Consider the following 106,195-nt stretch of genomic DNA (forward strand, 5'->3'; position numbering starts at 1 on the left):
ATTCAGAGAGTATTTTCACACTCCTCTCACAGGCAAAAGGGATTGGAGGGAGGCAGCAGGGTGGGGGGGGGTCAGAGGCAGGGAGGGGGCGCACTGGCAAAAGCTGCAACAGCAAAATGCCTGCCGCTCAGGAGCCAGGCGGCCTCGGCAGGGCTGCTAAGCAGACCATAGCTGGCACTTGAGGGAAAATGAGGAACTCAGTGAGAGGGGAAGGGACAGGGGGATGGTGGCAACCTCACTTTTTGGCCCCCAAACCACAGGCTTTCCTCTCCCTGGTCATCCAGCCCATTCTTTCTTGCCCATCACACACACTTAAAGCACCCCTGCTAGCACTTTGTATAATCCAGTCAATGGGGGCACATGGAGAGCCACTGGGGAATGACTAGGTAAACACAGGGTTCACACTTAACAGAGGTTTTTCATAATAAAGTGGTGTTTGAAGCTCTCAGCAGCAGCAAATCAAAAGGTACCGGTAGTTAGGAGCTGGGGACGCTTGATGAAGTGGGGGCGAGGGAGCAGGGCTCTCTGCCACATCACCAAGGTCCTGTCTGACAACCTCCTTGCAGAGCTTTCACCAAGCAAAGATGTGCTTACTATGTCAAATTTTTGATGCTGCCTTCACATTAAGGCCCAGTCCAGCCCCTCCCTTACACGCATAATTAGGCAGAAAGAGCCCTACATGCATAGGGCAGCTGGGGTTCAGCAAAAGGGGAAATTGTAGAGGGGAAATAGATCTTCCTCTTTCTATTCAAGCTGCTGTTTCTACTGGGAGGCAGTAGGCTTCCTTAATAAGTTTTATACATTTAAAAATCTATTTCTGAGCACTGATCTGAGCTCTAGAAAAGCAATGCTACAGACATCTCCCTCCTTACAAAGGGCTTACGTTCCCGGGTACCGCTCCTATACATGATATCATGCATAGTGGGGGGGGGGGGGCACCATCTAAAACGCCTGTAAACATCCTCTAAGCCACACACTGCTTCTTGGGTTTCTCAGCACCAGAGGAAGATGACGATGCCATGCATTTAGGCGCCATCTCAAAAAAAAACCACCTCCAAAGATTCATGGGATTGCCGTTGCAAAGGCTCCTAGGATAGCTAGCTGTATTCCCTCTCTTTTCGGGCCATTTTTGTCCTTCTTATGTCTTTTTGCAGATCAAATCTGTTTATTTATTTATTTATTTCCTAATGCTGCACATATATGTGGTCACACGCAAGTGGAGAGATGTATGATCAATTAGTATCAATCACAGCTACTAAGCGGTTGCAGCTTTTGGGTGCTTCTGAAAGGGAGTGCCATCATCAGACAGCAACTGTACTTAACTGGTTTGGTTGCAGTGCACCTGGAAAAGTGTGATAGGGAGTCATGAGTCACCAGGCACACTGAAACATGTGCTGGTGAGCCACAGCCAGGGCTGGCCCACCCATGAGGCAAGGTGAGGCAACTGCCTCAGATGGCAGGATCCACAGGGGCTGCAGATCCTGTGGTAGATCTTTATTCCTCTCTTGTTCCTGATGTAGATCTTCACTTCTCCGCTTCCCTGGTGGGAGGGGGACACCATTTCATGGTTCGCGTCAAGGGCCAAAATGTTTTGGACCAGCCATGGCCAGAGCCACCATTGGCAGCATGCCCACTGCATGTCTGGGGACACAGCAAACACCAGTGTGACATGCGTGCAGCCAGGTGAAACATTATTGTCACGTCAAGTGGCTGATTAGGCAGACCCTTTCAACAGTATTTGCCCTTAAAGGTGCTTAGTGACCCAACCTGCACGCAGTCAATAATTTGCTACAAAGATTCTGGGTTGCTAATTGAAAACAAGCAGACACACATGATGTGGTCAGAACCTCCTATCTACTTAAGGCCCATTATAGTCCTGACTCCCGACTAACGGCGATTTCAGTGGAGAACAGATTGAAATGAGATGCTAATTTAGAATTTGGGTTAGGGTACAATTGCACAACTCTTTTCGAGCTCTCAAAACTGCAGAGAAGTTGACAATGAGACAGAGTTTACAGAAAATCCTAAGAGATGCTGTGCCATTTTTTAAAAATGACCCTATACCAATACAATTCTGCACAATTTAATTTAGAGAGGTCTCACCATTTATGCAATTTTAAGATTGTGTTTAACTTATTCATGGGAAAAGGCCAAGCAATCTGACCACCAGGAATTCTTCTTCCCTCTTCACCTGCCTCTTCACCTGTTTAGTCCTTTATGAATTGTGAGAGTTCATCAAAAACTACTCAGAAAACTTTCAAACCTACTAGAATGTGATCTAAACCTCCCTTTAAATCCATCTCAGCCAAAAGATGGGAACTCACTCAAACTCACCAACAGATGGTACCTAACACCAAGGAAACTGGCACTGATACGCCCAGGAACCTCACCAAAATGTTGGAGAGGCTGCACTTCCACAGGCACATGCCTCCACATGTGGTGGGAATGCCCCAAAATCCAACCCTTCTGGACATCAGTCCTACAAGAGATATGGAAAATAACTAAACAGGTATTTGAACCAACCCTACATCTTCCAAGATAATAATGTCCACTCACATTATACAGAGCTTATAACCCACTTACTCTCAGCAGCCTGAAGCCTCATAGCCAGACACTGGAGAGACCATTCAGGAGTAAACATGGACCACTGGTACCAAATGGGAAACAGCCTTACGAGAAAAGCTAACCAACAGACAAACTGACATGGGGACAAATAGAAGAGGACTCTCTCACCCCAATATGGCTTCCCTTTATCTCATACACAGCCCAACAAGACGACAAGAAGAATACCACCAACAGCATACAACTCAATCTGGCTTACTTGACCCAACAAGCCCCCCCCCCCCCCCACTTCACAAATGCAAACAAACCTCACTGCAGACAATCATAGACAAGCATCCACACCCTGGACCCCCCCCCCAATCCCTCTCACTACCAAGGAAATGTAATAAGCATATAGAAGGAGAACCTACCCAGTTGATGCTGACACAAAACCCCACATGTACACTGTAAAAAAATAAAAATTTCACCGCCACCCCTCCTTCCCCCCCATCTTCTTCCTGGCCTTATACTGTACTCAACACTAATGTCTCATAACAAATGTAGCTGATCTGTAGAAAAGACTGTACAGCCTGAAAAAAGAGACAAGGCACTTTTGTAAACCAAGAAAATCTTTAATAAAAAATATTTTTTTAAAAAAAGAAAACTTGTAAGCCCCTTCTCATCAGTACAAGATTTACAAACTTGTTTCTAAAAACAAGTGATAGCAGAGACCTTCCAGAGGCTGAGTTCTGTCCCACTGCCATATGGATGCATGGATATTATTATGGGATACATACAGCACTTATCTCTATGTGCTCTTCCATTCCTTTTCCACTCCACTCCCAGTCCTCAACAAGGTATTCTGAATTCTGTAACCAGAGATTTAACAAAAAGTAAATCACACTGGTGCCATGAAGTGTGCATAATTTGTTCCAAGCAGAGAAGTTTGTGTTTCCAAGGCCCATATACAGCAAAACCAATTATGCAACTATTTATTTGCTGATGAACTGAATGATGACAGCTTCCTAGTCTTTAATTGACAATTCTTACACCCATGTCAGCACATCATCAAAATTGGAAAAAGAGAAACCAGTGGGAGGGAGACACATAATGACTGTCTCTAGTGGCCATTTACCACTTCCATATGAGCTAATAAAAAATATTATAGGAGTCAAGAGCCACAAAATGTCTTAAGCCATTCTTCAAGCACTAGTAAAAGATCAGAAAGGCAGACTCCAGCTGTGAAATGATAAAGTAATAATACACCAATAGGGGTGTGCAATGGGCTTTTGTGGGGAGGGAAACCCCGACTTCCATGATATACAAATACTGGAACTCAGAGACAGAAGGTTTGAAATTACAGATGGAAAAATAGAAACCACAGATGAGTCAGTGTGTTATTTGTAGTGCCATTCTCCAAGTGCAAGAAACCATGTGTGTGTGTGTGTGTGTGTGTGTGTGTGTGTGTGTCTTATATATCTACACACATAGAAGATCAGGTGGTTCACTCTCTTAACCCTTGCCTACCATCTTCAATATTTTAAACAGGCATCTGGATGCTTAAATCCTTTTCAGGGCTAGATTCACCAGAACTGAGCCATTCACCTTGGGTAGGGAAAGGTCCTTTGCCACTCTCTTCCCACATTCTTGGATTTCTCTGCTACATCCGCTCCATTCAAGAGTCCAAAGTTCATGGGGGAATTCAGTTACAGAACCGTCAGAGGCTGGAACGTGGCAGCCACAACCAATGACACTCAAGGTCTCTTCTGAGTCATGGCAACTGCCTTCTGAAGTTGCTCTCTTGGCACAAGCTGAAGAGTATCCAGGGCGTGAATCAGCTGCTCCCGGGAATTGCCAATGAAAGTGTTGCTAAGGAAAGCTGGGAGCCCCCCAACGCCATCGCGCAGGGTATAAAGGGGGACACGGATGAGCCCCATCACCTGAAGCCACAGAGGAAGGAAATCAGGTCAAAAATGCCCTTCTGAACCCTTCCCTCCCCCCCCCCCCCATGAAGCAACCAGGAGTATGTGAGTTCAGTAAGAGGACAGAATATCATATTTGGGCACACAATTTAGCTCCCTGAAGATTTCAACTTCCCTGCAAAGCTCTTTCTTCCACTCCATGACTATTAAGGCCAGAATAAATTATGCAAAACTGGGGGAAATAGATGAGAAAATTGTTCAAATTAAGAAAATCTGCATAATTCTTCTTAATTCACGTAATTTAGGCAAGCTGCAGAATTCAGCTGATTCTGGGGGGAAACTGGCATTATCTTGGCCCAGAAGTTCATAATACGTAATGCAGGATACATACACCAGCCCAGTGTGTGGCAGACCCCAAACGAGACAAGACCAGCCGCACCCTACCCTGTATTTCCCACACCTCTAAGCCGTGTTCTTTGGCCTGCGTGGCCCCATCTTCTAGGGTCCGGAGCTCCTCCAGGCTAAGCTGCTTGGCGTAGAAGTGCGTCACCACTCGCCGTGGCCCCTCGGACACATGGGAGCTCAAGTAGTGGTCCTCAGCCACGTGCAGGGAGGCAGCGCCAGGGCCCAACTCTTCATGCAGCTCCCTATTCAGACCCTCCTCCAGAGACACATCCTGCGGGTCCACAAATCCACCGGGAAACCCCAGGCGCCCATCGAACCGCATCTGCATCTGCAAAGGGAACAGACAAAGCAGGGCTTTGGGACTCTTAAAGCAGCAACACTGGAAATGACTTTGGATTTATGAAATGGTGGGTTGGATTTGGGATCCTGCCCTTATTATTTAATTACTGCATTTATAGCTCATCTTTCCTCCAAGGAGCTCAAGTTTGCATACATCATCCTCCACACCCTCATTTTATCCTTACAACAACCCTGTGAGGTAGGTTGTCTGGAACTGCCCTAAGATAGCTCTAAAACATACCCAGTTTCATCTGCCATTCAGTAACACTTAACCTTCACTTTTTTCAATTTCTGGGTCTCCTGTTCATCATCACCTGCAAATTTCTCCAGTACAGTTTCGCCTTTTGCAGAAGGCTTTCAACATCCCTGCTCACCGAAATTGTTGGAACTGGTCTTCTTCTGCCCTCTTATTTGCTGGTGTGCTCCAGCGAAGGCCATTTGTTACAAAGGTGAATCAACTAACTCCACACTCTTTGCCTTTCTCCTCCATTCCCAGTACATGGGACAGGTGCCTATTCCTGCATTGCAGGGGGTTGGACTAGATGATCCTCAGGGTCCCTATGATTCTATGTCTTGCCCCCCTATTGGCAAGGTTGCTTGCCCTTCCCTTTGACACAGAAGTGCTCTCGAGGGGCTGCTTTATGTCCTTCTTAGAAAAGGCTGAGAAAGGAAATTATTGGCAACTGTTAGTTTTTCCTGCTGATCTCACTTGGATCCCTAATGCAGCCCACAGGTTTACAGAGTTCAAGCACAACCTGGTTTCTTGTCACCAGACAATAACCATCGTTTTGTTGATGGCTCATCTGTCTTAAGATAACAGCCCACCTCCCCACCCACTTCAAACTCATCAAAATCAATCCCAGTGTTTATACCAGGAGTTCTGAGACAGCAGTGTTTAATTTCTAAAATACATGCCTCAAAATCACACCTTCTGGCACATAACTTTTGCCCCCTAAAGCTTACAGGTAATTATCACTAAGTTGCTAAACTTGGGGGGGGGGGGGAGCTATCAAAAAGGCGGCTAGGCTAGGCTAGTCATTTCCCCTGCCAGGTCACTATTCTTAGTGGTGTGGTTTTTGTAACAGATGAGCATTCAGTCCTGTGGGACCATCAGGCCTGGAAGCAAAGGTCCAGCTCAGCTCAAGAAGCAAGCGGGCCCTCAAAAGCAACACGACTGGCCTACCACAGGTTTAAGTTAAGTAATACACGCTGCCTTCTAAGAAGCAGGGACGGAAGACCGTTAAGTCCGGAATCTAAAATTATCTAAGTGCAGCAGTGATTCAATCACACCTGCCTCAAACTGCAGCCTCAAGAAATATTGCTTGCAGCCATAAGCCATTGTAAACCAGAACTATGGACACGCTAAAGTCTAACAAATCTGTCGTGGCACAATAAATGCGTTAGTCTTCAAGCCTCTTCGTCGCTTCCTGCTGCAACAGATTTACAACGCTGTTCCTCTGAAAAATAGGCCTGTCACCGGCAGGAAGCATTCACGATTTAATTTCTATCCCGCCCTCCCTTCCAAAGCAGCCCGTGAACGAAAGGCAACATCCAGGAAGACTTGGGTTTCCGTTCAAGGCAAGCAGCCCTGACATTAAAAACGGGTCGCGGGACTGCGGAGCTTTGAGCAAGCCAAGCGTGGTCTGCAAACGCCCCTTTTTTTTAATTCGCCGGGGGGGGAGGCTAACTCTTCCTGCTAACCGGCAGATCTCCACCTGTCCGTCCCCCCCCCCCCCGCTCATTTCTCACCAGCGCCGCGAAGCGCAGCGGGAACTTCCCGAAGAGGCGTCCGGGGCAAGGCGCGTACAGGAGGGCATGGCAAGCGTGCTGCCAGTCGGGCGGCGCCAGCTGCAGCGCTTCGGCCCTGCTCAGAGCCCGCGACTCGCCCATCGCCCGAACTTGGAGCCCCGATTCCCACCAGCTGCGCCGCCGCCACTGCCGCCCCCGCGCCGGAGAGGAAACAGAAGACTACAGAGCAGAGGCACCGCGCCTCCAATCAGCGCGCACCGAACTTCCCTTGCGGCCAATCAGAGGCTCCGGAGGAGGAAACCGTGGAGGCGCGCGGGGTCTCCCATTCATGCAGTTGGGCGGCGCCTGCTGGCCGCGCTCCTGCGAAACCTGGCGAGGCGACGCAGGAGCCCGTCGCCTTTCCTCTCCTCCTTAGGACGAGCCCCTCTGGTCTGCGCCCCGCCCCGTTGCTTTAAATGCGCAAAGCAAAAGTGCACGCTCAGGATCGCTGAAGGGTCGAGGCCCAACTCACGCCAAGAAGCACTTTGTTGCGGCAGACCGAGGCCTGCGCCCTCCAAGCTCCCCTAGGAAGCCCAGCAGTGTGGCTGGCAGACTGCGAGGTGACCCGCCAGAAAGCGGCCCGGGTGGCCTACTTAAAGGGAACCAGCCCTCTGCCTGGAGAAGTCCTCTGTTTGAAGGGTTATCCAGTCCCAAGCCTGAGGCGAGGGGGGTTAGTGGCTTGTTTTCGTTGTGTTTTTAGTTTTTTAATCTTGCGTTTTTATGTTGTGCACCACCTTTAGATATACGCATGAAGGGTGGTATACAAATTTAATAAATAATAATATTGATGGAAATCAGTGAAAGACACATTGAGCAGGTGCGCAGGGCAGTCTCTCCCCCCACATTGCAACATCTTGTATTTCTATTTAAATTATAGCACTGCTTTTTAAAAATTTGCATCTATATAGTAGCTGGTACAGATTTTATGTAAATCTGTTTTGTGCCCCTTTATTTGGTGCATGGGACGCGGGTGGCACTGTGGGTAAAAGCCTCAGCGCCTAGGACTTGCCGATCGAAAGGTTGGCGGTTCGAATCCCCGCGGCGGGGTGCGCTCTCGTTGCTCGGTCCCAGCGCCTGCCAACCTAGCAGTTCAAAAGCACCTCAGGGTGCAAGTAGATAAATAGGGACCGCTTACTGGCGGGAAGGTAAACGGCGTTTCCGTGTGCTGTGCTGGCTCGCCAGATGTGGCTTTGTCACGCTGGCCATGTGACCCGGAAGTGTCTCCGGACAGCGCTGGCCCCCGGCCTCTTAAGTGAGATGGGCGCACAACCCTAGAGTCTGGCAAGACTGGCCCGTACGGGCAGGGGTACCTTAAACAAAAAATTTGGTGATGTGCCAATAGCAGCTGTATCTGGACTGCTGCCTGCCCTCCAGGCCACCCTGGAGTTAAGAGTGGCTGGGGAAACCCAGCCAGATGGGCAGGATATACAGTGGTACCTCGGGTTACATACGCTTCAGGTTACAGACGCCGCTAACCCAGAAATAGTACCTTGGGTTAAGAACTTTACCTCAGGATGAGTACAGAAATTGTGTGGCGGCGGCGCAGCGGCAGGCCCCACTAGCTAAAATGGTGCTTCAGGTTAAGAACAGTTTCATGTTAAGAACGGACCTCCGGAACGAATTAAGTTCTTAACCCAAGGTACCACTGTAAATAATAAATTATTTTATTATTATTAAGGCTGCCATTTTCTAACTTGAGCTCGTTGGCCTCTTATAAGGGGGTTCTCAATGAGATCAGAAGTGATGGATGAGCTTCCCTGGAGGACTGCTTGCCTAACCCTACATTCTTCAGGGATTTAAGGTACTGGCTGTGACCCGTTCTCCAGGACCCATTCTCCATTCACACAGAGCAATGGCATGGTCCAGTGGTCCTGGGCAGGATCCCGCATGGATTGAGCATGTGCCTAGAGCATCTCCCAGGATCCTCTGCAACATACAGAGGTTGCTGAGCAGTGGACAAGTCCACATGGAGAGGGGCTCCCTGAAGCTGCTGTTTGGAAACCACAGCTTCAAAATCAGAACAGTTGCACATTCTGCAGAATTAAATGGCAGTTAGCCTACAGTCAAACCACTACAGATTGTAAATGAGGGTCATACTTTCAAGTACTTTCCTCCATAATTCCCTGTGTACTGTGCAAAAACTTAGCACATTAGAAAAAGATTGCCTCTCCATGATGGCTACAAGGTTTGGTTGGCTAATGGAGGAACCAAGACTGTTGGCCTATACAGAAGTCCTCCCAATTAGTTTAGGTGGATTTGGGGAGGGGGTGTCCTCTCCCTCTAATATGAGGCTGTACCTGGATTCAAACTCCAGATACAAGGAAAGTCTTCCCTTGAAGCCCCTATGCTCCGAGCATCTTTGAATGGGCTTTCAAGTTGGGGGCAGCTACAAATGTCCTATGATACATGTCACTGCTCACTGGAAGCCCTCCCTCCCCCAGCATGCAAAAGGTAAATTGATAACTTTTGCCTTCCTTCCCCCTGCTTGCCAATCTTGTTCCTTTTAGCCACTAGAGGTTCATGTTACTAGTAGATACCTCTCACTCGCTCTGCTGCATGTTCTGGCCAGTTGGGGTGCTTTGTCCAGTCTTTTCCTCTATGGGTCCTTGAACCCAGAAGGGCACTGTGTGCACTTTCTGCAGGCCTTCTGCCAAAGGGGCTGTGTGGGGTTGGTGTTGCATCGTGTACCACGAAGTGTACCCGAAGTGTACCACGACTGCACCACGCCAAATGAGGGAAGATGTCAGACGCTGACATTGCTAACTCAGAAGTGGCATAGCAATAACCAACAGATAAAAAGTGTTACCCTAAAATGTGATTCACCACCTTTCTCCCACTTCCACTGGAAATGGAAAGGTTGGTGTCTCTCAGAAAAGAGGGGGCAACCCTAGACTAAGTTGTGCAGAACCACGTAAGTAACTGAAATACAGAGGAAAGGAGATGGGCTGAATATCTAGGCTAAACGCAGAGGAGCTGTGGGCCTCCTCCATGCTCCCTCTCTATGCAAGTTTCACTGAAAGGACACACAAGCCATACCAGCACACGCACCCCTCTGGTTCCATAAACTTTTATTTCCAAATCCCCTGTAGGGACCTTACACCTGCAAGCAAAGACACAGATCCTTCAAAGGCTGGACAGTGAGTGCCCTTGCGAAAGCCCTTGCTAGGAGGCCGAGTCAGAGGCCTCTGAGCTGTCCTTGACATCTGTGCTCTCTGTGGCCTCGCTGACCTCGCTGACATCTTTGCTGTCGCCGCTGTCTTCAGCCCCAGGCCCGCTGCCCACCACGGCCCCAGGGCATTTCTCATCCCGGCAGCATTCGCCAACGTGGTTGACCTTGTGGTCCCCACTCTTGTTCTCAATGGAGCCCAGGACAGAGTGCTTGCTCTTCTCTTTCAGGTCCACCTGCCTCCGCAGCTGTGAGGGAACAGGGGTTTGTTTTAGCTGGAATGTGTGCGTGTTGGGAAGATAAGCAGTTTTCATCCACAAAACCCTTGGCTGAATTACAAAGGTCTTGCGCATTCTTTCCAGGAGACAGCCCAGTCATGTCAGACACCGCCCCACCTTCCAAAAAAAGGAGCCTCAAAATCTGCAAAGCAGCTATGGGAGGAAATGTTTTCGATGTTGCTTGCCGCTGTTCACATTTCTAACATCCTGCCAAGCACATCCAGAAAACTACTGTGAGACCCTCGTCAACCGTAGTAGCATGAAACCCCATCAGCTCAACATGCGAGTATGTATGTATACGGTTATTGATACTGACCTCCTCCACCCTTTCCGCCTGGCTACATGAGCACCCCAGCCCAGGGGAGAGGGAGACACACAGCCTCCAAAGAACTTGAAAGATACAAACAACAACCTGGCAAAATGGAGGGGAACTGCAAGGAGAGGTTAGCTTTGCTGCAGTTTTCCACTTGTCTGTCTCAGTATATCTGGTTGAGAACTCTTGCGTAGGTGTACATCAGCAGAGGAGGAACACACAGCGTCCCAAAATAGGTGTGGGCACACTTACTTTTCTTTTAAGGAATTAAACAAGTGCGTGGGACCAAGAGCTGTGTTGCTCATCACAAAAATATACAAGCATCATCTTCCCACACAATAACAACTGACAGCAGGCCCCTCAGCAATGGAATATGCCAACAGATTCAAAGCAAATGCTCCATTTTTCTAGATGCTAAATATGGTGATCAGTCTAAAAAACCACATCTGTGCAACAGAAATGAAAAAGGAAGACCAGTGAAATTAATTAGTAAAAGATGTGCACGAAAATGGCCTCAATGGAGGAAGGGGAAAGACATGCCAGGTACGTCCCTTCATCCAAATGTCAAAATATGAGCATCTTGGATCAGCCAAACACAGCTGATTCACAGGATACCTGCATTCAAACCCGTCTGATGTTATCATGTTGTATGTGTATTGGGTGATTTCCCCTCACTCCCTGCCCATCTTAAAAATAAAGAGCAGGGGGAAATTAAAGTCTAGAGAGAAGTGCTTGATAACATTAAGGGGCCGATAGGCAAAACAAAGTTACAGGGCATCAGATGGGGGGGAGGAGCCTTGCCACCCTATTCCCTATTCTCCCTCTTCTTAACAGCCGAGGTTTTGCTTTACTCGCCATCTCCCTCAGCTTTACAGGTTGAGAAGGTATGAAGAAAGGCTGCCGGAGGTTCCAACTCCCTCTTGTAGGCTGCCTTGTCTGTCTCCGGGTAGTTTGGAATTCAGCCATCAAGCACCTTGCTTACGTGGGTCACTTTTGATGCAATGGGTGTACAGCTAGGAGACAGGCTGGGTCCCAACGTCCACACCAGTGGAAGAATCTGAACTGCCTTTTAAGGGCAGTTAGTGGAGCAGCAGCCTCAGAGATGGAGTATCAAAGACTCACACACTCCAGCACTGAGGGCACCAGCAGGGTCGTGCTCACCTCCTCCGCCATCTGTGTCAAGTCGCGCTTCATGGCGTACGCATCTTCCCCATCGGCGTAGTATTTGGGCTCCACTTCACTGATCCTAGTGGGAAGAGCAAGCATGCTGGCCTCACTGGAAAATCCACCACAGTCAAGTCCCAGAAGCCTGCCCCAAGCACGCTCACAGCTGGTCTTAATGCAGAAGAGGCAGGTGTGCAAGCTGGGAAGTCCCAGTTTAAATCTCCTCAGCCATGAATTCACTAGGCAGCTGGAGGCAGGGCACTATTCTCTCAGCCTCAGACCTCCGACCTGTAATATAAGGATAACAATACTGGCCTACCTCACAGGGCTGTTGTAAATATTATCAAGAGAGTGCACATGAAGTGCTTTGAACACTTAAAAAAATAAAAAGCGCGATATAGATTGGGCTCCCACCATCCCACGGCTGGGCACTGGCTGGAGATGAATGGCAGATGAATCTAAGAATGCATCTCCTGTCCTCAGAATAAATGCTTATAAGACTTTGAGAAGATTTGCAGGTGAGAATGGGGATGAAAAACCTTCATGGGATCATAAAAACACGCCCACCAGCCTTCAAAGATCCATGTATTTTCTAACCTGCTTTTCATATCTAGCACTGGGATTTCCCCGGTGCCTTAGAAATTTGTTCAATTTTCCTAAAGGAGATTCAACTATTTTAATCAGATGTGTTTTTAAACATCGTTCAACCCCATTTCCAGCAACCGAAGCTGTGCATTCAGGTTTACACGGAGGAGGAGTTGCATCTCGGAGGCAGAGCACATGTTGCATATAACTTGCATCTCCAGGAAGGGCTGGGAAGCCTCCTGGCTGGAACCCTGGGAAGCCACAGCCACACGGCGGAAACCAAGCAGGTGTAACTTAGGGCTAAGTGCCAAATGCACCCAAAAGGCCCTTCTCTACCTGGGGTCTCTCTCCAGGCTATACCTCTTCCCGAGTCACACCCACTGTCCCTCTCCGGCTCTGCTTCACACTTGCCGTGAGCATTTTGGCCTGGCTGGGGTGCGTCCTTGAACTCTGACAACACCCCTCGGTTGCCTGCTGGAGCAGGAGGGACATGAATGTGTGCAGAAACTAGCCTATCGTGCAAAGGTAACGTTTACATTTGTTGCTCCACCCACTTTGCCTCCGGCCCCTCTTATCATAGGCATGTGGCCCTTGGATGGATGTCCAGAAGAAAATGCAGGCTATTGGCTGAAAAAGGTTGATGTGGACAGTCCTGAGATAGCTGAACTATGGTCTGACTCTGCATGGCTTTCCTTTGCTCCTTCCACAAACACAGCTGAAGCTGAGAGGAGCAAACCTTGCGTTTCCCTCCTCTAGTTAAGCAAGCTGAACCTTTGGGGAACACAAGTCATCTCTGGTTGTCACTGGAGCCTTCAGGTTACTTGCTGGGTCCAACATTCACACACCTGCCAGCGGAAGAGCTTCACAGAGCTCAGAAGAGAGCCTTGGCCACACCAGTCGGTGAGGCAAGCTCAAAGCTGCCCAGTGACCTCTGCCAACCACACAGGGGTCCAAACCGCCTTCTCACTCTGACCAAACATCCACTATGACCACTTGCCCGCTTGGTACTCACTGGAAATTGAGAGTGTTGGAGTAGAGGTGCAGCGCTGCTCGGTTACTGCAAAGCAAGAGGAGAAAAGTAGTTTTGGTAAACCAAGACAGCAGAGAACATGGGGCTAGACCTGGGACTGCAAGAAGGTCAATGAACCCTGCATGTCCCTCCCTCCCTCACCCTCAAGCAGGACAGCGTAACTGCGATCTGCATCTACCTCTGGGGTAGAGCTTGGGAAGGGATTCTGCGGAGAGTGATTTCACTTGGGCTCAAGAGAAGGCAGGAGTGGGGGCTTGGCAGGAAGCCAGTGCTTCCTCTCTAGGAATAAGGAATCCAAGGCAAGGAAGACCAAAACCACTGGGTGCTGCTTCTGACACGGGCGGCAAGAGGAAGCAGCACTGGCTTGACAACCACACATCTGTTCCACAGGAGGACAGGTGCTTCCTCTGCGCATAACCATGAAGTGTTTGGAACAGTGGTGGTGGTAGGCATGTGGCAACCCTGCCCTTAGCCTCACGCCCACAGTAACCATTGCGTAACAAGAAGAGCACATTATTTGGAAGCCGACGTAAGTGGAGATGAACAGGGAGCAGGAGAGAGACTCACCTCTTGCGTACGTGCAGGGAGACATACTTGGCGTTGAAGTTCTCAATCATGGCCCGTGAAGCCTGGTCCATCAGCTTCTGGGCCAGGCCAAGGCGTCGGTGGGAACGCTTGACCGCCTAGGGAAGGACAAAAAGCCATCAGAAGGAAGAGGCATTCCATAAACCTTTCTACCTTAAGACACTCCTTCTCTCTCACACACAAAGCCACTTTCTGAACTTACAAGTTCTGGGGTGCCCCACACTAATGTTATGGCAAAAATCTGTTTGGCACAGTGGTACAAATTCCAGTGATGGACACAAGTGTCACATGGCCACTATTTTGTCTGGCAAGGGGGGCACAACTGGCTCTTCTGGGCATTGCCCTGAACGGAAGGAACCAAATAATTCTGTCCTCCAACTTCTGCTTCCAGAATTACTGCTCAGGCTCTCACAAAATGATCCCCAGGCACTCAGCAGTTCTCACAACCTTCCTGCCCCTTGTATTTCATCATCCGTACAGCTTGAGTGCCTGGGGGGGGGGGGGTCCCTAACAAAAGGCTGAGTCCTGCTGAGAGGAGACACAGGCAGCCTTCCAAGACACTGATCTCTACTTGTTACACCTCAATTGTCAAACATGCCCAGGGGCTGTAACAATAGAAACTGAAAGTATTACCAAAGATGTGATATGACCATGGGGAACATCATCAGGGTCTTCTTCCCTGGAGAAAAAAGAAACTGAGTGTGTCAGTTCAGCTCCAATCTTGCACACCCCACAAATGTAACGAGCTAAGCATCAAGACCAACACTATTTTCTCCACAATGCTAGTCTCTTTATCACACAAACCTGTAATATAGTACCCTTCCTTCCTTCCTTCCTTCCTTCCCTTTTCAATTTTTACTAAAACAATAACAACGCACACCTGAGAATACAGGAAAAGAACCTGGCAGAAATATGCAGAACTCCTGCTCTCTTAGAAAATAAATGGCAGAAGCAGAAATATAGGTAAAGTGGAACGCAGAACCTCAAGCTGGAGCTTTTGTTTTTCCCAGATTTCTTGCCAGAGTTTTCACAAGAGCACTTCCACCATTTCAGCCATTTCCTCAGCAAATCAACTGTGTGTCATCTTCGACTACCAATACAGCTAAAAGCAGCTTCCTTTGGTCTACTTACTGCACAAAGAATATAGTTTTGTGTCCTGCTATCAGGCAATTAAGTGTTTTCTTGCAGCTTCTTCCAGGCCTGATACCAAACATTTTTTAGGGTGGTGGCACTGTAAGTCAACGTACAAGTATTTCCATAATATTTATGGCTATTTGACAAATTTGAAAATTAAGAATGCCAAGCCTTCACCAGTCAGCCTAGCTCAGACTGCCTTATTACAGTGGCCCAGCTTGGTTGGGCATCTACCAAGGCCCACAAGCCACCACTGATGACTGGTGTCCAGGCAGCCCCCACCAGACTGCCCCCTCGGTGGAGCCATGCACACATGCTCCAAAGGTGCACATGGCTACAGGAAGCTTGGAATAAGGGAGGCAGAGGACATTAGCAAAGCCTGAAGTCACTGCCATGGCCATGCTGTCTCATCCCTGTACACCAACTAGTTAGCCAAGGGAGGCACGAGGTTGCAGTGCGAACATGAGAAGCCACTTGGCCTGCTTGCAGCTCACCAAACCAGTTGTTCCAGGCAGGCACCAGACAGAAGAAGCTCTGCAGCAGCTACCTGGCAGTGCCAAGACCAGCCATCTTGCCCAGAGCTGGGAGGGAGCCGGGAGCCTGGACCAGCCTGCCTTCCCCCGGCACACTCAGAAGCCCACTGGGAAGGAAGGAAGGAAGGAAGGAGCCAGCTGAATGGAATTAGGGAGCATGAGGGGGTTTCCCTTGGGATGCCCACCCCACCACCTCTGCCCCGTGCGAGTTAAAGGTTCTTCCCCAAGAGTCACCACAGTCACGGAGCCACACCAGAAAACTTAAGAAGCTTAAGAAAACTTATTTCTTATTGAGCAATTGCAAAGGGTACTTTTCTAGCTAAGTACTTGACTCATCATAATATTCACTCCAAGCAGGCTTGCTTTGCAGAAATAATAGTTGATAATATCAATCTGCACAATATGTATCTGCATAAGTTCAAAGTAACTGAGCCAGTTATTAAATCATTTAAACTTAATGTCTGAATCAGAACTAAACAGGATGAGAGAGAAGAAATACTACTAAAAGTTGAGGTTTAGGTCAGCATTAGGTTTAGGTCTCAGCTATACCAGTTTCAAAATAAAATTATACCACACTTCAGGGAAACTTTAGCAAAAGTAGCTACTCCTGTCCAAACATCAAGAGCAGAAATATGCAAAAAGCTGAGCTACCTGCTTGCTGCTCCTATAAAATATCCTACATCAGTCTTAAATTTAAAAAGATACTGTAAAATCCATTTAAATCTGTTTTAGTTAACATGATATTTTACAATGCTGTGTAGCTGGACACTATTTCCTAAGATAAACTTAAAATAACTTTTATGGTTCCCTAGTAGCTGCAATACGTCCAATGCCTGCATGCATTTATGCATTCATTCATTCATTCATTGTGTTGATGTCTATCCAATCTGACCTCAGCGCAGCTGCTTGCCACAGGACCCCAGTCAGAGAGACAAAAGATGTACAGTGGTATATAACACTCTACAAAAGATGCTGAGTCTTCTGCTGCTGTGCTACTGCACAAGTCATCTGGCTCATGGCAGCAGAAGACTCTGTTCTTTTGCTGAAGAGCTACAATGCAAGCCAGGTGACTCGCACCACAATGTGGCAGCAACAAAAAAATGCTGCTGTGCACCAGCCAGCCAGATGGTGGAGAGGCATCTTCACCTGGGGGATCTTCAAGGTACCCACAAGAGTGGAATTTAGAGTGCTTCACTGCCCACCCTTATGCCACGGAATTCCTCTTCCCCTAACTGCTGGGACTAGTCAGCAAAGGGGAAGAAGTGAGAGTCTGCACCAACAGCATTCAGGCATAGACCCCTTAAAATATGTGTCTTGCTAGCATATGCTGGAGCCTCCTGTGAAGCTGCAGTGCAAGAGATACAGTGCAAGATATACAGACAAAGGCATACCAAAGCCGTGCAAATAAATGATTCTACTCACATTTTAGCCAGCACGTAGCCCACAATCTTACCGTTCTCATCCTCAGCAATGTAGGAGAGCTGGGGGAGAGCAAGGAGGCAGTTAGAGTGACATAGTGGGCTCTCTTGGAGAAGAAGCAGCACAGCCACCCTCAGGCATGGCAGAAGGCAGCAGTGCCCTGAGAGAAAACGTGGCTCTTGTCCAAGCAGGATCAAAGAGCAGCCTGTTACACAGGCAAAGCCAAAGGAAAGACAGATTATCCCATCCCTCCAGCCACCACAAAGCTTGAGCCCATCCCTAAATACTACTTAGCATTTATAGATCAGTGTTTTGGGTAATCAAAGCACTTCAAATATATTATTTAGTTGGTTGGGGAGGGCATAGAATTTTATCTTATTCTTTACAACAACTCTGTCAGACAAGTCAGCATTTTTATAATTCCCATATGGGAGCGAGTGTGGATGTTGAGACAGAAAGTTGCCGCTTTATCAGGCTGAAATGTTGAGAATATGTATGTCAGTCCCCAAAGCGGCAGGCACTGGGCTTAGTCATTTCATCCCTACCTCCATGTTGTCGTCCTCCTTGCCACCTGTAACAGGCATAGGAAGGAAAGTGGCAGGTGGCAGGATGGAAATACAGCTGCCTCGCAATTTATGCACGTTTAATTTGCATGAATTCAGCTAAAAAAAATTTAAAGGGAGTGGGTGTTGAATGTTGACAATCCCACCAACTATTGCACTCACCTTGGGATAGTGTGCGGAGGTGGAGGGAGTGTGTGTTTGGTCTATGCACAATTTCATCTTTACGTGCTGCTATCCCCAGGAAGTAACCGCCACCTAAGCTAAGAGTTGATTCTATGTGGGAAGAGAACAGCCAAGAACAACCACTGCAGCCCCAGGAACACCGTCTGGGGAGCAACCTGGGCAGGCCACCCAGTGTGTTTATGGCGGGCTTGAAGTACAGACCTCCCTACCTACCTGCAATGCCATGCCAGAGTAACAAGTGTTGATTAGCTCACTCAGCCACAGGCCCAGGTCCATTACAAAACCACCAAGGGCAACCAAAAGATCCTGAGGAGTCAACAAAATCTCAAGTGTTGCTAATTAAAGCTGGGAGAGGCTAGTAAGACTTGCCCTGTCACTTATGAGGCACCATGGCCGTCTCCCAGAAGCTAGAGGCCTAGCTCCCAGACAAAGGCTGTGGGAGGGCAGCAGGAGACCCAGGAGATCTTGGGTCAGAAGGAGTTTTTCAGAGGGGTCACCTTAGCACCACAGCTGCCAATACAAAGGGGCGGGAGAGAGAGGGGTGGTGGTAAAGGGAGTAGTAGATTTGCAGTCAAGGTCTCTTTGAAGGATTGCGGTTGCCCATTATTCTCCACAATTTTCAAGTCACTAGTATGTAGACAGAGTTACCTGGGGCCAGGAGAGTCCATGATAGAAGTAATATTTCATTTGATAGTTCTCTGGCAAGCAAAGGAGGTTGCAGTGTTGCATGTTCATCAGGTCCTCGGGCTGGTGGAGAAAAAAGGAAGAAAAACTAAAACAGAGCAGAGAGAGATGCACCCACTTCACAGCTACTCTCCTCCTCAGTAGGACTGACGTTTGCTGTGTGTAACAGCAAAATAGAACCTCCTTATTCAGAGGCACTTTATCTTGAAATAAGAGATGCGAATCTGGAAAACTAACAAAGTAGGACATGACAGCTATTCTCTCCAGTACCTCAGGCTCAGCAGCACCTACTGGAAACAAGTCTCCCTGATTTAATAAGGGTTGTCTTGCCGAATCAATCTGACCCGCAAACCTGACTACCAGTAGCCATTTCAGCAGCAGTCTAACAGAGCAGTCTGGTGCAGTCTCTGCTTCCCAATGCCAAAGGCCGGGCTAAGCTGATCTCATCTTGTTTCCAGCAGCAACCACCTGGGGGTGGCGGCTGCCCCATCTCGGCCCCCAGGTGCCCAGCAGGGCGCTGCTCCTCGCGGCAAGGGCGGTTTTGCCTGGAAAAAGCAGTTCACGCAAATCCCGGTGCTGGCGAGGGACCCTCCCCGGGGATCCTTGAGCGGTCATTCCTGCGTGGAAAGGGGCTGGATGACCTCGGGGGATCCCTTCCCACTCATTCTAGGAAAGGCCTTGAGCCTCAGCGCCGCGCCGTCCCCCCCCCCCCGCCCCGCCGGGCGACCCCGGGGCTCGAACCCTCGCATTCCGGATGTTCATGGCGGCGGCGACGCTCTTCCCTCAGCCCCGACGCGGCAGGAGCCCCCGATCCCTCTAGAGCCGGAGCGCAGGCGGGTCCCCGAGCGGCGCCGGAAAGCACGCGTCCATCTCCGCCCCAGCCAATGCCTGGGAAGAGAGGCGGGGGAGCCGCTTAGCCAATCGCCGCGCACAGCTTTGCACCGCGGTCCCGCCCAAGCCCTCCGCGGCGCCCAATCAGACTGCGCCTAGAAAGTAGTCACGCCGACCAATTACGACGCCGCTTCCTCCATCTTGCTTTGCTCATGCGCGGAATCCTGCTTGTTTCGGTTCTTAAGGGGGACGCGACGCGAATCCCCGCCCCGCGAGGGCGCACAATCTGGCGGGGCTCCCAAAAGGCGACATGGCACGAAATCAGGAAGATCCCCGGAATAACCCCCCTCCCACGCATGACTGGGCTCTGGGAAAGTTGTGCCATGTCCATCCCTCCATTCCTGGCCTCTGGACGGCTGTGGGTGGTCTCTGTAGGTCTTGCTAATTCAAGTGGCACAAGCAGATGGACAAATTCAGGAAGAAAGGAACATTTACTGTATAGATATTGTGGTTGACACTCAGACTTGAACATTCACCAGTAAATTTTCTTAAAATCTTAGTTGTGTCCCTGCCAGCCCTGCCCTTGTCATAAGCTGCATAATGGTACCTCGGGTTACAGACGCTTCAGGTTACAGACTCTGCTAACCCAGAAATAGTACCTCGGGTTAAGAACTTTGCTTCAGGATGGGAACAGAAATCGTGCTCTGGCGGCACAGCGGCAGCAGGAGAGCAATACAATGGAGCTGCATTTGGAATAAACATACATTTAAAATACTGTTAGCAGCAGGTCTAGGGGGAAAATGGGACAAGGAGGGCTATTACTATTGTTGTTATTACTTGCCCTTCATCCCAGAGCAGGTTTCAGCAATTAAACACAAGATTAAAAACATTTTAAACAACTTACAAACAGAGAAATAAGGCTGGACTTAAAAATATGCATCTCAAGTGTCAAAAGCCAGGTATTGTTATAATAATAATAAGTTATAATTCTTAAGTGTATAGGTTATGGATCCTATCCAAATGCTGTGGAATTTTGTTCTTTGGGCAGCTGGGAGAAGTAACTGAAAAAGCTTTATTTAGGATGTGATTTGCACCAAAATCTCTGTCAATATAGGAAGGGATATGATGAAATCAGGTTTTACAGAGCAAGCTGTGTGGAGGATGCATATCTGGATTCAGCGGCGGAGCTAGCCGCTCGGGCACCCAGAGTGGCGCACATGCCAGGCACCGGGGGGGGGGGCAATTGGCGCCCATTGGGGGCAATTGGTGTGGCAATCAGTGCCCGGGGGAAGGTTGGTGCGGTGATCGACGCCAAGGGGGGGTGATTGGCGCAGAGATTGCCGTCAAGCGGGGATTTTGTCACACACACCCTCAGGGATGACACCCGGGGCGGCCTGCCCCCTACACCCCTGTCTGGATTGCTCTGGGCCCAGGTTAAAATGCTGGTTTTAGCCCTTGAAGCCTGAGATGGACTGCTTTCCTGAGAGGATCCTCTATATCAAAGTACCAAGTTCAAAGCAGGTGCTTCAGCCAGCAAAACAACCTTAAGTGCCACCAGAAAGTATGTGAGAATGGCTTTGCAAGAAAGGTGCCAGGTGACGCCACCCAAGGAGAGAGGTCCAGAGGTTCTCTGAGGATGATTTTGGAGGGGATGAAGTCCTTGTCCAGGGCAGCAGATGGCAGCCTTAGAGCTTAGGCTCTTCTAGGCTATGCAGAAGTACAGGCACATACTGTTTTGTACCATGAACTGAGCTCAGTGAGATTGTGCGGTGACTGTAGATGAGGTTTGCCTTTGTCATGATGGGACTACCTGAATTTACCCATTATTTGCTGGATAGCAAATGGTTGTTTATCTGGGAATCAAAGTGGATGGTCTCCATCGGGGATCATTGCAGTGCTCATCTGACCTGCTCTGCATGCACGGAAAACATCTGCAAACTGTCATTCCTCCAAAATCCAAGCACAGCTGAAGCCAATTTCCTCTTCAGTGCAGTTCAAGAGGTATGTGTACAGAAATCTTGCAAAACAGTTCATCTCTTAGATGTCCCTGTCCTTATTTTTTCAGGAGGGGGTGGTTGGACCGTGTGGCTTCATTTCATTGCTTGTGCAATAATGTTGTTTGGGGAATCAGCCAGTGGATGGTAGAACAACAATTGTGAATTTGCTTTTTGAAAAATTGATTTTTATTAGAGAGAGTGGTCATATAGCATAGTGGCCAAGAGTTTCTAAGCTGAGTTAGGGCTCCCCTTTCAGATATTGCTCCTTCCATGTGCTTACTGCATGTCCTTAAGAAATCAATTCTCTCCCCGCATCAGCAATACCAGAATAATAACACAGGTCTATGTATTATAATTTATGAAAATTACAAGAAAATGCATGTGGCATACCTGGGAAACACTCTTGACATACAGTTGTACCTCCGCTTATGTATCCCTCCTGTTATGTAAACTTTGGAATACGTAAGCGGCAAACCTGGAAGTATATTTCCAGGTTTGTGCCGCATGCGCAGTAGCAGTAGACCACTCCTGTGCATGCGCAGAAGCTCTCTACCGCCGCACAGTGGCGTAGCGTGGGTTGTCAGCACCCGGGGCAAGGCAAGTGAGAGAGAGTGAGTGAGCCAGGTAGGGGCAGAGAGCTGCACACCAAGACTTTCTTCCAAAGAAACATGCATGGGACTTGGCTGGAACTGGCCTGAGTACAGTGCAGTCTGGCACCCATAACCAGGGGTTTTTTTTCTAAAGAAATTTTTTAGGGGTACTGTCATTTTCCTACTCAAATTGAAATACTGCCCCTCAATAAGGCCAAACTTAGATTCACAAATTGTTTAGGGGTATGCGCATCCCTGTTTCCCCCCAGAAAAAAGCACTGCCCATAACAAAACTTGGCATATTGACCATCACATTTCTCTTAATTCTGACAGTGGCTTTTAGACTCATACAGTAAATGAGATAATATACAATATAGATTTAGACACAATAACTTTAAAAATGTACACACAGTCAAATTGATCATGGTGGAGTGAACAACTACTTTAAAAAAATGTGTCATCTGCAGATTTCTTCTTTGCAAAAAAAGAGGAAGTGGGCTGGAAGACTCAAGCTGGGCCAGGATGATAAATCTGCATGTCATACTCCTGCGACTAAGATCGGAAGTGGCTCAATAGGGCTGCTGACTGCATCACATGCTGCAGGCCCCAATGAGCCTTGTCAATTCCCAAAGTGGTGCAAACAAGCTTCACTTTGCTTTTAAGCTTCAGCCCTCTGATCCGAGATGGGCTACAGTCTAGCTCCTCAAAGCACAAGATTACAGCAAGCCTTGCAGGATCACAGCCTAGATGTATGGAGCAGAACAAACTCACTACAGGGAAAGCCTCAGTCACTGCAGACTGTCCCTCACCATCATGCCAGGGTGGGCTGGGAAGAAAAGTGGCAGCTGAGGGGAATTTACTGGCAGAGCAGCCACGTGGTTCCACTCTCCCTTCTTTCCAGGCATCCATTGTGCAACCAGGTCCAGAAGACGTACCTGCCAGTTGCCGCCCACTGAATGTTTCTCTCTCTCTCCGCCTCCCCGTTTGCTCCCCACCTGACACCCAGCCCTACACAGGCCACCAGGAAGGTCACCATTGTGTGTCTGCCAGCGATGCTCCCTGCTCCCTTGGGGAGTTGCCAACCTACTTGTTCAAGAAAGGGTCCTTAACCCTCTGCAAGCTTTGGGACAAGGAGTTATGCAACCGGCAATGGCCTCCCTAGTGTGGGGATGAAGCTACAAAGGGACAGGACAACAGGGACTAGCCACATGAGCCTCACTGGGCTGAGCAGGGGCCACCTCATGAACACCATCTTTTACTCTCAAAACTCACTCCATTCTGAATGCTCTTTGAGAAGAGAGACATGTATAACTGTGGCTCATGTTTCCAGGGTTGGGTAGGAGTCTTTCTCCACATCCTGTGCTCCACCCTGTTTCCAGCTGGCCTCAGCATGAGACTCTACAGTGGTGGGCAAGGATCTAGCTCAGGCCAGTCTTACTTTTCATACCAAATGGCCCACAACAGTACTTTTGACACAGAACCTGTGGGCTGCGCACCAACCTGTCACGTGGGGGGAAGCGAGGCCAAAACTTGACACCCCGCCCAGCCTCCCCAAAGCTGGCTAAGTGAGGAGCTGGGCTTTGGGGAGGAGTTGCAAGCCTCTGGCGGTGCCCTAGAGCCCTCCCAGCTCCTTCCTAAAGCTGGCAAGGTGCTAACTAGGCTTTGGGAAGGACGCAGGAGGACTCAAGGACCCTGTCAAAGCTCTCACACCTCCTTCCCAAAGCCCAGCACCTTGCTTACCCGGCTTTGGGAAGGCAGCACGAGGGCTGAGAGAGGTGTCAAATGTTGTGGAGGGCTGCCAAAAGTCCTCAACAGCCACATGCAGTCCTTGGGCCATGCTTTGGACTTCCCTGATCGAGCTGCTCCTAGGACTCCAGGATAGTCACTCTCTGCCCAGTAAGGTACTTAGGCCTACCAGGGATCACTGCTGCTGCTGCTGTGTTAGCAGGGTGGAGAATGGGCCACCTTCGCTGGGTTGGTCTATCAGGCAAAGTAGTAAGGGGGTGCCGTTGCATCATGGCCCCAAAGGGATGGTTGGTACACACCAGAGCCTATTGGCTACTGCTGCTGCTGCACTCCTCAGCGACACTCTCACAGGTGGACCTGCGGGCCCTCCCAGACATAAAGGTAAAGGACCCCTGGACAGTTAAGTCCAACCAAAGGCGACTATGGGGTGTGGCACTCATCTTGCTTTAGGCCAAGGGAACCGGCGCTTGTTCACAGATACCTTGTGTGTCACGTGACCAGCACACAGAAACACAGTTTACCTTCCCACCGCAGCAGTACCTATTCATCTACTTGCACTGGTATGCTTTCGAACTGCCAGGTTGGCAAAAGCTGGGACAGAAGCTGGGAGGACATGATGCTTTCGAACTGCCAGATTGGCAGAAGCTGGGACAGAAGCTGGGAGGACATGAATTTAAACCTGGGAGGCTCCTGCATTTGAAACCTGAGCTCTTCCACCTGGCCAAGGCCCCTTCTGCACTGGGAGAATATAGAATGTGGCATGCTCCCCCGCCACTGCACCCATCCAAGTAGCCCCTGCTCTCTCTGTCTCTTTAGAACTTCTTCTGAGTCTAGGCTGTAGGTTGGGCTTCACATGACAGAATACCCCATTAAAAACAAATAAATCACTTCACACAGAAAACAGGCATGTCAGGGAGAAGGCTAGGCTAGAACCTGTCACTCCAACATGCTTAGGTTATATGTTGAGAGGCAATTTTTGTGAGCCCCCCCCCCCAGTCAGATATGTTATATAGCCCAGTCACTTCAGTGAAACTAGGCCTCTGGCAGACCCTCAAGCTCCATCCCCCAGTAGTGTCTCTCCCCATGAATAGGAAAAAAGCACAACAGGGTAGACCCAACACATTCCCGTTTTCCATTCAGTGTGTATCTTTTTTATTGTTTCTCAATTGCACAGATTCATTTGGACCCTCAAAGAAGAAAAGGCAAGTGGTGAACATCAGGCAAGGAAATGGCAAAGGCTTCCTAACCAGGGAGAGAATGAAAGCATTAAAAAAAAAAAAAACCAACCCCAAAGTTCTCCCACCATGAAAACAGTTAAGAGCCAAAATATTGCTCACATTCACAGTATACATTTAAAGCACTCTTATACTACTTTAACAGTCATGGAGAATCCTGGGAACTATGGTTTGTCAACAGTGCTAGGAATTGTAGGTTTGTTGGGTCGTCACACAGAAACTTTTGGGGAAACCTGACTGTTAAAGTGGTATAAGAGTGCTTAATAATGTTTTAAAGGTATGGTCTGGAGGTGACCAGTGGTTAACAACCTATCTCCTCCTGTAAGAGAGCACAGCCTGGGACCCGTAGCAGGTTTGTTTTCACGATGGAGGGAGTTCTGCAAAATCAAGGTTGGCCAGGAGTGTAAAACAGCCACTGGAACTGGGAGTGAGAAGTGGCTGAAAAGGGGTTATTTAGTTTCTACTGTGGTTGAAGAAGAATGTGGCTGGAATTAAGATTTATCCCAGGCAGAAAGTAGAGAACACCCATCCCTTCACTTAATACAAGAGTTAGTGGAGTGTTTCATCCCTGGCTGGTCAACTGAGTTTCCTTTATGAGTGATTCCAGAATTTCTTCACAGATACAGAGCGCACGGGGGACATGGAAACAGCCTGCAAAGACAGACATGGGGAGGAATGAAAGGGGGCAGGATAAAAATGCTTTAAATAAATGAAACAAGACAGGGATCCTGTCTCCCAAACACCCTCTTTCACTGCATTTCCCTAACCACAGCTTGGTTTGGGGACATTAAAGTATTGCAAGTCATGTGTCTTAAACAAATGAGCTAGCAAGGTTTAATGGCAGGAAGTAGATTTGGAACCATCAGGGGCAGCTCTTGGCTCATTTGAACAGCTGTGGAGAAACTTCATAAAAATGAGGGAAATGGTAAAAAGAAGGTTGAAAAGGAAGTCAAGCAGTCATTTGTCTAATCCAGGCTTCCTCAACCTTGGCCCTTCAGATGTTTTGAGACTACAATTCCCAGCATCCCTGACCACTGGTCCTGCTAGCTAGGGATCGTGGGAGTTGTAGGCCAAAAACACCTGGAGGGCCAAGGCTGAGGAAGCCTGGTCTCCTTTCTCCAGAATGCCTGCAGGTTACTAACAAATCACAACAATGGAAGTTTAGCTAGCAGAATGCATATTACAGATCAGAAAAAATACTACCAAGGCTAAGAGGATTCCAGTGTGGCAAATCTTAAGATGCAAGCCTAACCCTATTGACCTGGGAGTAAGCATCACTGAACTCAATATAAGCTATTTCTGCGTTGACATGGTTAGGATTGCATAACTTGTGTATGAACAACACAAATAGTTTTTTGGGGGAAGCATACTTGCTTTGCTTCAAGAGGCTCCCCCATCTCATTGAGGTGTTTCTATTATTTTGTGGTATGTTATCCATTTCCCTTTGCCTGTCATCTCTTTTCTGTGAAAAACTTCTTGTGGTGAAATCCATACAGGTGTCTTTTGGTGCAACCTAGTTTTGCATTTATTCCAAATTCTTAATATGGCACTTCGAATACAGTGATTTTTAAAATCTACATTAACTTTAACTTTAACAGATATCCATGCCATCCAAACCTTAGGTCATGTCCTATTTCTAAAGTCCTCTCCCTTCTCCATGTCAACCACTCCTTCATCCACATTAGACAACAGGCTGCAAAATACATTTCTCTGACTCCTGCCTTGTCTGGGGGGGAGCATTCTAATCTGCCATAAGGCACCAGTTTTCATATGCATAATCCCTCCGTCTATCCATGAATCCTTTATAAAAAGCTGATTTGTTATCATTTGGAGCATATATACCTAGATCCAAAATCATTTTTCCACAAATGTTAATTTCCACCCCAATAAATCTACCTTGTTCATCCAAAAGAATCAATTTTGGACAAAATTGGGAATGTATATACACAATATAACTCCATTTCTTTTCTTTGTTCCTGCAGAAATACATTCTTCCCCTAATTTTTTTTGAATCAAATATTTTGTGTCCTTTTTCCTAATAAGTGTTTCTTGTGAACATCTTAAATCTAATTTCACTATATTCAAGTGATAAAATACCTTTTTCCTCTTTTGTGAAGCATTTGCCCCATTTATATTCCATGTTAAAATTTTGTAATCCATAGTCAGTCAAGTTAATTTGTCACCTCTATACTTGATGCTCCCATTGCTGCATCTTAAGTCTCCTCCATTTGCATATCTTTAATATCAGATTTAAATCTCTCCACAAATTCTCTTGCTCTCTGTACTGTATTAAGTCAGAATCCTTCTGCTGCATCCTATCTAAATCGGATTCTTTTCTGTTTAAGTTTATCTGTTAAGCTGTATTCTTTTCTTTTATGTAGTATCTTAGATGGAATTTCTTTCAGCACAGTCAAATCTGTATCGTCTCTAGGTGTTTTTTATCCTAACAAATTGGACCAAGACATCTCTTGGAAGTTTATTTTTTCGTAGCGTGTTGATTCTATAAATTTTATCCAATTCTGCTTCCATATTTCTAGCCTCCTTTTCCAGAAATTCCATCAGTAGTTCCTTAACTTTATTCCTGATTACTCCAATATATGACTACAGCAACAAGACTGCTCTATGCACAAAGATGAAAAGATAGTCCTACCCACTATAGAAGAATGGCTGATGAAATTATTGGATCTGGCTGAGATGGCAAAATAAACATGTTTTAATTAGAGAAAAATCATTACATTTGTTAAGGATTGGAAATTTCTTAAGGACTTTTTGCATGAAAGAGAAAATTAACTTGTCAGAATCTGAAGACTGAAAAAATACTGGTATATAGAAGATAGGATGGTTGGATTTTAAGGAATAAATATTATATTCCTATATGTAGCTGCAGGACAAAGAGACAGAAGTCCTCTTACTCTTTTCTGTAGTTCTGTAGTTTTTCCTTTCTTCCCCTTTTCTCTCCCTTTTTCGTTTTTCAGATCTCTCCTTTCTGACTTTGTTCTCTTTTAGACTAGGTAGCTGTCTTAGTATATTATAAAAAGTACTTTGTATGTATTTTTGTAGTATCTATGAATAAATGTCAATAAATAAGTTAATTAAAAAAGAGGCATTCCTTCCTTCCTGTGTGAGGGGTTGAGCCATGGGGCCTGCTATCTTCAGCTTTCATAAATAATCTAGATGTGTTATAAACAAATAGCACTTAAATCAAGAGCACGTTGGTTGCCCATGAAAACAGAGTAATAGTTGTAAAACCTGAAAAAGTTGCAGTCCCAATGGGGATATTGCAATTCTCCCTCAATGTCCTTGACAGGTTTTGCATGTTGATAGTGCTATAGAAGCATCAACACTTCAAACAGGGCAGTAGTAGTTTCCCCCTCAAAGCCCTATGGATGGTATAAGGGAGACTGGTCATAGGGGAAGCATGTCATTTTACTCCAAAAGCAGCAGGTGATCCCAAGAGAGCATTTACTTGAGGCAGGTATATGCTGCTGTCTCTTTCTGCCCGCACTGCTAATTCTAGGCAGCTGTGAGTGGGTGCTGGTTATCAGTAGCAGAGTGAACACACATTCTAGAGCCACTCTTCTTACACTGCGCTCTGCATTCTACCACTGAACTTCAGTACTGGGGAAAGGCCTTGCAGGTGTGCCTTGCTGGCATTCTTGCTCAGATTAAATCTTATTACTGCCCCCCCTCCCCAACCATCACAATTAAGCCACCACACAGCCTCTTTACCTTTGAATGGCCCTCCTTTGATTGTGAGAGCCACCGTGCCCTCCTGGCTCAGATAGCCAAACCATTCACCTGCCTGTGGGTCACTGAACTAAGAGAAGAACAAGCAAAGATGGTGAAACAATATGCGTATCAGATTATAAGATGATCTACAGTGTGAGGTGTGAGCTATGGAGGGGTTTTAGGTTCCTGGTGCTACTCCCATAGGTTAGGAAGCTGACGGTCACTATATTGACCTTATGCTGCATCCAAGCAGCACACAGCTCTGCAAGGTCTCGGGCATCGCTTCTTTCCCAGCCCCCAGAGCCTTTGACCAGGAAATGCACTTTCTTCAAACCTCATCTCACCACCTCTGTTCTAACTTAATGGCACCCCCTGCCCTCCATGGCCAGGCTTCAAGCTTACCTTGGCAAAGGCATATTTAGCCACTTGGACAAAGCGTCCCAGGAGCTCTTGGTCTCGAGTCTCAGCAAAGCCCATCAGAAATGCAATCATGGCTTCTGTGTGTGGCCACCAAAGCTTCATTTTCCACTCTAACTGCAGAAGAGAGAGGGGCAAGTTGGGGGGTGGGAGGAAACAGCCCAAGAGATCCCAGGAGGAGGGCAGTTGTCAAATACATGGTGAGTGTCGGCTTTAGGGTCCAAGCTTCTGTACCTGCGTTGGGCAGAGGCCATCCACATCCTGGAAGGCAAAGAGTCCACCATGTTCAGGGTCCCAGCCCAGACGGAATGGCTCCTTCATGAACTTCTCCACAGCCTGGGCCACGAGGTCTGAGTCCTGCTGGCGCTGCGCGTAGCGGAGCAGGAACCAGCCTGCTTCAATCGCATGGCCTTAGAAACAAAAAATGGAGAAGAAACACCCCAGTGCTGGCTCGGAGTTCTGGGGCAGGCAACCCACTGCCCTCAGCCTAATTCCATGCAGGGGGCGGAGGGAGGGAAGGAGGGAGGGAGGGAGGGAGGGAGGGAGGGAGGGAGGGAGGGAGGGAGGGTGATCCATCCACTCAGCACTGGCACGCAGCTCCTGGCAGAGAATGCTGAGGAAATGCAGCCCTTGGCAGGAAAAAATGGCTCCCACCCCATCCCAAGGCAGATTGGTTATTTTATTTCTATATCACTTAATATATAAAAAATATCTCTAATAAGTATACAGAAATTTGACATAACAACAGGCAACATACACAAAATATTACAAAAACACACATACAGAAATGTTACAGTAATACAAAGTTACGAATATATAAAAATCAGTATCAATTCATTTTCCTTTTGATACACCCTTCCTCTCCGTCTCCAGTAGGCCTGGGTGATGTACCAGTTCATCGCCCAGGACTGGTATGAGGGGCAGACAGCAATGGCAGCTTCACTCAGTGGTATATTACAGGTGAAACAGCCTCCTCCTCAGTTCCTTAGCCACCAGTGCCCAGCGCGCCAAGGGAGAAACAAGCTGCAGCCGGGCACTGGAGGCAGAGGGACTCAGGGGCAGCGGGAGTTTCACCAGCGATATCGTGCTGAGTGAAGCTGCCATCCCACTTTGCCCCCTTTGCAGAGGGAGAAACATGCTGCATCGGAGAGGGGCCAATACAGCTTGTTCCTCCCTTCACTTCTTTAAACTGCTTGGTTGAGAAGCATACATCTGCCATTGCTCAGCCAGGCCGTTCTATGGAGCCCCCTACACGCCACTGGCTTGCACCAGCTGGTGGCAGGGTGGGGACTCTGTGAAACTGTTTCCCAGCTGAGCAGCCTCTCTCTCTCTTGCATAAATTGGGGATGGGAGAAAGAAAACTGTCACAAGGGGCAAGGGGGCTGTGGAGGCAGGGATGCTAGTAAGGAGCTGTGCCAAGGTCTAGGCGCCAGTCTTTGCAGTATGAGAGGGTAGCTATCTGGGCTGCACCACTTCAGACTGCAGAGGACAGTGCGGTACTTTTGAAGGCTCCACATAAAGACTCCCTGCACGTAGCAATTGAGCACGGCTAACAGTAGCCCTGACGTGCCAACCCCCACCAACCTGGCAACCTCCAAATACTTTGGAATATCCAACAGCCCCCAGCCCCAGCCAGCACAAGCATACTGGTTGGGGCTGATGGAAATTGTAGTCCAAAACATTCTGGTGCAGAGGCGCCGGCTTCTCCAGAGGATTGAGGGGACCTGATGCAACTTTGTGCAACATTGCAAGAAACCAGGGGGCAGAGCCAAACATCCTCTGAAAATTGAGGGGGCTGACATTGGGAAGATGTCAAAATTGCCTCGGCCCCTAGGAGTCACCACCTACCTTAAGGTGGGGGCAGGACATACCAGGCTGGCAAAATCTGAACTAGTTGGGCGTAGCCAGGATTTTTGTTAGCAAGGGCAGAACCTCAGTTAGCTGTGCATTTTTATTGATTTTTATTGATTTTGGGGGCAGCTGCCCTTCCCTGTCCCCTCTTGGCTAAGCCCATGACTAGTTACATTAAAAATATGGCCCCTGCAATCTACAGTGGTGCGGTGCAGAGTTCCACCACCTGATCCTCTGCAATCCAGGGCTGGAGAATGTGTGGACCTTGAGGTGTTGCTGGGAGTACAGTTCCCATCGTTCCTGACTGGGGCCCTGCTGGCAGGGGCTGATGGGAGTTGACATCCAACATCTAGAGAGCTACAAATCTCCCAGCAATGGAGTGCAAGGCATACACCAGCCCAACTCTTCATTCAGGACCCTAACCTGTGGGTCTGACAGAGATATTTTCAAACTTTGCACTACTGCTAAACAGGCTAGAAATTTGTTTGCTAAAAATCTAGATTCCTGGTGTTCTGGCTAACATGAAATTCCTCAGCAAAATATACGCTGCTGCACTTGACTCCCAAAGCATCCTGGCTCTTGGTCTCTTCTTACCAGGATTCTGTTGCCTTCCCAAACACCCTGGCAACTCCTCGCCCTCTTCAGAAACGTTCTCCAACACAGCAGCACCATCCCTCTGTAGCGAAATAAGAATTCTATTCTAAAACGTATCAAACGTAGATAAAAGCAAGACTACAGGGCGGGGGGGCGACCATTCCCACCCCTTTACCTGCACGTGCATGAGGATTCGCTGAGCAGACCAGCCTCCCAGCTCACTGAACCGGCTTGCAGCCTCGGCATCTCCTTCTGACAGCTGGTCCACCAGGTTGAGGAGCATCATGGGAACAGCCATGGAGTCATGTGGGCTTGCCCCCGCCAGCAGTGGGCGTCCCAGCTCAGAGGGATCCTCCCTCACCCAGTGCACAATGGCCTCCATCATTGCTAGGGCTTCCCTCTGCCAACAGGAACATCGTTACAACCTACGAAAATACCCATTAGCCAAGTGGAAAGCTCAGGTTAGGGCTGGTCCCATTCCCACAACATCCATGCCTGGAGTCACGTGTCCCACTTCTCCAAGGGACTCAGCAGGCCTTGGCCAAACTCATTGGCTCACTGCTCAGGCTTCATCAGGGCTGAGCGGCAGGGAGGGTGAGAGAGAGCAAGTGAAGAAGCCAGACAGCTGCCCAACAACCAGCCACTCGGCACTCCTCCAACCAACAGAGATATGCGTTATAGTAGAGTTCCCAAGAGAAAAGGGTGAGAAAGAGCTGTCGCTCTCATGTGTTGCTTGAAGGCATCTGGTTGGCTAGTGTGGGAAAGAGGATATGGACGAAGTAGGCCTTTGGTCTGATCCAGAAGGGCTCCTCTTCCGTACTTGAGCACTCTTTTGCCACCCATAATAGGATTCTGCAGTCTACTGGCCAATAACAGGTCAGGCCAATGGCCCATCTGGTCCAGCATCCTGTTCTCCCAGTGGCCAACCTGAGGCCTCTGGGAAACCCTCCAGCACGACCCGAGTGCCAGAGTGCTCTCCCTTCCTGTGGTTTCCAGCAACTGGTATTCAGAAGCATCACAGCCTCCAACTATGGAGGCAGAGCAGAGCCATCATGGTTAGTGGGCATTGATAGCCCTCGCCTCATCCACCAATTTGTCTAATCCTCTTATAAAGCCATCTAAGTTGGTGGCCATCACTGCCTCCTGGGGGAGCAGAGGTTCACAGCAGGCCCCACAGCACCTCCCATGGACCAGGACTTTGGACAAGGGTCAACCCTACACAAGAGCAGACTCAACCTGCTGACCAGCCTCTTCCCCTATGTAGATGATGGCTATTCTTCTTCTAGTTCTATCAACGGAACTCCAGTATCCATAGAGACAGGAAGGCGTCCCTCAACCGCAGCACCATGAGGTAAAATGAGCTTGTCTCTCCACTCTGGGCCCAACCCTACAGCTGCGGTTTTATCAGCCATGTGCTAGGAGCTGTACCATAGCTTTGGGGAAAGGGTATTTTTGCTGAGGTAATAATCAGAGGGAGAAGAGAGGGAGGATAAGCAGGTTTAGATGCTCACTGTTCATATAAGGAGGCAGGCAGGCAATCAGGACATCTGTATCCAGCTCTCCTGACCTCACCTGGTAACGAGGTTCCCCAGTTGCTCGTCCAAGTTCATCCAGCCCAAGGACATAGAAGCACTCGCTGAAAATGGTGCGCTGGATTTTCACAGGGCGCCCATCACGAGTCAGGACAAAGGCACACTTCTGCGAAGGGGGGGCCACTCGCGCATGCTCTAACAGGAACTCCCCACCTCAGAGAAAGAAGTAGATTTGGAGGAAGGCAGCTCTGCCCCTCTCTGCTACTGGCAACCAAATGCCCACCAACTTTTATACTTTTCCCAACTGATCACAACCAGGGATTGAGCTATGAATTGGGAAGCCCCAGCACAAATTGCCCCTCTCCCACAGACGCAGTAGGTGGCCTTAGGCAAAATCTCTCTGCCTCAGGCTCACTCTCGGGGGGCAGGGGGCGGAATGGCTTACCATACAAGGAGTACTCCGTTAACAGGAAAGGCTAACTGATTACCGTATTTTTCGCCCTATAAGACGCACTTTTTCCCCTCCAAAAATGAAGGGGAAATCTGGGTGCGTCTTATGGGGCGAATGCAGGCATCGCGGACCTCTCCGCCAGCAGCGGGAGCGCTCCCGCTGCTGGCGGAGGGGTGCCTGCATGCTGAAGCCTGCGCGCGCTGAGCTCAGCGCCTCCAGGCTTCGCGGACCTCTCCGCCAGCAGCGGGAGCGCTCCCGCTGCTGGCGGAGGGGTGCCTGCATGCCGAAGCCTGCGCGCGCTGAGCTCAGCGCGCCCAGGCTTCGCGGACCTCTCCGCTAGCAGCGGGAACGCTCCCGCTGCTGGCGGAGACGTGCCTGCATGCCGAAGCCTGCGCGCGCTGAGCTCAGCGCGCCCAGGCTTCGCGGACCTCTCTGCTAGCAGCGGGAGCGCTCCCGCTGCTGGCGGAGACGTGCCTGCATGCCGAAGCCTGCGCGCGCTGAGCTCAGCGCGCCCAGGCTTCGCGGACCTCTCCGCTAGCAGCGGGAACGCTCCCGCTGCTGGCGGAGAGGTGCCTGCATGCCGAAGCCTGCGCGCGCTGAGCTCAGCGCGCCCAGGCTTCGCGGACCTCTCCGCTAGCAGCGGGAACGCTCCCGCTGCTGGCGGAGAGGTGCCTGCATGCCGAAGCCTGCGCGCGCTGAGCTCAGCGCGCCCAGGCTTCGCGGACCTCTCCGCTAGCAGCGGGAACGCTCCCGCTGCTGGCGGAGAGGTGCCTGCATGCCGAAGCCTGCGCGCGCTGAGCTCAGCGCGCCCAGGCTTCGCGGACCTCTCCGCTAGCAGCGGGAACGCTCCCGCTGCTGGCGGAGAGGTGCCTGCATGCCGAAGCCTGCGCGCGCTGAGCTCAGCGCGCCCAGGCTTCGCGGACCTCTCCGCTAGCAGCGGGAACGCTCCCGCTGCTGGCGGAGACGTGCCTGCATGCCGAAGCCTGCGCGCGCTGAGCTCAGCGCGCCCAGGCTTCGCGGACCTCTCCGCTAGCAGCGGGAACGCTCCCGCTGCTGGCGGAGAGGTGCCTGCATGCCGAAGCCTGCGCGCGCTGAGCTCAGCGCGCCCAGGCTTCGCGGACCTCTCCGCTAGCAGCGGGAGCCAGCACTGGGCTCCCACGGCTTGCAGAGAGCTGCCTGTTTGGGGGCTGGGGTCGGGGGAAGCTCGGGCTTCCCCAACCCCGCGCCTGGGGGGGAAATAATTTTTTTCCTTTATTTCCCCCCCAAAAAACTAGGTGCGTCTTATGGGACGGTGCGTCCTATAGGGCGAAAAATACGGTAGATTATGATGATGATTAATTGTGGGGGGACAACCCCTATAATCCCACCACCATTCCAAACCATCAGAACTTCCAAGAGTCTCTCAGCCCTCATCTCAACTCCCTGTCCTAGTCCACACACCACAGACCTCTGTCTGCCCACCCAATATTATCCTTTCTTTGCCTTCATTCCCAAATCCCATCCCTTCTGTACACAAGGTGGAAGAAGTTACCTGCTCGGGCTGCCTGCAGGAGTTCAGGGCGCCGGAATCTTGGTACTTTTCGATACAGCCGACTGTACATCCACACCTGTTTGGGAAGGGATGGAGAGGTAACCTGGGCCCTCTAGTCTCATGGCAGACATCTGCCTTGGCTAAGCCAGGGATGAGGACACTTGCTCAACTCCAGCACTCATCAGCCCCAGCCAGCAAGGTCAGTGGTCAGGGATGATGGGAACTGGACTCCATCCGTTCCTGGAGGGCCGCAGCTTTCCTTTCCTTGGCTTAAGCCCCGGCACTGATGTCTGTCATTCAGGGTATGAGCTGTGAGCGTGGCTCTCCACAGTGATGCGCAGGCCTGGCCTATTCTTAACCTCTAAGGAGACAGGTGCTGGACCTCAGGCTGGCTTGGAAATTCCTCGTGCAAAAACTTTCCCAATATGGGGGACTGACGGGGGAGCTGCAGTGTTGAGGCATTCTGCACATGCTCAGAGAGACTTGTGCCATTTATTTATTAAGTTTGCTTTACCTGTTCATTCCAAGCTTTAAGGCCAGCACTGAAACCAGATTCTGAGGCCAATTCCGGGCAAGCCAGGTTCCAATCAAGCCTTGGCTGGCTGCAGAGAAGCTGGCCCTCCCCCGCCTCGTTTCCCACCCCAGCCCCAACCACACAAAGGGGATCCCAACAGAAAATCTAAAAAGTTTTCCAAAATCCACGGCCCCTGAAAACCCCTACCTGCCGGCCTTGCAGCCAAACGTATTTCAAGTCATCATAAACTTTCCCATCCTGGCCCAGACATGTAAAGAACCCCCTGGAGAGAAAGAAGAAGCAGGGGTGAGAACCGGGGGGGGGGGGGACAATTTCCTAGAGAAAAGGATGAGAGCAGGCCGGGCAGAGAACTACTGACTAAACAGGAACTTGTCATGGGGCGTGGCTGAGTGGGGCTCCCCATAGCCCCTCAGCCAGCACAACAAATGGCCAGGGGGGATGGGAGCTGGGGCCCAAGGAGTTTTGGAGATTCCCCCAGCCCTGGCCTGCGAGAAGCAAGACAGGAAGCTGCCTCTGGCAGTGTCAGGAGTTAGAGCTAAAGCAGGCGCAGCAAACGCGGAAGGCCTTTAAGAGGGCAGGCAGACCTGGTTCACAGAGCACCATCTGCCAGGACATTCTGCTCCGCAAGCCCCACGGAAATGGAAGGAGAACATATCTGGGGACATCTTGCCCACAGCTCACATTTGTTTCCATGAAGCTTGCAGAGGAGAATTTCCCAGTGGAACGTCATCCATGCTGGTCCAAGGAGCAACAGGGAGCCCTAAGCTCCGGGTGGTTGCTTTCAAGTCATGCATGACGTCACGTGTGAGTCAGGTGGGCACAGCCTCCCGAAAATAGTGGGCTAAATGAAAAGGGTTGCCAAGCCAGAGGTGTCACCCCCCCCCTGCTCTGGAGGGTAGATTTGTCTGTCTCAGGCCATGTGAGGGGAGGGAGGGGGAAGTATCTCCTGGCATCTCAGTGGGATGTTCCACCCCCCCCCCTTTCTGGGAAGGGCTCCCCTGTTTCACATACCCTCTTCCCCCTCCCCATTTGGGCCGATTTCCTTAATGGCGTGTATAGCATCACTATAAACATAACCTCCCCCCATGTCATGAGAGGGAGTCAGTGTGGTACAGGACTGGACTGCGGGAGAGCCGTGTTCAAATGCCCCCTCAGCCACAACCCACGCAGGCTGGCCCTGGGGCGACGGGGGGGGGGCCTAGATGAATAGACAGGCAGCGATCCATCACCCGTATTCTTCGTCGTGCGAATGCTGAAGCCAGAAATCCACCACGGCGTCCAGCTCTCGGGAGATGCGTCCATGCCAGCTCAAGAGCGACGCCAAATCCATCCTCGCTGCGATCCCTGTAGGGGCGCGAAGGTGCTCCAGGATCAGCAGTCAGCCCGTCCCAGGATCCGACCCCGAGAGGGGAGGGGAGAGTCCCGAAGCGCGCTGCCGCTCTCCGCGAGAAACTAGCATAAAACCACGTACAACGCCCCCCCCCCAAAAAAAACTTAAAAATTTACAAAAGTAGGGAACTGCTGGTCATATGATTTCCCCAAGTCACCTGACACTAGCCCCACCCTTTCTCCCACGTGGGGGGCGAAGACCCTGATTTGTTCCTTTTCCTCCGGTTCCATTAGTTAACCCTACACCTGCCGTGATCCGGCCCAGAGATCGGCAGCAGGAATCTCAGAACAGTGATCGTGACAACAAAAGGGCAGCAATGAGGCACAAAGCATTTAAAGGCTCCCAGTAAGGCTTCCTAACTCGGGTGGCTCCCCGCTGCCTCCTGAGGGACTGCGGAGCGGAAGGGCCGAGGGGCGACGGGGAGCAGGGACGACCCCAAAGGTGGCTGCGTGATGTCACCGCTATTGGGATGCCCCGCTCCTACGTCAGGGGAGGAATCCCCCTTGGCAGCAAAAACCCAGCAGCTGCCGCCCCCGCCCCAGGCGAACTCTGGAGGGAGAGAGGGCGGTGCGTGTGCTTTCCCTCTAGGGCCACATGGTTCGTTTCAAATATATACCGCAACAAGGTGCCGAGGCATCCGAATAATCTTGCTGCCAATCTGGGGGAGGCGGGGAGGGACCCCCTGCTCTCTCCTAATTCAGAGCCGCGTTTCACAGCAGGGGGGCGTGTCTTTAACAATTGGGTGAACGCAGGAATTTAGTTGTTATTTTATTTAACAGCATTTATATAACACTTGATTGCAGTCAAACCTCTAAGCAGTTTTAAAAACATTAAAAGTATCAATAAAAACAAAGAAGGATAAGCAGGTGATTAAAATTAACAGCAACAAAATATCAAAACATGTAACTTCTACATGTCTAGATAGGCTTTCCCAAAGCAAAAATGTTTTTAGCAGGTACTGAAAAAAGTACAGTGAAGGCGGCTGCCTGTTCTCAATAGGCAGGGACTTCCAAAGTGCAGTTGCTGCCGCACTAAAATACTGATTTTTCTGTCAACTGTGGAATGAGTATTATGTAGTACCTGCCACAGTGCCAGTTCTACAAATCAAAGTGGTCTACTGGACATGTGTCAGGTAAGGCAATTATGCAACTAAAAAGAATGCAGATTGAGCTTTTCTCAGCCCCGCAGCAGGACAAACTGCTGCGCCCCCCCCCCCTTTTATGCAACTTTTAAAGATGTAAGAGACTTGTCTTCACTTGAGGAGGCTGGGTAAAAAGAGAACTGGGTTCCTGCCAGGGGCGCCATCTGTGGGGGCTGAAGCCCTCCTCCCCCCCCCCCCCAATTTTCAGAGGGGCCAGACTCCCTCAATATTCTGTGGCCTGCGAAGGGCCTCGCCCAGCCTGTCTGTAGCTGCACTGGGCCTTGTGGCCTCCTCCCGTCGTGTGACATCACATGTGCATGTTGCGGACATGATGTCATGTGCTTGCTCTGCCCCCCACCAAGTTGGGTGGAACCCGTGTCTCTGGCTCCAGCTTCTTTTAACAGTGTGCAGAAAAGGGAAATGCAGCAGATGTAGCTTACACAACAAGCTGCTCTGGCTGAAATTACCTGCACAGCAGTTAAAGGTGAAGGAATAGCCATCCTCCTTTCTGTTCGCCCTACTTCCTTTGCATTTGGACATCCAAAGAAAGGCAGGTGGTCTACCAAGAGATCCCCTCCCTATCTATATTCGAATGCAGGCTTGGACACGTGCTGTGGTGCAAGGGAGGTCACTCACTATCCTCTGCCCCGTTCACTGGATGAATGTGCACATGTGGCAAAATAGATCCATGCGCATTTGTCACACATGATGGTGCACACGAGACACACTTGTGTGCCTTAAACAGCACCAAATAACCATCACACACTAACTGATATGGTGCAAAATTATCTAGGAATTTCATGTGTGTAGGACACATTGAAAGTAGTGAGAGCATCCTTGACTGTTCCTCTGTGGTCTCCCCTACGATAAAAATGTAGTTTGCAAATTCTGTGAGGCAGGGCCTGCCTGGTCCCTGGGTTTTCCCATGTGTAATGCTTTATAAAGCTCCATGGCCTTTCTACACTTAACCTTAATTATATAACAATGCACATATTGCTCTTCTAAGATTCAACCTTTCCCCACATTCCAGATGTACAGAAGCACATTTAGCTGCCTAGTAGTGAGGAGCATACACAGCATTGGCAGAAGGTTGTGGGGTGGGGGTGGGGGTGGTACATCCTCGGATTGTTCCAGAACTGAGCCAAGCTAGGTTTCCAGGGTCAGCGCTTCTCAAGGCATTCCTCACACATCAAAAACAGGTATTAATACGGCATTCCAGACTGTGTTACAGTATATGTCTGAATTCACATGCATGTCCAGCACTCACATGTATTCATACACACACACACACCAAGAGATTTGGAATCTTTTGCTAGAGTTATAATGTGTACCCATTTACGAATATGTGTTTGCCTCTATCCCTGCTTAAATAAAACTCCTGACACCTAATATTTAACTTTGTCCTGAGCTGGCGATCCTAAAGACCTCTTAAATGCCAGGTGGGCAACCCAGTAATTTTTAGAGGCAAACAAATAGCTGTACATTAAGAGTCTTGAGACACACATTAACAAAGAAAGCTTGGTTTATTATATGAAATGAAAATGACAGAATATACGAATGCAGTTTCAGAATCAGGAAGGGAAAGGGCTGCCCAACAAGAGAGTTAGCAGGCACTCGCCAAGGGCTTAAGAAGACTTAGTTTGTGCCAGCACCAGAGGCTGATTGTGGCACTTGCGGAATGATTTGTTAAAACACGTATGTGCTTGTATCTGAGCATGTGCAGGGTGCCTTTATTTCTCCCACCACTTGGATGAGCACACCTGGGGGGGGGGGCTCAGGCTTCCTTTCCCCCCTCCTGTGCAGCTGCCGCCTGCTCACTTAGCCTTCCCTTCTGGCCCCGGGCCAGGCTGCCCCTCCCTCTGATTGCTGGTGAAGGGGTGGCAAACAGGGGCAGCAAAGCAGGGGGTTACAGTGGGGTGGGAGAGCCCTGCAGGGAGGGCTGTGGGCCTCAGCAGATGCCCCACGATGCGGACCCTGGGTGCCCGTCCCACCCCCATGGTTCCAAGACTAGGTTAAGGGTCAAGGGCAACGTTTCCTGGAAGCGCCCAGCACCAATCTCCGCAGAACTGTTGTGAGGATAATAGCACCTGTGAACAGGTGTGTGAATCTGATCTGATTTCTATGGTTTATCTCTGTAGATCTTAATAAGCATTAAGATTGAGTTAACTATGACATGAGATTCTCCATCACGATCCTTGCTTCGCCTGGGCACAAGCCGGATCCCACCGGCCTCACCTGAAAGCGTGTCCGGAAGGCGCAGCCCCTCGCCCTTCCTCCTCCCCGGCGCCGAGAAGCCCGGCAGGAAGGCGCGCCGACGGGGAGGGCGAGAGCGAGCAGCTGCCAGGAGCTCCAAGCAGCGCCAAACTCCCTTCTCCGGAGCGAGTTTGAGGGAGGTGGCTGGGGGGGGGGCGCCCCGCGGACTGAGCAGGGGACCCCACAAAGGTCGTGGGAATCCACGCCTGGCCGCGGGGGGGGGGTCTCGACGGAGGCTCCGGTTCCCGAGCTGCCCCCGTAGGGCTGCCCCGCCGCCGCCGCCGCCGCCGCCGCCCTCACCCGCCCGTCTCTCCGCAGGTTCTGGCGCAGACGCCCCATGTTCAGACGTTCCCACCTCAAGATCCTGCTGATCGGCAATTCCGGGTAAGCACAAGGGGCGCCTGGATGGGGAAGGCGCCGGGGAAGGCGGGCCCCCTCCTGGCCCCCCGGCCGGGCTCCGAGGGCTAAGCGGGTGTCGGGGCTCCAGGCTGGCGGGAAGAGGAAGGCTTCCTGGGATCCTGTCCCCGTTGGGCAGCCAAGGGGTTAAGGCGGCAGGTGGAAGGGGCGGCGCCGCCGCGCAGGGGCAGGTGCAGCCCGTCCGGTGCAGCCCGGTCGACGCGCGCAGGGAGACACTTCCGCGAGGCTCTGCTGCCTCCACAGCCATCCTCGCGGTATTCTCTGTAGCCCGGGCTGGGAAGCGTCCGGCCCGCACGGCCTGGAGCGAGGCGCCCACTTGAAGAAGTCTTCTTGATTCGCTCCCCGAGCGCCTCAGTCTCTGCTTCACACGGGCAGCGAGATCCCGGTGCGCTGCACGCTGCTCTCCTGTCCCACCTCCTCCAAAGTCCTTTAAAGCAGTGTTTTTCAACCTTTTTGGGGCAAAGGCACACTTGTTTCATGAAAAAAATCAGGAGGCACACCACCATTAGAAAATGTTAAAAAAATTAACTTTGTGCCTATATTGACTATATATAAAGTAATTCTCTTGAATAGGAATCAAATAAACACAAAGAAAGTATTTTATAATTACTTTATTATGAAATAGTAAGTAAACAGAAATATGAAAAATTATAAAATACTTTATTCAGAGCACAACCTGGGCCTGTTTGGCTGAACACAAAGCTGATATTCTGGCTGGAATCGAAGAAAGACACACACGTAGCTCTTCGTCAACAGCTCTCTGTCTCTCTCTGTATTTAGTTTTTATAGCAATCATGCTTGAAAAGCTCATCTCACACAGATATGTAGTGGAAAATGGGAGCAATGTCAAAATAGCTTTGTTTGCCAGAAGGGGGAACTCCTTGGCAGTATCCAACCAAAAACTGTCCAAAGGTAGATCAGCAAATCTTAGCTTGAAACCACGATTTTGTCTCAGTTCAGTTAGTTCCTCCTGCTCCTGTAAAGTCATGTCCTTTCCACCAACTGATGCTGAGCTATAAGGGTCCCTAACCCAGTCAAGGCATTCAGTGGAGACTGAAGAGAAATAAAATGACAACTTCTCCGGTCCTCCTGGTGAATCGAGTCGCGACGTCGTCTTCTCTCCGCTGCTGCGCACACTGTGCTTGGGTGGGAAGGAAGTCGGAAGATGATGTCCTACTGTGATAGGTCCAGGCTGGAGTCTGGACCAATCACAGCCCGGACATCAGAAAAGTGGAGGGTGTCTCCCTGAGGAGCGCCAATCCTGCTGGTCGAGGGTGGGGTCAAACCCCCCCCCCATACCCAGGACACAGTCCGGCGCCCGCCTAGGGGGCGAAAAATTGAATTTATTACTTTTTAAAATCTTGCGAATTTTTCAATTTTCCCCACGGCACACCAGGCAACATCTCGCGGCACACTAGTGTGCCGCGGAACAGTGGTTGAAAAACACTGCTTTAAAGTACCTGCAACAAGTGGGACCACGTTGCAGCTGCCCGGGCTCCGTGTATATACCACAGGCAGCTGATAACAGGACAATTTTGTGGGGTACAGCTGAACTAGACCAGCTGTTTCTTCCCAGAATTAAAGCAGATGGAAGAGGCAACACCAAATAACTAGAGGCCAAGTCAAGTGACTATTATCCCGTGGACGCAGTGGTATTACCATTGCCTGAACCCAGAGAGCATCAATGCAATAAAAAGGTGCTTTTTAAGAAAAGAAAAACCTGCAACCTGTATGTTTTATGCACAACTGTGATTTGTTCTCTTCACATTATTTTGCCATTTTAAATATGTTGCATAATTTAGACTGCAGGAGTACAACCCTCTTGAACTCAGTGGGATTTACCTCTGAGTAGACAGGTGCAGGGTCAGGCTGCAAGTCTGCATTTGCTAGTCATGGGGAGCTGAATGGAACATGAGAACTTACGGCATTTTTATTCAGCTTCCCCTCTAGTCGAGCATGCTTGGAAAATTAGCATAACTTCACAAGTGTTAACAAAAACACCTGTACATCAAAATACTCAGAAAAATGTGCTTGCTTAACCTTCCCCCATCAACCTGACTCTGAAGAGCCTGGTAGCAGCTGTTGTTGCAACTAATTTATTAAGTAACCACAGCTTTATGGCAGTGTAGTAATAATCCTTACTGTATAATTATAATCAACACTCACCTTCAACTTTTTATAACCATTATTTAAACATAGTGTAGTTTTTATGTATTGAGTAAAATAATTTGCTTATTTCCATTATCTGTATCTAAACTCAAAAGGGGCCTTAGTATGTGTTTAAGATATTATGAATGCATACAACTGTCCAATGCAATGAGGATTTAAGATTTCTCATTTACCTTTTATGCCAAAAAGTAAGGTAGTTAGGATTAACCTTTATCTACCAAATGTGAAGAAAAACATACAAGAAGAGTAGGGCTCAAACACTGCCAGACACAGTGCATGCAAAGCACTGAATATCATTTTGAAACCATGTCAGTTGTTCGACTGATTTTTGTCTTAATCATTTCAAACACAAAGCTTTGCACAAGTGACCATCAGAAAAGGCTTCTGGAGACTTTGTACATGTAATGCCAAAGCATTTTGATGCAAGATATGCTTTTGCCATTGTTTGATTTTAAGCTTGTTTTACCAAGATGATTTATTCTGCCTTTGGAGTTGCATCAGGCATTCCTTATGCCTTTTTCAAACCTTTGTACTCAAGAGGCCAACTGAGCCTCACGCCGCGCGTTTCCTACAGTAGCCAACTAGACATTCCTCGGAAGGCCACAAGCAAATCATCAGACCTTCCCGTTGTGCTGCTGTGCCCCAGTGCCTGCTACTCAAAAGGCCTTCGCCATCTTACCGTGGGATTCCCCACTGCTGCCACCAAAAAGGCTTTATCACAAGGCTGTGTGCAAGAGGCAGTTCAGGAGCAGAGAACCAGCTCCACCTCTGCAGCCCTGTGCTGGTTGATGAGGCGGCGGGGTGCAGGGGAGGTTACTGACTAGACCTCCAAATTTAAAATGTCAACCCTTCTCCGTTCCCGCAGGGCGGGCAAGTCTGCCCTGATGAACCAGTATGTTAACAACCGCTTCAGCAGTCGCTACAGAGCCACTATTGGAGCAGATTTCCTCAGCAAGGAAGTAAACATTGATGGACGCAAACTGACCGTGCAGGTAGGCTCAGCAGAGGCTCACTGTTGGGCAAAGACCGCCCCCTAAGCTCATCCCATGTTACCCATTAAAAAAACCCTGTGCTCCAGCCTAGGGCAATTTTAGCAACATACTCCTTTTCCAGCTCCCATAATCCCTAAGCCATTGGCCATGCTGGCTGAGACTGGAGGGAGCCTTACCACCACCTGGAGGCCACAAGTTCCCCACTTCAGGTCTACAATTATCCTATATGTGCCTTATGTAGCCAGAATGGCACCCTTCGTGCACAAGATGGAGGGAGCAGTAGCAGGGATCCAATTTCTGTACAAGCACCTATTTCAGGAAAATATTTAAAGGTCTGTGTGTAAGGGAGAGAATTTAAAATGGGCAAGTGAATTGACGGTTGTGCTCAGTGACAATTGTGGTGGCAAATAAAATACAGGAAAATGGAACAGAATATTCTAGAAAAGGGGCCCTCTGGCCCCCTCAATATGAGCACCCCAAATCTGCTATGTTTCGTTACAAGTGCCTTGTTTTAGCTTTATTGTGGCAGCCTTAAGAGAGTCAATAAGATACAGGCATTTGTGGACTAAAGCCTATCACCATGAGACAGGCCCTGTGTGGGGTGCCACAAGCATATTACAATGTGGACTGTAGCTATTTGCTAAAAATCAGTTCTTAGTTACAGCAAACACCCTTTCCCTTCTAGAATTAATGTTAATGACAATGCTGAATTCTGATTTCCATTTCTTGCTCCCCAATTTGTACAGAAGCAATATGCACAACTAAAAAAAAGAAATTTCAATATTGCTGCAGTCCCAAATATGCAGTGGCCCAACTCTTATGAACTAACACAATTCTCTCTTGGGCTGCAAGGTCAACGTAACGCACCTACACTTGGCCCTTCCTGTAAGGAGCTTACCATATGGCTTCCAAAGTGATCTTCTATCGATGCAAAAGCTTACAAAGCTAGACCAGGTTAGCCTCAAGCTGAGCAGAATTTACACCACATGTGTTCAGATCATTCTTTGGGATCATGTTATCAATTGTTCCATGCAAAGTTTTATCAATTCATAGACAATTATGATGGCCAATGCCATACCAGCAGGGCAAAATTAAACACCATCCATCCAAAAAAGCAAAAGGAAAAAAATCAAGAGCATGGCAGAAAAGGCACCTTTACAGCAAACACTCCTGATCAAAGTGCATGAACCAAGATAGGCCCCCCCCCAAAGATCCTTTGCAATGCTAGCAGCCAATTTGGCTTGAGGAAAGGCTTCCAGCCCATATAGCCAACTAGTCGTGTCCGTGTACAGTACTGCACCACGCAGACCCAAGTTCTGTGACAAAGCTGAATTCAGCAGCTTGTGGTAAGCATATTTCTGTGGTTTCTCATTTTGCACAATTGTCAGTTTCCACTAATCGTAGGAAGCAACATTCAACATGACAGGGCTGCAGTCCCCATCTTGTTCAGTACTTTTTCTGGCTGCTGGTTTAATCCAAGATTGCCAACTTTTATGGCAAAACAGCACATCACAGCACTCGTTTTCTGGGTGCCAGTCACAATGGACAGCTGGCACCTGAAATGTAGAAGTATGGATCATTCTTCTGCACTCCCAGCAACGTAGCTGGAGAGATGGGGTTCCAGAAAGCTGCTCCCCTTCAGCTCTCCATCTCTTTATAGCCATTTGGTATTATATACATTCTGATGTGTAGATTAGTTCACTGTTGGCAGAATTGTGGCAGCCACTCAACCCTGGTCAAACATGGTGGAAGAATCCAGAACATCAATTGAATAATGAAACGGGAGACTCTAGTCCACGCCATCATTTGGCATGGTATCCTCTGATGCCCCCAGACAACAAAACCTATGCTTGCTAACCTTTGTGAGAACAGAGATTAATGGAGGTAAGTCACCAAGGACCCGGGGATGTCTTGAAATCAAGGTCTCAGCTTCTATCCCTTCTTGCACCTAGATTTGGGACACAGCTGGTACAGAAAGGTTCCAAGCACTGGGGACTGCCCTCTACCGGGGGTCAGACTGCTGCCTTCTCGTCTTCGATGTCACATCCGTCAGCTCTTTCCAAGCCCTGGAGAAGTGGCACAAGCAGCTCCTGTTGCAGATTGAGCCAGAGGAAGAGCCCACGTTCCCCACTGCTGTCATTGGGAACAAGATGGACCTGGAGAACCGTGAGGTGGGGCAGAGGTGGATTTAGGGGAGTGCCACTGGTTCACCCACACTGGCTGCCAAGCTAAGGGGGCCCTGCAACAATAGCAAACAGCAGAAGGCGAGAGGCGCCACCCCCCCCCCAAAGTTTGGCATTGCACAGTGCACTGCTGAAATTTTAAAGCCCAAAGTCTGCCACTGGGTAGGGCTACATATGAAGCCAGGTGCAGGGCACAGGTCCACATCCTGTATGGCTCTCAGACATATTGGGTTGGAGTAGTTAGGGGTTCTGTTAGGGGGCTGTAAGAACTCTTTGCCACGACTCAAGGAGACGGGGAGTGGACAGAAAGTTCAGGGAATATTGTATCCTAATGAACAGCTTCACCAGAGGACTTTGGCATAATTGTCGAGCAGCGATGTAGAATTTGGTATCTGGGGAAGAATTATATTATCTTAAAGATTTGCTCTCATTATGTACACTAAAAAGACCACAAGCCTTTTGATTAAGAGCTGCAGATGGAATTGGGAAGAGAGCAGAGTGTGCCCAAGCTCTGTTTTTGTCCAGGTGTCTTCTGAGGAAGCAGAAATGTGGAGCAAGCTTCATGAAGCCAAATACTTTGAAACCAGCGCCAAGGAAGCCACCAACGTGCAGGAGGTGTTTGAGTGGGCCATACGGGCCGTACTAAAGAACGTAAGAAACCTCATTTTCAGCCCTGCCCTTATAAGGCCCCGGGCAGACCACATACCTTTGAGATGGCTTTTATCCCTAAAAACAAAAACACCTCTCCCTGCTTTCAACTTTCCTATAAGACAAAGTCCTTCCCAACAGCCTGCATCTCATGCCCTCTGCCCATCTGCATCAACCACTTGCCCCTCACCACTTTTCTTTTTGTTTCACCTCAGCGGAGGGTACCTGAAGAGCCACAACCGGACTCAGTTCACCTGGAGACCAGGCCACCAGAAGGGGCAGCCAGAGAGAAGTGTAGCTGCTGATCTGACCAATACAGATGGGAAGATTCCATCTGTCTAAGGGGTGGGCTCTTCATGCTCTGCAATCCCGAAGGGTGAAAGTGCAACCCCACAGAACAGCCCCAAGGACATTTGGCAAGGCTGCAGCACACAGCTTCTGGAGCTGGATCCCAAGGTAGACCTCTGTTCTCTGGATGACACAGCCTAGCACTTGGGAGAGCTGGATCATATCCCAGGCTACTCTTCCCAAGCACATGGAAATAAAGCTGAATGCCAATATTGTGCTTTTCAATGGTGAAAACACTTGTGTCCCAGCCCTCCCACGAGGGTAAGAGGGCTCTTCTCCCAAAAGGTAGCCAGAAACACCCTAGTACTAGAAGAGGATGAGGGAAAGATCTAGTTTCACAGACAGAACCTGGTTTCCAAAAAAAGGAGGTCTTTAATTGTTCAAAATAGCACAAAAACGACAGATACGCAGCACTAGGGTGAGGGGGAGCGGAGGGGTGGACAGCCATGGGGAACTCCTAGGAGGACTGTTCCTGTCTCAAAGGAAAATAAATGGGGTAGGAGAGTGGGGTAGGAAGGATCTTAGGGTCTGAACAGGAAGGGGACACAGCGAAATACATTATAATACAAAAGACCAGGGCACAGAGCAAGGTGGTGGGGAAGGGGGTCTGCTCCTGGGTTTGTTTGCTATTTTTGGAGGGGGCCTGCTTTACCTGCCAAATCTCTTTGACAATGGAGAGGTAGGACATAGCAGTCAGTGCAGCTCTTTGCTTTTCATTTTATAGCCTATTCCCCACCATCTCTGAAGAATAAGCCCTGACTGCTCTCCTCCCTTCCCCTCTGTGGAATGTCCAGAGAGGCAGCGAGTGGAGGGGGAGGGAACCTGGATCCCTGCCCCAGCCAGAGGGAAAGCTGTACTTCAACAGGCAACAGTATTGCCCCGCAGTCTTGTTCCTAGCTTATCACCCTGACCTTGTGGGGTCAGGCTCCATCCCTCCAAAACGTCTCCCCCTCCCCCCTAAAAAAGGCTGTATATAAAATGATGGAGAGGAATGGCAAGGCATTTTTGCCTAGACATGCCGCCTTGTGGTCTGGAGAGGGAAGAGCAGAGGGGAAAATCAGCTTGTGCTGTTAAGAGGAATTGCTGCATGTGTGGAGAAGAGGGGGTGGGTTGAAGCCACAAGCGCCCTGGGCTGAGCATCTGAACAGCTGTTGTAGAATGAGCTGCATCCCCCCACCCACCCCCAAAAGTAGCTGCATTGGTGGTCCAACCACCTCCCGCCCCTCCCTCCCTCCCCAAACAGCAGAGACTCCTCTCTCTCCATTACCAACGCAGACACTAAAAACTAAACTGAGGGAGAGGGTCTGTACAGAGGCAAGAAATGGAGGCAGGGAGAATAACCCTCCCACCCCCAAGACACAGGATGCTGGGGTATACAAAAAGAACTTCATTCCTGTAACTGCAACTTGTAAAAAACCCAACAGCCCCCCTCCCCCCATAACAATTCCCCCCTCCAAACCCACCCCTAACATCAGCGTCCATGTTAAACGGGGCAGCAGCAGCAGGGGGCAGGGGAGGAGCTCCAGTCCTTCGTCCCCCTCCCTAGGCTGGGGCATGGCATGGCATAGCATGGCATGGCACAGCGACGGCCCCTGCTTGGGGCTCCCTCACTTGAGCCTCTGCGTCCTCCGCCCCAAGAGTCCAGCCCCGTGGTGTATGAAATGTGCTTTCAGCGGTTCCATCTTCCTCCACACAAAGGGGCGGCTGACTGGCTGGGGGTTCAGGTGGAGGCTGTGGAGCAGGCAGGAAGAGGGGACAGCAGGGGATGCCCTTCACTGCCCATCTGCTTTGGGCTTCTTTGGAGCGGTTTTCCTGAAAGAGGAAAAGAAATGCGTTGGGCTCATGAGCCAAATACTAGGCTAGGCCTGATGCACAGATTCAGAGATCAATTCCTAAATCCACATCTGCATAGGTATGTGTGCTCGCTCTCACTCAAAAGTGAATCTCTCTCACCTTGGATTGCCTATGCAGAACCGTTCCAGGAAGAAGCATTTCCACTTGGCAAGGATCCCATCTTGTGGTGCCCTCCCACCTAAAAATATCCTTCATGAAATGCTCTGTCCATTTGTGGCTGCTGGTGTCCATCTGTCTCGAAAGACAATGGAGTGTGCCTCCAGGGGTGAAGCCACACTGCTGAAATAGCAGCACTAAAGTGACCTCCTCAGGGTGCAAGCCTGGTCATTAAGTACGGAGGTCCTGGGCTGCCCAGACGACAAGACTACCCTCTTGGCCTCACTGATATGGTCCAAAGGAAAGCAGAGCACCAGCTTGGCTGCAGGAATTGCCGGAAGGAAGTGTACAAGCACCATCCAACCGTCTTAGGGACTCTACTCCAGATTTGTACAGGGTTTGCTCCTTAGCCTTTTCTTCTCCCAAATATATTCCACAAAGCAGCAGAGGTTTAGGATCAGTTTTCCTTCTCCTGCATGGGCTCCCTTCCCAGGTGGACAAGCCCCGTCTACCCCTCACGTCCCTCTACAGTACGTGCAGAAACCGCCTTCTTGACTGTTGGACCCACTATTGCTCATCTGCTCAATCCACCGGAGCCTGTCTTCGCAAGCAGGGAAAGTCCCTGACTCACTGAGGATTTGAGACCCATCGGCTACCCTCACCTGATTTAGTTGGCCAGTCGAAGCAGTTCCTGGGGTGTGGCCACTGTCTCATGCTGACAGCTTCTAGAAGCCACAGGTGAGAGCTGATTGCAGAGTGAGGACCAAAGGTGAACAAACTACCCCGGAAGGAGCATGATTTGGCCCCTATCAGAGGTACGACCCTTCCCCTAGCACCCCATACACCCAGGCTCTGCCCATTCACAGCACACAGAAAAGGAACTTGGACCAACTGGGTTAAGAAATAGGAACTTGATTGGACCCACAGACTCCAGATGTCCCTTTCTGGATGTCCCTTCCTTCCCCTCTCCCACTTTGACCTGAAACACAAACACTGCATGACTTTCCACTAGGAAATACTCACAGGTCGGGAGAGGACAGCGGCCGCTTGTTGGCTGGTTTTATCATGGAGCCATCCTTACTGGATTCTGTGAAGAAAAGAATGTGATGCATATACTGGAGGTGCAAGTCCCTATCCAGAGAGCCAGAGCACACAGCAAACTTGGGTGCCAGATTCCAGCTCAGGTACTTGCACACAGCAAAGAGATTAATAGTCCAGAGGGCAGCCCTATTCTCCTGAGACAAGCTGGAGGCTAGCTATGCCATCAATAGACCTCCTCACAACTGACCATTATCCATAGCCATGTTTCAGCACACCAAAGAAGGAGGGACTTTATACAGTTATAAAGCGTGAGCTGTCTTGGCCAATACTATGAACACCACACAGTGTGACTTGCCAACAAATATGCTTAACCATTCTCAAAACATGTGATGAATTACAAGAGAAATGGGGGACAAAAATGTCTGCCCAAACCTCAATTCATGGGTTGGCAGTGTCTTGGGGGCAGGAGAGTGCGGTCCAATAAGGTTATATTGCAGGCTGGAGTTGGTCTGCAACCCTTTAATTGGCCAACCCCAGAATCACCTAACCTCAGAAAGGTCTAATTTGACATCCCAATAGGCAGAAATATGCAATGGTGAGTAATCCTTTCCATTACGGGTCCCAACTGATTCCCCCCCCCCCATCCTCTCAACTGATGAGTATTCTTGGCCTCAATTCAACCAATGTAGTGGAACGTGTTCCACAACGTAATGTCTTATATAGAGTCTAACTTTGTACATATCCCACATAGCAGACTGCCCACCCAGGCCAGTCTTGTCTATTTTGCCTGGCAGTGGCTTCCCAGTGTCTCAGGCAGAGGCCTTTCAAGCCACCTGCTACCCAAAACCCTGTTTTTAACTGGTGATGCCAAGCACTGAACCTGGGACTCGACTGCTGAGCTTTCACATAGTAAGTGGCAAAACAACAGGTCCTGCCTCAAGCAGTTTACAATTTAGATTTCCCAGTCTGAAGTGGCACTTCTTGAGCTGCCCTTAAGACTCCCAAGCTAGGAGCAAACTGCCCACTAGATATTGGGTTATATATGTCATGTATTTACAACAGAATGTGGAACATAGGCCATATACCTGAGAACTTTGGGATCTTTTTTTAACACCCACCCACACATCCTTAGGAATATCTCTCAGCCACACTGGTGGTAATCAATTGAAGCCAATACAGCGCAGTGGTGGTGGGAATTTTGCAAAACCCTTCTGTCCCTTTTAAACTAACCACTCAACTCTCATGCCCCCTAACATCTCAGCAAACATACTCAACCTGAGATAAAATTATGCAGATATATTTCATTTGCATAATGGGCTCAATATTTTAAATGTAATAGTACATATACACAGTCGTACCTTGGCTCCCAAACGCCTTGGGAGTCGAACTTTTCGACTCCCGAATGATTGAAAACTGGAAGCGAGTGTTCCGATTTTTGAACGTTCTTTTCGAAACCGAACGTCTGGTGGGGCTTCCACAGCTTCCGGTTGGCTGCAGGTGCTTTCTGCAGCCAATCAGAAGCCGTGCTTTGGAAGTTGAATATTTCAAGTCAAACAAACTTCCAGAATGGATTCTGTTCGACTTCCAAGGTACAACTGTATACAGCACTGAAAGAGACCAATGGGTCCTGGTAATTCACTGTTCCTTCTGCTGTAGATGGGGATACATTTAAGAGAAACTGCCTCACCACCTCTCCATGAAGAAACAAGATAACAGGCTAGATGCTTTCTGAAGCCCTTCCCCAAATTCCTATCGCAGCAACCACTCACCTTGCAGCCACCGGACCTGTGTGGCAGGGCCGTAGCCCTTCTCGTTGCGGGCAGCAATGCGGAAGATGATGGCAGGCTTGGTTGTGTAGTCTATATGGGCATTGGAGAGACTAGCTGATTGCACCAGGCATGAGGGGCTGGGCCCACAATAAACTCGCATGAAGGCCAGCTGAGCGGGGGCTGCACTCTTCGGTTCGCCTGCCTGGGCACTCTGAATGGCCAGGTACACAGAGTACTCCGTGATCTTCCCAGAGGTGACAGAAGGGGGCTCCCAAGTCAAATGGGCTCCATCTGGACTCTGAGAAAGATACACACACACACAACAGATAGGTTGAGGATTTGGACAGTTGGCTCCCAGCGGCCACACTGGGGTAGAGGCATTAGCTAAAGAGGAGAAGCAACAAAGGTTGCCCCAGCTACCCCAGAACAAGAAGCTGACATAGCAAGTGACTGGCAGAATGAACGAGCACTGACCTTGCTGATTTTAATGGCGCACGGTGCTCCAGGGAAGCCAGGCAGACACGTCTTGAATGCTGAAATTTCACTAAAAGGACCCCGGCCACAGGCATTGATTCCTGCCACACGGAATTTATAAGCAGTACCAGGCTGCAGTTCCTGCTTCTTGAGTTGAGAATAATCGGGTATGGTGCCCGAGTCATCCTGCAGGGAGAAGAGCAGTGAGAAGGGGACTTGAGGACCACCTTGATGGTTGCAGGAACAAAGGATGAGAGACATGATGGCAGCAAAGATTTGAATCTTCAAACTATGTGCATCATTAGAAGAAAGCAAAAGACAGGTGAAGGTCACTCACTTCTGTGGCAGGCGCATCATCAGGAGGCAGGAAGTAGTGTGTCACCATCATGTTGGTTGCCTTAACAACACCCACATCAAACCACTGATTCTCCTTCTTCACAACCACCTTTGGAGGCTGAGTGGGAGGTTCTGGTTTCTAAACAGGGTGGGAGAACAGAGGGTGAGATCTGGGAAGCTGAAAAAGAACTTTCAATACTCTCTGTGAGGCTTCTTTCTTGTCTGGCGTGATTGAGGTAAGGATTGGGTTATATCTCCCAACTGCCTTGGAAGGCAGGGAAGCTGCACAATTAGATTTTAGCTTAGTAACAATCCCGAAGGCTCCTCTTCCAAGCCTTAGACAGGCAGAATGCTGAAACTGTCTCCCTTTTGAGGCAAAAACCATAGAGAAAAAGAAAAAAAGGGGGCAAAGGGACTTCTGGAAGGTCCTGGCACTAGCTGAAGGACTAAGGTACATTGATTTGTGAGTTTGAAAATGTATAGTGCATTTCATATAGAATATGGCTTGGATGCCTTATTAATCTGGCTAGAAACTTCACAGTTAGTTCCCTTTTCTTCCTGGGATGACGAAGGCATCCAATAAAATGGGATTTGTCTAAGCTATCCTATTCCAGGAGGGAATCGGGGAGAAATTTGAGCTGTGGATGGCATCTGCTGCAGTAGAACTTATAGCATGCTTGTGCCAAAAGAAGCATCTGTGAAGGCGAAGGAATCCATCTTGCAAATGCAGGGGTAGGGAACCACTTTTGTCCAGCGGGCCAAATGAAAAAGTGGCCACTTATTCGCAGGCCGCATCTGACAGGTTGTGGGGCCACCACCTGTTAATGCAAGCGGAGGCTGCAAAATGCCACTAGGAGCATACAGCATAGTATTCTGTGAAAGCAGGAGGAGAGAAAAAAGCAACAACAGAGAAGGAGATGCTCAGAAACCATTCTGCCCTGGCCAAAGGCAGGAAAAGAACCGATGCCGTGACTGCAGGACCAGCTGAGCCCAAAGCCTTTCACACATCTTCCCAGGCAATGGGGGGCATAAACCATCCTATCCTACTGGATGCCTTGGTCACCCTCAGATGGAGAAACCAGTATCTCTCTACCCCCCCCCCCAAAAAAATCTCTCCCCCTCTAGACCCTCCTTAGCTTACCACTGGCGCTGCTTCAATCCCATTGGCAACCTCCGTCAGAGCAGCTGCCGCCTGCAGCTTTGCTGGGCTGGCCGCCGCCACCACTGGCTGTGGTGCCACAAAAGTGTTAGAGGGAGCAAGGCCTGGAAGAGGAAAATCATGTTCAAAGAAGACAATAATGAAAATTTCAGACCTTGATCATTTGTCCTCCAAAGCATCTCTCCACCATTAGAGATAGCCTCTCCATAGCCTCCTGCCACCAGAAGGCGGAGCGCCCCCACTCTACAGGACACATATGGCACTACTTACTCTCTGTGGGCGTAGGGGGTAATAGCCCAACTGTACTCGTAACTGCACTAGCCAACTCGTTGAGGCCGTTGCTCTCACTGGCAGGGTCGTTGAGGCTGTCAGCAGGGGCCAGGGCTTCTGTGGGCAAGTGGGAAGGCAGCGGGTGCTGAGGTGGCTGTTGCTGAGCTGCCGCCGCGGCTGCTGCTACTGCCGCCGCCTGAGCTTCCTGGAGCTGGTGCTGCTGCTGCACGAGGGCAGCCAGTTCTTGCTGGGTGAGCACAATGGGGATGGCGGTGGCCTGGCCCTCAGGGCTCTCCGAGGCCAAGTGGCCGAGCTCCGCTTGTGTTGCCGCTGCTTCAGATGTATCCATGACCTCTCCAGGACCTGCAAAAATGCCAGAGGATGGAATTGGAGGCAGAAGGCTGTGCCCCACCTCAGCTGGGTGAATAAATATGTAGGGAGACTCCCTGCCCAATAACCCCAGGGCCAATCGGAAGAGAGATGAGCTCACTCACCCATTACAGCCTGCTGGGCAGCTTGCAAAACTGCTTGTATGGCCAGGGCTTGGGCCTCTTCGGTAGCAGCAGCTTGGGCAGCCGCCTCTGCAGCTGCAGTCACTGCCAGCTCCTCCGGCGTCAAGCCTGTCACCATGAGTGTGGTGGTGCCTGCCTGGCTCTCGGCCATCAACTCCTGGGGCAGTGCCAACTGTTCTACTTCTGAAGGTGGTGCTGGTGCTGGAGGTGGCGGTGGAGCAGGAGCAGGGGTCACCTGAGGCACCACCACCATGGTGACAGGCTCCCGGGCAGGAGCTGCTGGTGCTGCTGGTGCCTCCACCACAGGCGCTGGGAGCTCTGGCTGGGGAGCAGCTTCAGCTGGTGGGGTGCCTGCTGTCGGTGCAGCGTGGATTTGCTCCTGAGGCTCAGATGCTGCTGCCTGCATCTCCGCAGGAGGCTGCAGTGGTTCAGAGGCTCCCGTAAGGGAATCTGTACTGGTGGCAGCTGGTGTCTCAGCAGGGGGACTGGCCTCCTCCGCAGGAGTATCAGCCAAAGAAGAAATGTTCTGCAACAAGTAGGAGATGGCATTAGTAGCCTAGATGCTGGGGATGCTGGACCTGGCATCAGAAGGCTGCGTGATGGAAAGGCAAACTTGGCATCATCTTTGGCCAATTTCTTTACTGAGTATGTCTCTGCCTCACAAGGTTTGCTAGCAGCTTTTAGGCAACTTGCAACATAAAGGCAGAATTGCTTATGCTGGATCAGAATGAAGGTCCATCTGGCCCAGAACTTTGTAGCTTAGTCAACCAAATGCTTTTGGGAAGGTTGGAAGCAGAGCAAGATGGAGCCAGCCATTCTATCACTTGTCCCTAAAAGGCCCCAAGCACAGCATTTCTGTTTAACAGTCACGGCTAGGCATTTCAGCTCCCTGTTCTCTGGTATGTATTTCTTTCTCATTTTATTTCTCTTACTTTTGAGGAATGAATGCTGGTACCCCTTAAGGATCTTTTGGCATGCATTTGGGGTAGAGTGTATTGTTATGAGGAGCCAGAAATGGAGCTTTGCAGGATATTAAGTTGTTCACACACAAATGTAATATGTAGAATGATAAAAAAGAAAGGAAGCAGCAGGAATTAAAGCTTAGTTCCCCACATTCCTCTTCATTTTGAGTTCAAACTGAGAGAAAGATCAGGGACTGGATCAGCAAACCACCTAGGGGCAACTCTAGGATCAGAAAATGATGCACTGGGAGACAAGGTTCAAGGAAGGCTCCAAGGAGGAACTGTGCTGCTACTGCTGCGCTTCTCAATGGCCACCGCCAACAGGCCGAATAAACAAATGTTTCTCTAAACTCCATTTGTATTGCTGCATATAAAGTATTAGCAGGTGAGCATATGGGCAGTGGGGAGAGGAAAAGCAGGAATAAAAAGGCAATTCTCTCCTCCACGCTCTACCCTAGTGACCACTCCCTTGTGAGCCCAGAATGAGTGGCTCAGTGTTGGTGAGTGTTGGAAGTTCCTCCCTCCCTCAAAGCCCACTGTGGGCCTTAGAGCCTCAACTTCTGGCATATCCCATGGAATAGATGAGGGTGGAATAACAAGCTTTATTTCAAGCCCAGTTCTGGTTCTGTGGTTCTTACCGGCACAGAGGGTCCTGGCGGGGGTGTTGACTGTGTCACGGTGGTGACAGCCCTGGGCAGTGTGGAGGCAACGGTGGTTGTAACAGTACTGGGGCTACTGGCAGCTGGGCTCTCAGTCACAGTTGACTCAGGTTCCCCTTGTTGGCCATTGGTGGCAGGTGGCTGGTCTGCAAAGAGGAAATGGTTATGCAATGAGAACAAAGCCACAACTTTAGATTCCATTTGCCTGTTCATGTTCTCCAGACAGCAGTAAACCCAGACTTAGGTTCCTATAGAAGAAGAACCTATAAGGCAGCCAAACTTGCATCAAAGCTGGTGTCCTCCAGAGCATTTTTCGCAGACCTCTGAAAACACATTTTCCATGAACTTGTCTGCCAATGATTTCTATGTGTGTTGCAAAGGATTTCAGGGCAGTTAGAAAAATACATATGCTGTTTCTCCAAGGCACTGTGGACTCTCAGCATTATTCTGTGAGCTGAGAATGTCACCTGGGGTAAGCCCAACACTCTTCTGAAGAAGAGATGCCTGCCATTACTATTTCCCCCCTGAGTCCCTGACAAAACAGTTTTCAAAACACCTGCTCTTTAGAGATGCAGGACTTATTTCACTGACTGCATGAAAACAAGGATGCCAAAGGTGGTGCAAGAAGCCCAGTCCTGCTCAAGCAGGAAGAGGTACTTGATTGAGGAAAACTGAATGTATAAAGTTAGGACAAATGACACAGGGACCCAAGCAGTGCTCCTGGTTACTGTGACACCATAAGGTGTCACAATATAAAGCTTCCAGAGATCCCCAGGGTCCCCCCCCCGCAAGCCCTCCCTCCCCGCCTGAAAGCCACTGGCCCAAGGCATCCAAATGCAAGATGGGGAGCAGGTGCCTCTCCAGAGTTCCTCTCCTGCCTGATCTCACCTTGATTGGACCCCATGGAGGAGGTGACAGTGGTGGCTGTGTGGGTCGTTCCAGTCTCGTGGGTCTCACAAGGAGGATTTGAGCACACTCTGGCGGTTGGGTTCTGAAGTGGTAATCCTTCAGTACCTGGACCTTCTCCCTCAGGGGCTTTTCCTGATTCAGAGCCCCCCACTGGCAAAGAGGTCGAGCTGGAAATGTGGGTGCCATCACCTCCGGTGCTGGACGTCATAGTAGTACTGGTGGAGCTCGTCTGCTGTGTTTCACAGGGTGGAGCAGCAGGAGTTTGCCCAGCACCTTCGCCCTGCCCTGCGCCCATGTTTGATGTTGTGGTGGTTGCTGTGTTGGTGGTGCCAGTCTCATGAGTCTCGCAAGGTGGGTTGGAGCACACTTGCTGCCCTACGCCCATGCTGGAAGTGGCTGTTGTAGATGTGTTGGTGGTGCCCGTTTCATGAGTCTCGCAAGGTGGATTGGAGCAAAGTGGCTGTGAAGTACCCTGGTTTGATGTGGATACAGTAGCTGTGTTAGTGGTGCCCGTTTCGTGAGTCTCGCAAGGTGGATTGGAGCACACCTGGGGGCCTGAATCCTTGGCGCCTGTTTTGCTGGTCTCGCAAGGTGTGCTTGAGGGGGGCAGCACTGAACCTGAATCGGGCAATGCCGGCTGCACTGTGCACAGCTGCTTTGTAGGCAAATCTGCTTTGGCAGACATGGTGGTGCTGGTGGAACAGGTCTGCTGCGTTTGGCACGGAGGGTTGGCGGATCCCACCCACTCACCGTCAGGCTGCCCTCGGCCCATCAGAGACCGAGCCGTAGTGGCAGTATTGGTGGTGTGGGTGTGATGGGATTCACACTGTAGGCTTTTGGGGGCTGGTAGTCTTTCGCTGGCCTGCACTGTGCTGGTGGTGCCAGAGGCAACGCTAGGCACACCAGAAGCTGAAGTAAAGCTCACCATCCGGACTGAACATGGTTGCTCAGTGGGCACATCTGCTTTTGCCGACATGGTGGTGCTGGTTGTATTAGTCTGCTTTGTCTGGCATGGGGGGTTGGTTGGTTCTTTCTGCTCACCATCAGGTTGCCCTCGGCCCATGTTAGAGGTGGCAGTGGTGGCTGTGTTGGTGGTTCCCGTCTCATGGGTTTCACAGGGTGGGTTGGAGCACACTAGCTGACCTGTGCCCACAATGGGTTTCACTGTCATGGTAGTGCTAGTGGCACTAGTCTGGAAAGTTTGGCATGGCGGATCTGCAGTTGTCTTCTCAATCCTGGAGGTGGTGGCTGTATTGGTAGTTCCAGTCTCATGCGTTTCGCAGGGTGGGTTGGAGCACACCTTTTGCCCAGCACTCCGCACAGTGGTGGCAGTGTTGGTGGTGCCTGTTTCGTGGGTCTCACAAGGAGGATTTGAACACACCCGCACGACTCTCCCATTGGGCTGAAGCCCACCACCCTCTTGCCCCTCACACACAAACTGCACCTGGGTCGGCCCACCCAAAGTGCCCACTACAGTTGTCGTGGCTGTGTTGGTGGTGCCCGTTTCGTGTGTCTCGCATGGTGGATTGGAGCACACCAAAGTGACGGTGCCTGGCTGTGCGTCTCCCTGCCCTGATTCAGCAATTGCAACAGTAGCTGTGGGCTGCTCTGTGGTAGGCGAGGCCAAGATAGAGACGGGCAAGTCATGCACTGGCTGGGCCTCCACGCCGCTGGGTGTCGTAATCAGGGTGACTTGAGTAGGCTGGGACACAGGCTAGAGATAATAAGCAGAGACCAATACACACACGTTAGAATAAACACCTCAGCCAGGGACTTTTCCTGCACCATTAAAAAAGAAGTCTTAGAACAATTTTACAAATTACTCAGAATGAGATGGTGGAACCACACCAGCTCAGGATGCAGTTGGCAATTATGTTTTTGAATGCTTCTCAGTATATAATGGAGAACTATTTAACATAGTACTCTTCTCTACAGATAGAAAAAATTAGTTTGTGGGGAGTCGTCAAAAATATAACCTCCCCAACTCATCTTGAATCTAGTCCATAGTTCTATCACCTCATTTTGTGTAACTTGTATAACAGCCTTGATCCTGCTTATAGGGAAAGTGGACATGAGACATGTTAAGAGGCTAGTTCAGGTAACCAATGGTCTGCAAGCCTCCACCAGGAGAGGACAGACTGCAAATCTTTCCTGCAGCATCATAAATAAGCAAGTTAAGGTGCTGCAGAGCTTAAAGCCTGTCCTCCTTCTTGCTTGGCCTTACAGATATAATAGCAGGCTGGTGTTCAGGGAGGCTATAATAACCCAAGGACAATGAATTCTGCAATAGGGTTTTATTGGGTTTTATAAACAAGAATAATGTCTCTCTCTCTCATGCACACATACACACTTGACATAAAGCTCACCTTGGGGTTTCAGATCTTGGACAAGTATTTGCTAGACCACAGCTGCTGTAAATTAAAATACTGGGGCCATGAGAACAGAGGGAACTTTCGTCCCAGGGCCACTAAACCAAAGAGAACCGTTTCCCCCCTGCTTAGTTCCCAGGAACTGGTTTACAGGACTACATTGCACTGAACACAGTGGGCTGTATCCTACTGTGTTGTTCAGCTTAAGGGAAGGCTTCTTTCAGCACAATGGGGAAGAAAATAATTTCCAGTAACTCCCCCTCCCGCCTCTCCAACCTCCATAAATATGCTCCAGAGAGTTGAGGGACTGATAATTGCTTCCCTCCGCATTTTGCGGACAGAAGCCTTATCACCAGCTGAGTGACACCCAAAGGTTCCATTTGGCTATCACAGCTAATAACCAACAAGAGAATCTATGAATCCGTCTGTTCCCCTTTTGAAGCCACCTTAGCCAGCAACCTTCTTGTTACAATAGTAAGCACCACAAGTTAATTATGTGTTACGTGAAGTACTTTGCCCACCCTGGATCCCTGGGCTCATCAATTTACTGGGAGGCTATGAGGACTTCACATTTATCAGGAAACAACTCCCCAGAAGCTCCCTGACCCACTCCATACCTGCATGGTGATGGTGGGAGTGCTCAGCCCTCCTGCTGCTGTCAAGGTAGTCTGTGCTGCTGAGACTGTGATGGCAGCTGGGTTGATGACCTGGCTGGAAAGTGTGGCAATGGTGCCCAAGGTGGTAATAGGTGTCGCCAAGGAGGCATTGGTATTGTGTCCCCCAGTCCCAGCTAGGCTGGTTGAGACTGTGCCAGTTACAGTGCCCAAGGTTGTGACACCTGGAAGAAGACGGAAAGGTTGTGATTGGTATCCTCCACAGTGTGCTGGTTTCAATGGGTCAGAAACCCAGTCTGTACCCCTAGCAGTAAAAATGAGTTTCAAGGGTCCTGGTCAGTGTCCCATGAGGCTGCTTTTCTAGGGACATATAGACAGCATAGCAGCAAGAAAACAAAGTGGCAACCAAATTTACAGCAAGCACAAGCCAATGTGTAGCCAGCATTCTACCTAACAGGCAACTTACCCTCACAGCTGCTGGGGCTTCATAATGAAAAGCAAATGCATTAGCCTAAGTGTCCAGCCTATTGCTCCTGCCCCCAGGCCAGCACACTCACCTGTAGTTCCTTTCACCACCAAAGTGGTGACAGTAGGCTTGACAGCAGACACCGTGACAGGGGTGACAAGCCGCACTCCACCCATAGGGACTGTTCGCAGGATAGTGCCAGGTTGACCTGGGGCTCCTTTAAGTACCACCTGGAAAGGCACACATTTGACATGTTAAGAACTCGAGTTGCAGCTCAGGACAATGCAGCACTCAGTGCCCTCTCATTTAACTAGCTGATTCACCTGTGTTACACCCTGCTGCCCGTGACTTGTGGTCAGCTTGGGTACAGCCGTGATGATCTTGGCAGGTGTCCCAGTGCCAGAAGTCATCACTTTTGTGGTGATGATGGTGATGGGAGACTTGATCCCAGGGCTACTGGTGACACCTGGAAAAATAAGGCAGAGCTGTAACATGGAGGGAGCTTTAGCCCCTTGGGATAGAGAAACACTGAAGTGCTCTTGAAGCCATCCTAAGAGTGATCCCAATGGCTGCTGCACTTCCCAGCATCTTCTAGCTCCGCTACCCACCACCCAGGCAGTGCCATGGAAGTACTGCTTATAATCACACTCCACTCCCTACCTGTGGCACCTGACTGGGTAATAATAGCAGACATGGGGATGGTCTTGATGATGGTTGTGGTGCCAGGCTTTGTTGTATTTGGAGAGACACTGCTGATGCCCAGAATGGTGGGCTTGGTGCCTGTACCGCCTGCCTGGGAGCTGGTGATGATTGTGGTGGGCTTGCCATCTGCTGAGGTCACCAACTTTAGGATAGTGCCAGCAGGCAGGGGCCCTTTGGTCTGGAGAAACAGAGAAAACACAGGGAATAAACCATGCACAGAACAAGCATCTCAATATGCTTACACTCAACAAATAGGGAGGCCATACAAAAAAACCTGAAGCTCCAGAAGAGCAAGAACCTAAATTGTTCACAAGAAGCAAGTAACAAAGGCCACCATGGAACAATTTGTGATGATCAGAAAAACTTAATATTGCTTTCGGTCCCTACAAGTATATGCCTAAAAGTGTGTTGAAAATTAATGAGTGAGCCTCAGTTTGCACATCTAAAAGTGTGGTTGGAAGTAGCATCAACAGTCCAGCAAAGTGCTCTTGGGCTGGGGATATATATTGCAACCAATCCTATGTTGTAAGTTCTTACCTGTATTATCTGGGTCACAGGGCCACTTGATGCCTGGCCTGTCACAGCTGATGTCTGAACAGGTTTAGTCTGAACAACTGACATCACTTTACCCAAATTGGAAATCTGTCAGGAGAAAACAAGATTGGTTTGCCCCTGACATGTCCAAAAATGAGGGGACTTTCTCTTATCACTCTTCTCATCCTTATTGAGGAGAAGCTGGGTTAATGAAGTAGCTGGTAAACCTTCATCAGTAGAGAATACTGAGGGAGAGCAGCAGCTCACAAATGCTAAAGGAAGGAACTGTCCTGTACAATTGCCTACTTTCATCTAGTGTTTAGTGGGCTGAAAGATATATCTGCTCTCAGCCCCGCCCCCCGCAGCTTGGATACTTACCAATGCACTGCCTCCGGGTACTGAGATGGGACTTTTCACCAATGTGATGGTCTTGGTCACCCCTCCCACCACAGTAGTCATCACCTGGGCCTGCTGTGCTACAGTGACAGTGCCAGACTTGTGCACGGTGATGATGGGCCGAGTAGGTGTATTGGTGGTGGACGAAGATACCGAGGTGCCAACCTGAGCGGCGGCTGTCTTCAGCATGCGGGTTGCTGGGTTGCTCACCTGCATCAACATGGCCAACATGAGAAAAGCAAAGATCCCTAAGAGCAGGGGTGGGAAACTTGTGGCCCTCCCAATGCTGCTGGACTACAACTCCCATCAGCTCCAGTCAGAATGGTCAATGGACAGGGATGATCCAGTAACAGCAGGAGGAACCAAAGGTCCTCTGCCCTTGCCTTAAGCCCCCCACCCCCTTTTTTAAAAAGGGGCAACCAGGAGGCAGAAATCTAGGGTTTCATTCACAAAGCACAAGGAGATGTTGCCCTCTTGCCACCTGCTGTGTGCAAAACTGGTTGCAGGCTAATGAGCCAAACAGCCTCCTAACATGGTGCAGATACTCACCATGACGGGAGAAGAGGCAACTTTAACTGTGGTGGGTAGCGTGGTGGTTCCCGGTGAAACAGCAACCGTCTTAACTAGGGTTGTGCCAGCAGGCACACTCAGCATTGTAGGGGCTGAAGATGGTGGAATTTTTTGAGTGGCAGCAGCAGCAGCTGCCAGAGCAGCCATGCCACTCATCTGGGGGCTACTGCCAATCACCTGGAAGGATAGAGAAGAGTGTCAGGAAGTTAATGTCCTGAAGTTCTTGTCTTAGGACAGAGAATTAGTTCCTTCCAGCACAGCCCCCCCCCCCCATTCTTTTAAGCGATACTCACTGTCCCTTGAGTGTTCTGCGTGGGTACCACCATACGCACTCCGGCCGGCAGTGAAGTAACTGTCACAGGCCCCTTCCCAGCCTGCCCTGCTGAACGCACCGTCACCAATGGAGTCCCCGTAGTAGCTTGTGGGCCTGTCACCTTCAGCACAGCTGGGACAGCTGCCAAGGAAGAGGACAAAAACCAAAAGACATGTTTGTGTCCTAGATTCCTAGTTACTGTGATGGTTCTCAAGCTGGCTGCCCTCGCAAAAAGCAGACAGTTGGCATGGAAAGTGTACATTTTCCTTTGATCACTTGCCCCAAGTGCAATAAGTAATATCCCAAGAACAGCGTCCTCCCCCTTGAACTGGTGAGGAAATATATACGGGTCAATGAAGAATATGGAACTGGAAGCTTATTTTAAAAACAAAAATGAGGGCCTTAAAAGCACACACTGTTCAACACAGCTCTGCTCCTTCCCGCTTCCAACTTATGTCCCCTTATGTGATTCACTGTTAGGCAAACAGACTCAGATATTTTTCTGAGAGCTCCCATTGGGGGGGGTGGGGGTGACTTAAAAGCCCCAAATACAGATTAGGATTTGGCTCTTATGCATTTCATTTAAAATATTTAGACCAACACACCCTATGCTCAAAGACGCACATGCTAATAATCTTAAGAAATAAATGTTATTTTAATTTTGTTGAAGGTGTTCTGCTGTTCCTCCTTTGGGAGGTCTTTCTAAAACCTGGGGCTACTGTAAAGAGGGCCCTGCGGGTGGAGCTGCATAACTCTTTCACCAGATGTTAGTGGGAAGAAAGTGTGTGCTCACAAAGATGCCTGCTTCCTGGCAAGGATGGGATGGGGTTTTAGTTGAAAATATAAAGAGTCCTGTGCTCCCTGCTGCCCTCTAGGATTTCCCGTTTACCTTGAGGACGAGGAGTGGCGGCGGTGGCAGCGGCAGCAGCAGGCACAGGCATTGGGCTGCTAGGCACAGTAGGCAGCACCTGGATGGTGGTTGTGGTAGGTGGGGCGGCGGCAGCAGCAGCCACGGCACCAGTAGCAGCTGCAACAGCTGTGGTCTGGGGCAGCAGGGTAATGCCCATTTGCGCCAGGGGCTGCACTGTGGGGACAGGGGCAGCTGCAGCTGGAGCGGGGCTCTTGGGGGGGTTGACAGGCACTGAGGGCACAGGATTGGCAGCTGGCGAGGTGGCAGCTGGGATGTCATACTTCTGGAGCTGCAACAGGTAAGTGTCAGCTGTTGGGACAGAGCCCCAGCTCACTTCCAGGGAATTGGTGTTGGCACGAACCAGCTGCACCCGTGAAGGCGACGGAGGTTTCTCTGGAACAGAAGAATAAGAACAGACGGCATTAGGAAGAGGACACTGCAGGTAGCCTGCAAAGGGAACTCGATCCCATCACATTCCTTAGAGAACCTTTCCTCTAAAGCTATTCCATACCATTTCACACACTTACTCTGGGACACTACTCTAAAAGCAAGGGCAAACCAGTCCAGCCCCATCAACATTTTCTTTTTAGCTTCCCAGACCATTTTGCAGCAGCAGCAGCATAGGTGCTGATGAAAAAAAGCCACCAGCATGTAAGCAGCATTATTGCCTTGGCTTGTTTCTCTCGATGGTCTAAATCTTGTTCACCTTTTCCCATTCTAAGACCCTTTTCAGGTGAACATATTTGGAAGTTGGGGGAGAATAACAGTGCATATACCAGGAGGCTGAAAGAAAACAATGCCAGCCAGAGGTATCTCTCCTACTGTGCTGATAGTTATGGATACGGGAAAATGTTTCTTTGAGTGAAACGGAGCTCTCCTTCCCATTTCTGCAGCAATTGGTGACAATTTGTTGACAACATCTGACATTATGCCAGGCAAATATTGGATTTAGTTTAAGAGCAGAGGAAAAAACTCTCTCTCCCCTAGGCAGAAGTAGCTGGGATGTGGTAATCTGGATCTTTCCCCATAGCAGTGCCTGAAGGGAATGGCACATTCTCTCTTGAGTCACAGAGCATCCACTGGTGGAGGGGACACGCAAAGACTCAGGAAAGTGCAGGGGACTGGGTGTGGAGGGGCTGCTGCCTTCTTTATTGCGGTAGGGATTTTGAGGGACAGAGGAGGGAAAGCTGGAGGGGCGCTTCAGGAAATGATTACAGGGGAAAGGATATGGTATGAGAAGGTGTGACAACAGTGTAAGAGAACATCTGAACCCTGACATGTGCATACTGAACAGAATGGCATTCAACCGTGGAAGAGGAAGTGAAGAAGTTCTATTCCTACTTTTGCGGGGGGGGGGGAGGAGGTTGCCAGAAGCTTCCTTCATCCCACCTACCAGTGGGTCTGGAAAACAGTGACTGGAGTCTGGAGTCACTATGCCCACTGTTTGGGTGCTAGGTACAAATTAAATGTAGTTTGCTAGAGTAAGAAGCCAAATTCAGATTGTCTTTTCAGTCTACTACAAACTAAATATACTGCAGACTCCCTGCAAAGCAGTTCCAGGGCAAACCACCACATTCTCAACAATCAAGAGAGATGCGGATAGTAAGGCAACACCTGCATGTTCAGAAAAGTAATATTGCAGATCACGCCCAACTGCAAATGGAGGAAGAGCATGCCTGGATGCTTCTCCACCCCGCCCCCCGCTGCCAGAAAACTAGCTTGTCAAAATATAGTCACCTTCTCCTAAAAAGCTAGCTGTTCACAGGCAAAGAACTTCTCATGTGGAGGGAATTCAAGCAGATGAATTATGTTTATTACTCCAGAATGCAAGATGGCACTACAATACACACACATTAGAAGCTCCTTGCATGTGTAAAGTTAGCTTCTTGGGGACAAGGCAAGATTAAATCCTGCTTCCCACAGTAAACATGCAGAGGGAGAGAGCACTCAAACATGCAATTCCCCCAACAGTGTCTACTTCTGCCAATTTGCATAGATCTTCAGTCTCAAAATCTCCACCTGTTCTATAATGCCCCTGCTCCTACGTTGAACCCTCTTACCTGTCTCAAGGTACCATAGATCCTTGCAGCAAACCTGGTTATTCCAAGCTTTGCGGTACCCATCACGGCCACTCCAGATGTACAAGCGGGTATTGATAGCCACAGCACAGTGCCCAGCTCTGGCCCGTGGAATATTGTCCTCTAGTGTGTCCATCAGAATGGGCTCCCAAGCCATGGAGTCTGTGCAAAGACAGAAATACACACAGAGGCGATCAGACAGGAAAGGACTGGAGACAGGCGGGGGTGGGGGGAAATGAAAGAATGTGTAGGACATCCTCCCACATACCAAGGTTGAGGCAGGCCAGGGTATTTGTGCATTTCCATTCCTTCTCATGTGTTGCCACTTTGACATCATCCATGACAAGGGGTACCCAGCCTCCAAATACATACATCCTGTCCCAAAGAGAAGAAATGGTGAACAAAAGTTGTGACAGGACTAGGAATTAGGCTTTCAAAAGCAGTGAGAAATCAGGCTAAAGAATGTCAGAGACAGGTCTTACTTGTTCCCAATAGTTGTGGCTGAATGCAGACTGCGTGGGAGGGGAGCCACCCCACTCAGGGTGGGCTTGTTCCACGTTAGAGATTCTGGGGGGAGAAAAACAGAGCAAAGAGATCACCCCACCTGCAGTGCTTGATCCTGCCTCCCAGCCTTTCAAGATGCTGAGGCTGAAACTAGCATCCCTGCCAGGGCTCAAAAGACCCACTCTCTTCTAAGCCGGTACCACAAACGCCACCTCAATCTAAAACAAAGCAAATAAACCATTCCTGATGCTGTTACCAATGTCAAGGGTCCAGAGGTCACCAAGACGACAACCACTCATGCCACCGTATATAACTAGTTTGGACTTCTTGTTGTCCTTCTCTGTGTACACCACAGCCGTGTGGGACTCCCGTGGCGGAGGCAGTACACCGTAAGTGATGGGGATGTCCCAGGCTACCACACCAGAGCCTGGTCGTAGCTCCAAGATATAGAGGTCATTCAGGTACCTGTAATTGGGGTGGGGGTGGAGACAGAAAAACAGAAATGAAAGCCAGGCCAGGCTCTTCTTTGCTTCCCAACTGTGTACCCACAGACTCTACCCAGGCCTTTACAACCCCCTTCCTGTAGACAGCACAAGCAATATTTTCTCAAGAATTAAAGAAAAGTGAGGTGGGAATGAATAATTTGCTCAAATTCAACAACACCCCCAAGACCAGTGGTTCCCTTGCATAGGTCCCAGTTATGGAAATACAAGTGAGAAGCTCCAGTCCAAATTGGCAGCAAAGTCGTTGCACCTGGAGCACTACAGCTTGATCACGACACAGGGCAAGACACAAACACTATACCTGGGAATGTTATTCTTAGGGTCTTCGCTGTCATTGGCCAAGCCCCCAAACAGGTAGCATTTGTTGCCCACCAATGAGAAGCTATGGCCAAGTCGTGGGCAGGGTGGGGGCCCATTCTTAGGAGTCTTGGCTTTCAATCTCTTCCACTCCCAACGGCTGGCCTAAAACAAAGTGCCATGTGGTTAAAGCAAGTGAGCAGTGCAGGGTTTATTTTAAAAGCAGAACATCTAAGCAGCAGGGAGAGTGGCTGGGAAGGAAAGGAGCACAGAGAGAAACTTCTAGAAGTTAAAAACTTGGTAGCCCTCTGCTGCTTATGAGACTAGTGGCCCAATACAGTAGCTACAGGAAATAATGTGAGTGAATCAAAAAGGTAGACCAGGGTCTGACTTCCACAACTTAGCACTGTGTCAGTAGTACTGTGCAAGCCCCTTGCTTAACTTTCAAACCACCCCCCTTCCTGAACTGAGAACAGTCTTATGTCCTGCAGCCACTCACCTGCAGTTCATAGAGGTCGTTGCTGTACTTGCCATACTCCACCATCCCCCCAAATACCAGCAGACGGGTTCCGTCACAAACGAAGCCATAGGCCGCACAACCAGGAGGGATGTCTCCCCGCACAGCTGGGATGAACCACTGGTTTGTAGCTAAGAGACAAGCAGAGGGGAGTCAGAAGGGCTGCCTTAAACTCTGCTCAGATGCAAGCCGGGCTCAGACCTTGAGCCGCGGAGGCACAGATGTGTGAATCTGGCTCATCTCTCCACCCTCTTGGCTGCCAATCCACCACGTAATGAGATATCTATTACCACTTGATTTGAAGACCTAAGCTGTCTTCATGCACTCACTGCAGCAGTGGCTTCCCTTGTCTCCAGACTGAGGATGCCATGATTTGTAACAGAACCCCTTTCCTTGCCCTCTACTGGCATTTAAGCCCTACACTAAGCACCCCAGAAACAGGGAAACCTCTCAGCGAAGAGGCTTCACCTCTGTCTGGTGAGAATGAAATAAAGGAAGTACTCTACTAGCTAAACATCTTGGCCACAAAAGCAAAGAAGTCAAAATGAGGGAGGAGGCATTCTTTCCCAGTGCTCCTGGTGGATGCAGCACTTAGCAGCACAAGGCTTCTTCCAGCCAGAGGAACTGTTTACAGTGAGCAGAGCGGGAGGAAGCAGCCTATCAGGCAAATCAGAGAGAAGAGGCAACTGCCAATCAGGAAGCTGCCCCCACCCCTCCTGCCCAGCTCTCCTTACACTGCAAGACTCCAGTCACAGCAGCTCTAGAAGAGGGAGGAAGAGACAGACTCCCTTCCACATGCGCTTGCAAACCCAATGCTGCTTCAGGCCACACATTTATTCCTGCAGTGAATTTAAGCTGCAACCCTACTTAACTAGTCTCAATGACCAAAACCTTATTATGCTGGAAGGCCTACCAGAACTACCCAAAGAAGGTTACACCAACCCAGCACCTTCACCGCTCTTAACACCTCGCTTTGACAACTAGCCAATGCTTCCAGGAAGGTCTCCGAACATCACTTTCATTTTGTTTGCCTGCAAAGACTGATTTTGCAGTACAAGAAGCAGTAGCATGAGATGACTAGGATTGAAAAAAGTTTGAAATTAAATTTAACACTTCTGCTAAGGAGAAACACTTTGCATTTCCTGAGCTTCTTGAAGAATTCTTCCTTCAGGAGGAAAAAAATGTCTTAAGCCTTGTTATCAGATCACTCAGATCTCTGTGTTTCAAAATATCCAAAGTTGCTTTTTGTTTAAAATGAGGACCCTTCTCTATTTCATATGAGTAACACAAATGAAGGCACAAGTGTCAAAATCTGCTTCACTGTAGCAGAGAAAATGTTCATACTAATCCCAAATTGTGCATTCTAAGCTAGGAAGTCCACATAACCCATAGATCAGGGACAGAGGAATCACCATACTGTGCAGGAAACAACTAGGCTGAAGACGCAATGATGGTATGGTAACCCTTTCAGACTAAATAGGGACCTTCTGATCCAGAAAAGGAAATAACCTTTAATACTGTTCAAAAAAAAAACATTGGTGAAGATTACTTCCAGAAAACCCTTCCAATTAATACTCAATTTGGTAATCTTTAGAGCTAACCTCTTAATCTACTGTTATTTTTGTAATTTAAAGAACTCAGATCACGCTGCAAGCTTACACTGGCAGGCTACATGTCCCTAAACTAATCCTGGTATATCACCTGGGCTGAAAGCCTGCTGGAACAATGGGTCTGGGAAAATGAATTCACCCCCCCCCCCGCCACCTTTGCTGCCTTGCAAAAAAAGGAAAAAAAGAGTGAACACCAATTGTGTCTTCTGAGAATGCGTATATGATGCCCTAGCTGAGTACTAGGAGCTTCTGAACAACAGAGGCCCACCTGCCCCATCCTTACATTTTGGCAGGAAAACAGACCCAACATCACAATGCGCTCACATGCAGCTTCATTTGAAGAAGCCAACAGACTCCACCCTGAGCCCAGACTCCCAATAAAGAACAGGAACAGTGGATCATGGGTGGGAATCTGCTTGCAAAAAGTGACTTTTTCTGTTAGCACTCAAAGGGGGGGGGGCGGCGGGAATTAAAGCCAGCCCTGGGAAGGGTTTCAACAAACTTCAATCTACAACTGACACTATGAGGCGTAAATGTTTCCAACTCTTGACACTGGAGATAAGGGTCTTTGACCCCTCCCAAATGGCTACAGGGTGGAATGTTCCAGCATTTGCTCTGAACCCACCACAACTTTCAGAGGCACTGTACTGCTGCGCGCTCTATATTTGAGCAAAGATACCAGACAACAAGGGGTTAAAAGCTGCAGCATTTGAAAGTTGAATTTTTCCCGCCAAGCCCTTGGGGGAAGAAAAGCTTCTCTGCCATCTCCCCCCCCCCCCCCCATGAATGCATGTGGGAACCAGGGTGTTGACATTGGGAGGAGGCAGAAAACATCTCACAGCCACCTCCAACACACTAGGGTTAACTTGAAAGTAGGCAAGCACTTGTGTCCTCAGGGTACCCTGAGCTGCATTCTAAGCTGGGTGCACTGGCTTCGTGATAGACAATTCTCGGGAATTTGTCTTTTTCAACCACGCTAGGGCACATCTCTGTTTTTGCCAGACCACGCACAGTCTCCCCAGTGCCACTGAGACTGAGGATTGGGGCTCATGTGGCTGCAACAAGATAATCCATTTACGATATGTTGCCAGTGGGAGATGAGCTCCCCTGCCAACATACCCTGATACGCCCTCCTGCACCCCCAAAGTTCAATTGCTCCTCTCCGGACACCAACACAGAGGAAGAAAAGTTCCTAATGTAAAGTCCCTTGACTTCTGCTACAACGAGAAGACTCAAGCACATGCCAATTATCACAGCCAAAGGGCTGGAAGAAATTTAACCGCGAAGGAACAAGAGGGACTTTACAACTACTTCACCCTTCTAGCTCTCCTACCTCCATTACCACACATCCTACTATATCAACTTGCAGCTTTGGGGGAGCAAGAGTTAAACAATATAGCAATCTTAGCAGCCTAAACCTAAAACAAAAGTGGGAGTTATACATACATATACACATACATTTACACAAGATATCAGAGTTTTTACTTCATGCTTTCATGGAGAATTACAAGGCTTTCTGGGATCTATTATAGGCAAGCTTTTCATGATTTGGCTACAAATGGGGGTAATGCCCTCACCCTATGAACACCCTAGATGCTGTTGCCCATTCACCCCCCCTTACCTGTGTTATAGACATGCAACTCATCCACGATGCCCTCGTTGCCCCCTCCGAAGACCACAATCAGCTCCTTGATGGCCACAGCTCTGTGCCCATGTCGGGGCCGAGGCACGGGGCCTGACCACCCAACCACCCGCTTCCAGCGGGGCTGGAGCAGCCCGGGGGTGGTCCCGCCACCTGTTGGGGAGCCCCCACTAGGGACAATAGCAGAGGCGGCAGCCATGGAAAGCACTTCCCAAGTAAGTCTCCTTCCTAGCGATCAGTCCTCTAAAAGCGCGCAACAAAGAGGCAATCCTATCAGTTTTTATCTAGAGGTGGTTTAAAAAAAGGAGCGGGGGGGGGCACTCTTCCAACCCACATGCACTCTACCTCTTTCGAGGTAAGAGTCGGAGTAGGAGACACGCTGCTTCACTTTTTTTCCAGGGTGGTTGGTCAAAACACCCGCCTTAAATGGGGCACAACACCCCCCAAGTCCTCTCTTGACTACTACTGCTACAACAACCCTCACCGCGGAAACTAAGCCGGAGTCACTTCCTTGCTGCAACAAACTACTTCGGAGTAGTTGTGAAAATGAGATGCTGAGAAATGTATACCCCCACAAAAAAAGAAACTATTGGAAAAGCAAATACCTATTCTTTTCTTTCCTATGTGGGGGGAGGAGGGAGGTTGCTGCCCCGAGAGCGAGCGGGCGGAGGCGCCCCTTTGCGGAGGAGCTGCTAACCCTCCGCTCCTCGAGTTCGGATCGCCTGGCGCGGCCCCCCCGGAATGCAGCCTCCCTATGGGGCAAACGCCCTCCCCGTGTGGCAGGAAGAGGGGTGGGGGCCGAAACAAAAACTGCCTCCTAGTTGCCTCCCCACTTTCGAAAAACTATTACCAATTGCCCTTCCGAGGGAACTACCCCGCGCGGGGCAGTTACTCCACCCCGCCCGCAGCAGGGCCCCTCTGCCGCCCCCCTCCGGCCCCCGCTCAGAGCCCGGCCCTGGGAGCCGCCATCTTGTGTTGCCCGGACGGAAAATGGCGGCCGCAGGGAGGGAGAAGCCGCCTCCCCCTCGTCCCCCCCACCCGCCGCGTCTCCCCCTCCGACCCTGCCTGCCCCCGCGACCCGGAGCCCTAAACCAGGCCTCCCTCCCTCCGCCTTCCAGGCGCAACGGGCCGCTCGATCCACCCCCGCTGTACGGCACCGATGGGCAAGCTGCGGGCTCCAGGCGCCTTCACGCCGCCCTGGGAGCCGCCATCTTGCGCCTGTGAGGAGTCTCTCTTCCTCGGCAGCGGCGATGGGCGGGGCCACGGCGAGGTCTCCGTACGGAACCCCTCCCACCAGGGCGCCGCCATTTTGAGGGGGCGGGGCAGCCTGGACACCGCCATCTTTGTGGACATTCGGGCTCCGCCTCTTTTCTTTTGCGGGCTTCGTTTGTGCGGGAGACTGCGCGCCGCATTTTCATCGCGCTTACTCTCTTTTTTTTAAAAAAAAAAAAATTTGTAAATTTAACGGGAGTCGCCGGAGCCAGTTCTAACAATACGCTGTGTACCTAGATAAAACGTTTATGTGGGCGTCGCCATTTTGAACAGGAAGCCCCGCCCCCTTTGCTTTTTTTGGGCGAAAACAACAACTGCCCCTCCTCCTGCCTGCAATTGGCCCCCTTGCTTACGCCGGCCACGAATGCTGCAGGGAGGCTCCATACGCTTCCCTCTCCTATAGCAACCCTGTGGGCGCCGCCATCTTCGATAAAGATGAAGGGCTTATCTTGCATAAGCACGTGAACGCTCCTCCATGAGAAAAGAAATTTCTGCTCGCAGTACCAATGGCGGATGCAGCGGATTCGCGCCAGACGTTTAAAGCACGTCCAGTGCACATACAAAGCGCGTGCACTCCCTCCACCCCGCAACTCCCAAACGCTTCATAGTTTAAGGGAGCCAAGGATAGCCGCCCCGTGACGGGAAAACTACAGCTCCCAGGAGTCCTTGGGGGGAGGTCGCGTGCTTTGAATACATGGCGTGGCTCTGCCCTTTGAGGCCTAATGGTCCATGTCAGTCCCCTCAACCACCTGCTGCACCCACCCACCATTGGTCGCGCCCCGGGTCCCGGCACACTGCCTTTTGCTTTAAAAATGCTTCTCTCGCTTTCGCTGCATCTTGCCCGTTTCTGAACCTCACTCTGGATTTAATTACTCGACCCCCGATCCGGCGGTGCTTATGTACTGAGTACAAATTATCTAAACTTTAGGTTTCATGCTTTCCTGGAAGCTGCCATCTTGGTTCCACCCCTTTGCTATTCTGTCACAAAACAGAAAACACATATGGCGCCACAAATTGCCCGGATGTGCCTCCGCCTTTTCAAACACAAGACCAAAATGGCGTCTTTTCAAATGCCCGTATACAGCTCTCCCCGCGTTCTGGGATTCAATATGGCGCCGCCGTATACCCGGATGTGCCTTCTGCAGGCATACGCATCCAAGATGGCGGCTTTTGGGATACCCGGATGGGCGGAACACTGTCCAAAAATGGCTTCACCCTAGTTCCAGTAAGCCTCCGTACTACGTTCCCGGATGTAGTCGAGAAAGAATAAACATGGCACAGCGCTGAATTACTTGGAGGCTCCCGCTCCTTGCGCGTTGCTCTGTACAATGACGCGCGGGGGGGGGGTTCCTCCCAAAATGGCGATAGCTCTGGCACTTCTCAAAATGGATCCAAGATGGCGAGAACCATTCGAATCAGAAGTCAAACAAGATGGCGCTGACGTACTAAATTGCTCGGATGCTGAAGGCGGGAACAAACATGGCGTGTTACTGATCGTCCCTTTGGCGGCTTATAATACGGGCTTTTCAAGATGGCGTCCTAAAGCTCTCGAGGGAGGGCGCCCGTCCCTCAAGATGGCCGCTGTCGGCTGGCCGGATGTGCCTACTCAAGATGGCGCCGAGACACCTCCGGTTGCTAGGATACAGAGCACCGCGAGATCCGCGCGATTGGAACACGCGGCCCCGTTTGTGGAAGACGCGCAGCGCGAGTCGACGGTTTGGGCGCCCGAGCAGCTGCGAGGAGCTCCGAGGCGGGGAGCCGGGGCCGGCGCGCCCAAGGCGCATTTTAAAAAAATTATTACGGCAGCCGCGTCCGGGCGCGCAGGCTCCAGCTGCTTCCTCCTTGTCGGCGCCTGGCCATTTGGGGCAAGGAATGGAGCTTCCCTCTCCAAAGATAGTCTACCCTTTTTGCTCTTTTGTTGCTCTCGTGGCCTCTGCTGCTGCAAGCCTGTGCATGCGGACGTGAGAATAAGCCCCGGTGAACGGATTTGCTTCCGTGTCAATACGCAGAGGGGGTGCGCTGCAGCCTCCTAAATCTTCCCTAAATAAAAGTTCGGTTCCCGACACCGCCCCCCCCCCAGCCTTACACGGAAGTAAGTGCGTTCAATGAAGCTTAAGCCCAGGTAGGGGTGGCCAGGACTGCAAGCGGCGTGTTTCGGTTTAAATAATACTACTGTACTGATAAAGGGTCCCTCGATGTTGTCTCCCTTACGAAAAGTCGCCGGCAGGGGTTTTTTGGGGGGGGGGATGTGGAGCGGGAAATGTTGTATCCACAATTAGCTGCATTTGTGACTATCCTCCCCTCCTACACTTGCTTGCTCAGGCGGGGAGCCGCCTGGTTTGCTTGTTTCTGTAGCAAACGACGCGCAGTATATTGGGGTACATATATGTTTTGTGGCCATAGTATGCTATTTTAGGAAGGTAGCGGTGTGAGGAGCATTTCATGCAAATAAGCAGCACTTGCTTACCCCCGCAATAAATGTAGATTTGGATATATCGTTGAGCAAGTGGGAATCAGAGCATTTTGAAGACTGAAAGTGCATGACAAGAAGCTGCATCTGATTCATAGCACAGTTCGATATATGTCTGCTCAGAAATCGGTCCCTTTAAGTGCAGTTGCGCTTACTCTCAGCAGACATAGGAATGCAATCCAAATCCAATCATTGCTACAAATAAAGCAAAACCAATGTGATACACAATGGGTTCTGTGGTGTTCTTCCTAATCTACAACAACAACAACAACAACAACAAATACATTAACAGTCAATCCTGTGTTTAAAACTAAATGCTCGCCCTGAACTGGGAGGAAAGTTGCTGATATATATACAGTGGTACCTCAGGTCTCAGGTTACATACGCTTCAGGTTACAGACTCCGCTAACCCAGAATTAGTGCTTCAGGTTAAGAATTGTTCAGGATGAGAACAGAAATCGTGCTCTGGCGGCAGCAGGAGGCCCCATTAGCTAAAGTGGTGCTTCAGATTAAGAACAGTTTCAGGTTAAGAATGGACCTCTGGAATGAATTAAGTACTTAACCTGAGGTACCACTGTATGTTTAAAAACCATTACAAAAGAAATAGCAAGAAATGCAGAAGGGGAGTTCAATCAGTTTCAACACCTGCTAGTTTCAGATGCTAAAAAACCACAGTACTTAGCAAAATGAGCGTTAAGTGTGAGGATGGTCCGAGAGCTTGTTTGCTGCAAAGTCCTGAGAGGGTGCAGTCCCTCCTGCAGGTCTCTGTAAATGAGGGCAAAGCCACCGAGAGCCGGGGCTGGAGGGCAGGTGTTTGCTCTCACAACAATCGTATCCTTGGGTGTCTTACTCTTTCCTCATAGCAGAAATTGGCAATTGTTCCTTTATATAGGAGAAAGCTAAAAGGCACACTGGAGAATGCCACTGGGGTTCTTGTGTCTGCATAGGCCCATGTGGAGGTTCAAGGTTCATAGTCATGCTGTGACAGAATGCTGGGCACTGAGTCTTACAGAGAGATTAGGAATCCATGTGCAGCTGCCCAGTGCATACCCACACAGCATTTCTGAATTGCCATATTGCCCTCAAAGGTTGTTAAATTTTGTATTTTTGTTTTACTTCACCTGGTACACAGTGCTTCGGTAGGCAAAGCTTTCCTCCCTAGTTATCTCTATACATGCTAGAAAAAAGTCTCGTCTTTTAAATGTCAGACAGCAGTTACAAACACAGGAGCAAGGCTAGAGAAAAGGTTAAGCTGAGCCTCAGGTAGTGGTGAGGTGAGGCCTCCTTGACCTACCTCCAGTTTTGCTAACCCATCTCTGCAGCTGTGGGTTTCCTGCCCTAGTTTGTGGGGTGGGGAGTGGATGCTGAGGCATATCAAACCCTGCAGCTGTGGCAGTTTCCTGGGTAGCAGGTGGCAATTGGGCATGAGAACAGATACAGGGAGAAGCACCCCAGGAGCAGGGAGAGATTATCTCTTGTCCCCCATCTGAACATGCTTGATGCACAAAGGCAAAGCCCTGCTCTGTTTAATATTGATTTGAAGCTGTTGGAAGCAGTCATTAGGAGATTTGGGGTGCAGTGTCATCTGTATGCTGATGACACCCACCTCTGTTTCTCCATAACATCTGAATCGGGAGAGGCTGTGACTGTTTTAAACCAGTGCCTGGATGCAGTGAGACACTGTGAGGGCCAACAAACTGAGGCTGAATCCTGGTGAGATGGAGACACTGGGGGTAAGCGGTTCCCATGCCCAAGGAGCTCACCTGTTCTGGATGGGGTTGCATGCCCTCTGGAGGAACAGGCCCATAATACGATGGTGTTACTAAACTGATCTCCTGCCATGCTCAGGTGACCTCTGTGACATGGAATGCCTATTATCACCTTAAGCTGGTATGCCAGTTGTACCATTTCTTCAACAGGGATAGCTTAGTCACTGTGATTCATGTAATAGTCCTCACAACTGGACTACTGTAATGCACTCTATTTCGGTCTTTCTGTGCTATTGGTGCACAATTCTGCAGCGAGGTTGAGTGGAATACCTGCACACACATACATGTGCACTGAGGGAACTGCACTGGTTGCTGATCAGCTACCGGGCTATATTCGGGGCCTTGTTAACAAATAAAACCCTGTACAAGTTGGGACCAGGTTGCCTGGAAGACTGCAAGATCACTTTGCTCATCTGGGGAAATTCTACTCATGGTACTGCATCCTACAGCAAGTCATGCCAGATGACTCTCATTTCTCACAGGTAGATCTTAGCTCTTGTCCCACACAGAAAGAGGTGAACCCTCCCAGCTGTTACCTGGGAGCTTCTGTTTCTTCTCCCAGCCTCCCATCTTGGGAAATCTTCCTTTCCCTGCCTCTCACACAGGGTCCTTCACCAACCGCCCATCACCTCCACCTGTGTGCAGTCCCCTCATTAACCCAGATCAGAGAACATAAAAAAACAAAACTGTTCAGCTGTTTCTCCTTCTGCTAGGCAATGTTTTTCCAGTTTTCAAGTCCAGGTATTGCAAGCTCATTCATTTTCCCTTCCACACAAAAAGTCTAAAAGAGGTTTTCCAATTACTATTATCGGTAAAAGTCAACAATATTGTTTCCCCAATCCAACATAACGACTTTACATCCAATATTGAGAAACAATAAATCCTTGATTTTTATTCCCCCAGAAGTCTCTTCTCTGCATTCATATATTGAGACAGTAATCCATAGTTATTTACTTATTGTATATTCCCCAATTCACACCCAGATCCATATCTTCCAATCCCATTTCCTGTTGGCTTAGCTTTTCCATCTTCTTTTTTAATGGCTTCCATTTCCTCTTCTTCCATTCTTTTTCCAAAAGTGTTGCCAGAGGCTTAGGAGCTTTTCCCTCTTAATTTCACTCCAAATTATATGCACAGTCTTTTCTTTCTCATCAATGTCTCTGCCAGCTCTGGGTATTTCTTAGTCTCTCTGTCCATGGTTTCATTCTACTCCTCCAACATCATAACTTCATCATTTGGCTGTTTCACTCATCCAGGTACCTGTGTGGAGGTCCTCTCCATTTCATCATCTACTACCTCCAGCTTTGCCATTCCATTCTCTTGTTCTGGCAATCCTCCATCAGTATTTTCCCCCAAAACACTCTGTGGCTTCTTCAGCCTCAGCTTTGTCCATTCCATTTTTATGCACCATTTTATGCATCTCCGCTCTGAGCTCTTTCAATTGCTCATTCAGTAGTTGCTGCATGAAACCAACAGTCAGTGGAGGTTTTTTTTTAGTATTTCATCATACTGAGAGCTTTCTCTAAGATCCACACAGTCCTTGCTTATCAGAAATACATTTCTAGCATTCCTCTCTCACAGCAACACATGATTATAACATGTAGTTTCATGTTATAATCAGCACATTCACCAGTGAAGTGGAGGATTAAAAATAGAACAAAATTAAATGAAAATTCCTGAAACTTGGATCGCCTCTTAGCTGTTTAGAATCTTTCTTAGATATATATGATTAAACCATAATTTTTGTTTTGTTTTCATCCCCTTAGTGCCATCTCATCTTAAGACAGCAGTTGGGTCATATTTCAGATGTACAGTGGTACCTCGCAAGACGAATGCCTCGGAAGACGAAAAACTCGCAAGACGAAAGAGTTTTTCGTTTTCTGAGTTGCTTCGCAAGGCGGATTTCCCTATGGGCTTGCTTCGCAAGACGAAAACGTCTTGCGCCTTTTTTTTAAAACCGCCAATGCATTCCTATGGGAAACCGTCAATGCACAGTGGTGCTTCGCAAGATGAAAAAATTCACAAGACGAAAAAACTCACAGAACGAATTAATTTCATCTTGCGAGGCACCACTGTACATTTTAACTGGCAGAGATATAGTCTCAGTGATAATTTATAGCAGATTCAGAATTAATTGAAGAAAGAGAGGTTTAGTCAATCCTTGCCCTAAGGATTGACCCTTAGGGCTATTATGGGGTGTTTGGGCAAGATGACGGTTCTTCTGTTCTCAGTCACTCACCCCATCTGAGTTTCTTGTAAGTTTCTTTGTCCCTCAGTGAGAAAGCAGCCTTTTCAGAGCATTGGAAGTTAATCCCTGTTGTGTCTATTCTTCGGAAATAATTCAATAACCTAGATTTATGGCTTGGCTGTCATCAATCACTACATAACTATCTCTGTCAATGGAGTTTCAACAGGATACATTTAATCCACCATGGTTCCTCCCCAGAAGTCCACTAACTAAATAAATTTCAAGAGGGACAAATGCAAGGTTCTACACTTAGGTAGGAAGAAGCTGCTGCACCAGTACAAGATGGGGGACACCTGGCTTGTCAGTAGTACATGTGAAAGGGATCTAGGGGTCTTAGTGGACCACAAGCTGAACATGAGTCAACAGTGTGATGCAACAGCAAAAAAGGCTAGTGTTCCGATCAAGGGAAGTAATAGTCCTCCTCTATTCTGCCTTGGTCAGACCACACCTGGATGCCGCAATTTAAGAAGGATATTGACAAGTTGGAATGTGTGCAGAGGAGGGCGACCAAGATGATCAAGGGTCTGGAAACCAAGCCTGTTGAGGAATGGTTGAAAGAGCTGGGTAGGTTTAACCTGGCAAATAGGAGATATGGTAGGCATCTTCAAATATCTCAAGAGCTGTCACATGGAAGATGGAGCAAGCTTGTTTTTACCTGCTCTGGAGGGTGCAACATGAACCAATGGATTCAAGTTACAAGAAAGGAGATTCCAACTAAATATCAGGAAGAACTTTCTGACAGTAAGAGCTGTTCAACAGTGGAAGAACCCCCTTCAAGAGGTTGTGCACTGCTCTATGCTACTCATTTCAGTGGGGATTGCAAAAGACACTATCTAGGTTGATCCTTCCACTTGCTGGGAGGGGAGCAAGTGTTAATTGGAATTTTCTTAAATGTCATGGGCCAGTCCCTTGAATTATTTTTTATAGCAGGGATGGGGAGCCTGCAACTTTCCAGGCATTGCTGGACTACAACTCCCATCATCTTTGAGTGCTGGCCATGCTATCTGGGGTGATGGAAGTTGGGGTCCAAGAGGATCTGGGGGGCTAAAGAATCCCCATTCTATTTTATAGGGAAAGTGAAATCATTTTCAACAAAGTTGAAAAAACCTGGGGCTTATACCCAGCTCACTAGTGGAAGCCAGCGCAATAACATTGGCTAATGCAAGTAGACTTTCCTGGCCTCCCACAGATCTGGTCTGGAGGGTCAAGAGAACCCCCAGAAGAGCGAGCCGGGGAGGAGAGGGGGATTATTCCACCTGACAAACAGAAATGCTTGCACTGACAAAACAATTATAATAGCACAACACTAAAGTCCCCCAACAGTCTTTCATTTTTAAAGTAAACATTCAAGATGTTTGGGGCTGAATAATGAACATTAATCAGAAAGTCAAAATCTCTGTATGTTACCATCCTTGGGGGGTTATACACATGTAGTATTTTATTCATATTTGTCATGGTGTGAACACACTTTTGTCGTGTGCCCCACACACAGTGCAATACTTTCCAGTTCTATTGCATCCCTTTCACTCAAGGTGCCCCCTCTCCTGAAAGCGCATTGACAATGGTTTTGTGGTGCATGGGCTTTACTTCTGCAGCCAAAGGACACCTTTCAAAATATATAACGTGAACAACATGCTTTTCTAATTAGCAACAAAGATCTGTCTAACAAAAGCATGGGGAAAGTTGTGACTACAGTGGTACCTCAGGTTGCAGACGCTTCAGGTTACAGACTTCGCTTAACCCAGAAATAGTACCTCGGGTTAAGAACTTTGCTTCAGGATGAGAACAGAAATCGCGCACCAGCAGCGGGAGGCCCCATTAACTAAAGTGGTACATCAGGTTAAGACTGGACCTCCAGAACAAATTCTTAACTCGAGGTACCACTGCATTCCAATACTCCAGAGCTGGTTGGGATGTAGATTTAATGGGGGGGAAGGCTGGCTATCTTAAAACTAGGGCTGGTGAGAAACAGATTTTGGTGATATTTTGGACATGTTCATCAGTTAAAAGAGTCATGACAGATGTTGAAGAATATGTTATAATAGTTTTAAGATCATCATCTTATACATGTAACTATGTCCCATTTAGTTGCATAGGGCTTACTTCCAGGAAACTGGGTTCAGGATTTCAGCCAGAGTCTGATGCTTCTTGTTTTCCCTTCCCTTTTTGTTAATGATGAATTAAAATATGAATATATTTGTTTAAAAGACTTAAAAATCAATTCCTTCTCTCATTTAAAGCGCCCTTTAAACTGCACATTTAAAGGGACATGTCCTAAACTAAGAGAGCCAGTGTGTCACACATTGGGGCTAGAAAGACTCTAGTTCAGAGGTTTCCAAACTGTTGCCCGCAAGCTTCATTCAGGTGGTCCACTGCATGTCTCTAGATTTGTGACTGAAAATGGAAGACCACACATCCATTGTGTTAAATATTCATAATGAGTTTAAATTGCATCTTTATTGCTTTTATTTCTTATTTTATTGCACTACAATTTGACTTCTGTGGAATAGAATAAATAGAACACTGTACTTAAGAAGTAAAAGAAGCAATGAAAACCATGCAGCATCTATCAAAGTGCATTACAGTTGCTACAGAAAAATCATTAAGACCCTCAGCAGTTTTTCAGAGGTCCAGGGGAGAAAATGTTAGGGATCCACTTGCCCTGGTTCAAATTGCTGCTCTCAGCCCTGGAGCTGCCTGGGCGACTCTAGGCCAGCCACCTTCTTCCTGTACCTAACCTTCTTCATGGGGCTGTTGCAAGGATAAAATGCAAACTGCCTTTAGCTTCTTAGCGGAAAGGTAAGCTATAAATATAATACATAACATTCCTCATTAATATTGCCCTCATATCCAAAGAAACTTGATAACCAAACACTTCCTGAATGATATTTAGACTCGGTGCTTCTTGTGTGGTGGGTTGTTTTGTTTTATGTCGTTTTTGAAGAACTGACACGGGTGCTGTAGAGGTTCTTTTAAAGGCGCTGGGAGCAATGCCTCTGCAGTAAAGATCAGCTACAGGATGTCTTGCAGGCCTAACCCAAGGGACCACCTAGAGGCTGGCAGCTGCTGTCCCCATGGTTACAAAACACAAGACCTTGGGAAGGAAGCAACCTCACCCCCGCTGTGCCGTGATGTCACCAGCAGCCAATCCTGCCGCTGCAGCTGTTTCATAACCACATTCACTGGAAGCGTGACTGGAGCGGCTGCCAAGGAAACCGACAGGGCCTATGCATGTAAGTAGTTCTACACAGGCACCAATCTCTGCTCTGGGGGGAAAGGGGAGGGGTGGAGTGAAGAAGAGAAAAGGCCAATAATACATTAAACTTGCCAGATAAGAGCACAGCTGTCCCTCTTGGTCATGAATGCCCATTCACTCCGCCTTTCTTGTGCTGTTAGTAGGGGAAGGAGAATCAAAGTCCACACTGGGATAGGAAAACACCAGGCTCGGAAGCCTGCCTCGCACCACCTGCGAATTGCATTTGGGAGGCTTTTGCCGAAGCAAGCAACATGTTTCAGCAGAACAGTTGCTGCAGGAGCAGTTCGGCCGTCATTCAGGAAGAACCCTCCAGAACTTTGGAAAGGACTGTGAGGAAACCAGGAGGCAGAGAACCACTCTTGCTGGTGTCTGGAGGTCTCCTGCTGTGTGTGGGACTTGTGGCTTCAGGAGTCTTTGACGGTGTTCACACGGAAGTTGGGTACGAGTACTATGCTGAACCAACTGTGTCAGGATTGCCTCCCGTACTGGCTATGCCTGCCAATTGTTTAGTCAACTTGGCCTACATCTTTCTGGGCTGGCACTGGCTGCCTTCAGGTGATGAGAGAGGTCAGGCATGCTACCTCCAGGAGGTCTTTGCCCTTATGGCGCTTGCATATGGGCCTGTACAATGGGTGCGACTCTGGACGCAGCATCACTGGGCAGCTGTCTTAGATCAGTGGTTGACATTGCCAATTTTTGCTTGGGGTGTTGTCTGGTGTCACTTTCTGGAGCACGGGTGGCAACCAGGCACTTTCCTGGCCATGGAAGCAGCTTCACTGACGAGCTATGTTCTGGCGTTGCTTCACCCCCAAGGCTTTGAGCTGGCATTGAGTGGACATATATTTATAATTGTTTGGAGAGCACTGAAGGCGCAGAGGCATTTGGGTAATGCCCGGTCGGCTTGGATCCTGGTGCTAGGATTGGTCTCTTGCCTGGGCTTTGTAAGCCTCAAGCTGTGGGACCAGGAGCTGGCACAATGGGCACCTTTCCGCCGGCTTACTGGCCACTTTTGGTCCAAGATCTGCGATGTGCTGCAGTTCCATTTTGCCTTCTGCTTTTTTACCCAGCTGAGCAGGCGTCATCTCTGGTCTCAATGAATTAGTCCACAATCGTCACATGCCAATTTTTTTATAAACTTAACAGTCAAAGTACATAACATTAGCCATGGCTGCAATGGCAGAGGGGTTTTAAATTGCTGGATCTGAAATAAAAAGCTGCACACAGAAACTTCTCCAGCCTCTCTCCATGTGCAAGAGGGCCGGCAGGGCTTCTTTCTACAGTGTTGCTTGTTCTGTTTATTTCCTGCCCAAGTAGAAAGGTCTCAGCTGTGGAGGCTGGTGTCCACAGGGACTGGCAGGGCAGAAGACAGGGAGATAAGTAAGCAGTAGGTAGAAACAGAGCCCCTTGATTCTAGTGCCAGCCTGCTAGTTCTACAAGGGCAGCACTGAGACCAAGGAGGAAGGTGGCAGCCAGAAACACCCTCTAGACTGATTGCAAGTAAAGGCAGGTGGGCTTGGAGTAATCGAAGGCTGAAGTTGCTGGGCCAGAGCCCTATTTTCCCCCATGGACCAACCTCCACCGAGTCTCAGGGCAGGCAATGAGGCACTTATTAAAACACATAGGAGAAAACACCCAACTTCACACCTTTCTCTCTCTATGTATACATATATACACACAGAGATAATGTGTGTGTGTACGTACACACACACACACAATACCATCAGGAAGGTGTGCTGTTGATTTGAAAAGCTGTGATGGAGTATCAGGGAGGTGATGGTCTCAAAGGGCTGCCAGGTGCCAGAAGTTAACCTCTGGCCTAATTTTGTGCCACCCTCAGCCTGCTTTCACACAGGTGAACGAGGGAGGAGGGATTAAAAGATCACTGCTCCACATTATTTTTCTCTCACTTGAGATTCTCCATAAACAATCCTGGTAGGCAATCTGTGTGTGTTTGTGCACGTGTGCGCTTTTAGTTGGCATATGGCTTTCAAGGGATAATCTCCCAGAAAATGATGCACCCTCCCCCCCCCCTTTAGACCACTGTTTTATGAGGACGCATTTTTCCTTTTCCTGTGCTGTAGAGGATAGAAAGCCTGACACCAATAAAGGCATCATAAATAAGTTTGGGAAATAGATGGGAAAGAGGTCAGTATTCCTGCTCTGGAGTTTATTTAGTGAGAGGCTTTTCTTTTTCTTTCTTACCAAGTGCTGCTAGGATCTGCTGTCTCCCCCAACAATCTTCATCTTTGTACTCCCAACCTCCATTGAAAGGTGGGTCCAGGCCCTGTAAGTCCAAAGCAGCACCTTTGAAAATAGTACCAAGCCAGTGCTATAATGGTTGTTCCATATCTAGACCATGGGTAGGCAAACTAAGGCCCGGCGGCTGGATCCAGCCCAATCACCTTCTAAATCCGGCCCGCGGATGGTCCAGGAATCAGCGTGTTCTTACATGAGTAGAATGTGTGCTTTAATTAAAATGCATCTCTGGCTTATTTGTGGAATTCTTTCATCCCCCCCCCCCAAAAAAATATAGTCTGGCCCCCCACAAGGTCTGAGGGACAGTCTCCTGCTGGAAAAGTTTGCTGACCCCTGCGCTAGACAACTATGGGTACCTCTGGACGATGGAGTTTATTGCTTGCTAGTCATCTTCTCCCCTCTAAGGATCCCTTGGGTTGAGATAAAGCAATTGCCATTCACACCTCTGCAAATCTGGGCCTACATTATTTTTGTCTAGAAGAAGAAGAGTTTGGATTTGATATCCCGCCTTTCACTCCCTTTAAGGAGCCTCAAAGCGGCTAACATTCTCCTTTCCCTTCCTCCCCCACAACAAACACTCTGTGAGGTGAGTGGGGCTGAGAGACTGTGACTGGCCCAAGGTCACCCAGCAGCTGCATGTGGAGGAGCGGAGACACGAACCCGGTTCCCCAGATTACGAGTCTATCGCTCTTAACCACTACACCACACTGGCTCTACTCTTTTACGGCTACCCTTTATTTTTTTGTTTCCAATCCTGTTTCCAATAATCCCAACCTTAGTATTTGCCCTTTTCATTACTGCCACATGCAGTAGTATTTAGAAGAGTTTCAAAACACACACACAAAAAAACCCACCCAAATGATCAATGGAATCAAGAAAGATTGCAGCATTTGGAACTTTTTAGAGAAAAGGTGAGTAAGAGGCAACATGATCAAAGTTTATACAATTATGCAAGGAGGGAGAAAGGGGGTAGAGAGAGGTTTTTCCCCTCTTCATAACACTAGAGCTCATTGGGAACATCCAGTGAAGTTGAACGTTGGAAGACTCAAGACAGATTTTGAAAAAGTACTTCATGCAGTGCGTAGACTATGGAACTTGCTCCCCCAGGAGGCAGCGATGGCCATTGACTTAGATGGCTTTAAAAGAGGATTAGACAAATTCATGGCGGAGAGGGAGGACTCTCCGTGACTACTAGCCAGGATGGAGGCAGCAAGGCTTCCTGACACCAGCTGCTGGAAACCACAGAAGGGGAGAGATGCTCTTGTGCTCAGGTTCTGCTTGCTGGTTTCCCACAGGCACCTGGCTGGTCACTGGGAGAACAGGAGGCTGGACTAGATGGCTCCTTGGCCTGACCCAGCAGTCTCTTCTTACCTTCTTATGCAGAACTGACATTTCCCATGATCCTATTCACAGCACGTTTAGGGCTCTGTCTACCAGAGACCACCTTTTCCCTGTTGTTCCACAGTAACGTTTAAGACCAGCCACAAAGGCATTTTTGACAACCGATTTGTAAGGCATGGCTGAACAGCCAGGGCACATAGACTTTTTATTGCTGTGAGACACCAGCAAGATCCTGGTTTTCCTGTCCTCCTTGTCCTCTCCCAAGTCAAAATAAATTACTTCAAACTTGTCTGGATTCATCCTCTAATCATGTCACTTGCATCATCCCCCACAATGTCCAAGCAGCAGATGGTGTATGACTGCAAGAGTTAGGTTTTATGTGAAGTGATTAGATTCAAACTATTCAGGAACTCACATATAAAGCAGTTCACCAGTATCTGGGCTTCCCTGCCACTAACAAATCAGAATGGCACTGGAGCCACTCCATGAATTCCCACCATGGCCCGCAACTGATGCTTCATAAATCAGACTATACAGAAAAATCAAATAGGATAAATAAGATCATTAGACATTTGTCTAGTGAGTGAGAGAGGCAAAGGTCTCCAGTGTGTCCTGTGCCATTCTAGAATGAAGCAGCTGCCCTTTGGCTTTTCTGATTCAGGCAGCAAAATGTTTCAGCATGCCAGCCCATCATGCAGATTCAGTTGGGCAGCTTGCTGGTGCTACAAGTGACTGCTCCAATGCCAGCTCTGCATGCAGAGAGACCAGGAGAAATACAAGCAACTCTTAATCATGACTCTGGCCACCTGCAGCACCTACAGACACCTCTTTACCCTTGCTTTGACACACTTTAAAGGGGTCAGAAAGAGAGAATAAGCAACTGTCTGCACCATCCTATTTGGGATTTTGGCTTCCATCTTCTTCCTTTGTGGCTGTCTCATCTTCTCATCCTGGTAAAGGAGGAAGAGGAAGGCAGGCAGAATTCACAGCATACTGGGAACATGGAAAATAAAATGGTTTTTCTCCTTCTCCCTTGTCTCAAACTGCCATATCCTAAGAGGCTGGCTGTTCAGCCTAATGCCACATGAATCTAGCAAAACAAAAAACAGACCTCTGTCAGTGCAAAGTACAATTTGTAAGCCAAAAGGACACAGACAGGTTACAAATATATAAACTGTTTTATTTACTGTCTTCAAGAAAAAGGAGTACGTAGTGCGGAGATGTTTGCAGGGAGGGTCATAGGGGTAAAAATCTACACAAATCCCCTCCTCCTACTGCCCTTCCAGTTTTAATCTCCTATTCAAATAGACTCCATTGCCCCTGCCACCCCCCGCTTGAGCTGTGTTGTTAACTTGATGCCAGAGTCCACCAGGAGCCCCTGGGTGCCACAGGGTTGGTAGTACCAGCTAAGGAATGTGACCCCCCCCCAAGGGATGGTGGGACCCTGTAAAATGCAAAGTGCCGTCAGCGCTGTGAGAACTTTAATCCTTCCATGTCACTCAAGTTCATCACTCAAATTCATCACTCTCTTCGGGCTCACGAGGGGGTTCTGCAAGGTGATCTGGAGGAGGGAATAGAATTCATTAGAGATCCTTTATAGCGTACATGATCCCTCAGGTCACTGCCAGCACAGTGAGTTTGGCACCTACCCTCTAAAGCTAGAACACAAAAATTGTAATGGGGTGGGAGGAATTTGCCTGGCCTTGGCCATGCTCCATAGAACTGCCTTACATGCATGATTCTTGCTATAAGTGCCAAGGGGTTCTGGGCTGATTTCTCAGTCCTCATGCTATGGGAGGCAAAAGGGCCCACACCCTTAGAAAAAAATTGGGGGCCCCATTCAGTGGTAGATTAATATTGCTTTGCATGTATGAATTCTCACATTCAATCTCCAGCATCTCCAGTTCACCACCCCACAATAATTATTATTATTATTATTATTATTATTATTATTATTATTATTATTATATATTTATGCCCTGCCTTTTTCACTGACAGGGATTCAAGGCAGCTTACAGATAAAATAAGATTGTATGTTGTTGACTACAACTCCCATCAGTCCCAGCAAGCAGTGCCAGTGGCCAGGGATGATGAAAGTCCAGCAACACCTGAAGAGCTACAGGACCCCCTCTGGGCACCTCTGAATTACAGGATCTGCGGGAGGAGGGCAGGAAAACTGCCAGGCATAGCAAACAGCACTAGGTTAGGTTAGAGGTACCAATGATCAAAAAAGGCACTTTTTCTACATAATACACGTTTTATAGAAGTCTCTGCCACAAGATGTGATGATGGTTTTAAAGGGAGATTAAACAAATTTATGAAGGACCACTATTTTAGTAACCATTAGTTACAATGACTAAACTGCATAGAGCCTCACTAAGCAATACACTTCCCAACACCAGGGAGTGGAGGAGGTGATTGGTGGGGGGCAGACACCCCCTTCCTGCCCTCCTTGGCCACATTAACTCTTCTCATCTTCACATGAAATGCAGGCCGAGATGCAGACCCCAACCCTTCTAAAATAAAAAAGAAACTTCCTGGTCCACAACAGGAAGGCATGGCAAAGCCCAGGGTGGCTGAGACCACATGACACAGGCTTTGTGTGACCCAAAACTACAGTCTGGGAAGAAGTGTGTGTGTGTGTGTCCCCTCTATCAAAGAAGGAGGCAGTTCTTGATCTGTTTCTGTGAGAAAAGAGAAGTCAAGCGTACAGCCTGAGGGTACTTGACCCAGAAGATTTTCTTTTTGGCGCCATTTCGGCTGCACGCCCCTCCAGAAAAATGCAATTTCACCCTGAAGCCCTCTTGTGATTTGCTCCACTCCACTCTCAAGTGCAGTTGGCTATATTATATTAGCCTTCTAGCCTTGTTACTCACCTATCCTAGCATCTGTGGGGAACCTAAATTCTACACAGAAAAAATATGTCAATAGTAAAAATAAATAAATACTGCTTGACATATTATAATCAGTTTGACAGATTGGTTTGAGGTATCTGAGATTTTAAAGGTTGGCATTTTTGACAAGGCATAGTTCAGCTGCAGGTGGGGACAGGGGGGAGGGAGAAGAGATAATGAAGAGCAGAAGCAGCTAAGGGGAGGCAGATATGGCTGGAGGCCTTGAGAAAGGGGCTGCAAGCCATCCTGGATACAAACAGCAGACTTTGAACAAGGTGGGTTTTGTAATCTCTACTCTCATGAGGGCTAGATTTCAATGGGTCTCTTCTATGTAGGATTATGTCTGGATTCAATCCTGTCTGTTTCAGATTCTATGCACACATGTCCCTACACAAACATGACATCCAGTGCGCATGGCTTAGGCAAGAGTGCCCTTGCACCACACATATGTTCAACAAAGAGAGCTCAACACCTGCCTAAGACTTTTCATTCTATTATGGAGGATGGAAGGGAGGGGTGATGATGAATTGATCTGCCTTTTTGAACAAGTCTCTACCTAACCCAACAGGGTCATTTGGGAGACTGACTAGTGCCACCCTCCAACCGCAGAAGCAGCAGTGGGAAGGTTACCTTCCCCTGACGCTGTAGAAGCAAGCACATCCAGGCTGCTAAGCTCTCCGTCGCGGTAGAGTGCCAGCCGTTCCATCATACGCCTCCTTGCTGGGTTGATGACGATCTGAGGGGCAGAGTCGCCTGCAGAGAGAAAGGAGCCAAGCACTGAGTGACAACTGGCCCAGATGTTAAGACCATCATCAGAGGCCCAACTCTGGTGCCTCTACCTCCTGATGGGAGGCAGTTCTTGCCAAGGCAAAGGTCTTCTAAGTAGTGTTACCACATTTATGGGACTCCCTTACTTATCTGTTTAGCTGGGGCTGACTAATGCTAATTGAAGAGTTTTATTTTCCCAGGATTTTTTAAAAGATGCCTATGGTTTTACTGCTGCTTTTAAACTCAAGTAAAGAGAAGGGAGTCCATGATGGATGGCAGTTTCTTAAAGGTGAAATGTTGAAAGCCCAAATGCAGACAGTTCCAACAAGAAAGAAAAGTGGGAGGCATCTATAGAACCAGTGTGGCTACATAAGGGACATGAGCTGAGAGTTAAGCAGGGCATGTATAAGAAATGTATAAGAAATGGAAGAAAGGGGAAATTACAAAGGAGAAGTATACAGAAGCAGCCAAGAGTAGCCAACAGCAGGGAGCTCAGAATCAGCTTAGGCTTGCAAGACAGGCTAAAAATAATAAAAATAAAACGTTTCTTTGGCTGTCCTTGAAGCAAGAGGAAGAGCAAGCAAGTAACGGGTCCTCTGCATGGAGTCCTCTATTGGGTGACACAGAGAAGACAGACTTACTCAACACCTACTTTGTCTCCATCTTCACCCAAAAGGAAAGCAGTGCCCAACCTGGTGATAACACAATAAGTGATGTAAGGAGGGAACTGCAGACAAAGATAGGAAAAGAGATGGTAAGAGAACACCTAGCTTCATTAAATGAATTCAAATCTCTTAGGCCTGATGAGCTGCACCCAAGGATACTAAAGGAGCTTGCGGATATAATCTCAGAGCTCCTGTCTATAATCTTTGAGAATTCTTGGAGAGCAGGTGAGGTCCCTGCAGTCTGGAGGTGGGAAAATGTTGACCCCATCTTCAAAAAGGAGAAAAAAAGATGATCCAAGTAACTACTGACCAGTGAGTATGACATCAATACCAGGAAAGGTCCTAGAATAGATTAATTAAATGTGAGCACTTAGAAAAGGATGCTGTAATTACTTAGACCGAGAATGGGTTTATCAAAAACAAGTCATGCCAGACAAATCTTCTTTCTTTTACTGTTAAGAGTTACAAGCATGGTGAATCAGGGGAATGCTGCAGACGTAGTCTACCTTGATTTCAATAAGGCTTTTGACAAAATCCCCCACAATATTCTTGTGAGGAAGATGGTAAAATGTGGGTTGAACAAGGTAGCTGTCAGGTGGATTTGTAGCTGGTTGACTGACCAAACCCAAAGAGTACTCATTAAGGGTTCCTTGTCATCCCGGGAAAAAGTTACAAGCGGGGTTCTATCCATTGTTACTCAACATCTTTATAAATGACTTAGATGAAGGAATTGAAGGGATGTTAATCAAATTTGCAGATGACACCAAACTGGGAGGGGTAGCTAATGCTGCAGAAGACAGAATCAGAGTTCAAGATTACCTTAACAGATTGGGTAAAGGACCAAAACTAACAAAATGCATTTCAATATGGATAAATATAATGTTCTGCACTTAGGCAGAAAGAACCAGCTGCACAAATGTAAGATGAGGGACACATGGCTTACTAGTAGTACACGCGAAAAGAATCTAGGGGTCTTAGTGGACCACAAGCGTCACATGAGTCAACAGTGTGATGCAGCTGCAAAAAAGCAAAAGTTATGCTAGGCTGCATCAATAGAAGTAGAATGTCCAGATCAAGGAAAGTCATGGTACCACTCTATTCTGCCTTGGTCAGACCACACCTGGAATACTGTGTCCAGTTCTGTGTGCCACAATTTAAGAAGGATGTTGACAAGCTGGAATGTGTGCAGAGGAGGGCAACCAAGATGATCAAGGGTCTGGAAACCATGAATGGTTAGAAGGAATGGTTGAAGATGCTGGGTAGGTTTAACCTGGGGGGAAAAGAGAGATGATAGCCATCTTCAAATATCTCAAGGGCTGTCACATGGAAGATGGAGCAAGCTTGTCTTCTCCTGCTCTGAAGGATAGGACTTGAACCAATGGCTTCAAGTTACAAGAAAGGAGATTTTGGCTTAATATCAGGAAGAACTTTCTGACACTGTTCAACGGACTCCCTTTCTGGCAGTGGAACAGACTCCTCCAGGAGCTGGTGGACTCTCCTTCCTTTTAAGTTTTTAGGCAGAAGTTGAATGGCCATCTGTCATGGATGCTTCAACTGAGGTTCCTACATTGCAGAGGGTTGGACTAGATGACGCTGCAACTCTATGATTCTTTGTTGTTAGGTGTGTCTGCTATTTTGCTGTTATTTTGTTAGTCATACAGAAGGGCTTTTAACTTGGTGGTGGAAGCTGTCTTAAGAATCTTGCACTGAAAGAAAGTTATTTTTCTTAAAAAAAAAGAGAAATAGACTAATGAAGTTAAAATCAAGAACAGGGCAGGAATTGTCAAATTCTAGTTGGTGGTGATACCACAGAAAAATCTGACCTGAAATGTGGAAGGGTAGGGGAAAGAGATGTCAAAAAAAGAAGCATGTTAACAGGTTTCAAAGAGGGTAGCCGAACATGCCATAATTCTTCAGATGCAACTAAGAGGAACACTCTTCAGGCTACATTAGAATCTGCTTTTTATCACATCTTCATTGATGGGAAACTGCTCTTCAGGGTTTCAAATAGCAGCCTCTGTCAGGCCTACCTGGAGATGCCCTAGATTGCACCTGGGACCTCCTGCATGCAAAACAGTTTCCCTCAAACATTCTACCAAGTCAAGAATGCACTTTTGCAGGTAGTGGCCCATCTGTTTAATTTTATGATTTCTACATCTGAAAGCAAGAAACCAACAAAGAAAGAAAGAAAAAGGAGGAAGGGCCTTCCAGTCTTGCAGAATTGGGTGTAATACACTTATCTGCACACTTGCTTTAGAATCAACTGTCCCCTATCCTGTACTATGGTCACAACCCCATTTAAATATAACTTTTGTCTTAGCATTGCTGTGTGTGCTTTATTCATCCCTTTCAGGCAAATTTGTAACTCTTGGGATGTTTGGGGACTACAATTCCCATCATCACTAGCTTACAGGATCAGTGGTCAGGGATGATGGGAATTGTAGTCCCAAACATCTGGAGGGCTGGAGATTGCCTATGCCTGCCCTAGGGCTCAAAATAAAATGGTAAAGAAGAACTGTTCAGTTTGCACAAGGTTATGAGCTGATGTCATTTATCACAGCAGCTTACAGATAAAAATAAGAACTGCTAAAAACATAGAAAATTTAGAATTGGAATGTCACTGTTCTGTAACAGTTACTGAATATTTGGTTCAATTAAGTACGATGCTTGAAAAATGCTTGTTATTTGCCCATACGTGTCCAGTCAGTTGGCCAATCCTCCCTGAAGCGTGGGGGAGGGACTGAAGCAGCCTGCAGTGCCTTACCTAGTTGGCCTACAGAGATATTCCCTCTGGGCACACTTCTGTAGCTCAGCAGCCCCAGGCTGCCCTCCAGGCTTTCATCACTCTCCTCAGGCTGGTTGAGAGGCCTGGAGGTGTAGGAATCCTCTTGTGGAGTATGCAGCTGCCTCAGGGGTTGCAAAGTGGGAAAAGACTCTTTGCACAGCAGCAGCTGGAGCCTCTCTAGCTCTTGGTATACCTTAAAGACAGGAGGAGGAGTAAGTTGGCAGAGTGGGGGGCTCAAATAAGAAGGCACAGTAATTTCCCAGAATACCCAGCAAGGTAAAAAAAAAGAAAAAGTTGGGGGGCAACCCCCTTGCAGACAGAAAGTCACATTCTTTCCTTGGATCTATTTGTTCCTCCCCCATTGCTGGCCTTGACACTCAGGGCACTGCTAATGCCCAAAGGACAGAAGGCAGTACATACAGCGCAGCCTCCCCCAGCCGGGACCCTCCAAATGGTTTTAGACTCCAGCTCCCATCAGCCCCAGATGCTGGGAACTGGAGTGCAACCACATCTGGAGAGCATCAAGCTGGGAAACAGTGAATGTGCTGTTCTTTACACAGCCACCCTATATGTAAGCATGCAACATAACTGGCCTAGAGTCAGCAGAAACCACAGTACCAGTATAGAACCAACAGCTGTGGGTATAAAAGAAAACGCAAAGTACAGTAAATATGACAGCAGGTGAAGCAGGAGCCCCAAACACTTATTTGCTGTTCCTAAACTACTGGCTGCCACCTGCCCTCCCTGTTACAGTGGATGTTAGACCTGTCAGGACTGATGGACAGAAGGACTTGTCCATAACGGCTTCCTGGGGCTGAAGCTCCTCTGTGGCACCCCACCCCCTGACCCCCCCCCCCAAGCTGGGGATGGGGGGAATGGGAATCCAACAACCTCCGGAAGGCAACAGGTTTCCTAGTCCTGCCCTGTGGAATAAGTATGTGTCTCCTCCCCCTCCATTAATGCTTGTGGTTTCCCACCTATTTAAAATGTTATGGCCCTGCTCACAGAAATGCGCAGGTAAGGAAGAAACACATATATTCCAATTCACAGACTAAAATTCAGCCAGGACTGGAAAGTATCTTAAAACCCACAGCTCTTTACTGGCTCAGCTCCAAGCTCACCAGTAGTTGGCACAGAGAGGATTCCCAACAATTATGAACAATGCCCAGGCTTTGACTTTTGAGAGTGGGATTCTGTAATTGTGGGGGCACAAATAATACATAAACACCCTTGCTTGCCCAAATGGCTTTGGTAAGAGGGTGAGCACCACCAGTGTCAGTTTTCCTCACAGCAAACATGAAACATGGCTAACTATTATTGAGGACCTATTTCTAATGTCAAAACAAGCTTTGCATATCCATCTTTTAGGACATTTATTGTGGTCCAAAATAGGCAGATGAAGTATCACGTTAAAAACTTGCAGACACTGAGTGGTTTTGCAAATTCTTCACCATAAGAGAGAGAAAAATATGTAACTGCAGGCTGCAATCTTTGATGCTTATATAGCTCTTGGCTGTAAGAGATCTGCCTCCAACTGCTTGACTTAAGTCCTTTCTAATGAATGGCTCCTCTGTTATGGACTGTTGAAAAACATCCCAACTGCTAAGAAGGTTTTAAAAATGAGCATAAAAGCTGTATGGAAAGATGGGGTTTAGAAAAAAAGGAAGCAGTGGACCAACAGTATGTAAATGTTGTGTCATCTGTGTGTGCGTTTATATAAAACCAAACACTACAGAGACAGAATAGCAAATAGTATGCAAGAGTAATGTGAACCTGAATGGGGAATGAACTTGGAAGTGAAACGCAAAAACACACAAAACCAGAATCACAGATTTACCCTGGTGTCCCACCTCTTTTTCCTATTTCACAGGTGGGTCCAAGGCAGGGATTTGTCCAATCCAAACCCAGCTTAGTTTACTGGAGCTCCCAGAGAAAAGGCCTATATCAGGGCTGGGGAATATTTGGCTCTCCAGTTGTTGGTGGCGACTTTTATCATTCCTGTTGCTGTAGTCCAGCAACAACCAGAGGGCCACAGGTTCCCCATCCTTGGCCAAAATGCTCCAGCTCCCTCCTTTATGCTACCTACCTCTGTCATTGGGGGCCGGTGCTTGGCCCTTGGGTGGAGGCACCGGCAAGCCAGGCTGCCCAGTGCTGTGCCCAGTTGCTCTGGACAGGGCCCGGCCCGCGGGTCTGCGTGCTTCTGGTATAGATGAGTGCCAAGCTGAGCAACTTGGGACAGGCTGGAAGAAGTTGTGGCCGAAGACAGCTGGGCTTCCTGCTCCTCGTCCTCCTCATTCAGAAGATCTTTCTGAAGGCAGAGAGAGGGATAATCCGTTGGAAAAAGAGGAGGTGGGAAAGCCAGCAAGGATGGAGCAGCATCAGCACTGACTGTTCGGTGTCAGAAGGCAAACAAGCTGCACATTAATAAATGAGTGGCAGACAGAATAATTTCTCACCAAGTACTTGCTGTGTCCACGTGAATCCAGCTCCATAGATCGTCTCCCTGTCAAGATTTCCAACAGGACCTGGTAGGGGTGGGTTGGTGGGAGGAAAAGGAGCTGCACTTAAAATAAACCGGAATGCATAGCAAGGAAGGGAAAGCGAAACGGGGGTGGGGGGTTTCCCTTCTTTCCCCACATTCTAGCTTAGCCAACCAGGCAGGATCAGGCACTCTGAGGATCGCATCCCTTGGGCTCACTTCCAATGCTCAATTTGTGTATTAAAATTGAAAGCCAGCAGCTTGTTGTCAACATGGGTTGGGCTGCAGGGCCAGTAGCATCAACTCTGCACACTGACTTGACCCCCTCAAGCCCCCCCCCGCCATCCTCCCCAGTATTATGAGCAGGCAACTGAGACATGGTCAATCAATTCAATTTATTGTATACAGCCAGCGACAATTTTGTGCATGTCCAATGGAAGCGCAACCACTGACGTGTGGGTCCTTTTGCAGCCAGAAGAGGGCAGAATGGAAGTGGAACAAGCTTATGCGCACTCCTCTGATGCATGTGGGGGCCAGGAACAGAATCCCCCCACAAAATAGTCACTGCCTGTATAGTCTAAGGCCTTCACGATAAACAACAGAGGGCAAAAGCAAGGCATTCCTCTAAAACCACACAACGCAAATCTATAAAACTCTACAGCATAAAAGTCTGCAACATAAAATTTAAAATTACAATGCATTAACATAACTGGAATAAAGCTTCTTAGCTGCCAGGGCAAATTTGGTTACCAGATGTGTAATTTGTAGATATTTATCAGCTAAGAGTTCAACTATCACTTCCTGGGGGATCTATCAGAGTACCGATAAAGAATAGAGTATTAAAAAAGTTATGGGCACTGTATATAAGGGGCAAATCAACAAATGGAGCAAGACATCCTCGACCTGTTTACATCCATAAATGCGTTTCCATGCCATCTGAGGTATTCCAAGGTACAGTGGTGCCTCGCAAGACGAAAAGAATCCATTCCGAGAGTCTCTTCGTCTAGCGGTTTTTTCGTCTTGCGAAGCAAGCCCATTAGCGGATTAGCGCTATTAGCGCTATTGGCAGTTTAAGGGCTAAAAACGGCTTTTTAAGGCTTAAGGGATTAGCGGTTTAGCTGCTAAAAGGCTATTAGCAGCTTAGTGCTTCAGAAAAAGGGGGTGGGGAGCAAAAAAAAATCTCAAGACTCGCAAGACATTTTTGTCTTGCGAAGCAAGCCCATAGGGAAATTCGTCCTGCAAAGCGCATCGAAAAATGGAAAACCCTTTCGTCTAGCGGGTTTTCCGTCTTGCGAGGCATTCGTCTTGCGGGGTACCACGGGGTAAATAGTTTTGCCAAAATTGGAGAGCAGCAATTTACGTCCAAAGAGAAAACCGCCAGAGGAATCATCTTCTCCTGGTGCTTTCCCAAGCCAGTTAGGGAGAGTTATGGGGGTGGGAGTAAAGACTCAAAAAGCTTATCCACAGAGCCTCCTTGAATTAGGTTCCAAAATTTGGATTTGTTCCTCTCAATAGGAGCGAGACCCAAAGATTTTCAACTATTTTCATAATGTACCCTTTTTTCCTCCCTTAACAATGTTTTATATTCTCGCCATTGCTGTTGTAGAAGAGAATTAGCCTCACCTGAACGGACAAACTGAACTTGTCTTATTAGGACAGTTCTTTTTTCTTGGACTTACAATCCCTATCAAACCGACTCCATGTGCTTGGATGTTTTAGGGTGGGAAGTAGGAATCAGAAATGGTCTACATTCCCTGGTTATATCCTGATGTAGTGCACAAATATTCCAAGTCCTTTCTAGAGTTTGCTGATGTAGCTTTTGAAGTTTGTCTGGGGTCATCATCTGTCTGATATTACAATCAATTTGATGGGTCCATTGCAGCCTTCTCTCAGCTTGGGAGTGGCCCACCATTTCAGACTCTGTCAAGGGGTACTATTAAAACATACCAACTGATATTTGCAAATTAAAGAAAAATGTTCATGGCCTGATTTAGATATGGCACTGAGACACTGGCAGGGTTCTCCTCATCTCACGCCTTAGTAGCTCACTTCCATTTTGCCTTGTCTCACACACAGGACAGACAAAGTGCATAGCAGGGAAGGATGTGCTCTCGCTGGGCTGGAGTGTGTTAGACGATCAAGTGGTGAAGGGGCACCCCCATCTCCCAAGTTGCCAATTCCTAGTTTGTACTTTCTGTCTCTGAATGAGCTAGATAGGTGAACAAGGGCATAGCTCCAACACATCCTATGACAGTTAGTCCTTGTAAGTGTTCCTGCAAGATAACAAGCCTTCAAAGTGCCAGAATTTTCACCTAGCACTGAATTCTTGGAAAGAACAGCTTTCCAAACAAAGCATATTCTTTCCAACACGCCAAAAGAGGGAATTTTCCTAACTCGTCATATTCTCCCTGTGCCAACCTCCCCACACTCCTGAAGTCCTGGGATGGGTGCTCAAAAGGCAAAGAAGCTGCAGGCCCAGATGAAATACGTGTGTGTGTGTGTGTGTGTGTGTGTGTGTGTGTCTGAGAGAGAGAGAGAGAGAGACTTTAGGGGGTTGGACTAGATGACCCTTGGGTCCCAAGTCTACAACTGTGTGTGTGCGTGTGTGTGTGAGAGAGAGAGCGCTTTGAGAGTAATCCCTTTATAAATGAAAAGTGATATATCGATTTTTTAAATAATAAAATCTCATTTTAGAAGTAGACGGAATGGACGGGAAGGAAAGTGCCCTGTCTTTGCTAAGCCCCTCCTCTCCCCTCCCCATGTTACTCACCACACCAAAGCTGAAAACATCAATAGCGGTAGAAAGCATCCCCGTCCGGACGTACTCAGGGGGCAGGTAAGCCAGCGTGCCCCGCACAGTCTGCGTCCGGCCCAGAGAGCTGCTCAGTCCTCCCTGCTTTGGTCGGCGGCTAAAACGTGCCAGCCCAAAGTCAGCCAGTCGGGGGGTGAGTGCCGCATCCAACAAGATGTTAGAGCTGCAAGTGGAGGGAGAAATAAAGGGTTCACAACAGGCCACTATACATAGCCTCTCACATTCCATTCTCCATTCTTCATCAAAACCTCCTGTGTGTACCAATTACATTTTGAGCAGCATACGTTCTTCATTTTGTTGCTATGAATTTTGTTCTAGTCATCCACGTTGTGAGCCCAGAAAAAAAGAAATCAATCCCAGTTCAGCCTATTTTGCACTGCCCATTCTGCTCCAGTTAATCATCCAGAAGATGAGGGCTAAGACAAAGCACCAAAGTCCTGCGCTCTGACCACTTATACTTTAATCCAGCAACTCCTCTGGCTACTGAGATTTCACCAGGCACTGCACACACACCTTTAAGCGTATATTTACAATCCTAAAAGCAACAGAAGCTTGCTTTATGAAAAACAAAAAATGAGATCTCTGGGAAGCTGAATTCTGGGCTCAGTGGCACATTCTGTGCTTTTTCTGGAATCATAGCCCCAACTCTGCTTTTAATGGAGATTTGTAACATTTCCACACACACCCAAAAAATAGACCTTTAAGAGATATAGCTTTTGGGGTTTTTTTACTGGGGCAGGTAGATTCCAAAAAAACAGCAGAGTTCTCTTGTGCTTGCTGAAGACAGGAAACCGCAGTGTGTTGGGAAAGGCATGAAGATTTGTGGATGGTGAGCAGATTGTTTTGGATTATAAAAGCTACAGATTTCAGAAGCTTGGCTATTCTACCCATTGAAATGACCCTGACCTGCTTCTAGTGTCTGCACCCTGCTAATTATTAAAGGCCCATCACAATAGCACACAACAGCACTACCGATATGGAAGAATTTCTACTTAGTGCCTTTCCCATTCAATAACAGACCTATCCTTTGCAAAGGATGTGTCCAGAGTTTTTAATACACTTTTATATGCTAAAAACAAGAAAACTGGAATTCTGCACTCAGGCAACCCAAATTCTGCAACCTGCTTGAATTATGCAGATTTAGTAAGTTCTCTATCTCTGAGTAATTTATTCTGGCTTTGTTAATCATAGAGAGGGACAACTGGTGAAGCAGAGCACCCAAACCCCACCACTGGGAAATCTCATACACAGACCCTTCTGGCTTCTTCCATTTCAGCAGACTTGGCTCACACTTTTCAAAAAATAAAAAAAAATATGGGGTTTTTAGAAAGCAAAGTTCTGCAATGAATTTCCTTGCGGAATCGCAGCCCGTGTGCCAACACACGTCTTGTGATGATTCCCTCCTCCCCAAGTCAAAGCAGAAGATGTGAAAAGCAGAACTCTTCCTTCTCATGCACAAAGCAACAATCCTCCAGTTTGGTTTAAAATCATGCCCCATTTTCATCTGTTCGCAGCCTGGGAGACAAGCTCTCCTCCTCTCTCACCTCTTGACATCACCATGAATAAGGCTAGGAGAATCGCTGTGCAGGAATTGAATGGCTCTGGCAGTGCCCACTGCTATATGCAGCCGCTGGGCCCAGGAGAGGCAGGGACCACTCTGAAAAACAAAAATCAAAACAGTAGCAGATCAGCAAATGAAACAGTCTTTGGTGCCACCTCCTGAAGAACCCCTGGATAAAAGTACCGAGAAGAAGAACAGAAGTTCAGGTGAGTACCTGTCTACGCAAGTGGTCCTCCAAGGAGCCCTGAGGTAGGAAGACGTAGACAAGGCAGAAATGCCCCTGCTCAGCACAGTAACCAGCAAACTCCACAATGTTGGGATGGCGAAACCTGGGACACACAAGGGGCAGCGTTAAGCAGAAGCAGCTCAAGCTCCTCCCTATGTCCCACCACAGTTTTTAAAAAACAAACAAACAGCAAGCCTCATGCACAATCCCTGTTCCTGAACCCCCACCCAATAATCTTCCAATTCATAGTTTTCAGGTCTCACCGGGAAAGTTTTTCCACCTCTGTGACAAAGCTGTTCTTTATTACAGTCCAATCCAGTTCTGCTTCCTGTCAGTCAGATTAGGGAAGGGGGGGGATGAGAATAGATAAAGATGATCAGTATCACCACTAGGAGCACACTGTCCTTCAGAAGAACTGGCAAGGCCACACTGGGAGGCTGAAATCAAAGCATGTGGGGTGGGAATGAAAGAGGACTGAGGTGGCTCCCTTCCAACCCCCCACAACCAAGCACAAAGGACACTGGAGAGACACAAGGAGATGAGGAGTCACCCAAGGGTCCCACTAGCTCTGCTGCCAGGGCACTCCAAAGACTCAAGCTGCTAGAAGGCCCTTCAGACAGAAATGCTGGGAATTTGAGCTGAGACCTTACATGAGCAAAGCAAATGCCATCCTTCCATGGACCAGATGGAAGAGAGGCAGGAAGGCAGCCCCTCCCAACCTGGTGTCCTCCATATGCCGTTGGGCTACAACCTCCATCCGCCCCAACCAGTGTGGACAGGAGTCAAGGGAGTTCAAAACATCAGGAGAATACCAGGATGGTGGAAGGGAATGCAAAGTAAAACGGTCAGGCCCCCAGCCCAGTACTCTTTGGTTATACCTCTTTGAGCCGTTTGACAGCATAGACAGTGTTGCGCAGTCGGGCTTGGTAGACGCAGCCAAAGCCACCTTCTCCAATTTTCAGGGTCTCTGAGAAGTCTCCTGTGGCTTCGCGCAGCTCCTTCAGCTGCCACTCAAAGGGGCAGGCAGGGGACAGAGAGTCAAGGCTCTGGAATTGGGAAGACAGAGAGGAATGAGCTTGAAAAGGGCAGCAGCCCACCTCAACATGTGCTCCTCAAGACAGTCAAGTTCCATTAGCTGCATGGAAGGAGGGCTTCAGATTCCAGCTCCTTGAGGTCTTGCTGCTGGAGAGAAGCAATTATCCGGCATCAGCCCAGAAGTGACAATGCTGAAAGGATGCAGAAAGAGAAAGGAAGGGTGCAGAGTAGAAACATGAGGGGGATCAGAAGAGGGCTTAAACAGTAAGGGGAAAGAAAAAGCCACCATCCAAAAATGGCAGGAGGGACGGCAGGTACACAATGGGGAGCTAAGCAGTACAAAAATATGACTGAGGAAGAAACAGGTACTTATTTATTGAATTTTTATCTTGACTTTCCAAAGGAGCCCAGGTAGCCCCATAACTGTGACAGACACTACCTGCTTTTACATATCTCGTAAAAGAATATGCGTGTTACAAACCATGAGGACTAGAAGTATTAACAGTAGACAAATGCTCAAGGCTGAGATTCTCAAGAGCTAGATACTTAGTTCCATCATTCAGTAGTCCAGCCTACACCACCCCGGTCACCAAGCAGCTTTCCTTATGTTTTCCTGCACATCTAATTCCCACATACACAGTCAGAGCCCAACTGTTCCATCAGGCAGCAGAATTAGGTCCATACCTGTTCTTCAAGGCGGGTGGGAGGCAAAGGTGGGTTTCTCTGGCCGACACTGTTAAGGTGGCTGCTGGAAGGGGGGCCTGGCAGAGATAGCGGAGGACAGGAGGGCTCTGTTTGCATGGGGAAGAAGTGGGAATGAATGCCGTTATAGCTGGGGTACAAAAATGGGTCCTCCTCCAGTTTCCAGCCCCCTCAATGATGTTTGCTGAAGGTGGTGGAAGCAAGAGTGGGAAGCACAGAACGCTTTGAAAAGTGGCAGGAGATACAGGAAAGACTGGGAGAATCACCACTTTTCTTCAGCACTGCTTAAGAAGTTACATGAAAGAAAATTCTACCACCTGAATAAACTGAAATTAGTAACACAGCTGCAGGTTCCGACAGACATCTAGATTGCTCTAGATGGCACAGAGCCTGCAGAAGGAAGTGACAGGCAACTGGGAGGGCACAGAATTCAACATCCCAAGAACCTCTACTTTCATTTTAAAATTACGTTTCTAGCCTTCACAACATACAAGGAAGACTTGAAAAGTGTGCAGGCAATGCTTGATGAAATTTCAAAAGCTAGTTTATGTGTGGATGCACCCAGAATCTCCAGTGCCTTCAACGCCCTTTGTGTGTGGCCCTTGGTGTTTCCTGTGACTGGCAGAAGCAGCATTGGAGGGAGGGAGGCAAAATGTACACAGTTTATTCCAGATGCAGAACTCAGCTTTCCTCGGTGCATAATTTTGGGCAGTCTTGGCATAGAATTTGAATTTTCCTTTAGCACATGGTTCACAGAGACCCACGTATCCAAGTGGGTCCTGTATACCTTTAAAAATAGGGCACGGAAATAATTATCTCCCCTATCAGTCTCAAAAGACCAACTCACTACCCTAACTCTGCACCACATTCATACACAGCTTGCAAAAATAACCATTCCATTTTTTCTGGCTCCCAAGAGGGTCAGCATGGAGCATTTTGGTGCTTCAACCTAAACAAATCCAAATGGCATACCACTGGCCTCCTCTGAAAAGATGCTTTTCCCACAGTCCCTGTTCTATTCTGCAGCTACATAGAAAAAATTCTCAGTGGATTATGCCCCATGGCATAATTGAGCACTTTCGGCCCTGAAACCTTTTAACTTATGAAATAATAATAATAATTATAATGATGATGGGACATTTTCAAGAAGGCTTGGAATACCAATAATCCAGATTATTGAAATCAAAGTCTTCAAAACTTGGCACTTAAGCAAAATCAGTTTCTTGATATTCAGGTCTTGATCCGAATCTACAAACAAATTCAAAAGAGTCAAAAAAAGGGGAGGAAAGAATGGTTTGCTTATGAATGAGATCTCAGAAAATACTTTTATCCAGAACTCTTTTCCTTGGGGAAGGCTCACCACATATCCCAGTAGGTTCCAGTATCCTGGCAACCCCTCCAACATAAGGGGGAAGCTGCCCTGTGTACAAAAGAAACTAACTGTGGTGTTGTGAACCAGAAACACACTATTTTCCAGAGGGAGTTCATTGATTTGAGCTGAAAGAGGTCCATATTGCACCTTGGACCAGTGCTTTATCCAATCTTATTCTTCTATCTGAACTCCCCAGTTTTGTTCCCGCCAGGACCTATGAGTTTGATTTGAAGAAAAAGTAGCATTTTGAATATGTTTTCACTTCCCCTTCCAGTAAAAACACTACAGGTGGCTTACAATAATACTCAGGACATCAAGTCACCCCTTTGTTTGATGTGATGTATGCAGAGATCAAGCTGAAGGGCTGAGGAAAATTTTAAGTTTCCACTTTGACCGTGTGGTGAAGTTAGGAGATTTTTGTTAGCCAAACTTTGGTCAAGCTGCGAGAAGCATTGTGGGAGAACCAAAGGCCAAAAGATTTATGGGAAATGTGTCCTTGTTGCTTTAAACTGTAGACTAACTGACTCTGGGAGTGTGAATACTTATCTCATGCATCTGCAGGAAGGAAAACTTCCAGTTGATTAGTGGTGTTTTAACACCTGGTATCTAAGATGCTGCTTGTGTGTGAATGAGCCATCAAGCCTAATCGTCTTTGAGAATTTGGGAGGAACCCTTTGATCCCAAGGTCTGGAGAACACTCGAGCTTCAGCTGTCACAAGCTGAGTTATTACCCAACTAGTTGGCCATTGGTAAATTTTGAATTAATCAGAAATTCTGATTGGTCCTTGGGGGGTCCGCTTACACGTGGGGTCCTAAGGATAAAAACCTTAGGAAGGAGCCTGCAGTGCGCAGTGCATCTGCCCTTCTGTCAGGCTTACCACCATGCTGACAGTCGCCTTGCTACATTCATATGTGTGTTCTTTGTGATGAAGAATTCCTATTGTCTTCCTGAGATGCGGATTCAGCTGAGAACTTTACGAACTGCCTTAACTTTTCTTGTGTTCTCGTTTTTTGTAAGTACGTTTAGCTAGAGATGCTTTACAATGTTTTTATTTTCCTGTCTGACACTACTGTAAGAGATGTGCCTACTTTTAAGTATGTTTAATCTTGTTTTTTAAATATTTTTTTTAAAAGGCTTTTCCTATTTTGTTCTGTGTGCTTTTCTGGGGGAAAGTCTGAATCCAAAGTCTGACCACTTAGCCTCCTACTGAACCTGTTGAATTTCTGCCTGCAATTTGTGGTAAAGCAATGCAGGGTGGGGCAGCCGGCAACAAGGAAGAGTAACCTTCTCCCTTGGGTTAATCTTCTGGGCTATCCCCGGACAAGGGAGTGGTGGCAGCAACTACTCCTCCTGTTGTGTTTTGTCCTGAAAAGTAAATGCTGTGGCACCACCTTCCCTCTCTTAGCTGGGTCCCGCTGGATTGTAGGACAGGTGAGGAGGGTGGGTGTGACCCAGCATTACTACAGACCCTTCCTCCCCCCCCCCCCCAGCATAATTGTGGCACTACAAAATTGAAGATCCTTCTCTATAGTGCCATAGATGACTCCTGGACAGGGGAGTTTTCATATTTTGCATAGTTCTGGCTTGCCTATTTCAAGAAGAAAATCTTACTAAATGAGAAAAAGTATTCTTGTTGCTCATTTTTGTAATCAAGGGGCTGTAAACCCCCCCCCCCCCGGAAAAAAGGCTAAAGGCCCAATTTCCCCCACCCCTGTAAACTACAAAGCAGGAGCCCCCTTCTACTACAATGCAAAGTATAATGATAAGAACCATGGAAAGGGAATTTCATCGCTTCTCATATATTGCTAGAACCTGAAGTCCCTTTTTTTCTCTGGGGATTCCCAAATGAGAGCAGGGAATTGAACTTGATGCTGTTCTGAATAGCCCAGCCCCAGCAGTGGGGATGCATATGCTCTCTTGTAAAAGAGTGTGTACACCAAGAAAGCCAAATTCTGCAGCCTACTTAAATTGTGCATATTAAGCATGCGTGCACATTATTTTCCTTTCTGCATAATCTTGCTTCTGATGGCCAAGGAAGGAGCCAAGAGATACACCCTCCACCCCACAAAACAGGACTCCTACTCAGCCTACCCCACCCCTTCCACACAGCATTTCATCAGGCACACTCTCAGGCCCAGAGCCATTACTTCAAAGGCTAGAAACATACGTAGGTTCAAGTGAAATGAGAAGCTCTTGGAAAGCCATATTCAACAGCCGCCACCAGTTCCTGTACTTGAAAAGCATCATCACAGAACTGCAGAATGCACACAGTTCTGGCAAGGAAATTAAAAAAGCACAAACCATTTCCAATATGCCCCACCCCCTTTCATTGCCCAGAAGTCCCATAATGAGATGCTATGTTGGGAAAGGAGAGGCTTTAAATCAGAGGCAACTAATGCGCTACCCTCCAGATGGGAGCTGCAGCCCACACCCCATCAGCCTCAGCCAGCATGGTGCAAAGTCAAGGCTGGTGGGACAACATCTGGAGGAAACCATATTGGCTACCACTTATTTGCAGTCTGGAACACAGTCAGCATTTCAGACCACAGGGGTGGGGAGGAGGTCATTAAGCATTTCCACTAGAGCCCTGGTCTTCAACTGGTGGGCCAGGACCCGCCAGTGGGTCACAGCCTGATCCAAGGTGGGTCACTGCCACCATACAAGTATATTGTGAAAGATTAAGAAATGCATGTTTGGGTTAAAAGTAAGGCCTGGGTCTGAAAAGGTTGAAGATGCCTGCATCAGAGGAGAAAAGCAGATTCTACACCTTTACCATCCTCAATAAATAAAGGCTTCCCCTAGCCATGGCATGCATTTTTACCTGGTGCAGGTGAGGAAGCTTGTTTGTGGGGCTCCCAAATTGATTCCCTGGCCCTGCTGCTGCCGTGGCTACCAGGATCTGGGGCAGGCGCAGCACGTGGGGGCTCAGGTAGGGAAGGCGGTGGCTCAGGGGAGGCATATGGAAAATGAGAAGACAACGCACTGGGCTTTGCAGGTTGTGGTGG

At 48.6% G+C, this 106,195-nt stretch overlaps 7 protein-coding genes across 17 annotated transcripts in view; 2 read left to right on the plus strand and 5 right to left on the minus strand.

Annotated features, from left to right (window-relative positions):
• Positions 1 to 3,152: 3,152 nt before the first annotated feature.
• On the minus strand, positions 3,153 to 7,169 carry NUDT16 (nudix hydrolase 16). Of its 2 annotated transcripts, none has more exons than XM_083421210.1 (3): positions 6,957 to 7,169; positions 4,924 to 5,196; positions 3,153 to 4,481 (listed from the first exon to the last, which is right to left on the minus strand). In XM_083421210.1, exons 1-3 carry the CDS (start codon positions 7,095 to 7,097, stop codon positions 4,296 to 4,298), a joined length of 600 nt encoding a protein of 199 aa, XP_083277336.1. In that variant the 5' UTR covers positions 7,098 to 7,169; the 3' UTR covers positions 3,153 to 4,295. The 2 variants fall into 2 exon arrangements, with proteins under 2 accessions (XP_083277336.1, XP_083277337.1); XM_083421211.1 differs by having other exon boundaries at positions 4,908 to 5,196; positions 6,957 to 7,135.
• Positions 7,170 to 10,046: 2,877 nt separating this feature from the next.
• On the minus strand, positions 10,047 to 19,519 carry NAA10 (N-alpha-acetyltransferase 10, NatA catalytic subunit). Of its 2 annotated transcripts, none has more exons than XM_083421213.1 (8): positions 19,374 to 19,519; positions 18,597 to 18,695; positions 17,206 to 17,264; positions 14,750 to 14,795; positions 14,099 to 14,214; positions 13,514 to 13,558; positions 11,914 to 11,998; positions 10,047 to 10,409 (listed from the first exon to the last, which is right to left on the minus strand). In XM_083421213.1, the coding sequence occupies exons 1-8, from the start codon at positions 19,392 to 19,394 to the stop codon at positions 10,158 to 10,160; spliced, it is 723 nt and encodes a 240-aa protein (XP_083277339.1). In that variant the 5' UTR covers positions 19,395 to 19,519; the 3' UTR covers positions 10,047 to 10,157. The 2 variants fall into 2 exon arrangements, with proteins under 2 accessions (XP_083277339.1, XP_083277338.1); XM_083421212.1 differs by having other exon boundaries at positions 18,597 to 19,014; positions 19,129 to 19,512.
• A 5,405-nt stretch (positions 19,520 to 24,924) lies between these two features.
• Positions 24,925 to 37,232, minus strand: RENBP (renin binding protein). Its single transcript, XM_083421098.1, has 10 exons — positions 36,901 to 37,232; positions 35,858 to 35,933; positions 35,137 to 35,212; positions 33,195 to 33,367; positions 31,798 to 32,022; positions 31,623 to 31,704; positions 29,412 to 29,587; positions 29,163 to 29,294; positions 28,761 to 28,848; positions 24,925 to 25,682 (listed from the first exon to the last, which is right to left on the minus strand). The coding sequence occupies exons 1-10, from the start codon at positions 36,999 to 37,001 to the stop codon at positions 25,594 to 25,596; spliced, it is 1,218 nt and encodes a 405-aa protein (XP_083277224.1). The 5' UTR covers positions 37,002 to 37,232; the 3' UTR covers positions 24,925 to 25,593.
• On the plus strand, positions 32,906 to 47,422 carry LOC310668148 (ras-related protein Rab-7a-like). Of its 6 annotated transcripts, none has more exons than XM_083421164.1 (6): positions 32,906 to 32,973; positions 40,774 to 40,839; positions 43,907 to 44,033; positions 45,986 to 46,204; positions 46,685 to 46,867; positions 47,080 to 47,422. In XM_083421164.1, exons 1-6 carry the CDS (start codon positions 32,969 to 32,971, stop codon positions 47,167 to 47,169), a joined length of 690 nt encoding a protein of 229 aa, XP_083277290.1. In that variant the 5' UTR covers positions 32,906 to 32,968; the 3' UTR covers positions 47,170 to 47,422. The 6 variants fall into 6 exon arrangements, with proteins under 6 accessions (XP_083277290.1, XP_083277294.1, XP_083277292.1 ...); XM_083421168.1 differs by having other exon boundaries at positions 32,909 to 32,973; positions 46,742 to 46,867; XM_083421166.1 differs by having other exon boundaries at positions 32,967 to 33,082.
• Positions 47,423 to 47,564: 142 nt separating this feature from the next.
• HCFC1 (host cell factor C1) lies at positions 47,565 to 72,284 on the minus strand. 2 transcript variants are annotated; one of them, XM_083420943.1, is made up of 26 exons: positions 71,258 to 72,284; positions 68,009 to 68,157; positions 67,514 to 67,674; positions 66,966 to 67,174; positions 66,688 to 66,772; positions 66,474 to 66,580; positions 66,188 to 66,367; positions 64,107 to 64,520; positions 63,198 to 63,358; positions 62,884 to 63,081; positions 62,317 to 62,544; positions 61,942 to 62,046; positions 61,363 to 61,582; positions 61,026 to 61,168; positions 60,794 to 60,932; positions 60,240 to 60,460; positions 57,233 to 58,967; positions 56,324 to 56,490; positions 54,706 to 55,249; positions 54,212 to 54,574; positions 53,924 to 54,045; positions 52,784 to 52,921; positions 52,447 to 52,632; positions 51,973 to 52,270; positions 50,186 to 50,249; positions 47,565 to 49,024 (listed from the first exon to the last, which is right to left on the minus strand). In XM_083420943.1, exons 1-26 carry the CDS (start codon positions 71,475 to 71,477, stop codon positions 48,985 to 48,987), a joined length of 6,597 nt encoding a protein of 2,198 aa, XP_083277069.1. In that variant the 5' UTR covers positions 71,478 to 72,284; the 3' UTR covers positions 47,565 to 48,984. The 2 variants fall into 2 exon arrangements, with proteins under 2 accessions (XP_083277069.1, XP_083277070.1); XM_083420944.1 differs by having other exon boundaries at positions 71,884 to 72,283.
• Positions 72,285 to 82,135: 9,851 nt separating this feature from the next.
• TMEM187 (transmembrane protein 187) lies at positions 82,136 to 83,520 on the plus strand. The gene is made up of 2 exons (XM_083421244.1): positions 82,136 to 82,270; positions 82,434 to 83,520. The coding sequence occupies exon 2, from the start codon at positions 82,545 to 82,547 to the stop codon at positions 83,388 to 83,390; it is 846 nt and encodes a 281-aa protein (XP_083277370.1). The 5' UTR covers positions 82,136 to 82,270; positions 82,434 to 82,544; the 3' UTR covers positions 83,391 to 83,520.
• A 3,529-nt stretch (positions 83,521 to 87,049) lies between these two features.
• Positions 87,050 to 106,195, minus strand: part of IRAK1 (interleukin 1 receptor associated kinase 1) — a 24,377-nt gene continuing 5,231 nt past the window's right edge. Inside the window, exons 3-14 of one of the 3 annotated variants that reach the window (XM_083421241.1) lie at positions 106,012 to 106,195; positions 101,800 to 101,906; positions 100,959 to 101,126; positions 100,344 to 100,408; positions 100,069 to 100,183; positions 99,838 to 99,950; positions 98,252 to 98,456; positions 95,459 to 95,527; positions 95,089 to 95,310; positions 92,982 to 93,195; positions 89,415 to 89,537; positions 87,050 to 87,451 (exon numbers count right to left, since the gene is read on the minus strand). The exon at positions 106,012 to 106,195 is cut by the window's right edge and continues 8 nt beyond it. In XM_083421241.1, coding sequence (XP_083277367.1) covers positions 87,399 to 87,451; positions 89,415 to 89,537; positions 92,982 to 93,195; positions 95,089 to 95,310; positions 95,459 to 95,527; positions 98,252 to 98,456; positions 99,838 to 99,950; positions 100,069 to 100,183; positions 100,344 to 100,408; positions 100,959 to 101,126; positions 101,800 to 101,906; positions 106,012 to 106,195 — 1,638 coding nt within the window. In that variant the 3' untranslated portion in view covers positions 87,050 to 87,398. The remainder of the gene's footprint in view (positions 87,452 to 89,414; positions 89,538 to 92,981; positions 93,196 to 95,088; positions 95,311 to 95,458; positions 95,528 to 98,251; positions 98,457 to 99,837; positions 99,951 to 100,068; positions 100,184 to 100,343; positions 100,409 to 100,958; positions 101,127 to 101,799; positions 101,907 to 106,011) is intronic. The other 2 variants (XM_083421242.1, XM_083421243.1) reach the window with 2 other exon arrangements.

Source organism: Podarcis tiliguerta (assembly GCF_965153285.1).
Source record: "Podarcis tiliguerta genome assembly, chromosome: 17".
NCBI classification, from domain to species: Eukaryota; Metazoa; Chordata; class Lepidosauria; order Squamata; family Lacertidae; genus Podarcis; species Podarcis tiliguerta.

Coding starts and splice junctions, on each gene's coding strand:
- LOC310668148 (XM_083421164.1), top strand. Junction 44,034..45,985: donor GACGCAAACTGACCGTGCAG/GTAGGCTCAGCA, acceptor TCTTGCACCTAG/ATTTGGGACACAGCTGGTAC. Junction 46,868..47,079: donor TACGGGCCGTACTAAAGAAC/GTAAGAAACCTC, acceptor GTTTCACCTCAG/CGGAGGGTACCTGAAGAGCC.
- RENBP (XM_083421098.1), bottom strand. CDS start 37,001: ATGGATTTGGCGTCGCTCTTGAGCTGGCATGGACGCATCTCCCGAGAG. Junction 31,705..31,797: donor GAATCCTCATGCACGTGCAG/GTAAAGGGGTGG, acceptor ATTTCGCTACAG/AGGGATGGTGCTGCTGTGTT. Junction 29,295..29,411: donor ATGGCCTCTGCCCAACGCAG/GTACAGAAGCTT, acceptor TCTCTTCTGCAG/TTAGAGTGGAAAATGAAGCT.
- NUDT16 (XM_083421210.1), bottom strand. CDS start 7,097: ATGGGCGAGTCGCGGGCTCTGAGCAGGGCCGAAGCGCTGCAGCTGGCG. Junction 5,197..6,956: donor CGCTGCGCTTCGCGGCGCTG/GTGAGAAATGAG, acceptor TTCCCTTTGCAG/ATGCAGATGCGGTTCGATGG. Junction 4,482..4,923: donor CCAAAGAACACGGCTTAGAG/GTGTGGGAAATA, acceptor CTGTGGCTTCAG/GTGATGGGGCTCATCCGTGT.
- TMEM187 (XM_083421244.1), top strand. CDS start 82,545: ATGTTTCAGCAGAACAGTTGCTGCAGGAGCAGTTCGGCCGTCATTCAG.
- NAA10 (XM_083421212.1), bottom strand. CDS start 19,247: ATGACCGCTCAAGGATCCCCGGGGAGGGTCCCTCGCCAGCACCGGGAT. Junction 19,015..19,128: donor GCCCTGCTGGGCACCTGGGG/GCCGAGATGGGG, acceptor CTGCTCTGTTAG/ACTGCTGCTGAAATGGCTAC. Junction 14,215..14,749: donor ATGGTCATATCACATCTTTG/GTAATACTTTCA, acceptor GTCCTTCCCTAG/GCGGTCAAGCGTTCCCACCG.
- HCFC1 (XM_083420943.1), bottom strand. CDS start 71,477: ATGGCTGCCGCCTCTGCTATTGTCCCTAGTGGGGGCTCCCCAACAGGT. Junction 56,491..57,232: donor CTCCATGGGGTCCAATCAAG/GTGAGATCAGGC, acceptor TCCTCTTTGCAG/ACCAGCCACCTGCCACCAAT. Junction 50,250..51,972: donor ACAGGTCCGGTGGCTGCAAG/GTGAGTGGTTGC, acceptor TTTTCTTCACAG/AATCCAGTAAGGATGGCTCC.